General features: G+C 46.8%; 9 protein-coding genes across 11 annotated transcripts; 5 read left to right on the top strand and 4 right to left on the bottom strand.

Moving 5' to 3' along the window:
• Positions 1 to 21,690: 21,690 nt before the first annotated feature.
• LOC144174813 (uncharacterized) lies at positions 21,691 to 28,366 on the top strand. The gene has a single exon (XM_077703708.1). The coding sequence runs from the start codon at positions 21,925 to 21,927 to the stop codon at positions 22,543 to 22,545; it is 621 nt and encodes a 206-aa protein (XP_077559834.1). The 5' UTR covers positions 21,691 to 21,924; the 3' UTR covers positions 22,546 to 28,366.
• A 3,194-nt stretch (positions 28,367 to 31,560) lies between these two features.
• LOC144174812 (uncharacterized) lies at positions 31,561 to 38,912 on the bottom strand. The gene is made up of 5 exons (XM_077703707.1): positions 38,525 to 38,912; positions 37,768 to 37,930; positions 34,722 to 34,903; positions 34,085 to 34,108; positions 31,561 to 31,882 (listed from the first exon to the last, which is right to left on the bottom strand). Exons 1-5 carry the CDS (start codon positions 38,631 to 38,633, stop codon positions 31,719 to 31,721), a joined length of 642 nt encoding a protein of 213 aa, XP_077559833.1. The 5' UTR covers positions 38,634 to 38,912; the 3' UTR covers positions 31,561 to 31,718.
• A 221-nt stretch (positions 38,913 to 39,133) lies between these two features.
• LOC144175320 (uncharacterized) lies at positions 39,134 to 51,414 on the bottom strand. Its single transcript, XM_077704402.1, has 6 exons — positions 51,270 to 51,414; positions 48,293 to 48,425; positions 46,529 to 46,758; positions 44,876 to 44,908; positions 39,706 to 39,756; positions 39,134 to 39,336 (listed from the first exon to the last, which is right to left on the bottom strand). The coding sequence occupies exons 1-6, from the start codon at positions 51,412 to 51,414 to the stop codon at positions 39,134 to 39,136; spliced, it is 795 nt and encodes a 264-aa protein (XP_077560528.1).
• LOC144174811 (coiled-coil domain-containing protein 43) lies at positions 51,000 to 58,724 on the top strand. Its single transcript, XM_077703706.1, has 5 exons — positions 51,000 to 51,197; positions 51,292 to 51,388; positions 51,486 to 51,630; positions 52,138 to 52,229; positions 53,098 to 58,724. The coding sequence occupies exons 1-5, from the start codon at positions 51,033 to 51,035 to the stop codon at positions 53,283 to 53,285; spliced, it is 687 nt and encodes a 228-aa protein (XP_077559832.1). The 5' UTR covers positions 51,000 to 51,032; the 3' UTR covers positions 53,286 to 58,724.
• LOC144174810 (tubulin epsilon chain-like) lies at positions 58,713 to 68,977 on the bottom strand. Its single transcript, XM_077703705.1, has 12 exons — positions 68,355 to 68,977; positions 68,195 to 68,274; positions 68,027 to 68,095; positions 66,924 to 67,039; positions 66,736 to 66,857; positions 65,490 to 65,556; positions 65,066 to 65,186; positions 64,831 to 64,982; positions 62,951 to 63,091; positions 61,954 to 62,094; positions 60,794 to 60,968; positions 58,713 to 59,693 (listed from the first exon to the last, which is right to left on the bottom strand). The coding sequence occupies exons 1-12, from the start codon at positions 68,377 to 68,379 to the stop codon at positions 59,538 to 59,540; spliced, it is 1,365 nt and encodes a 454-aa protein (XP_077559831.1). The 5' UTR covers positions 68,380 to 68,977; the 3' UTR covers positions 58,713 to 59,537.
• A 301-nt stretch (positions 68,978 to 69,278) lies between these two features.
• On the top strand, positions 69,279 to 85,920 carry LOC144174809 (uncharacterized). The gene is made up of 6 exons (XM_077703704.1): positions 69,279 to 69,596; positions 70,039 to 70,285; positions 72,108 to 72,299; positions 74,752 to 75,238; positions 75,683 to 75,995; positions 83,074 to 85,920. The coding sequence occupies exons 1-6, from the start codon at positions 69,572 to 69,574 to the stop codon at positions 83,499 to 83,501; spliced, it is 1,692 nt and encodes a 563-aa protein (XP_077559830.1). The 5' UTR covers positions 69,279 to 69,571; the 3' UTR covers positions 83,502 to 85,920.
• Positions 85,921 to 91,480: 5,560 nt separating this feature from the next.
• Positions 91,481 to 99,019, top strand: LOC144174805 (uncharacterized). Its single transcript, XM_077703698.1, has 3 exons — positions 91,481 to 91,753; positions 91,977 to 92,087; positions 96,214 to 99,019. Exons 2-3 carry the CDS (start codon positions 91,977 to 91,979, stop codon positions 98,890 to 98,892), a joined length of 2,790 nt encoding a protein of 929 aa, XP_077559824.1. The 5' UTR covers positions 91,481 to 91,753; the 3' UTR covers positions 98,893 to 99,019.
• LOC144174808 (dolichol kinase-like) lies at positions 98,961 to 100,818 on the bottom strand. Its single transcript, XM_077703703.1, has one exon. It carries the CDS (start codon positions 100,633 to 100,635, stop codon positions 99,100 to 99,102), a length of 1,536 nt encoding a protein of 511 aa, XP_077559829.1. The 5' UTR covers positions 100,636 to 100,818; the 3' UTR covers positions 98,961 to 99,099.
• A 205-nt stretch (positions 100,819 to 101,023) lies between these two features.
• LOC144174806 (sialin-like) lies at positions 101,024 to 123,750 on the top strand. 3 transcript variants are annotated; one of them, XR_013323521.1, is made up of 12 exons: positions 101,024 to 101,334; positions 101,622 to 101,696; positions 107,357 to 107,557; positions 108,988 to 109,235; positions 109,646 to 109,829; positions 114,147 to 114,277; positions 115,433 to 115,582; positions 116,612 to 116,744; positions 117,902 to 118,057; positions 118,846 to 119,028; positions 120,804 to 120,889; positions 121,473 to 121,542. XR_013323521.1 is itself a non-coding variant. In XM_077703700.1 (11 exons), exons 2-11 carry the CDS (start codon positions 101,633 to 101,635, stop codon positions 121,698 to 121,700), a joined length of 1,581 nt encoding a protein of 526 aa, XP_077559826.1. In that variant the 5' UTR covers positions 101,026 to 101,242; positions 101,622 to 101,632; the 3' UTR covers positions 121,701 to 123,750. The 3 variants fall into 3 exon arrangements, 2 of the variants coding, with proteins under 2 accessions (XP_077559826.1, XP_077559825.1); XM_077703700.1 differs by lacking the exon at positions 118,846 to 119,028 and having other exon boundaries at positions 101,026 to 101,242; positions 121,473 to 123,750; XM_077703699.1 differs by lacking the exon at positions 118,846 to 119,028 and having other exon boundaries at positions 101,026 to 101,334; positions 121,473 to 123,750.
• Positions 123,751 to 124,061: the final 311 nt, after the last annotated feature.

The following is a 124,061-nucleotide window of genomic DNA, read 5'->3' as shown; positions in this document are numbered from 1 at the left end:
TGCCCAGGCATAGCTTCGGGGTCTGCTTAGAACATAGACAGGGGGTGGCGAAGCCCTGCGTGGCCTGACCCTCCTCCCCGCCGGAAATTTTCAATAAATGTCATTTTCTCTCTCTCTTGATTGCGTCAGTTAGTTATCTAGGATGTCCGGTGAGTCTCCGGGCATTCCCATCCCCTTGGGTTGCCCACGTCCTCGCGGTGACGGCTCGCGTCATCTGTCAGCGGACGAGCGCCGATGCCGCCCGGTCGAGCCCAGAGGCTTGAAATGTATTGCGGCCACCGTGGAGCCATCCCCCTCCCCTCCTCTTACCTGAGAGAGAGAGAGAGTCGCGTCCGCGCATACGCAGGCGGATGCTAACTGCCTCCCGATGCCGGGCTGGGCAGACGGTGACAAGTGTATGCCCCAGGGGCTAGGTGCGCAGTTGAGTGTATACTGTTTTGTATCGCGGTAATCCGCGCAATAAACCCCCGTACTATAAAAGTCATCGCTTTCCTCTGGAGTGACAGACGTAAACGCGCGGTGAGAGCCGTGGTTCGCTCGAACCCGTCGTGGGCAATGTCTCTCAGCAGTTCGGTGCTGTGCGAGAGCAACGAGAACAACGACGGCGCATTATTCTATTCCTAATGCTGGGTCAAGTTGCAGTTAGCGCCCTCCTTGAGCACTACCTCACAACGAGTGACTTCACAAGTCGCCTCTATCTCTGACAGACCGCTGCTTTCTACAGGTAGTGACGCTCCGGAAGCTCCTAAAAATGTCCCGCTTGCTTTCGCTACTGCAATGAATGGCCCTGATCCTCTCCCTTGCAATGAGGCCGCATCCTTGTCAGCTTCTTGCTCGAAGAATGACTCGCAGACTTTGGCTTCGTACTCTCACTCTTCAGACTCGCTCATGGACATATAATTCTGGCCTGTACCTCAGTGTGGTAAACGTTCGGGATCTCCTGATACTGGAGGCTTGGACTCCCAGCCGAAAGAAAAAACTAAGAAAAATAAACCTCGCCTAAGGGGCAGTGATCGGATATTGGAGGCAGCAGTTGCTGCAGCGGGTCTCTCTGAATCATAGGGTCACTTAAAATCCTCCAGTGGAATCGGCGGTCTGTTAAAGCCGAATTTGCGGACCTCTGTTCTCAATTTCCTCCGGATGCTATCTTGCTTCAGGAAACTTTTTAACATTCCTGCCTTTCCTTTACTTATTCTCTCTCTCTCTCTCTTGGCTTAACAGCAACCAATCTTTTCCTCTTAGTAATTTCCGTACTTTTAAACCGGATCGACCGTCTCGGAATGGTGGGTTGTTGATTCTGGTTTCTACGAAATTTGCTCATCTGGCTGAAGTGTCCCTAGAACTTCGGCGCTCAAACTGCGAAATTTTAGTGTTGGAGATAAGGCTTCCAGGTGTTCTACCGTTCTCCTTGGCAAATGTTTACTTTCCGAGGGGTGTTACAAATACCGATTCACTCGACTTCACTCTCGCTTCGGCAGTCCCTCCCGCGATTTTCGCGGGTGACTTCAATTTCCACTATGTTAGCTGGGGCTTCAGAACGGACTACTCTGGAATTCGCTTGTTCGATTGGATGAGAGACAATAATTTAGCATGTATGAATTCGGATTCTCCAACATATATCCAGGGAGTAACGCGATCTTTGCTGGACTTAACTATTTCTTCACGTGGGGCTTCAGTATCTTCCTGGTCGACGGTTGACGGGAGTTCTAGCAGTGACCATGGTCCAATAGTTTTTGAGATATTGTGCCCTACTCGGTCACTTGATCGGCAGAGCCGCACATTTGTAAACTGCAGTAAGTTTCAAATCTCTCCTAAAGACGCCATTGCAGCTCTGGCCACAGAAAATCCACCTGAAAAGGCTACAGCCCTCCCTTACTACTTCAGCGCAATCCTCACAATTTCAGGTTACGCCGAAGAAGTGTGTGTCTCCGAGCCCATGGTGGAACGAAGAATGTGCACGTAGCTACAGACGCAGAAAGGCGGCTTGAAAAAAGCTTTGCCGCAACCTATGCCCACTTAACTGGTGCAATTACAAATATTCCCCCACAATATTCAAAAGAGCTGTTTCCAATGCCAAAGAAGTTTATGACTCGCAGCATTGTTTGATTCTCTCCAAGTCTAATATAAGCGTGCCCTTTTTCGCTTCCTTCTATCTAGGAAAGCAGTTCCCTCTTTAGATAATTCCAACTGATTCGTATTATCGACTAGTGAACTCTCTGAGTCACTCGAATTGATTTCCGATGTTCTGCAGAATCGTTTCTCATCTGCTTATGCGATCTCCTTTTCTACGCCGGATGCGGTAGGTGACTTTGTAGAGGTAACAGTCTCTGAACTGTTTGATTCCATGGCAACATTGACTGCTGCTGCCCCTGGTTTGGATGGCATTACCACCGAAATGCTAAATGTGTTATTCCAATTGGCGCCGCAAGAATTGCTCAATATAGTAAATCATTCTCTAAAAAATGCATGGGTCCCTGATGCGTGGCTCATCTCTAAAATAATTTCAATTCTTAAGAATGTTAGTCAAGGCTTTGGGATTGACAACATCAGAACTATAGCTTTAACATTCAGTGTGGTCAGATTAATTGAGAGGATTTTGCATCACCGTATTATTCAGTTTGTATCCGCAACTAATATCCTCAGCCCATGCCAAACTGGCTTTCGCCCTGGCTGTTCCATTTGGAGTGCGCACGTCGACATTGAAAGCCGTATAAAATTTGTCCGTCGCAATAGCACGGTTGCTGCTTTGGTGACTCTAGATACTGTAAAGTCTACGACAGTGTCGAATATCACTCCTTGCTGTCTTGATTAGTCATCCTCAACTTTCCGAGATCCATAATAGCGTGGCTTTGTGTATTTCTAAAAGATAGGCGATTCTGTTGTGCAAAGGGTAGTACTTGTTCTTCTAGGCGGCCGCAAACAAGAGGAGTGCCGCAAGGGGCAGTTTTGTCGCCTGTGATTTTTAACGTACTATTAGGTGCGGTCCCTGTGGTTTCGGGAGCACATACATGTGTATGCTGACGATATTGCATTTTTCACTGCAGAGTCTGATATTCAATCCCTTTACTCCTTACTGCAATCACATTTAAATACTATTGATCTCTCTATTAACGCAAGTAAATTCTCATTACTTGTCTTTCCAGTCTGTACGCCAGTAAATATCACTCTGTTATCGCCAATACATCATCCCGCAGGTCGATTCATTAAAGTATCTCGGGATCATATATACCAGCGGGCTTCAATTTAGCCTACATATAGCTATTATATACAGCTGTTAAAGGTGCTCGTGCAGTAGGAATGTTGCAGCGCCTCAGCCACAGAAGGAAAGGTATGCGCAGGAACGCACTTCTTATGATATACCGGATGTATGTTCGCCCTATTTTAGAGTTTGGATGCGTGTTATTCTCTGGGTCTGCAACATACAAGCTTCATCGACTTGTCCTCCTGGAACGGCAGGCGCTACGCTGCTGTTTAGGATAGCCTAAATGTGCGTCTAATGCGGTACTTTATGGAATCCCGCATCCCTCCACTGTTAACCAGATATCGTATATTCACTGTGACTACCTTCCTACGAGCCTATGAATGTGAGGTTTACAGGTCGACGTTCATCTTTATTCCGGAACCGGATCCATTTTATGTGCTTCAGTGGCCTCGATCGTATCGTCCGCAGTGTACCTTAGTACAGAGCTTCATTACGCCATTACGGGTACTGATCAATAGGATCACTCCGCTTATCGTTAGAAATACTTCCCTCGAGATGAACTTCCGCAACATCTTCCCCAAAAATTCCAAATCATTGCCTTCTCGTCTACTCAATAGGCTCCTCGAAGATCATTTGGCCTCCATTCAGCCTGATGCGATTATTGCCACTGATGCCTCGTAGTGGGAACGAAAGTCAGGTATAGGTATATATTCTCCCTCCCTTAACTGGCCCTTTTCGCTTCGTGTAGAAAAATACATCGCATTATTTTATGCTGAATTTTTGGCGATCGTATTGGCACTACAGAAGTTAGGTGCACCGATTGTTTCTCCGGTTGTTATCACAGATTCTCTTTCAGTCTGCTCTGCCCTAACTGCTCCTAAAGATTACTCTCTCCAACGGGCATTTATATCTCTTGTACCACCTCATCTGACTGAGGTTAATATTCTTTGGGTTCCTGGGCATGCGGGGATTTCTTTAAACGAAGCTGCAGATTCGCTGGAACAGATAGCGCTCTCTTGGCCAGTCGTTACATTAATTACGGCGGCAAGGTACCGTAGAATGCTAGCTAAAAGTTCAAGGCCAGCATGAATCCGTTTTACTATCATTGGTAGACTTAATGCACACGCACACACACACGCGCGGCCACACACACATGCACACGCACACACACACGCACACACACACGCAAACACACACGCACACACGCACACAAATTATACGAATAAGATGAACAGTGCAGTCGGGAACATTAGCATCCACGAAGGCAGTGTTCATGAGAAAGTACGGGCATCTGTAAGCACTCGTGTTCTAAACATTCCAATAGCTGTATCTGGCAATAGTTTTCCTGATAGCTCATGGTTCAATGCGAAGGCAGAATAATATAAACCACCTGCCGCTAATTATTCTTTTTCAATCTCACGGGAAATTTTTTGGACGGGTTGGTGGACAGAGACTTAAGGCCTGCGACAACTCCACCGCGTTCGTGTGCAGCCACTGGAAGTCTTCCCAGCAGTGCGCGTGAAGTTCCGGCTTGGTGCTGTCGGACATGGTAGCCACGCAGCAGTACGAACTTCCGAACGCGATCGGCAAAGACGTCAAGCAGCTGGCCAAAATGGCACGCGAAGTGGTCGCCATGTACAATAGTTCCATGAAGCGGTCAGTTTCAAAAATACACGTCTTCAAGGAATTCATGCGTGGTCTCGAGCTCTCGTGGCCTGAGCCACCAAGCTGGCGTTCTTCAATGAAGGTGCTGTTCAATCTCGCATTCAACTGGAACATGGAGCTTTTGTTCGGGGTCAGGTTGCTTCCTGATACCACAAACCGCCCGCAACGCAGCATCTACGACTCTCCCAGCTACGAGTTCAAGCAGTGGTGTCTCCTGGTAAACAAGATATCCAACTTCGACCTGTACCACAGATACTGGTCCAGTCTGTACTTGTGCTTCACGGACCACCCGAACGTCAAAATGGCAGACGGTGTTGTCGAAGAATGCTTCAACACTCGGAACAGGTTTGTTCGGCGGCTTCTTCATGCCAGCACTAGATACTACGCTTCCAGAGATATACGCTTGGGGGACGTCAAGGGCGGGACGCGTAATGTTTCCGGCGAAGAACTGCGTGACGTCATCAACACGTACCTGCGTCCTGTGCCGAGCGCCACCTTGGATGACCTGCTGCTGTTGGCGGAGGAAGCACTGATGAACAGTGTCTTCAGCCTGTACGACGAGTTGGGTGACGAGGCCATGCAGCGGTATCTATAGTGGCTGTTTCTGCAGGCATACGCAGCTGTGGCCGATCCAGCGCGCATTCTGAACGACGTGTACGGCACATCCAGAGTGAAACAGGAAAGGCTTCGCTTCTGTGTCACGGAAGTAGAGAGGACTTACGACCTTCTGGTGGCCGCCATGGCCACCCTGACGCATTTCAGCGCCAGGAAACTGACAACCATCTCGCTACCATACGACAGGTGAGGGCGCTTCTCGCATTCCATGGTAGTTGAGGATCCAAGTTAACGCGATACCCCTTTCCCCCTCCTGGCCTTGCTAAAGGTATCCCACACTCCTAAAATGTCACTATCTGAGCATGCTACGCAGTGGTCTGTTTCCGAAAGGAAGTTAGGCTTCACTTTTTTTAGCCAGAAATGCGATTTCGTGGTTGTCAATTGCAACGTACCAAAACGATCATCTAACAAAAAAAAGCTCTCGCCTCTTCACTCTCTTCGGTGTGCAAAGATGTGACAGCCACATCCGCACCTTGTTTGCTCAACGGTGGTGACATTTTAGTGCGAAGCACTACTTGACTCATTGCGCGAAAAACCCGTCATCATCAGAAACCCGCCGCAGGAAAGCCGTAGCAGAAAAATGGCACACCGAATTAGCGCCGCCGTGTGCGTCTCCTCTTCTGTCCTGCCTCAACCGCTACTTAACGATGCGCCAAATTCCCATTGCCGGCGACGTGTTCCATAGCGCGGGCTTCAGGCATAAGAGGAAAAGAAAAAGAGCGTGCCGCGTACCTCCCATTGCGTAGCGTATTGGTTGTATTCACTGGCGAGGCACGCATGCAGGCAACCATGTGAGTGCGCCGTCACTGGTTACGTCGGGCTCCGCGGGGTGGCGGTACTTGTCCGTTCTAAGCACATAATGTGCGTTGGACGTTCCAAGCTTCACCCAACCAAATGCAAAGTAATACCTCGACTCCAATGTGAGTGCCATTAATGACATCTCTGTTGACACCACTCTTGAGAATCGGGTTAAAACGGGGCAGACTACGCACGCCGGTGTTTTTTTTTTTTTTTCTGCGGCGTGCGGGCGCAGTGGCACAAGCCGCGCCTGTCCGTGGCTCTTCGGCCATGCCCGTGGCCGTTTACAGTGTTGCCAAGCGAAGAAATTGACAGCTAAATTTTTCAGTGAATACCATCTATAGTGGTTCTCAAATAAAAGTCCGCGGACCCCAGGGGGTCCGCTATGGCATTTCAGGGGTCTCCGAAGCCCTTCTCCAATCTTTTACATTTCCATTATTTTCTTATTTTTCTCTAACCTTGATGGCAATGCAAATATGTGGCTTTGCGGCGTGACTTGCAGTTTAATTTCTCCTCGAAGCAAAAGTTTTAACGTTGGCTTTTTGCACAACACGCCAGCTCTGCGAAAACAAAAACCAGACACACAAAATGCAATGTCAGTGTGACGCTTAGCTTCAAGAGCAAATTGTTTGACAATATGACACGCATCAGCATAAATGTCCGATACGAAAGGCGGGTATTGAAAAAAGTATGTGGGGGACTTCAGCTGTTAGTGCAATTAAATTGCTTGACATTAGAACACGGATCGATACAAATCATTCCTGGGTCGCTCTTTGGGGCCCCCGCCACAATCAGGGTTGAGAAACGCTGGGGTAGAGTTCTGAATCTTACCTAGGGCGTAATCTGCCGCTGCTTCTTGAGTCTGCGAAAGAACCCTCAGACTGTGAGGGAATCGTGGGCGGACTCACGCTCGCAGGAATTCTGCAATGACGTAACCAGGAACAGATTCGTCCCACGATTTTTCTTTCGCTAGCTAAACTGAACGGCGCTTTAGCAAACCGCATTTAAATTGGCGTTGTGATAATACTGGGCCAATGTGTTTTTTAGAATGATTATATAGGTTCGGTCTCGAGTAATAACGCCAAAACTTCTTAGCCTGTTCAGCTCATTTTCGCAATGGAAGGTGTGACGTGCACGCGCAGTGGATTAATAACGCACCGGGAGCTCTTCCGGCATTGCCGCTCAGATGTCCGCAACCAAGACTGCGCATGCGCCCTGGCTGGTCAACGGAAGCAAGCTTGTGGCGACGCAGAAGCTCGAGAGGGTTGGCACCGCGCTGTGGCCGGGGGACAGGTATATGTCGCGTAACGGCCTCCGCCGCGCCTACGAGGGCTTCCCCGACAGCGACTCCTCGTACACCGAGCTCTGGTTCAAGACCCAATGCAGCGTGCGCAGCGTCGCAGGCTCGGCCGCCTTGTACGAGATGCAGCGCCTGGCCAGCTGCTCCGTGGAGCATTACATCCAGTACGTACACCTCCTCAACGACGTGTCGCTGTCTCTGGGGGCCCTGGCACCCCCCATCTACTACCAGCGAGACACTAAGGCTATGCTGTACGGTGACCTGGACTACTTCTACTCGAAGAAGGTGGTGCAGGCGCTCGACAGTCGTCAAGATTTGCGAGATTCCTGCTATTCTAACTGAGCCTGCGATGCCGATCCTGAGATACGTTCTTGTCTGAAGACACATGCTTTGCAAAGGTGTTAACCTCTAGGCCCCTTCGGGGGGGAAGGGGGGGGGTAGCTACCAAGCCAGGAAAGTGCCGGGAAATGTCTGTGAGTGCAGCGCGAGTGCTCGCAGAAGGGTGAGCTCTATAGGGACCGGGCGGCCGTTGTATGGCACTACCGTCGTTTCAGCGAACAGCGCCGCCCGTGGCGAACCGCTCGTCAGTGGAATGCCGGTGGCGGTCAGCGCAGCGTAGCTGTGCATGGCTTTCTGTCGCTGTTCTGCGGTGCGGCTTGCAAAGCGAACGTAACCCCATGTGCATTTTTCAGATCGGTAAATCTTGAGTGTGGATGTGATGTTTACGAGACATGCCATGTGTGTTATTTACGCCCGTACTCAGTATTTACAAATAGCAGACGACGCTCAATGCGCCAAGCTGGAAGTCAAGCTAGAAGTGAAAGTTCGTTGCTTCATGTAATTTTTTTCATGCCAGCATGCAGTTTCGCGAATCGAGGAGTATATATTGCCGCTAAATGCTCCCACAAAGCCGGTGTGCGCAACCGATCTAGGAATGCTGCGGCGCTGGCCTTGGGCAGTTGATGACGAAACGGCGCCGACGTCGTGCACAAGCGAAAGACAAAGTTGGAGGGTGTCTTCGAAGATTTACCTCAAAACAGAAATTGTGACGGACTACGCTTCCGTATCTTCTTTACCTACGGCTGAAACGTGTTTAATTTCTCAGAAATGCTCTTACTGCAGTCATCGGGAATCATTGATAGAATGATACCGCATGGTAGAATGTTATTGCTTGTCGTGGAGAAGCGTTGCTTTACAAGGATTGCAATGGTCGCTGGCTAGTTGGTAAATGGTTTTTCAAAAACCAATTCCTGCGTGGCTGAAGGACGCAAGACAGGAGGGTGCCCGAAACCTGTACTCAGCTTCACAACTGAATGCTGCGGTCGGTTTACAAGCTGCTACCTACGCTTGAAAAATCATGCACACCTTTGTCTAACGACGATGATTGTTTATCGCAAAGCTCTATCGTATGGGTTTTTTGGTTGCCTTCTGGATTTAAACTTTGACTAGTTAAGCGTCGAATTTGACCAGCACGCAGTTTGGTCTTTTGATCGCAGCGTCTTTGACTTTGACCATTTCCCATTCGATTTCGCACGAAGAAAGCTTTGTGTTCAACCACCATAATCATTATACCGAGGGCTAGATGAGTTTGCTGTTTAATTTTGAACTTCCATGCCCCCTCTCCAAACATAAACTTTTTCCAGCGTGTCGGAAATGTGTCTGTGGTGGAGGACTCGGGCTCATGCACCTATATTTGAGGCAACTAATCGCGCGTTTTTGGTGTCTTCACCAGGCATTACACGATTTTTATAGGTACTATTTAAAGAATACTTATGAATTAAAAAACACCGACTGACGTTAACACTGCCGCATTTTTTTAACTATCGGTGCCAGCCTTTATTCTACGCAGGGGGTAAAACGGGAAGGGGAGGAGGGATATGGTTTGTAGCTTGGGCTGTTGAGTTGGTGAATAACTTTGGCTCTTGATAAAATGACCACCACAAACGTAGGATTTACACTTCGGCTTTCAGGCTCCCATGCTGTCACAGTGACACCCACCAAAACCGAAGGTACAAAGATCGCGGTTACAGAAAGTGTAAACTACCGCAACATTTCTACGGCTACACGGAAATCCATCTCGTATGTAGGTGCCTTTCTATTTAAAGCACACGTATCGAGGTATCCCAGCGCTGAGGCTGGCGTGGAAACCGTAGTCATTGAAACCAGTGAAGATAATTTAAAGTGGTAGAAAAGAATTCTAATATTGCTAATAGTTTTATTCCTACTCAGATCGCGCGCAGCCAGGCGCAGAGCGCTCGTGTCAATGTAGCCCTTCCCCAACCTTACAAGCATCCAATAAGTTTGCGTAGCCGTGAGTGCATTTAAGAAGAAAATAGTACTAATAGTAGTAGTTTTATTCATACTCAGAACGGGTGGAGCCAAGCGCAGATCGCTGCAAAAAGCGCTCATGCCATTGCAGCCGATATCCAACTTTAGACGCGTCCGTCAAGTTTACGTAGTCATTACTGCATCTAAGAACCCAACACATCTGTTTAGACTTCGTTTCATCTCACACGTCTGCTCACAACGCCACCAAAACATACAAAGGACCGAAGCAAACACGGCAAAAACAACGGGAGGCTGTGTAGTCCAATGCACCGGCTCATTCCACTGACGAGGGGAGAGCCAAGTGGTGGCGCCACCCGTCCAGCTGCCCGGTCCCTATAGTGCACGAGGCGCGGGAAAGGGAGGGGGGGTGTCGGCGCTCGCGCTGCATCCCAGGTGGTCAACATGCTGGGCCAGTAGTTTCGGCCGAATAAACGTCTTCTCTACTCTACTGATAAATAGTGCAGTAGGTTGTGGACACCTTATTCGTTCGGTAATAGACTCGGGGAATGGAGTCCGGCCCATTCAGCCAACATGGCGCGTTCTTTCCCATCCCCTTCAGGTGAATGCGGAAGTATTGTTAACATTACCGTTTCGTGGCTGACCGAGCCTGCGCAATCCTAGTTTTCTAGCTGCGTTCATGGCTGCCTTGGTGGCAGCGACATTGCCAGCATCTTTACCCAGGTGCCCGCGCTCGAGGTGGCGTACGCCGCATTTGATCGGCAGTTCAACGACAACGACACACAGTTGTGTCAGGTGAGGCTGATTGCCGCCGGTGACGTTATCGATTACCCTAAATAATTGTTTGGCTGAAACATGAGTGGGCTAAAAAGAGGCCCACGAATAAAGTTCACACACACACGCGCGCGCAGGCACGCACAGACTCACGCACGCGCACACGTCGATGAAGGCTGTAAGCGTCTGAAAAGTAGCACAGTAACGTTGACAATATTAAAAATACGAACCTACGCTGCCCAAGCGGTATAGTACAAAAAATAGCTTGAAAGGGAGGCAGAAATTTTTAACAATCCTTTAAACAGTCTACTGTAAAAACTATTTATTCAAGATCGATACATGAAAGGGTTTATCCAGAATTTAGATCTTGGGGAGGTGTTAAAATCCTCCTGGGGGGTATTGGGGGCTGTTGGGGTGTGTGTATAAATTCCTGGGCAGGGTGCTCATGGTTGTGAAGTCTTTGTGGGGGCAGGGGGGGGTGTCGAAACCCTCCTAATGGGGGGGGGGGTGCTGCGGGGTGTTGGCAAGGTGTGTATAAATCCGTGGATAAATGTAGAATAACCGTGGGCTTCGGGGCAACTATACGCCCACAGCCTCAGAATTTTAAGGTAGCATTTCTTTAATGCTATGCTTTCAATGGAATTACGTACGATACCTTAATGCTATCGTGCTCCGAATTTACGAGCACAATGCTCGGATGCATAATTTTGCACGTTGAATCCCTTAGCAACAATAGCTCAGAACGTTTCCCGCCAAAATTCGAAACGCCTATTATCCGACATAAACGTGCGCAGCTGTGTTTTTTTACGTTAGGCATATTTCTAGATGCGATTGCTTAATTCAGTAACTCTCAACCGTGGGTACGGCGGAGAACCCTTTCGGGTTGGTAAGAGTGACGGCGGAACCATGATAAACCACGTTGATTAGTTATAAAATGTCAAATAAATTACACTCTCAGGTTAAGTCGCCTATATACTTATTCAATGCCCGCCTTTTGTGTCTGAATTTAATGCTGATGCGTGTGATACCGCCAAAAAATTCACTCTTGAAGCTAAAAGTGCAGCACCTATATGCAGCCTTTGGTGTGTCTGGCTTTTCTGTATAGCTGACGTGTTGTGCAAAAAGCTAACCGTAAAAGTTGTGCTGCCATGCAAAAATCCACTTTTTTGCATACCAAGCAAGGTTTGGCAAAATGGCGAAAAGATAGGACGGAGAGTTTTGGGAAGGGCTTCGTGGACCGATGCAGTTTATGGACTGCAGTGGTCCGCGAATTTTATGGACTGCAGCAACACTGAGACTTGCAAGAAATGTAAGATAAACGTGACTGATAATGGTTAATAGGTTATTTCTTACTCTTGAAACAATCAGCTGCATCTTATAAAAACGCATTAAAAAGGCACAGGCTAATTAAGGGGTGCGCTACACAGCTCCGCATTTCCATTTCAGTTGTCCCAGAAGGAATTTTTGTTCGCAATGTTTGTCATCCGCTTGGAGTACAAGTATGGGTTAGAGTGACAGTTCGCGGAAACAACAGAACAGCTTGTGGCGTATAACTTTTAATTAATATTAATATACAGAATTTGGTGTATACCTCTTTTAATTACCAGTATTTGTAAATGTGGGGAAAAAAACGAACAACGCAGCAATCCCGTCCAGAACACAAGTCACAATGACAAGACGGACCAGAGCTACTACAGCCAGGTAAATCGCGAGAAACTATTTTTTTTTTTCACCCATGGAAAATGTCAACCTATTGTGTTATATATGGACGATATCGAAAGGCAGCAGCTCAACAACTCCGAAGTTCATTTATTATAGCGGAAAACAATCATTGGCATCATGCATTAAAAAAAGTGTACAGGGGAGGACTCGTTAGAACCCTAGTTCGCATTTTCAAAGCCGGGTAATGTAAACTGAAAGCACACAGATACAAACAAAAATGTGCCAACTTATTTCACCTTTCGAACCGCAGTGATCCATGTTTACCGTCTATCCTTTTGGTGCGCTTTTGCGGGGAATATGCAGAATTTAACGAATGGATCCTCTTCTTTCGCCTTGTTACTGTCGTGGCAGCTGACCATGCAACAATATGGGGGGTTTGCTTCACTTTCAGTTTCACCTTTTCGTTTCGGGGGAGTGAGGAGTGTTCCCGCCGCTCTTCGTACGTGCTGGCTTAAGTGGCTCGTGCAGCCGGCGGTCGCTTTGTTCGCATTCGTGAGTAGGGGGCTGGATGTCTCAGGCGGTGCGGGAGACAACGTCCACCCCGAGCTGCACGTGCACTTGCCAGATGCGGAGAAGTGGGCCGGGGGGCGTCTGCTTAGGGCGCTGAAAAGCCGTTCACCAGACGCAGTCGTTTCGCGATGACTGAGGTGGTTAGACCAGCCAAGGGTCGCCCACAAGAGTACTCTTTATCCCGTGAAACCGACGGGGCGCTCGTCCGTTCGACTGGCGCGTAGCAGACGACGCGTCTCTAGCAGACGACAAGACAAGCACCGGCAAAAATGAACCCAGTAGCTACTCTACGTGTAAACCGAACTTTCTGGACACGTGCTAATGTGTATGCTTTCATAAGTCGAAAGAAAATTTTACTCGGACCTCACCGTAGCGCGATAAATGCAGCACGCGCGCAGCGAAAAAAGCACGTGCCGAAGCGGCGGCAGCCACCGCGTACTCCCGCGGAGGGGAGAGTGCAGCGCCTCCCGGCGATCGTTCCGGAGCCTATAGGCATTAGATAGCAGATTCACCGTACGGACTAAACGAAAAATTTAAATTCATCACGAGTAATACCTAACATTAAAAACTAAAAACCAGAGTCAGCAAATGCATAAAATCGCCTAACTTAAAAGGATAGTTGAATGGGTACGTGCCTCACACTTCAACGGTATCAGTATGGTGTATCAGCGTCGTCGTCGTCGTAAATAAATTAAGTGGATAAAGTGCTCTGCCGCAAGGCGTTTCGGCGTGCGCAACTACCGACAGAGCAAGTCAGCCAATACAAGCTTAGTTATGCCCACGACGCCCAGCGTATTAAATTTGATAGGTGGTGTTTGGGAAGCCAGCGAGGGACGATAAACATAAAGCTGAGACCAAAGCACAGAGTATGGTTTTTGACACTGACGGAGTTTTCTCATGGGAGTAGTTCAGACAGGCGCCACCAGAGGTCTGCTGGCAGAATGTAACCGCGTTAGCCACCCTAACCGCGTATAACTACAAGTTAATTATTCTGCAAAAGAAAGTTCTGCGAGTGTACGAAAATTTCAAGAGGGATAGGCGCGATCAAAAAACACGACCACTCTTCATAAAATACAACATGCTGAAAGCCGACCACGTTTATTAAGCTTCTTCAGTGGATATACAGGAGCAGGATATATAAATTGCCGTATGAAAGTGTAGGCGAATATATTATCCGGAATCCAAAACGAAGGGCATTACCTGTAAAGGACAAATTACGGCCAGCAAACCATTCATTTCCAGTCAACAAAAATGCCAAACATGCAACAACTAAGTAAGAATTTTCATGGCGTCCCATTCACTTTTAAAAAGAAGTGCAGGACGCTTTTAGTGAACACAAATATTTCTCTGACAACTCTGTAACCTGTGTACATACAACGTACTTGGGGTGTTTTATACAAGGGGATCAAAACAACTTTGAAATACTTTGATACCTACCGAATGCATCGGCTAGAATGAACCTCAGCACAAATTATATCTTTGGGGTTGTGCCAGGTTTCATTTGTTTTACGCTTTTGTATTTGCTTTTGTGTTTGTTACTGGTAAGCTATAGACAATCACTGAAAGAGGGCAAGGCTCGTAATAGGTAAACTGATGTAAGCTCATATGTTCGTGTTTTTATCTCAGTTCCAGAAATGTTCTGTGTTACTTTGCTAAAACTGATAAGAGTACTCCTTCATTTATTTCATTTCTGTAATGTGCTGCGAGTTACTATGATCGAACTGTTGAATGTATTAACTGAATTGATGTATTAACGTGGGAAGGGGGCCGGGACCCCGTCAGGCGGTTTTTCGCCTTTAAGGACTAACGGTCTCCTTTTAGCCATGTACATTGTTGAAGAATAAATAAATACTGAAATTCATTGTCCTGGAAAAAAAAACGGTTGCACGCGGGAGCTCGCGTGGTGGCATCCAACCGGCGTCATTTTAGTCGACAAACAGTTAGTATTTCCTTTTTTCGTCCTACATTTGGCCATTTTATTCCTTAGAAAATGTTGCAGGAGCGAAATGGTATATTTGCTGTCGTTTTTGAAGCCCGCCCACTCTTTTAAGGTGCTTCAAATTTCCGTGTATCATATTTGATACAGTGAGTGTTCATTGATGGCACAATTTTCGAATCGCTTTTGATAGGCTTTCTAACACAGCCCTCAACTGCTCCAGGTGCTCCAGGCGCTGGCACTTGTATCTCATAAACCATGCTATGTTCATCTGCATCATGAATGCGTGGAGTGTCCACAGGCTCCACAGCCATCAGTTGAAGGAGCGGCCACTCAATCTGATGACATTGCCAACCTATCAGAAAGCCTGATCTCCACAGTAAAAGCGCCATGAAGATTGCCGACCAGTTTCCCTTCGCCTTCCGCAAAGGAGACGAAGGTCACGCCGAATCAGCCTCAAGAATCAAGATGACGTTCGGAGAGACAAGGCTCGGCATCTTCCCCTTGTGATGAGCAAGCGACTTCCGATGCAGGAGCTGCGTACCAAGCGCTAGCAAGTTTAGCGCAGTTGTGTTCGCGAAATGCAGTGTACCTCTCTCCCTGAAAAAGCAACGCAGCTGCTGCTTCGAATACCACAAGGCATGACACTATATAGCTAGCAAGGAAAATAACAGAAAAGCACACTGTATAATGTATACTATTCATTAAATGCTTGCTGACTTGAAATTTCATTTTTCTTTTTGTATGAATGAAGTCATAGTAGCCCTAAATAAAGGTACACACATGTCTGGAATTTCTATTTGCCTGGAAATATGTTTGGGCTTTGTGGGGTTATACAGGAAAGCCCAAAAAGCAACATTAAATGCGTAAATTCAGCGTTAAAAACGTGCAGTAACCATTATTTTAAGAAAAAAAATCGTTCAAATTCCTAATAAGAGGTGAGGAAGGTGCACGCACAATTTCTTCTGGCAAGCTCTTCCACTCGTGTGTGGTCCTGGGGAAAATGGCTTGTTTGAGCATACGTTGATCTTGGAAGCGTATATATTCACAAGATTAAAAAAAAAGATTGTCGGTACGGGATGACACATAGGTTGACAGTTAACTTGACTACGATTACTACGTAGATTGACACACTACCGCAAAACCATTGGTAGTTTCGTTTTGTGAACCTATCGACATATATAGTAATTGAAAACCGACTTTCGCATAACTATAACTATAGTACACAGGTATACGGACTTTACGGCTGCGGTTCGGTGGTGGGAGTGACAAGCGTGCAGTGAACACCAGCATGCCCGCCTCCGGTACGTAGCTCATCCACAGATCAATAAATTATACACTCGTTTTCGAGGCGAGCTAGGTCGCCACAGTGGACTCTTGTAGCTCCTGGAAACTCCTTTCGCGGTGGTTTTACGATAGTGGCAGTAGCGCATACACCCCAGGGGGGTAAAGCGAGCTCCGAGACCGTACGAATCGTGGGCGCTGACATGATACAATTTTCATGGTTGCCAGATCAATTGTATTCAGTCTTCTAAAAAGTTGTTCCGTAATTATTTGACTAAAACAAAAAACTGAAGCAAAATAGTTACAAATAATCGCTTCAGTAATTAAAACTAGCTTTATAAAAAACTTCTAGTGTAACTAATCTCTTATTAGCGGAGAAAGAGTAAGTGTGTAGTTCAGTTTTGGTTTCGATTTTCTTTAAGTGTGCTAGGAAGTGGCGAGGCCCTTGCGCCTGACTGCGTAGTGTGTGTGCAGTCTTCAGCTCAGATCTGCATGCGTGCAAAACGTGTACAACTGGTACAACTTGGATGCACGCGCTGAGCAAGTGCCTCCCCGGGCGCTTGCGAGGCTGTCATTCTTTCTTCACGTTAAGCACCCTATCTATCGACGCCGGAACAGCGATTCTGATCTGACCTTGACTACCGCAAGTTCACTACAGGCTACGGAGTGGCAGCCGGCGATCGTTCCCGTTGGAAGAGAAATAAAAGGAGCTTTTATAATCGTTCAGTTCCAGTTGTTTTATTCATGGAACTTCTTACAGCTCTTCGTGCTTCGAACTTTCGCGCAAACGTTCGTGAAGGTAGAACGAAAAAATAGGTAACGAAATGCGGTTTCTTTTTTAATCAGTCAATGTTCTCTCCTCACGCGCTCTGTGCGGTAAATTAATGCCCATTCAAGACTGTGCATTCAGCCCCGCAAACTTTCCCTTTGAAGTGGTGGAAAGCAGCTAGAACTTGAGGAATACAGACAGAAAAGAAAACGGGACACGCCGCGGACTGTATTTCGCATACTCCCTTGGCATGCAGTCTTCCACTCCATTGGCCTGCGATCGACCGCGCTCTTTCGTTCCTGTGCTTCAAAGCGCCGCGACTCACCGGCAATATCAGCGTTGGCCCATGCGATGTCTTTTTCGTGTGTCCATAAAGGTTTTACATTGAGCTAAAGCCACAGTCAGTTCACTACACTTCGTTTGAAAAGCATTGAGCGACTCGCAAAAGTCACAGAATGGCAGATAAAGCGGCACAGCGCAAAATGCACGGAGATCATACGGAGATTCATTTCTGTGCACCCAGTACGGATCAGCTGACCCCTTGGCGTCCTCGCGCATGCGATCAGTCGCATTCGAGCTTGCGCGCAAGTGTTGCGTGAGCGTTGCCACATCTTGCTCAAATAGTATCAGTACATACAAGTCGCACGTACGCTAAACCAAAAACACGTCGGTTACCTACCCACAGGAGATAAACTACGCAATGCTGTTGACGCCGCCTACACAAAATCCGCCTGGCCGGCCTGGCCAGCGGTCCGCCATGTTACAATTTCTCCCGGCATGCTTCGCTAGCCGGACGCGGAAACGCCACAGTAGCACGTTGCCAGATTACAACCCATCGCTTTCGTCGTTTTTAGTAAGCAAAAGCTCAGCTGGCAACCTTCAAATCGTTGTATCATGTCTGCCACCATGTGTCGTACGGTTCCAATGCATTGGCTCAGCGGCGCGCTTTCCCTCTAGAGTATATTATCTCTATGACACAGGGGGATAGCCCCCCCCCTCCCCCCCACCCCCCAGATGTCCGTCGACACAACCCTCCCCCCTCCTCGTCTTCCACCGAGCCGACAACCGAAGTTGACAGAGCGAAGTTTGTAGTCGCGGAAGCTTCTATTGTTGGACATTTTTCGTTAAATCTCAAAAAAGAATATTGTTTTACTGGTATTAAAAATAAAACAAGTAGCAAACAGGAGCACGAGCTTCTAAGACTATGTGCTTTTAAGACTGTGCGGACCAACTTGTGTGTAACCTGAAGTAGTTTAAGAGAGAGAACTAGAAAATTTCTTAGTGACAGAAAAAGTGTCCGTGGGTAGGAAATTCCCGGCTGCTTAAGAATCCCTGGGGGTTTAAATTAATCCACAATTCCCCTCCCTTACGGCACGCCTCATAGTCCACGTTAAACCGCAATTACAATTTTTGTAAGGCCACATTATACCACTTTCTGAACTTTTGTGCGCAACTGCAGTCATGAAATTTGAATAAGGTACGCTGAAATTTCGCAGAGGTTAGGACCAAGGAGGTTGGGACCGAGGAGGTTGGTTGGAACTCAGTATTGTCGAGCTTGCCTTCTAACCTCAATTCCAATCTAATAAGATCAGATCTAATTTATTTTATTTTACTTAAAAGCTAGAACAGGTTTTCTTTTCCAATACTAAGCACTAGCTCTCCCATTAAATAAAAAAAATCAGGGAAGCTTGAATTTTCACTCAAGACTTGAATGGCGAAGCTGTTGTCGGTGAGAATTGCCCGGCACATAGTTGTGTCACTACCATTGTCTATTTGCATAGTTGTGGTGCTAGTAATCGGCGTCATATGCATCGAAGAGGTCGTCGTCTTCCTCGCGGCGAGTAGTGGATGCAAAGTCATCCTCAGCCTTGTAGACTTCCACCAGCTCTAGCTTTAGCATTAGCGCCGGAGTTTTTATTTTCTATATGCGCGATAGCGCTTGACGCCAGCGCTGTTTTCTTTCTTTTTTTTTTTTTGCTAAAGTTACTTTGCGAGCCGGGGACTCGGCGGTCGCCGCGAGGCACGCGTTCACGAGGGCTGGGCATTGCTCCTTGGGGTTTTGTCCAGCTTCTTCGTTTTTTTTTTTATTTTTTTTATTATTTATTTATTAAAGCCACTGCCCGGGCTGAGGACGCTGGGCAGTCATCACGGGGCACGCGCTCGCTAGCGCTGGGCACTTTCCTGGCATGATTTCCTGCAACGGCAAACTAACGGCTTGTACACGTTCGATTTTCCTTTATGTGCATCGCCTGAGTTTATAACCACCTAGAGAGGAAAGCAGCAATGTTTAGTGCGCAGTTGGGAAAACCAGTGAACACGGATAGCAATGATATCGTGCTTGAATATACTTCTAGAAATATGGGTTAATTTGACTGCTCAGCGCAAATTGTGCCAACGTATACTAACAGATTTCATTCGCTTGCAGGTAGATCGAATTTGAATAAACTTTCGTATTCAGACGTATGTCAAGTTTCGGCTATATCTTTGTTCCTCGAAACTGGCTTTGCCGTACAAACCATATTTTACAGTTAATAGGCATAAACAGCCTTCGTTGAAAAATTTAGCGGTCAATTTCTTCGCTTGGCAACACTGGAAACGGCCACAGACATGGCCGATGCGCCACGGACACGGCGCAGCCTGGGCCACTGCGGCCGCACGCCGAAGAAGAAAAAAAAGACACCGGCGTGCGTCATCTGCTCCGTTCCAATCCGATTCTAAACTGTGGCGCCCACAGAGATGTTATTAATCGTACTCACAGTGAACTCGACGCAATACTTTGCGTTCGGCGAAGAGTTCGTAACGTGAAACACAGTCACGTGTTTCACAGTCGTGGTTAGCACGGACAAGTGCCGCCATCCCGCGGAGCCCGACGTAACGAGCGCGCCGCCGGACGCCGATCGCGGAGGCCGTCGGCGCCATGGAGGAAAGAAAAGTTTTTTAAGTGCGAATGCACTTTATAAGCGACCCTGAATTCCGTTGACCGCAGTCCGTCCACATAGCAACAGCTGCGGGTGCGCGCGTTCCTCGTCTTCCTTGGCAACGGGGGGAGATGGGCGCGCGCTGCCTGGCCGCTGACATGGCACATACTCACATGGGGGATTGGCCAGGAATCTCCTCGTCTTCCTTGGCAACGGGGGGAGATGGGCGCGCGCTGCCTGGCCGCTGACATGGCACATACCCACGTGGGGGATTGGCCAGGAATCGGGCGTGAGAAGGGCTAATGCACCCGCTTAAAGGAGTACTCACACGAAATTTCAAAGCTGAGATCCGCTCTAGCAATCAAGTACAACGACAACACAAATAGGTATCTGTGGATGGCACATACCCACGTGGGGGATTGGCCAGGAATCGGGCGTGAGAAGGGCTAATGCACCCGCTTCAAGGAGTACTGACACATTACCGAACCGCGCAAATTCAACTCCGGCATCCGCACTTTCTCATTCTTCCCCTCGGGGAAATGCGGGGAAATTTTTTTCTTCCTTCATGGCTTCCTCCATGCTCCCTCCTAACATTTTTCTTCCTCCATGGTCGGCGCACTCACACGGTTGCATGGAGGCATGGAGGAAAGAAGGGTGCCTGATCTTCGGGCCGTGCGCACAACGTCGCCTAGCAACAGACGCTTGGCCACAGATATGGCGGCGCACACTTGGTTGCCTGCATGCATTCCATGCCATTGAATACCGAGGATAGCAGCCTAAGCATTTTTGCAAAAATAAGGGTCACGAGGAGATTGAACGTACTGAAGCTTTATTTGACTTCGTCTGAAAAGAAGGCATTCAGGAATGCTTTAGTTATATTCCAACCCTGATCTCCCATCATCCCTTCTTTCCCATTCTACTTCCAAACTCGGGTCCGAGGCTTCGGGCAGTGGCAGAAACGTACCCCGTGTCATCATTTTTTTAAATGTAAAGTTGTGTTCATTATTATATTCCTCCTGCAAGCGAATTTTATATGTTATGGCGGCGGCTTTGGCGCTTATTTTTTCGTTTGAAACATAAGAAAAACGCGACAACTACTCATATAAATATATATATATATATATATATATATATATATATATATATATATATATATATATATATATCTTTGTATGTTTTTTTTAAAGAAAACTGTAGTTGCGAGAGTTAGCACCGTGCCGATTTTTTTTCGTCGTATTTGTCGTTTGAGCGCTTTTTCCACCAAGATGACCATGCACATGCCAACTATCCCAACTTTACATTATGCTCCAAAAGAGAGGACTCAAGGACGTTTCCTGCCTGGCATTTATAGCGATGATTAGCTTCAGGGCAAGCCAGGACCGAAATCGTGGTGTTGACGGCTGGGCTAGCTACTTCAGCCAAACTCTAGTCCAGCGTGTTCTTACAGATTGTTGCGTGAAAACGCTTTGCGAAGGCCCTCCGCAGCTAGATCCCGCTAGCCTTGATCAGATCGCCACCTTCATCTTATTCATGGCCGTAAGTCGTGCATGATATTGGCCTTAGCTACGTATGCTGCCAGTGAGCCTGCAAGTGGCCTGTGACAATATTTAGCGTGAAGTAGTTGTTCGTCATGCCGCACAGTCGGTGACAGGTCCTGTGAGACGAAAACCGCGAAAACACCCTATTGACTGTTTGTCTCCCAAACGCCGTGAACGTTCACGGCAACCTTTATTTGTACTTTAAAGATCTGCTTCACGCGAAATACATAGGCGCAGTAAAGACACCCACAAAGGCACGAACAAACCGCTTTGGGCGACAAAGCAAGCATAGTATATCCATGTTTGGCGCTTTGCAAGAAAGCAGTCTGGCAACAAGAGCGTCAAGACGAAGCCGTCGGTCAAGTCGCGAGTCAAACCAAAGTCGCACTGCTCGCTTTCTTTTTAGCTTACGCGGAGTTCCTTCGCCTCGTCGTCTGTTTGCCTGTATTATCGTTTCTCGGCGGGCGAAGGAATGTCCCAAATAAGGGGACGATGCTTGCAATGAACAGAGTCAGCCGAGGCCGAGTTAAGCGCCTTTATCGCGTTCCTTGTTGGAAAGTTTCGTGACAGCAGCGGGCTAAATGTGGCTAGGAGGTCTCAGTCAACGATGAGTAAGCGATCGGAACCCGTCGACCGACCGACGACCGAGGGCTCGGACAGGCCCAGCCGATCCCCGGCCGATGGCGACTTGGACCCGGACGCGGACGAGCTGTCGCGGCTGCGCTGTTCGAGCGTGCAGACGGAACAGGTGATCGCCGAACGAAACCGGCGCAACGCTCGTCAGCCGAGCGCTGGATACCCGGGCCTGGCTTTCGGCGGTTCCATCTTCTCGTCTGGTACGCTGATGCGGTTCAGGGTGATCGCCAACGAACTGCACAACATCACCAACGTGCAGCTGAAGCGCGCCGAGGGCGAGGTTTCGGCGCTGCGCAACCGCATCAACACGCTCGAAGAGAACTTGGGCCGCGAGGAGACCGAGCTGCGCCAGGCAAGCCACGAGGTGTCACAGGCGAGGATGGAGACGCAGCAAGAGTGCGGCGGCGACGGCGGAGATGACGGCGAGATGTCCTTGCTCGACACGCAGCTCATCGAGTCCAAGCTCAGGTACGAGGCCGTGTCGCGGCAGATCGCGCTTCTCGACGCCGAGTTCGAGCCGACCAAAGCAGCCTCTCAGTGCGCCGACGACGCTGTTAACGCGACGGCTGCGCCGAGCACCGAGCCCGTTTGAATCGGGGCTGTCACATTTGCGTCAGTCAAACAGGTGAAATTGCGGGCAGGGTTTTGTTTGTACTATGTTGCAGCAGTGCGAACTCGAAATATCTCCTACATCGCTAGAAAAGCGCTGCTTTTAGTGTGTGTGCTGTCAGGAGGCACGGATTTCGCAAAACTTAATGTGATCTGTACCGAAACCTGTGCTGTGTGGTTGTTTGTAGCTTTTTAAAAAAAGGTTATCTTTCACCAACTGACAAGGTGATTGCAACAAGGTGATTGCACCGTTCCATGACTGGCTGCCTGACTTTGACTGCTTTTTGGAGCGGAGCCAACTGTTTATGTGGGCTTAAAGTTCAAGTTGCGCATGTACTGTTATACAGGGCTGTTGATGTTGAGCTGGTATATAATGCAACGGGTGCATATTAGTGCAGGCAGTGTTGTGTACTGGCTGACTGCCGATAAGCAGAGAGTAATGTTTTCGAATTGTGAAAGCGTTTACATTTACAAGTGCCTTGCAAAACGTTGCTGAGAAAGCTGCTGACAGGCATTCAAATTTCCTGCAGCATAGTTAAGACCAAGCTTTCGGTCATCGTGCTTAGCTTATCGGATTGGCGCAACCTGAAACAGATCTTGTTATAGCTAGCAATGCTATTGCTTAAATGTGCAACTCCTTAATTGCCAACTCCTTACCTGTGACCAATCCACACTACTTTGATTTTACCTTGCACAAGTATTGCATGTGATGAAACAAGCCAAGGTGGTGGCGCAAAAGTGCTGACCAAATGTCTTGCTGGTAGGCGTAAGAAAGATCACCACAGTACTCTATATACTGGTAACTGCTGCATTTCAAAGGCCATGAAGGCTGTATACAACTTTTCACCATTTCAAAGCTTGCTAATAATAATATTGTGAGCATGAAAAGCAATTCATTAACTTAAATACCCGTAAAAGAAAAAAAGAAAGAAGGTGTGGCTCACCAGCTAGTTTTGCACTGTTCTACCATGCTGTCTCAAAGCTAAATTTGTGTGATTAGACAAGGCCGACAAAAATATCCGCAATTTAAAATAGCACGTTGAGCACACAGTCCCAGCTAATTGTTCGAATAATAGCACAGCAATGTACACACTATAGCACCTGAAATATGTACAAGAATACCGTAAGTGAATGACGAAGTTTGATTTTCAAGCCAAAATTAAGAAAAGCAAGCAATTAAATCCAGGCAGAGGTGACGTTACGTGAGCTGGCCACTTCATTGGCAGTCTCCCACAGAATCTAAGCATGCATGAACCTGCACTGTTTGACGTTAGCACCCGAAAAGTGAAATGCGTAGTAGGGAGGTACTTCAGCTGGTCAGCCGGGACAGCTGATATGTCATTTACAATACATCGCTCCGCTTTCACGAGATACCATTTGGTGCTTTATTGTCTGCTGTGAAGCTGTTTAAATGCTTATAATGAGCATCAAAAGGCTACAGGTTACTTCGCAGTGGTACATGCTTTTTTGTTGAAAATAAATTTGGCCGACTTGAAATTTTGCTGCAGTTGGCCTTTGAAGAGGGGTCATGTGAGCTCTAGTTGAAATTCTAGCCAACTCCATCTTAAATAGTAGAATAAAAGTGGTGGTAGTCCTATTGCGGAGTGAAAAGCCTAGGGTTGCCACCTGCCCGCTTTTTGACCGACCCAACCAGTTTTTAGACATTGGGCCGGTTGCCGGTCTGTACATAAAACCGACTGTCATTGGCTGGTTTTTTTGCCCATCATGCCACGATTATTTTTTTGTGTGCATATTATGAGCGTTAATTCAGTAACTGCGATGATAAATATGTGTCGACAAGTTGTGCAAAGACATGCGAGCAGAGAAAATACGGGGGCAAGCGCGCTCCCCGAGATGGTGGGTGACCAAGGGGAGGAACAAACCAACGAAATGCCGCCGCCGCAGCTCAGATCCAAAGAAGAGCTTTTAATGGACGAACTATGTGGAGTAAGGTGGCAAGTTGGGCTAGTTCATTCAGATTCAGATTCATGCTGAAAAACATTGCAAGAAACACAGGGACAAAAGGAGAAGGTGCACATATGTGCATAGTCCCCTTTTCTTTTATCCCTGTGTTTCTTGCGCTGTTTTTCATCATGAATCTGAACTATGTGCGGCTACTTTTCAGTGCAGCTCGGTCACTTTCAGTCCAAACATTGTTGATTTCTCTCTAATAAAACTCTACAATAAATGGCATTGCATGTCAGAAAGACATGGCATTTTTTTTTCAATGCAAATTCAACATTATATTTCCCATTTCAAATTTCCCATGGCACTGTGTGCTGTACAAGTTATTTAGAGTTATGTCTATTGAGATCTACAATGGTGCCTACCCCTTTCATACAACAGAGTTATGTTTTGTTGTGGCAAGCAAGAGGCTGTGGTTGCAGCACTTTAAGCATTGTAGCCTGGAAACATGTAGAGTCAAGCATCATTATGACCGATTCGGACAAAATGGACACCTGGGTATAACAGGACGCGTCAGCAGTTCTTCTTCTTGTTGTTTTTTTAATCCGCATGCATTTGTAAGGACCACAAGATTCAGTTTTCACGTACACAGACTTTTGGTTGCTACAAGCTAAATTTCAGCAAAAATTTGGTGCAGAGCGAGGTTTGCACTAGTTCGGCAGTGCCAGCTTCTGATGGTTGAATCGTAGTTCATTTATACACAAAAATAACTTGACGGACAAAACTGCCAACATTGAGGTCCACAACCATGGTAAATCCTACTGAAGTTCTGAAGCCTGTAGAGATGCAGAAGAGAGGTTCTGTAGCATTACTGCCAAAATACAGTCAAACCCATTTGTATCAAACTCAGAGATAAATAATTATTGCTTATATCAAACAGCCTGAACAGCCCTTCAAAATATTTTTTGATATCGTGCATTTGATTAGTTAAAGACAGGTCATGTGGAACTAATTTTCACCCATTTGATACATTCAAATACCAGCTGTTTAGCAACCTATTTTGTCCCAGGGTAAAAGCATGTGAAGCTTTATGGCAATATGGTTTTCGTTCAGTATGTCCCTTCCTATATCCAAAACACTGGAGGGAATAAACATTTTATAAAACCAAGCAAGTTAGGTGCCAGATGGTAGGGATACGGATACTGCAGATAGGGAGGGCGCTTTGTGTTAGGCTGTGAGAGTAAGCAGTGACGAGCTTTGGCTGTATGCTATTTTGTATGCACATCAAATTACGATGCATCAGTCATGGCTAGTACCAAATGCTGCAGCTTCATTGCTTGGTGCCCAAATTTATCAGCACCACATGTGCAGCTACCTAACATGTGTAGGCTATAATAAACACAGCTGTTATTGCCATTTTTTGACTTCTTGTTAATGCAAATCTCATCAGTGGTATTGTGCTTGTGTTGTGTTGCATTATTGTACTTCTCTGAGCAATGTCAGCTAGTGTGCCTGTTAACTACCTTGTGACATGCTTGTTGCTAGATTCAGGGAGTCAGTTTTACGTGTATGGTAAAAAATTTGGCACTGGTCTTTTTCTGACTTTTTACGCTTGCATAGCTCTGGCAAAAACAGTGTGCCTGTTTTAGATTCATTGGACATCAAAGGAAACTTTGAGTGAAAGAGTGGTGTCTCATTTTAAACAATGTGCCCATTTTAGATTGCTTGGACGTCAAAGGCAGCTTTGAGTGAAATATTTGTCTCTCTCTTTAAAAAAAAAAAAATTTGCATGCGTTTTTATCGTTTTAGTTGTGCATCTCATGCCAAACACAACTAGAGAGCATGTGGCATACTCACGGGTACTCTCACACCACCAACAAATGCAGCTAATGCAAAGGATTTATGACATCTTTATGAGCATAGCTCCTTTTTGAGTAACAACAATGTGTAGGGTGTCAAGGGCTTCTTCATCACGTATATGATTCGTTTTCAGTAGACTGCAGCAGACATAACGACATTTTTCTTTTAATCATCATACAAAAAGATTGCTTTTTATATGAATATTGTTGCCTCGAGGCTGTGGTTATTGGTTCTGTGCTAAAAGCCAGATGTGTGTAGTTCCTTGCATAAGTATTGTCTGCCTATATGCTGAAGTGACGTGAAAAAATAGAACTGATTCTAGTTTAAAGGAGGCCCTAATTGTTTAGGCAGCTTATCATTGCTTGAATCTGTCTCAACACGTGGTGGCTTCTTTGTTTCTGCACACACTACAATGTGCCTTCCCGCCTATTGTGCCTTTGTGTAAAGGCAGATGGAACGTTTTTGTTCCTTATACAATGTCGATCTGGTTGCTCAAAACTTGCTATGATTGACGAAGTTCCTACGTGTATCAAGCCAAAAGGGGGCAGTTGAAGTGGGTGAAGCGTTGGTATTGTGACGTGTGCAGCCGTGCGCTCCTTTAGTTCATTGCAACTTTGTAGGTTTCTAAACGAACACAAGTTTTTCCGGTGCCTTTCCTCTGACTTGCGCCATTTTGAAGCCACCCTGTTTCTGTGGCCTTAATTGAATTCATTTGCTGACTGGTTCTGGTATTGTGTCCTGCATGGCTTCCATGCCAAAGACAGAATTTTGTACTAGCGCTATGAGGAGCAGCATTAATGCAGTGTCCCCTGCATAAGCTGTAAGGCAAAAAAAAAAGAATTTGGAGCACGCTGTCAGGAGCTATTGTTGGGCCTTACATCAAAACGAATTTAAGGACTTGACGCTATAGTCGTACGCTTTTTGGATCTCTGCCACCGTTACCCTGCAGTGGCAGCTTTCATTTGAAATTGCAGATCAGTTTTGTTCATTTTTTGTGCGGCTGTGTACATGTACCTTGATCGTCTGCCATCGGATGTTGTAAATGACCTTGGAGTTATAATTATTTATCGGGTCATTGCATGCTTGTGCCGCCTGTGTTATCAATGTGTTGTGGAATATGTGTAATACTGCTCCATCAGTATTCCACAACACGTTCCTGATCTGCAACCTGTCGTGATCACAGCCGTGGCATTGTGTGTCAAACTATAAGTGAAAACTGCGACGGTTAGGTTGTCCGGTTTCGATGAGTTCAACCAGGATATCAAGTTGGGCTAAATGCAATGTCGTAATGCAAGCAAACAGTGCTAAAACGGGTCTGCGGAGTTGAGGCGAACAGGGTTCACCCCCTGTTTTCATATCCTCTGACGGGTGTCAACAGGGGCTGATTTTTCTGGCTGTGCTGGCAGCTCCGGTAGGCCTGTTTCAGCACTGTTCGTTTGTTCGGGGTCGCGCGATTCTGAGAATGGACCTATAAGCCCGGTCAAGAATGAGCTGTTGCGTACCTCCAGCGCTCATCCTTTTCGGTAGCCTGGTGATGACTCCACTCAGTCGTTGCTTCGCAATCTCAAGAAAACTTGGAAGCTGATGTTTTGTGCGTTTATTTTGAAATGACTGAGAAATTACTCGTTTTATGTGCTTTCTGACGTTTGAATGCCCGGAAGGTCGGCGCTCATACCGACTACTGCCCTGCGGGCCCGCTGCGAGCAAAGCGTGCCGCACAAAATACGCGCCGTGGAACTTGTGTGTTACACTTCCTCGTGCCTTTCGTTGTCCGTGCCGTCGAGGCATAAAGCGTTTGGATTATACTCCGACTGGATGAATAAAACAAAACGGAATATTCTATTGTCGCGTTTTCGGTCAAGAAATGTTGCGTAAATGTTTGGCGTTGGAACGTGCAATGGCTATACAGTTGTGTGCCAAGCACGCCTGTTGTTTTTCGCTGGTAAGGTATTGTGCGCCTAAAATGATTGTTACAATGTTTTAGACTGTTGCTGATATTTTGTATATAAACTTTTTTGAATAAATTTGTGAAAAATGTGCGAGCATTTTCGGTTTGTCTTGTACGTGCGCGAATTGCTGCGAATGCACTTTGATGTATGACCGTTGGAGCAGTTACCATCAGGCTTCTTGTAGACTCGAGCCGTGGCCCATGTGCACGTCATAATTAAGTGTCCAATGCAGGACAATGGTCTCTCCAGTGTTCTCCTGCCATTCCCGTCTTGCAACGCCCCAGTGTGTTTTCTTTGCCTTCAAATTCTCTGATTTCATCCCCCCATCAAGTTGGCGTTTTTTACTACTTGTAGTCCCGTTTTTTGGTACCGTATGCTACGTTATTTGCTATACCCCGTGGCTCGAAACGCACAAATCAGCAGGAACCGCGTCGTATATTCGCCCAATGCACTCCCGACGACGCTTTCAGGATTGGTGTAACGATCAATCGTATTAAATACTAATGACGTAATGTTTTGCAGTGCAATCACAAGTGGTATTTCTCCAATAAAACCCTCCATATTGAGCCACAGTTTAGACTGGCGCGTTTCACATCCAACCCTTATGACGTCCGCAGGCACATTGGTAAACTATTCACGGGGCGGAGGGTAACGCTAAGTAGCCAGTCAGAATCGGGCAAAAGACGGGAAGCTTTGATAGGCTTCCCCGTGTTGAGCATTAGTTTACCCTGATAAATAGCACGTTTGTATTTGAATTCAAATCAGAAATATACACTTGTTTATAATGTAGCAGCGCACATGTAATGCAAAAGAACCGACAATTCGGCGAGTTGGTACTTATTCATCTTCCCTAACAGCGCGCACACACGAAGACTAAGGCCAAGTCGTGTGTCCGCGCTGTTAGGGAAGATGTACGTACATATAATGAAGCATTAACGTACTTCACAGCGACATCTGTCAAAAGTTTATTATTTAAGGCATTTAGCGTGTCTGCCATGTGTACATTACCATTATTGTGGCGCATGCGCAGCCTTGTCTGAAAAAAAAAATCCAGTTCGGGATTTCTAGGAACTGGATGGACCCTGACGTATTTGCTTTTGAAGTGGAAAGCGCAACAACGAGTCGCCGCTAAGAGTTGTACATAACTGCGACATCATCGTGGCTCGTACATTTCTCCGAAACTTGAAACAGCACCATCCAAAATGCAAACCGTTACTGCTACAAACCAGTGCCCACGTAGCTCGCGGCACTTGATTTCGCACTGTGACGGGATTGACGAAAATTGCAAAGCCAGCATGCTATTCATTTAGCTAGTATATCTGGAAGGGCATCTGCCCACTATGCCAATACTCGCATATGCACTCATGACGCATATGCACTCGCATATGCACTCATACGCACTCGCATACGCACTCACGCTCCGGCCTTCGACAACCTGCCACGCGAGGCCATCTTTCAAGGCTTCGCATCTACAAACTGTGGCGAGCGCACAACTACTTCACATCATTTCTCATCCACCGCACGGCAACAGCAGTCATCGGATATTGCCTGGTCGGAAACGTTCGCAGCCATACCAAAAAACACACCATAGCGGTCGTAGTATCCCCATGCTCTTCAACATCACCATGAAGGACTTACCACCCCTGGTACAAGCTGTCCCGAACCTGTCCACGCCTTGTACGCAGGCTGTTATTTAACGGTTCAGGTCTCCACCGGATCCCAGGGGGACCAGCGACGCACTTCAAATAGCCATCCAGGTAACCCAACCGGGACTCTAATGCTCCCCGAAATTTCTGAACTTTTAACATTTGTTCAAAAGAACATACACAAAAATGCCCAAACACCATACCAGATCCAAAGGTCTCCATTAACAACCGACCCTCCCTCAACGTCCCATACACTCGCATCCTGGGCCTCAACATACCAAAAGATGGCTCAGCCGCCCAGACCATGCTCCCCTTGCAACGCACTCTCACCGAACTTGTGCACCTCATATGATAAGCCTCCCATCAACGATTAGGCCTACAAGATAACGACAGTGTACGCATCAGCCGCGTACGGGACACCGCACTTGGCACTGAAAGCAGCGGAGGAGCCATCGCCATGCCTGCAAGGGCGTCCGTGTACTACCCTCAGTGACATCAGCACGAAAATTCCTACAGCTCGGCGTACATAATACATGGGAGGAGCTATAAGTCTGCCGGGTCTCACAATTCATACTCCTCAAGCTCATGCCAGCAGGCAGAAGGAACTACGCCAGACGGCTCGGCTTCACACCTCCACCAAGATTCGAACAGAATAAAGGCACCCACCCCTCTTACAGTCCAACACTCCGTCAAAGTCCAAGAAGCATGCACACCATCTACAACCGGGCACGCCGAGAAGCTCGGATGCGAGCCGTCTAAAAACTTTTTCTTTATTGGTTACGCGGACGCTTCTCGGCACCCCACCGACCAGCCCATGTCGTAAGCGTCACCGACACCGATGGCGAAGGGTAGACGGCCGCTACTGCATCCGATGACGTCTTTCGAGTTAAACTCGGCGTCGCTCTGGCCGCCACCACTGGCGACGAGTACCTCCCGGTACCGAAATATTCTCCACCCGCCTACAGCTACTTCCTGGCAGCGCCTACATGACCGTTGGCGCTCAACGTCCTACAGAACGCTCGCCAGCTCCTGGAACTGCACACTGTCTGCACACCCAGACACTAGTCCTTCGAGGGAAACGAGACGGCACACTCCTCTGGCCACATTCAACTCACGGCTGTTTCTCAAGAGGGCGAATACACGGAGACCCCAATCACCCCCAAGCCCACTTATCTTCAAAGATGCACGGCGGCCATTTCCGCCACCACATCCCCATCTATCCAGAGTCGAGATGGCCGTCTTTCGCTCCGGCTACAAACCAACCCCTACCCCGCTACTGCTCTACCTGTAATTTCTGACCCATCTTGGCACCCAGTACCACACGGTATGGCACGTCAACAACATAAAAGCAAAACAAGCAATGGCGGGCCAGCCACTTCTCAGTACAGCGTAGCCTGCAGGTGGAGAGGACCCGGGCAGCCATAGCAGAATGGAGCTTCCCGGACTTGGAGCCTAGTGCCCAACGGCAAGGGAGGGGTGTACCTGATTTGAAAAGCTACTCAACTGTTAAATCAAATGGTTTTATGGTCCCTCCTTGCTCGTGGCCAATCATATGGCGCAAGGTTCAAGTTCAGAATACAAGTATGAGGTAAACTTTGTTTCCAATTTTATTAACTTCTTAAGTTTCGCTTTGGGTGTTATATACTTGGCTGCAGCGCAGTTCAGCTGTATTTGTTAGCGTGCACGGGACAATAGCTTATTAGTAGAGACCGTTCACTACCGTGTGTATGTATACACGAAAACCATTGTCGGTCTCCCAGTGGAGTCGGAGAGGTGTGGGCGCCTGCGGGGTCGTCTCACGAGGCCTGCCTTTCGGCCCTCTTCGCTGCCAAGTACTCCTGGATCTCGAGTCTCTTGTAGTGCTGCTGCCAGTTGACGTACACGACGGCCAGGTACGCGGAGAAGTTCACCAAGATGGTGACCAGCGTCACCCATGTGGTGTCGGACATGCCGAGCGCCTCTGGAAGCCGCCGCCGCAAGGAAGAGAGACTGTGATGCTTGTTCTCTGCTTCCTCGCCAAGCTGAATGACAACCGCGCTCTGGCTTCCGCAGAAGTTAACTCAACGTTCGTGTAGTTATTAAGTGAACTGTTGTTCATTCTTGATTGATGTAATTTTCGATAGACAGTAGTTTGGTGTCCCCGTGGCTTCCTCGGTACCCCACGTGAAGTGCGAACCCACACTCCTTCCCCTACCACCCCCTTTGCGAAAATTTCAGCTGGACGTCCATGCATCCATGTCTGTGTTCTAATCTGGAGAAGCAGAATCGGCGGCTTTGCAGACAAGCTTTGCCGTAATACTTGCACAACTCCTATTAGCGGCAAAGCCCCTCAGGGGCTGGGGTTGTCGGCGTTTACTGTCGGCGTCGTCGTTCGTCGCCGCCGTAGTCACGGTACTAAAACACCCAGGACACTCGTTTTTCAACTCCTCGCGCTAGAACTCTTCGTGCTTCAAGCAAAGCTGTATCTTCTACCCCCCCCCCCCCCTTCCACCGCGGTTTCATCTCTGTGGGCAAAAATGATAAGGCGCCGAGAAATGCACTTATGCAATGCATGCTTCGCCCCTCCTTAGGTTTCGCGTTAGTGGAGATGGCCCGGGATGTTGCTCTCTAAAAAAGTGAAGGACGCACTCTCAGCGAAGGTTGATCGCACTTTTAGCGAATTTTTTGACGCACTTCTGACGAGGTTTTCATGTGAAAAAGCGTTCGCCGTTCTCTCACCTTTCTTTGGGAAGGGACGGTAAAATTTTTTCCAAGATGGAAAGAATTGGTTCTAATCAAGTTGAACAAATCTGTATATACCCATAAGCAAGGTTTGGGGCAATGCAAGAGTGTTGCCAAGTCCGCTAGCTTACTTTGCGCGGCAGAACTCTGTGCGTTGTCCACTTGTGACATGCAACAAAGTTACGCATCGTTTCTGATGTATAAAAAAAGTGCACTCGGTGTACGAGTACAAGCAATTGTGAGAGCGCCTTAACGCTGGAGAAAATAACCGCTTCCGCCTTCCCCTTCAGTACACGCATAAACAGCACGCGGGAGGCATGGCGGCGACGAGCTTCCTCTTCTGTGCGGCCTTTGTGTCTCAGCGATTCGCAGTGAAATCTGCAGGGGTAATGACGCGACAACGTCACGCACGCCAGCTTACTAATGCGCGGAAGGAAAAGCGGCCGAGGCGCGCCGCCGTGCCGGCTCCATCACGTCCAACTGGGCGGCAGAAGATGATCGGGGGGGGGGGGGGGGGGGGGGGGCAGGCTTGGGAAAGTCTCAAACGATGCGGAATCGTTTTTCTTGTTTTTTGTTTTTTGCAGTCTGTACTGTTTTTGGGAATTTTGTTTAATAAGGTATCGAGGTGGGGCGGGGTTACAGTGTTCGTCGCTGCTCTGCGATTGGTGACTGGCCTGGGATCCAAGCTATTGCGTTCGTCAATGTTCACCTACATGAACGCGGACGGGAGAGAAAAAAACAGTTATTTCTAGCGAGGCGCAGTCTTAGCGAGTGTTCCTTAGGTGGGGAAGGCGCACCAGGTAATCTTGAGCCCCAGTGGTAGACGCATGCCAAGAATAGGCAAAGTGACACTACGCCTAAAGCAAGCTCACCTATAGAAGACATTGTCGCCCCTCAGCGGAACGATTGCGCGGGCATGGCGAAGGCCGGCGCTTGGAACTAATCCACCCTGCCAGAAAGAATCCGCATGTGCCCCGTAGAGTCCCGGTACCCGCCGCCGTAGCGTTAGCGGAAGCTACCGGTTATCGTAAAACTCCTTTTGTGTGGAGTTTCCCTCATTATCAATAGTACTATAATGGTGTAATCGCGACGTGCGAATGCGTGGACAGAATTTTGCTGGAACCAGTTCGATTTACAGCGCATTTCGGCTTATTGGAAGTCGACATGCTGAATTACACCGCCAATTTTCGAAGTCTATCCTTGAGTTGCGGTACAAGGCAAAAAAAACGGTGGTGAGGACAGATATCCCGAGCTATTAACAATCATAAACATTTCAAACGAAAGTTCCGCGGCCCTCACACTCTACTTTTACCTCCGCACCAGTGTGCAGCGTTTCACTACGACAGCTGCGGGTAGATAATTTCGCTTCGACAAATCTAAGAGCATGCGCTGAATTTGTATTTAATTTTTAAGCTTAAAAAATAATGAATTGAGAACCAACCTTTTCGATGTCTTGCCTTCCTTACTGCAAAAGACAAGATAAAAAAAATCAGCGCAGGGTTAAGTCGTACGCCCGCTCAACGAAACAAGAATGTGAGAAGTTCTAAGAGATATTATGAGCAAGGAAGAATCGTTGACATGTGAAGCAGTGCAGCTTCTTGTGTCGAATGTATGCGATTAGAGCCGTTTCCGCATGATGTTATTCTTACCTTTTATATCCTGACATCAGACACGCGATACGTGTCTAACGACGCATAGTAAAGAGCACAAAATCCACCATCTTCAATGATCCTATGTGTTGACAACATTTTTCACAGGCAGACGCTAAGCCTGTAATAACAATTCCTCCACCCAGTGCGGGGCCGCGTCAGCTATTGCTAACGATTCTACGTCCTAGACTTCATATAATTCGAAAATACGTATAGGAGAACACAACTGATATGTCGATTAAAGCGAACTATAAAGTAAATGTTCGTGCGAGTAGTGAATAGCCCGCACCGCCATCTATCGGTGCAATTATTTACGCTTCTTACATTTTCGCCACCCATAAAGAACACAGCCTGTAGTCTGGCATGAACAAGACGCAGCCGCTCTAGCGTGAAGCGGTGGGTGCGCGCTTGGTGCGTGCGTGTGCATACCGTGCAGTTCGAGGTGCCCGACTTTGACGCCGAGCAGGGTGCACTCGTAGAGGCCCGCGTCGCGCTCCTTGAGCGGCCTGAACAGCACCTCCTGGCTGGCGCCCAGCGACACCCGGCTCCAGGTGGGACGCAGCTTCGAGCCGTTGTAGAACCACGTCACCGACGACCCGGGGCCCGTCACCCTGTCGCGTATACGTGCATACGTTATTGGGGAACCACGGGTGAAAGTATCATTCTCTTCGCGCGCGGTCATGTCGGAAGAACAGAGGCGCCAATGATGGAACTCACAGGCCGCTGCTGATCCCTCACTCGGTCTGTAACTGCATGCCTTCGTTTGAGACGCTCAAGTATCGGCATTCGATGCTCCTTCGAATCACTGCGAGCAACTTGTCTGTGTCACGATGTAAAACAGATAAATTTAGGGAAAACTAGAGTTCTTGGAGAAATGGCAAGACATTTCTTACTACAGCGTTTGGAGCACTGCCTGGCCAGGTGGTCCAAAATAAAAGAAGGGATATCTGCACACTTGCGCTCTTGCGATTTCTATGTGTACAGCTTCTCAAGTTAACGTGCAGTGAGAAGGAAAGGCATGGTCACAAGGGAAAGAATCACAAGGCGGAGAAAGATGGGTGCGAGGAAATTTTATTGGATTTCATGCCGATCCAAAAATGAGACGAAAAATCGGTGTATACCATCCAAATATTGCTTTGAGCGGAAATTTCAAACATGTAGTGCATACCCTTGAGGTGATAGTGATATAGGAACGTGCTATAAACTTACTGCCAGTTATTTTCTTCTGTAGGCGCAATCATGCACTGCAATTGCAGCAGCGCACTCGATTGAATGCGCTCTCCATGGCATCTAGATGAAACTCTGGCCGGTTTAGCCCGAAGTGTAGGCGTACAGTTGAGCCGACATGAAATTGAGAACGTGTTGTCGCCTATTTGAAGCCGACATGAAATTGAGAACGTGTAATTCCACCCAACGAAAGCTGATACGGTGCACGTGCACTGTATCAGCTTCCGTAGCGTCGAAGGCTCCGATAGGTTAGCCCCAGTCATGACTGGGGCTAACGTATCGGAGCCTTCGACGCTACGGTCGATGTTATCTCCATTACCGGACGGAAATGATAGAAATTCGTCCTCATGAGGACGAATTATTTCTATCACCATCTCCATTAACCTTCATATTCATTAAGAATGCATTATTAATGGATCTTCCACCCACTGCATTCCTCAGTTTCAGGCCCCTCCCCATACGCCCGTCGTACACCCGTGGCTCGTAGATGGCAACAGCACAGAATGTTCCCCAGTAACGAAAATACAAGTGTAAAAAAACATAAAGCATGTCGACATCACTGTGGGACTATCACGAGGCTATTGTGGTATCGAGAAATCTTTAGAAATTGAGCTTGGCACGTGATGAACATCCGTTTCACGAGGAGTGCCCGGAGGCTGCCTTCTCTACCATGCCTTCTTGATGGTTCATAAGCAAATGGGCTAATGTTTGTGTTGTTCTTTACCACAAGTTAAAAGCAACACTTTGTCCACTTGTTTTTGCATCCGTCCGGGCATCCGTCATGGTGCCCATATCGTCGCCGTTAACACCATCATAGTGAAGAGCCCGGTAAATTAATTCACCTCCTCAAAATTTAGGTTGTCGAGGTAAAGGATTCTCCTAGACACTCCATCGCACCTCAATTCCGTTGTTTGGAGCTCGAAAGCTCGAAAGCAGCTGCAAGGTCAGGTGGACCCGCCTGATGAACACTTTCTTTTCTTTAATCTCTACCGAACAAAAACGCAAGTTGCACCGACCGTAATTATTCTGAAGCATTTTTCTAGGAGGTATTAGGCTGGGCACTTAATGCATGTGCTACTACACTCCTCCTGGGAATGAGAGTGTGTGCAGTGCAGCAGGTAGGAACGGCAGTGCAGCTGTGCATGGTGCAGTTGCGTTTCCGCTCAGCCGAGGCGCGCGAGCCGTGCAAGAAGCCAAGCTGTGGTGATGTGCTTTTTAAAAACCCTTTCGCCTGCAGTGTTCCGCAAAATAGAACGAAGGAAGCTTGGAACAGCGTTAAAATCTGCATTCTCCTTTTCCACCTGTGCAAACCTGCCCGTGCAATTTTACTGCCTGCATGCGCCCCCCGCTTCCAGTATTGCGAAATTTCGACGTCGCAATAGCTTTATAGCCGGGGCCTACAGTTGATTGCGAATGCGAACCCTTGTCACGGTGAGCCGTGAGCGAGAGAGCGACGTTGGCGCGCTTGTATACCCTGCACGCGTGCCTTTTCGCGTCGTCTTTGTCTCGTAACAAAAGCTGCAATCCGGTGCTGCATTTCGCGCTCACGTAACGGCAGAAAGCAGAAGGCCTACCGTTGCCTCGGAGCTGCGTTTCGGAAGATTTGCTCACTTCAACGTTGGCTCACCCTGCTCTCTCAGATGTAGTAAAAAAGCAGATACAGTCGTCTTGAAAGAAGTAGGAAAACCATGTATATAAATGACATGGCTACATAATGCTTTATTATAGGTAGTCTTCAGAAAAATACAGGTTCATAGACAGATTTCCCGGACGTTGAACATAAATTTGGCAATGGGTAAAAGGGAGAGGGGGATGAGTTGTACACTTCGCACTCAGAATATGTCCCACGCCTGCGAGTATATATGAATGCGAGTTTGCCGTCAAAAATTTAACGCATTAATCGCTAAAAATGTATCCAACAGACTGTATAATATTAAACCGAAGTGTTCAAAAAATTTCTCCCGCAGTACAATTCTCATTACGCCAGCGTAAATGCGCGACGCGAGTACGCGAGTACGCGGAGAATACGCGACGGCTGCCTCAGGAAGAATGTTGTCACAACACTTACAGAAGCCTCCCCTCAGCTGGAATGACTGCGCATGCGTAGTTTCATGGCCATGTTTAAAGGCTGTTGGCAGCGCTGACACTGCTGTTTCGACAACAAAAGTATTAAAGCGCGAAATGTTGGTTCTGTGTGCGATGCTCGCGCCTCTCTATATATATCGAAACTGTGTGCGTGCGAACTTACCCAGGACAAAGGAGCTTGATATTGGTTCCCGGATGTTCCGTCCTCCGGAAGTCCGTATCTTCCAGCTCTACGGTCTCGTCATCTTCGGCCTTCTGGACGTTCATTCCGCCGAAGAAGGACTTATTTGTCGGCGACATCGTGTGCTTCACTTGAAATGCTTCGTCTGTGCACCCATTTCGCAAAAAAAAAAAAAAAAAAAAAAACATTTTCTTCACTATGATACCTTTTCGTTTAACGCTTCATGCATACTGTACAACCTACAGTATCAGAATCTCGGCTATTCGTCCTGAAAGTACGTCCACCACAGCGAGTTCAGCTCAGACATCTCATGCCAGATTGGACCATGGCTGCTGTCATGCGTTTGATGTGCTTACTCTGGAGAATTTTAGCGCAGCCGTATACTTTTAACGGAGGCCTCGCCTTACGTCTCATAGCTTTGGGATCTCCTTCTCTACGCCAAGGGTATACGCTCTGCCGTAAACATTTTCAAGGAAACTTAAAGACCTGGGTTTTATCCTAACTGATTCCCGCGGTGCATTTTTTAAGCCGAACATATTGCGTAATTCAAGATTTACCAAGCTTGAATTCGGTTTTTTAAGAAACTCGGCTCGAAATAGGTTTCAGAAAATTAAAAATCCCCGTCGTTCAACGCGCCGAACCGTCGGCTTCGATGCAGCGCCACGCACAACGTGAGCACAATTAAACGTGATTCCCGCGCAGTCGCTCAGATGGTCACAATTGGGGCACGTGTGCATACCGCAGGGCTCGTGGCAGTATTCCGTCTGAACGAAGTCTGGAAGCTTGTACAGCTCTCGAGACGCCCCGTATCGGCTGAGAAGCGCGGACCGACAGCTTGGGCCAAGCATCGGAACGGTAATGTTCAAGGCCGTCTGAAAGAGGTCGGGACAAGTGGGAGCTCAAGGTGAGCAACCTAATGGGCTCCTTTAAGCATTTCCGGTGAGTCATATTTGTTTGACGCTGTCCACGGACGATCTATGTACTCTACGAATTTCAAGTTTAGTGCAAGACGTCGCAACGTTCTAAAAAAAGAAAAAGAAACAGTCCCACCCTGTGTGAAGTCGGCTGAAACAGCGCAGATGTGGTTCTCTTGTGTCCTCTCAAACGTCAACGGGCACTCGTTCAAGAATGGCAGCCCCGTTGCCGAGAAAATTCGACGGTTCGCGCAAAGAAATCGGCAGCAAAACGTAAGTGGCGCGTTGCTTTTTTCGGGACTGAGATGAACCCGCCCCTTCCCCTGTAAGACCACTGCGCCCTCTATCGTGGGTCTGGAAACAGGTTTCAGCGAGGGTGCGTGCGACAGCTCCACTGTTAAAAGAGTGGTACACACTTTGCTCTGCTTAATTGTTCAGACGAGACGACGGGAGTGAAATGGCGGCCATCTTGCCTGAGTTCCGGGAGCCGTAAAGAGGGCGTCGACGGTCGTCCGCAGCTGGCACCTGCCGTAGCGCTTGCGCAGGCCCACTTCGCCACAGCGGTCGCAGAGCCCCCAGTCATCCCAGTTCGTTGCCACGGTGTACCGTTGCAGTGGACCTTCGAGGTCCAACTTCTCTGGTGCGGACACGGCCAGTCGAGGGTGGAAGGCATGCAAACGTGTCAATTAAATTCCGCATGCACATGGTACCGGCGGATACGATGATGTCGACGCCGTAAACGGGCTGCATCCAGCTAAATGGAATTTAGAAGACATAGGCGTTCTTCGAATGCGGATTAGTGAAAACATTATCTTGCATTGGACTGCCTCTTGGACATCTATCATTGATTCCACTGCCTACAGTTTCACCATTTCGTTTTGTCGTTAAATTCTGGAGAGCTCACTTAAAAATAGGCATAGCGCATGCATTGGATGGAGTATGCGAGCTGTAAGTATGCCGTCACGCAAAGCGTGGCGACGACATCCTTAGTTTCCCGACTGCGTACCGTATGCGGCCTGCAGCTCCTCCAGGTACTTCTGGTACTGCTCTTCGTTGCCTGGAAATGAAAAGGTAAGAGATACAATAAGCTATAAGGACGGCACCCTGTAGATTTACTGGGATACCCTGCATGTCCCTGACTCGCCATTTTCTGGACCAGTCGTCGTAAATACCGATGCCGCCTGCTGGAGTACGTTAACTTTATAACCGCAAGCTGACTTCTTTGCATAACAGAAATGGTTTGCAGAGAAGCAAATGGTTTCGACATAGGGAGAATGTTTTACAGCGAAGCTTTCAATACCTCACAGATGGCGACGTTGCGCCGAAACGCACTGCAGGAAAGCCAACTTTACATGATGGGATGGTACATGATCATGTTGATGATGATGATGAAACGCGAAAATTTTTACGATACAAATGCAAAATCCACAATAAAATCAGCCAAAGTCCAAATCAACAACAACGCTGAGCTAACCCAATCAGCGTGTTCAGCACAGTCACAAATTAATTGATAGAAAATCATAACATCACAATCATAACATCACATAGCTCAACGCTGTCGTAGATTTGGACTTTGGCTGATTCTTTGTGCAGTTCGCATCTGTATCGGAGAAAGCTTCGCGTTGTCTACTTGAACGTTTGTTGTGTCAAGTATCGTTAAGGTGGCAGGCGTTTGCGTACCCGCCGGAACGTCCTTCACTTCGGAATGATTGCTAGCGCGTAATACAGGACAGGGACAAGAGAGGTCAAACGGCACAAGCGTCACACTTGAGCTATATTTCCTCGCCGGAACAGATACACCCACCACAAAACATGCGGCACCGCCATCGCTTAGGCAACTTCCGGTTTAGCCGATGTACAATCTTCCGCCCTACAAAGGTATCTCGCCAACGGCAGTGCTCGAACAATAGACAGAACAAGTTGTGTGCTTTTTATCACAGGCCGGGTTGGTGTTCTTTTTCGCGCTGTTGACAAAGTTGCACATTCTTTCCTGTGGCAAAAAAGGGGCCAAGGGCGGTACACTTGGATGACCACCATTGCAGGCGGTGCATGGGCTCCCCAGCTTTCCAGAGGTGCCTTTCGCTGTTCTCCCGCTCAGTTCGAACTAGAAATTTACGAAGCCTTCTTTCTGCCTTTTTCTCAGCAGCAATAAGTGCGTATAATGCTACCCCTCTACAGCCTTCTGGATTAATAAATGCGCGTTTATTTGTGAGCTGCACGAGATATTTTTTTATTTTACTAAGGAACTCACTGAGCATGCTTTATGATCAGTGGGCCTTCCCCAGTAAAAAAAGTAGTTGACACTTAGCGTGCCGTCCAGTCTTTCCCCTTCGTTGTACTCATTTTGCGCTGGAAATCATGTCGAAGTACGCACAAGCTATAGCCGTGAATCGGGAATTAGCCGGGTGCACTGATCACGCTTAAGCGCTGTCTGCGGGGTTGAACGTTTCCGGGGCTTGAAGCGCAATGAAAAACGCGGACGGCGAGCACAGAGTGCACAGGACACCAAGTATCCCAGCAGGAAGTTCTACCAGGGTGAATGTTTCAACCTCTTTCTTTCACCCTTGTGCGCTGCAACGTCGTTTTGGTGCGCGTCTCGTACAGAGTTCATGCTTGCCTTGAGCTCCTCGCCGCCCGTTAGTGTTCGCCGCCGAGGACGGAAACCCCTTCGTGAGAGGGATGTGTACGTGTGTGTACGTGTGTGTGTGTACGTAGATGTGTGTGTGTACGTGTGGAAGTACAAGGAGTAAGGAAGTGTCATAGGTAAGGTTGCAAAATATCGACGCTCTGTTCTTATATTGTTCCGTGCCTTCACCACGATAATCGGTCAGTTCGCATCACGTGACATTTGTTTACAGTGCGACGGTTTATGGGCGCCGCCATTTTGTTGTTTATGCGTTTAATGCCTGTGCTACACGGCACCTTTCAATTGGCAATTGGACCCTCCCCACAACTGCTACCTATGTATTTACAATGGCGCACTGGATAGACAATCAGTTCAACGGCCTTCCGAAGGCCTTTGAAACGACCGTGTAGCACAGGTATTAGTCGGTCACCTCTGGTAGGCCTAGCTTGTACTCACTGCTCTGCGGCTGCGCGCGACTGACGTAGTTCCAAACACGAATCGATAACGCGTGTAACAGCACTTCAGCAGCAGAAGTGTGCCCAAAGATGCCACTTTGCTGCGTCATCAGCATTGTTGTTAACAAACGACCTGTTTGAAGTTAACGGCGAGGCCGTAGATGCGGCAATATCTAACAATGATAAACGCCAAAATAGCCACCTGGAATAGCCATGCCTGGAATAGCCATGAAATAGCCATGCGCGGAAAGTTTTCATTTTCCAGGGGCGGGGGGAGGGGGGCTGGTCCCCCTGGCCGCCCCCCCCCCTCTCTCTCTCTCTCTCTCTCTCTCTCTCTCTCTCTCTATATATATATATATATATATATATATATATATATATATATATATATATATATATATAGTTTGCCTGTTTGTTTTGTAGGGTTGGCGTCACTGAGATATGTGTGCGGCTGCGACCGCTTCCTGTAAACTCTTCCCGTAAGGTCAGTGACCATTAGAATTCTGTGCCTCCCAGTGATGGTGTGAGAGCGTCCCTGTTACTGCTTTGCGCTTTCGTTTCTTAAGCAGAGCGGCCCCCCTCTGAAGCGGGCGCTACCTGTCACTCGTTCTACAAGCTGACGAACGATGGAGGACATGTTTTTTGAAAGAGTTGTGTACTCCTCTCTCTTTTCTGCATGTTTAGGTTTGTTTGTGTTTTGCGTTTTCTTTCTTGTCTTTTTTTTTCTCTCTCTCTTTTGCAAACCTTCACCTCACCTCGCCGAGAGCGTGTTTGTTGCTACCTCTCTCCCCAAATCCCCCCTCTCTCTTTTTCGGCGTCGTTGGACGACGAGCTTATAAATACGTGCACAGAAATACGAAATGTTGTCTTGAGAAAGATCGGCATCCGATCGAAACGTCGACCAATAAACAGTTTTGTTAGAAGCTATACCCATTTTTTACTATATATATATATATATATATATATAGAAAATAAGGGTTGGCTGTCAAGAAAACCTCGGAAAGCAAAGGGGAGGCTGTGGTGGGTCATAGAAACAGATGAAGAATTTTTTTAGTCAGAAAGAAAGTGGTGAAAATATTCCCGCCGGGTGGGATCCGAACCCACAACCTCCAGAATACCGGTGTGGTGCGATAACCACTACGCTACCAGCGGGGCTGTTCCCCCACCACCTTCTTGGGTATTTATGTTAGGTATTTTTTGTTTCCTGTACCTGGGGGTTGTGGCCAGCGCCACTCGGACTACTCGGGGTGAAGGGGACCTTCTTTTTAACCTCCGGGCCGTGACTCGAGTGTCTACGGCATGTCGAGAGTGGTCGACCAGCGTTGAATTCTCTTCAGCTACGTTTGGCACCAAGACTGCCAGAACAGAGGCCCTCGCTATGCATGTAGCGAATCAGAAAATGGGAAATGAGGGGCTCAGTGAATTAAGACAGAAAATAAAGGTTGGCAGTCAAGAAAACCTCGGAAAGCAAGGGGGGGGGGGGGGGGGGGGGCTGTGGTGGGTCATAGAAACATATGAATAATTTTTTGAGTCAGAAAGAAAGTGGTGAAAAAATGCCCGCCGGGTGGAATCCGAACCCACGACCTTCTGAATACCGGTCTGGTGCGATAACCACTACGCTACCGGCGGGGCTGTTCCCCCACCACCTTCTTGGGTATTTATGTTAGGTATTTTTTGTTTCCTGTAAAAGAAGGTCCCCTTCACCCCGAGTAGTCCGAGTGGCGCTGGCTACCACCCCCAAGTACAGGAGGTGAAGATACAGCAACATATTCATTCCCTGAGCATAGGCTATCCCTAACATTAGACAATGATGGTTAATAATCCCCGTTTTTATCTCAATAAACTAATTTGTTCCTGTGTGTATATTTAAATTCATTTTGTGCGTACATGGCGTTCACAGTCAAATACGGATGACGCAACCACCACCGGTGCTTCTAGGGCGCTTGCCCTCCTATGGTAAGGATTTGAAGGAATAAATGGAAAGTATGAAAGTAAGCCGTGCACGTCAGCGCCAACCATGATGCAGAAACCTTTTAGCCACAAGAGTATTTTAAGTGGAAATGTAGAGTTAACCAAAGTAAACCTAAACTGGTTACGGCACCGGTAATGTAACTTTGGGCAGCAGGAGGGGGGATTTCTCGTAGGGGGGAGGGGGGGGGGGTGGGGGGCAGAGCCCTTGCCGGGAAGTCTCGGAGAGAGGCTCGGATTCCCGAACCTTCCCGTAGTCGGCACCTATGTGCGGGCCTCAATGGCGGTACTGACACGTAGTATCCTAGCTGTGATATCTATACGCGCCGGTTATTCTGGCAACTTCAAACAACTTAAAAAAAAAAAAAAAACTTTACCGACATGTTTGGCGTCCGTGTGTTTTATACGCGCCCACGTGTTAATCCGCAATCACGTAGCTCTGTCCGCGCGTACATATTCCTGTTCGCGCGGCCATGACCTGCACATGCCCCTTCCCGAGTTATATGGCCCCGACCGGGCGGCCAACCGTAACCGAAGTTGCTCTGCATAAGCAGACAATGGCACTTGCACCTGAATATGCGTTATCATTAGTTGTGTGGTCGGTCAGCGTCACAACGGTCAGCTGACATGGCGTTCCGCGGCGCATTTGCTGTGCAGATGTTTGTTCAAAAATATCGTTCCGTCACGAAACCTTCCACGGAGCTCGTAGGGCCGGCTGTGCTTGGAAACACAGGTGGGATCCGCTTGGGTAGATGCGGTAGCTCTATTGGAATGATACTGCATAAGGAAGTGTATACGCGGTGATCAAAAACAGGTAAAACTGTGTGTGTGTGTGAGGAGAGAGAGAGAGAGAGAGAGAGAGAGAGAGAGAGAGAGAGAGAGAGAGAGAGAGAGAGAGAGAGAGAGAGAGAGAGAGAGAGAGAGAGAGAGAGAGAGAGAGAGAGAGAGAGAGAGAGAGAGAGAGAGAGAGAGAGAGAGAGAGATGGCTGGATGAATGGATGGATGGAGGGAGCGAGGGAGGGAGGGAGGGAGGGAAGGTGATTGGCAAGATGTTAGGATACATGCTGGCGTTATGTACACATTCATCGTCACGAAAGAAGCAGTGTGAGGAAGGTATGACCCCTTACCGGTCTTGGGATCCGTCTTTCTTGGAATGGCCACTGCATTAAAATAAATGCCATGATTAATGAATAATGAAACATGAATAAATGAAATATCAACGACTGACGGCAGCAAAACAATTAGTCTGACAACGGACATCCTATATATGTGAGTATATTTAATTTATTACACCCAAGAGTCATTTTCATTAGCACAGGAAGACGCAAATGCGCCAGACGGCGCGAGAATTAAACTTGGTGGCGGCTCCTCGCGCCTCGTGAGCTTTTGTACAGTTGATATGCCCAGAGAGTGGACGTGTATAGTTTTAACGACGACGCGGGCCGTGAAAGAACTAAACAACACCTGCCCACTGCAGCGACATCTCACATTTTTGCCGACGTGCATGCTAAATCTCGTCAGTCGCTAAATTCACCCTTTTGGTGACCAAGAACTGGTAAGTGAAGTTGGGCGAACCCCCCTCAGCAAAAAAGAAAAAAAGAACCCTCTCAAGAATGAGTACTATTCTTCCTTATTTCAAGTTTCTTATTATTTGGCATAAAGCAGGGACCAACTTTTGGTGGTGCAGCACGCAGAAGCAACCTTATACAGGAATCGAAAATTGGGCTAGTTGGTAGTACTACTTGAACATCCTGAAACAGCGCGTGCGTCCCATTCACTCACGTGATAGCAAGTTCTATTTTCAGACCGTTCTCGATCACTGAAGAAGTCTTTTCTTCAGCCATACACGTGGTTATGTTATCGACACGTTCCTTTTATGAAACGGCGAATGTGTTTAGACGTCTTTGTGATGTGTGGTCGCATGGGTGAGGTTGCCATAAATTAACCACCTCTTCCTGAACAAAGTTGAGAGAACGGCAAAAGCTTTTTCTCACCAAAACTGCGTCAAAAGTGCGCCAAAACCTTCGCTAAAAGTGCGTCCAACCTTCGCTGAAAGTGCGTCCAATCGATCGTCAAAGCTTCAAAGACTCAAATCTCAAACGAAGAACGAACCCATATGCGACGATTTCTCGCGCACTAAGTGAACGAATATGCGAGCGATCTAAATTTATACCCATACGTGGTTCATGCGATAAAAGTATACTATTGTGTCCCTGCTTCATGATCGATGCTCCAATTGCCTTATTTAGAAGCGTTCCTTTTTCGCGATTTTCCAGTAACCACTTTAACACAAACGGATGCCCGGTTTCACGCCCGTGCCGCGTACGTCCAGAGACCTTATCAGGGCTTTTCGGTCGACCAACCGGTCTCTGAGGAAATGTATTAGTTCTTGACGGGACGTTATCGGTCCAAATAAGAAAGCTCTCGATCGCTTTAATAAAATTCTGTAGCAAGTCAGCGGTGCGGTGTGCCTTTCTTCCCCTCACGGTGTGTGTCGGTTTCGCGCTGTTTCAAGATGTTCAAGAGCGCAACTTTGCGCTTCTCGCTCGCAGGGGTTCATCCAGAATTTCGATTTTGAGGGGTGTCGGGGGCGGTTGGGGGAGGGTATAAATCCCTGGGCAGCGTGCTCGTGGTTGCGGCAGCTTTTTTTTTTTTTTTTTTTTTGGGGGGGGGGGAGTCTAAATCCTTCTAGGGGGTTGTTAGGGGGTGTTGGGGGTGTGTTTATAAATCTCTGCTCGCTCGCAGCGCCTCTCCGATCACGCGTGGAGGAAAAAGCGCACCGTCCAGCAGGTACTCCATTCTGTACTGGGCGGGCGGCTCCTCGTTGTCGTGGCAGACGTAGAAACCGACGTCGGCCTCGGTGACGTTCGCCAGCGTCAGCGTGTGGTCCGCAGCCATGGTGCGCCTGTTCAACACCGGGTCATCGTGCGCGTCCGGCGTGAGCCGTGTGAAGGTGCCCTCCAGCGTCCTCCGGAACCACTGGCGGCCGGACCGAGAGGCCCCTTCGTCGCTGCAAGAACCCATGAAACGGGAATACTTTTTTAACACGAAAGTGTTTTATTCCGGGACACACGAAGGCTTCACTGACGTCAATTCCGTCACGGAAATGACGCCAGTACAACGAAGCAAGCAGCCTGTAAAGGGTGCACCCCTGCACACAGGGTCTTCTAGCGGGGAAGCAACCTTTAGTACAAAGAGTACGTTATACTTAGGGTTGTTCGTTTTTGGGTTTCATAATTTAAGACGAAAGTGTTTTATGCCGAGATACACCTAAATTTCACTGACGTCATATCCGTCACGTAAATGACGCCAGTATACACCGTTGCCGAAGCGAACCGCCAGCAGGACTTCGCTCGCCAAGCACACCCACAAGACAGCCACCAATCCGCAAATCATTCTCAGCTGCAGATTTCGCTGCACATTTTATGTTTTACCGATTCCTGTGACAGAGGAATCAACCACAGTTTCTTTTAACGAGTAATTGAAGGACCCGCGGTTCTCACTTCGCGCATTATTTACATAGAGGGGTTTGTTTCAGCAAAACTGCGACGCTTCCCAGCACTGCATCACAAACTAGCACTAAACCCCGCCCCCACCCCCTTCCCCTTCTCCGCTCTTTCTCGGCGCTGATGTTTCACTTGTGCTTGCTTGTGCTTGACATTGGTGACCAGATGTTTATCGCGACCATAACGTCAAAAAAAGGGGGAGGGGGGACGTTTCTGTTGTTCTTCAGCGAGAACGCAAGTGGACACGCCCAACAAATGTGAGAGCCACCCTTGGCCGCCTTTGCCGTGCAAATTCTGCCTTGGAATTTTTCCCGAGAAACCCAAGTTTTTACTTTGGACAAGGACAACTTCAAGACCTACCTTATCCTTCTCCGGATTAGCAATGCCTGGGTTTTTTAACGACCCCATCCGTGTGACGACCGGTGCTGAGCCATGTATTATGCGCTCGAAAGGCTCACTTCCGCGCGCTTTCCGCCTGCAAAACATTCTGGGTAAAAGATGCTGTCCAGAGACGGAACGTGCTGCGTGCGTTTACTTCTTCCGCGCAGCCTTGCTACATGTGCGATGCGATGACTAGAGTCACTAAATAATCCTCTAATTAGTGATGCATACTTATTAGGAACGAAGTTTAGGTGAATACGACAACCCGTTCCGACCCCACTGTTCCCCAAAAGGCCCGAGGGAGCAAAATAATCAACAGAATAAATGAATCGGTCAATGGCAGGGTGCTCGGATTCACGCCCTCCCCATTGCAACTCGGGAGAGGGTGCGTGCTCGAAAGCACTTGCTGGCTGTCACTTTTGAAAGTCTTTTGGCCCCACTTGCCGCCTCTCGCTTTCCCTCCGTGGACTGGCGAATGCCTCAACTGAAGCCGTACTCGCAGCTTTCACACTCTGACCCAGGGCTGCACATAATGGAGGTGCCTACGAGCCATATACTTCATTCAGGCCACCTTATGGCAGCACGTTGCAAAGACACTCAGATGGTTAGTTATGCCACCGTGCGCTATCCGTGCACCGTGCCACGGCGCGTACTGACCAGAAGCGGCACGCCATCTGAACCTTCCCGTTCTTCTCGACGCTCTTGACGTGCACCTCGGGCTCCAGGAGCACGGTGGACGGAGGAACCAGGCGGCGTTCGCAGCTGCCTTCGGCCAGCCTGGTATGCACACCTGCGCGCACAGGACGTAGATGACTTTGTTTGCTGCAAAGTCACCTCGATACCTGGTTTGCTGCGCTCTCACCGTCTTGGCAATGTAGACAACACTACCGAAGACTTGCTAAGAGAATGGCCATTGACGCCTCCGAGCTGTCGTTTCTGCCATCGCAAGGTATCTTTGTATATATACGGCTCCTTCATGTAGACCGTCGTGCAGGTTTCGGTAATCATGATAGGCCTTGCATATTTTCTACTACAGTGGAATCGGTTAAGTCGAACACTATGGCAGAGTCCTTCAATGGACTGGGACTATGGTTAAGACGAACAACATTTTTGCCCTCTTGTAGCGTCCACAATGCAAAAGACCTTCGATTAAGACGAATTTCTGATAATACGAACAAATTTTACGGTCCTTCTACGGTAGTCAACTGTATTTTTTTAGCCAGGATAGTGTAGCTAGTTCTTGTCGTTTAAGCTCGGTGCTCTGACTCATTCTTTTCGTTTGTGCTATTGTAAGCTATAGGCACTGGGATCCGAAGCTATAGCTTTTGCAGCTTGAGCCTGGAGACTTTCAGAAGTGGTCTCGCTTCGCAGCTCTGTAATGTCATGTTGCCGGTAAAACTTCAATTGAGGACGACTCAGCGAGCAATTGAACGGAAGATGATAGGTGTAACATCGAGGGACATGAAGAGAGCGGAGTGGGTCAGGGAACAAACGCGTGTTAAGGACATATTAGTGGAAATTAAGAAGAAGAAATGGCACGGGCAGGGCATGTAATGCGAAGGCAAAATAACCGTTGGTCATTAAGGGTAACAGAGTGGATCTCTGGAGAAGGCAGGCGTGGCAGGGGGCGGCAGAAAGTTAAATGGGCAGATGAGATCAAGAAGTTTGCGGGGATACATTGGTCGCAGTTAGCACAGGACCGGGATAATTGGAGATCCATGGGAGAGGCCTTTGCCCTGCAGGGGGCGTAGATAGGCTGCTGGTGATGATGATGATCTCATGACTTATCAGGGATGATTTGGGCAGTGGAAAGACAATGAAAGGTGGGAAGGCGTAAAGGCCGGAAAGTAAGACTTATGAACGTGGCGAACATGAAAAAAAAAAAAAAACAACGGCAACAAAAAACAAGATGACCGACGAGCAGCCAGTCAGTGAGCGGAACGCGCGTTTCCAACGGTCCTACCCCAGCAGGTTGAACAACCACCGCTCTTATAACGATATATTGGCGCTGTGCAGAGTAACAGCAAACCCTAGGTCGACGCCAGGCCCGCGTCGCGGCGAGTACAAACCGTCGTTTTGCAGGCAACAATAAAGTTATACCTAACCTAACCTTAGATCACTAGCTGTTTTCGGCTGTCTTCAGTCCTGATGCATCCCCGAGTCAACGAACCTGCCCGAAAACCTTGAACGTCTTGTAATATGACATGTAATTGCATGTAAGAAATCTCGTACTCTCTCCCTCCCTCTCTCATCTACTTTTTCCTAATTCTGTCTAATTGTCGTCTGATCTTCCCCCACGCATCGGCACGGACCAAGGGCTTCCGGATAAGTAACCCTCCCCACCATTACTTGACCGATGTTTTCGTGTAACGCAATTGGCAGCTTTCAGCAATCAGTGGTAGAGGAGAACGATGATGATGATGATGATGCTGGTGACAGTCGCATTCTTTGGAGTACAATGACGCAGTGCGCATAATGTTAAGCTGGTTGATTTCCCTGCTTTTTCTTCCGCTTTCTCCATCCTCCTCCTCCTGCAGTGAGAGTAAAACCATATGTCTGCGCTCACACTCACCGAAAAGCGTCAGCAACACCGAAAACGGAATCCAGGTCGCCATACTGATAGCACAGCACGAACACGAAGTAAATTTTGCTGCCTGAAGTCGCGTGCGCGAAACGTTCGAAAATGTCGCGGACTGCAATTGGCAAACTGATGTTTTTTAGCGGTACACGTGTCAGCATACTGCGCTGTTGCTGCTGTCGTTTTCCCTACCTCGTGGCACATACCCACGTGGGGGATTGGCTAAAAGGTGGCGCGCAACCACCCGCAACGAGTTTCCTCAACCACATATGCACGTTATCTAATTTGGGTGATTAATTAAATATTAATTTGTTAGCCTGCGTGTCATTGCTGTCAGATTTTGCGGCTCTGTTTTCATCTGGCGCTCTTGAAGTTGGCGCCTCAAATTAAAATTTCATCGAAATTTTACTGCGGTTCAGTTCTCACTTACGGCTCGATTAAAAAAAGATTCCAGACTGGTCGCTGGTCATTACGCGTCAAGTAATTAGTGTAGAAATTACATAACCGGCCTCGGGAAACCGTGCAACAGTAACCGAACCAATCGAAACTGCGCCGAACTACTGTACCGTAACCGAAACTCATTTCTTCCATTTGTGCCGAAACCACTGCCGAAACCACTGCCGAAACCGCAAATCGTGTCCCTAGCGGCGAGTGAATAACAACCACATTTTTCCTGCGGCACTTCAATCTAACATAAAATATATTAATAAAACCTACACAATTTTTCTTACAAAAAATAGGGCAAGAAAATTTCAAGGATTGTGTACGATCGACGTAGATGCGTAGCAGACGGCAGGCGGAGTAGTGCCCGCAGCCAGCATGGCGGCTCTCCACGGAGATTTCGAACTCTGGCTCTCCGACAAGCTTCGAGTCTTAAACATCGATCCCGATGTTTTCGGGAGCTACATTACAGGCATACTCGAAGGAACCGAGACAGAAGATGAGAAGGCCGAGGCCCTCCAAGGCATCCTCACGGAAGTTTGCGTACGGATAACACGTTCTGCGCGAGATTGAATTATTGAGAGAATCTGCTCTTGGGCTCGCCAGACGTCTTACCTGCTCGTTTCTCTGTCGACAGGAGGACGCTATATCCGACGTGAAGGACGAAATATTCAGCAAGTGGTCGGAATACAACAACAAACCCGCCGAAGGGGACGTGCGGGTGAACGAACAAGGTAGCATGTGCGACCGACGGCGGCATGGTGTTGGTCTGATCTCTGCATGTGTCTGGCTGCGGTGTGCTGACGTGCGTTGCTGTTTCGTTCTACCCAGGCCAGTACAACGTCGAAGCGAAGCTAGTGAGTCTCATGGAGGAGCAAGCCAAGTCGGTTGTGGCGGAGAAGAACCTGTCTGTCGAGGAGCAAAAGCTTCGGCAGGCCATTCTCGCCCAGTACGGCGAAGTCTCCGATGGGGAAGAGTGAGTTCGTACAGTGCGTGCCGGTCTAGGGTTGCATGGGCTCGCATTTTAAAAATGTAAAAAAACTTTTGTTTTAGTAATGGGTCCTATGAGAACTTGAGCGAGAAGACGGAGAAGGAATTCAAGGCTTTAGAGCAGTTTTTAGTATATGAATAAATAACTTTCTCGTCACAATATTCGTTGGCTGTACGCATGTTACGTGAAACTCCGGCGCAGCAAAACCTCCTAGGAGGTCATGATGTATTGAATTTGTGCTGATTTCTATTTGTATCTTGGCGGTAATTGCTTGCGTATTATGACAAAGTTTAATTACAAGAACTATTTTTCTCAACAATTTTTTAGACAATTTTTCCCGCTGAATTATGTACATTTAGTAGTGAAGCTCTAGAAAAACGTTACAATTTATTTTTGTCTGTTGTAAAATGGTAGCAGACATTAGCCTAGTTCATAAAAATGTCAGAAAGTGTTTGGTCAGTAGTGTTGAACTTGAAGCATATGGTCCTTCAGGGAAGTGGTTGTCAAGCCATCAACAGAATCTGTGGCTCCCGTGGCATCTGCATCTGCTGGAGCTACCCCGAAGGAGCACTACGTGCCAAAATGTATCCTTCTGTACTTGTGCTAGCTAAGAGTTAAAAAGTATTTCCTCACTTTGTGAGTTATCTGCACGCTTGATAGTTTGCTCAATATGTTGCTATAGCTCGCATGACCTGTCATACATTCAACGTCTTCTCAAAGGCAAACTGGAGAATTATGTTTTCTCTCGTTCACAGCAAAGCCCAGTCGGCAGAAAGTGCATGCACACAGTCATTAGCAGCACTCGCATCTGACTATTAACCATGCATAGTTAATTATCAGGCCGCTATTCTGGCCATTCCTTACACAAAAGCACCAATTTTACACAGGCATCAAGAAGACATCTCCACTGTCGACTATTTCGCCAGGTTGCTCCAGTTATTCCGAAACTGCTGTAGGAATCATTGCCTAAGCATCAAAAACATTACTGAGGATGTGGTCATCATGCCACCACTAATAATTCTGTCCAATCTTCTTGCTCCGCTGATGCGTGTTTTTTGCAGATGTGAATTTTTATACCTCAGAAAAAGTCTGTATCACAGTTAGAACAGGGCACATCTAGAAACTCTCACACGTCTTTGTGATATTTAAATTATTGCCACATGACAGCGAAAGCAAAGGCAATGCCGCTTACCAAAACATGTAGAGGGGTATCTTGGTAAAACTGGCTTCGCTGCAAACCACACTGTGTCTTGCATCCTCAATCGTAAAGGGTGCTACTAACAGGCTTCACTGCAGAGGTTTGTCTGTGGCAAAGTGTCGGTGACCTGCTCCTGTCATTGCATGCGTTTATGGTGGAGTTAGGAGTAGGATTTTTAAACCTCACTGAGCTTTCAGGCCACCCGCCCGTTGCGAAAAGCCCGTTCATTTTGCCTTGACCCGGAGACGCGACAGTGCTTGCGAGGAACACCAACGCCGAGACGGTGGCGCAAGCCGAGAAGGAGAAGCGGGAGCACAGCAAGCAGGAGCACGAGCGCAAGAAGGCCCAGGACAAGCTGAACCGCGAGAAGCAGAAGCAGCAGGCACAGGAGCGCAAGGATAAAGAGCGCAAACGCACCCAGAAGGGCGAACGGCGCCGGTAGCACCCCCCGTGCATCCCCCCTACACCATCACCCTTCCCCTTGTGACCCCCCCCAACCTGCGCCCTTCTCGTAAAAGCCACGTTGTGAGGAACAGAACAGGTGCTAGGTATGCGCTTTCGGCACTCGGAGGATTGTTAAGGCCCACAGTGAACATGCACTGGGTGTACTGTGAGTGCAGTGTGTAGTGCTTCGCATCCAATGCGAGTGCAGTCCCAGAACTAGTGATTGCAGCTACCTTTGTGTTTCGTCGTCCCAACCATAAGCTGTTGAGCATCGCAACCGGGCAGATTAAAGGTAGCACTGTGGCAAACTGCATTGAAGTGTAGTTGCCAGAAAAAAGGAAGCTTCGGTGAATACCAGAGAAAAATAGAGCTTCGGAGAATGCGTACAGCTGGTCAGTGGAGATGAGGTTGCACACTTGCATGGCCCCAAACAAGCTATACTGCGCCTCTAGGCTTCATTGGATCAACTGAGTGGATGCTTCACTTGGTGATGCCACCTTCTTTCTCTTTCTTCTTCTTTTTTTTTTTTTTTTCCAACACTTTTCTTCAAGTATAGCTGTACTTGAGGAACCAGGATAACATTTGTGGTATAGCCTGTGTCCTCAAAAGGCTGGATTAAAAAATGTCGCAATAACTGGTGGCAGACTAAAATGCTCCAAAAACAAACGAGGCTCTATGATTCTTGTCTTTCCAAATTTAATAAGCCATTTAATGCCGACTCTGCTTGACGCACATGGATGGATCTGGCCGAAGTACTCTTCTGCAACACTGGGGCTCCCTTCCTTTCTCCGTCCTAAGTGGCAGAACTGCCAGGAAGGTTTCGCTTCACAACAGCATAGTCTTTTCGTGGCAGCTGCACAGGGGCTGCCTCCAAGACAGTGAATGGTTGTTTGCTGCAGTGCAAATTGCCCACCGAACCCCTGCGCATTTAATCTCGCAAATTGTGCAGCGTTGCGTGGATGAATGCACCTTTTCTGCATGCGCGCCACCATTCCCCATCTTGTAAAGGCCATGTTGTGCATCCACACCAACATAACTTTGGTTTTGACAATGTGTTTAATGTACAGACTTCCTGCGAAAACTTCACATTAATGTAGTTTTCGTGAACATGAAAATTAAAAACTGGTGCTCCTTCGTGTTTACGTGTCAGGCACAAGGTTGAATACATGCGCAACACTTGGTGTCTAGCCACAAGGCTGGCATGTCATCCTAATGTCCTGTCTCATTGCTGTAGAGAAATCCGAGTCATTGTGATCGTTGCAGCGTGGCACAGGCGTTTTTGTGTGTGTGTGTGTCATACTGTTTGCTTAGTTATTTCTTATCAATGCACTGTGGTGTAGTTCACATTTACGTCTAGGTCTGTGATGCAAAACGCTTGCTTAGTGGGTTTGAGTAATAGGCATAAGCTTTTTTGTTTTTCAGGTGAAAAATGTGCATGAGCTTCAGGCTTTTTTTTTTTTCGTTTTCACGTTTTTCTGTTTTTGGCCATGACTGAACATATTCTGGAAGAAAATTTCTACTGGGTGGCAGTGCATTGAAGGTTCCTAGAAAATATTCCAAGGCAGTATTTTCGTTGTGCAAAGTATTGATGATGAAATGGTCCTCACGTAAATCAGTGATTTCTTTGTGTCCACAGATGAACTCCTCTATGCTTGTTGAATTGTGCTTGTTCTAGATAAGAAATGCTATCAGTGTTATTGATGATGGTGTAATGATGTCACACTAGTGATTATACTTTTTGCTTCTTAGGTAACTTGCCTTTTTGCGCGTTGAGGAGCGTGCGGTATTAAAGCAAAACCAAAGGAAGCAGCTTCAGGGGAAAAAATAAGAAAAAAGAAAATCAAGGAATGGATGCAGCTGTGAAAGAAATTTCGTGATTACAAAAAAATTGCAAAAAGTGCTGAATTTCAGAACTAGTTATAGCTGGCCAGGGCGCTGCCCACAGCAGGCGGGCAATATGCTCATAATGTGCTGGCAGAACACTGGAGTGAATTTTTCTGACAGTTAGTTCATCCGGAATTTCTGAAGAAAACACCACATGCCCTTAGTGGCCACCTCAAAAACTACTGCATTAAAGTCAATGCCTGTTGACTCTATCTCATTCTTCAGAATTTTTATTTTCTCATTTTTCGTGATAAATATAAACATTTTCATCTGTTCAAATGCAAGCTATACGCTAAAGAAATATGTTTAATATGTTTGCTCACAATCAGTTAAATACCGAAATGCTGAATTCGAAGTGTGTTATCAAAGCTGGTATCAACGAATCAGGAAGCTAGATGGCACTGGAAAAGCGACAGTGTTGAACACTTTGGGAGAAAATGCATTGATCGGGCAGAAACTCGTGTCCTACACATTCTAGGTTTTAATACAGTAAAGTATTTAGACAATGTTTGTAGGTTATTTCAGTTTCCCGTTAGCATACTCTGTTAGCATTGTGTTCATGTGGCGATGAATGACATTTGTGTAGAACGCTAAAAAAAAAGCAAAGCTATCCACAGAACGTTTTCTACATACAGTGCTAAGCAAAGTTTGGTCTGCTTCTTTTTGGAAAACATGCTGTTTTCAATGGCCGTGTCTATGCAGCACTGGAGTTGTTTTTTGTTTTCTGTGTCCAGAGTTGATGTAAAACATTGCTTCTCTCATGTGTGAATGACAAATATAAGAGACGGCTGAGAACGTGTATGCACGTATTGCAACAACTTTAAGCTGTAAGTAAATTCCCCGGCTACTTTCGTGACAAGAGTTTTGTTAATGCAGGCTTTTTGCTGCCTAATGGAGATATGTGTGGGCAATTTAAGGGCTGAAATTGCCTCAAAAGGGGTTCTATACAAATAAGGTGCCCAGAAATGCCAGATCTGTTGAGAAAAAACGAAAAATAGCGAGTGCCATCTGAAACCTTCAAAAAATGCAGTTATCAGATCACTAGCTGTAAGCCTGGTTATGGTTACCATCCTGTCATCATCCTTTAGAGAAATGGGTGCAGACTGGTTAGCCTGCCTGTTCTAGCCAAGTTTCTTCTCATGACACACTTGCATGTGTGGCCAACAGATGTTTGTGGGATAATGGGACATTGTTGTAAATGAACCTCATCACCCTGCCATTGGCACTTGCCTTATGGATAACTAGATTGTTGTTTGGCAATGTTGCACCCTAACAATGCTATGCAGGATCAGTTTACCAATTGAACATACTCAACTATGCTACTAAAAATAACAAAACTGGAGAAAAGCTATCACAAGCACAAGTTGAGTACATGCCAAATGCCTCATTCACTTTGCAATGCTGTAAGGTACTTAGTTTTGACATCTTTCACTTCAGTGTTATAAGTTGCTGGGCTTCTTTGAACCTCCTGAACTGAATAGGTGTTCAGATAAATTGTTAAATAGGCCGGGACAGTGCTTCGGCCCATTTCAAACGAGTGTTTCTCTCTCCTGTCGAGTGAGGTTTCACCACCCACTGATTGTCTGATGGCCAGTCTGTCTGTCTAATCGATTAATTTACAGGTCTGTTGAACCGCTAGTCACTGATAGGTTTCCTTCCATTCTGCCTGTGCTGTCTTCTGCATGATGACTTGGAGAACTTGGTGTGGGCTTTGCATTTTGCCTACACCACAAAATCTTCAAATGATACTACTGGTTAGTCTGTTCTGTCTCATTCCTGGCAACCGTACAAAAGGAAGTTGTGTCTGTGCTCATGTAGGTTCTTCCGTTTGTTTTGTATGCCTCAGTTAATGCTGATAACTTATCCAACCCCCCCCTTCTCTGTTTCCTCCATTTTTGTGATCTCGTTGACCTCTGTTGTTTGTCTGCCGCTGTGCTTAAAAATTTTTGCCATGTTTTCCTTGTGTCTTTGGTAAAAGGAGACCTAGACACCGAAAGAGAATTGTCAGGCACCAGTGGCCATTATGTGGTCACTTTTAACTCCCAGAGTACTTGTTCAGCCGCCGTCCGTTGCTGAGAAGTGAAAGTATCTTGCAGTGTTGTAATGGCAGTGAAATCGGCTTTGCAAGTTCATGTGCGGTGACAAACTAAGTCATAGGTTACTGTGTGGCTGGGACTTCGGGGTGGCTTTATTTATGCTCACTGGCCTTAGTAACTTTGCCATACTGTTTCTCTGTTCTGGGGTGGAACGGGTGTTTTTGAGGTCACCATAGAAGAGTATTGGTTGGCTAACATGGGAGTGTAGCTACCGAAGCATTAAAATACTCTTGCGATTAATTGGCAAAGGTGTGTTCGGTGAATGTTATACTGAGTAATATGCAAGTTCAATGTAGATTCTGCAACTAACTGGGCAAACCTGTGGACGTGTGCTGGTTGCAGCTAATAGAGGAAGAAACTGTATGCTTATTAGTTGCAAGGAAGTTGGAAGGATTACAGTCTGGCTGGAAGGGCGTAGGAGTCAAGTGCCCTCTGTAGTCTAGCACTAACACTCAGTGTACAAGGTCACTTCCAGTGTTGTGGCAACGAGCGTTTTTCATGTCTAGAGAGGTGTAGTTGTATTTATCTACGTACGCGATACAGCGCCCAGTGTGCCACTGTGCAGTTCCAGTGTGTCATCGATAAAGGATGAACGTAGTGGTGCTCTTGTGAAATGGAAATGAATCCCAAGACCTTGTTAAACTGTGCCTGGCAGGGGCATTGGGGGGGAACAGTAAACCATGTTGAGACTGCCAACTCAGGGAGATATCACATCAGTATTTTGTAAGGGAAACTTAGTTTGTAACGAGTTTTTTTTAATACCCGAACGGCGCATGCCTCCCTTTTTTATTAAAAAATTCTCCCTCTCTCTAACTCTTTATTGTGTACATGGTGTTCACCAGCCATTAATGAACAAATCGATAAACTGTCTACTCTGCTCGCTGTTTTTCTTGTTCCCATTAGCCAACATATAGAATCTCCCTTTAGATGTGCAATGCACTACGATAGTACCGCATTTAAGATGACCTTTTGTTCACTACATTTACATGATATGGCTGGCTGAATTTCCTAGCAAGGAAAATTTTGAGTCCTGATAATTGCTGCAAGATGGGAGAAATTCACAGCCAATTCACTGACTAGCGCTACCACTTAGCATTTAAAAACAGATGCAGAGAGTTTCTTTTGCTAAAAAAAAATGCAAACAGTGTCGCTTAGCCTAGTAACCAGATGTGGTCATTCACGTTGAGCTCCTGCGTGGCAAAGCCTGCGTGCCGGATTTGTGGGACAAGTGCGAAACGCTTGCACCGGGACGTGTGACATTGCTTTGCCATTGATTTTGTGATATTCTCTTTGAGAGGCATTTCTGTACTATAAACTGAAGTTGCGCACTGCTGCTACCCGTTGTACTGCATGCCACCTGCCCTTACTCAATAAATGTTGCTTCAAGTTGTGCATATTTATTAAGAGACTGTGGAAAAAAGTTGCAAGTAATAAAGAGTCCCTACTGGTTGTGACAATGGCACACGTTTTTATTCCCACTTGCGCAGGGACGTTCACACAGACACGCAACAGGACTGCGTAACCTACAGAGGTTAAAATAAATAGAATACTGCTGGCACTTCAGACTTTACAAGTAAAATGCGCACAAGTAAATGCATGCATCGAAAGTGTACATAGTCGAATATATAAGGTATACGTAGAAATTATTCAGGTTGTAAAAATGAGAATATGGCAGTCTTGAGGAGTATCACAACTGAGCCGCTTGAGTGCGTAAAATAGTTTACACACCCTGTGAGCCAGCGGTTGGCAGCACTGCATCTATCTAAATATATCCGCGCAGTATAAAAATGATTGCAGTAAATGTGCCTAGACCAGCAACTATTTCACGGTTTGGTTCTTGTAGTAATACCACTGCTGCGAACTCTCTCTCGGCAGTCTAGTACTGTAGTCCAAGTATAAAGGAACAGGAAATACTATTCGGTAAATGCAGCTGGTATAAAGTGCAATTACGTCAAAAAAGTTTGATGAATACCCTGGATATACCTCGTTTAAAAAAAGGCTATTCACTAACCTAATTCATAAAAAAGACGCTTCATAGTTTGTTGTTGGCACTGGCATTTTGCAAGCCGGCTAAAAACGGCCGTCCTCCTGCAGCTGGTCCAAGCCACGTTTTTGTTCAGATGGAGACTCGTGCTGGCTGCAGTTCCAATTCCACTGTGCATTCAAACGACACCACTTGAGGCAAGCATCTCGGGAGGCCCAGTCTGGGCTCAAACGTCGTGTAGTGGGTCGTATACTGGCCCCAAGGAACACTAATGGCAGTGTGGCGCTCAGAGCAGGACCTTGAGCCTGGGCAGGGTGAGCTTGCTGAAGTCGGTGACCTCCATGGACCGGTACTCGGCACATAGGTCGGCCAAGCTGGCCAGTGCTCCCTGGAAGTGCGACTCCTCCACGGGGGCCACTTGGAGGAAATGGTGCACGTGGGCCTGCACCCAAGGTGTTTCAGAAACAAGCCGGTGAGCAGGAGTGGTGACTGACTGCACCAAACAGGTCACATCACCAGCACATACTGATGCCGGTACTTCTGAAACTTCACCTTTCAACAGCGAAGCTGTTTGGCAATTCGTTGATTTCGGCATTTCACAAAAATCAGTATAACAGTGGAAAGAAAAGAAATCACCGGCACCAACAGTATTCGAGCCTGCGTCTGGTAGATCAACGAAGCTAGTCGGCAGTCTTACTACCTCGGCTACGACCACGAGTTAGCACCCGAGAGTCAGGCGGCGACCTCGCTACACTGCGACTCTGGGGAGAGGAATCGCACCACCTGCTCGACACAAAACACGCGATAGGGTACACGTTGCGTCTGCGGGCGACTAGTTTAAGTGTGCGCGTTCCATTAGTTCGTTCTGCTTCTTCACCATTATAGCAACGAAGCTAGAGTAAAGGTGGTTACGGCAGCGAAGAAGAAGCGAATCGGTTGCAATCATGGACTTAAACCGTCGTCATGGTCGTGAAAGTTGCGTACAGCTTCGCTACCTTCAAGTCTTGCACGTTAAGTGTGAGCTTCCTTCATTTTTTTGCTCCTTCCACAGGCAACAAACAGCGCGATGGCAATTTTTGTTTGGGCTTTGTTGCCATCACTGTAGAACCTGCCTACAAACTCTTCAGGAATGTCAAATTGATTCTGATTTGCAATTACAAGCACAGCGCACAGAAGTGGAGAGGTTTTTAATGCATTGTTTCTATGGGGACTTCGCCGGGACTTGACTAGTCTGTCGTAAAACCCAGGCTGTTGTAAAGCCTAGGCCATCGTAAAATCCAGGGACATATAACCACAGTTCCACTATGTTCTTAAAAACACAACTCGGTATGACCAGTACATGCCAATCTTATATTTTGTTCATTTCACTTTAGATTGGTAGTGCCGGACATACGAAATTGTTGCTGAAGCTTCACGTTGCTTGCACCAGTTGTGATAACGACTTTTTGCATCTAAACAAAACTGCAACTGCTAACAATTTCGTACAAGAGAGGCTGCGGCGCAGTGTAGAGATTAGCTGCTTTCAAAACCCTGTAAGCATACCTTGCGGTTGTACAGTTTGAGGAAGTCCGCACGGAGCCGGCCCAAGACACGATGGAAGGAGCTGGTGTTGGAGAGCGTCAGCAAGGAGTACGGATGCTGCACGGGTGCCACAGAGCACAGGCCTGTCTTCCAGCCATCTTGGTTCCAATGCACAAACTTGAGGACTCCTCGGATCCTGAACGAGCAGAAGATGCAAGCTGCGTTTAGTCAGGAGACAATGCTGATCACAAACATCAAAAGGAGGAGCCAATCCAACTTTAGAGAGTGTGCTCGTAGCAGCACCCTGCCCTACTTGAAGGCGCAAACGTGAACAGGAGTGGTCTTTCATACTTCAAGTTGGCTTCAAGTGCTGAGAGATGTATCAGATTCACCACCTGCACACTGCTGCGGCTCCTGCCTCTGTCCAAACAATCTTGCAGATACGAGACACACAAAAACGAGTAAAGATATGTTTGAGGCAAAGTCACGATAAAGAAGAAGGAGCACTCAATTTAAAATGCTGATTTCATTTTTTTCAATATCTATGCAACACCATGGTTATAAAGAAATGGTAGGGAAGTGCTACAGATCAATTTACACCATTTGGGCTGCTAAAATAATGTACACGTGAGTATTGTTGCATTTCTACCACTTCAAAAATACAGCCCCTGTGTCCTGGCATTGAACGCGCAACAATTAGTGCAAGGAGACGAGACTTGGGCCATTTTGCCACTCCTTTGTGCATGCAATCTTTCTGAACTTAACCTCCACAACTAATATCGCTGCAACAACCTCACTCCAAACTGGTCCCCCAAGCAACAGCGCAGCACATGTGCTCACACACTTCCGGCATGAACAGGTAAGTTAGATTGAACTGAGTACGCAGCACCACTAGCATACACAAAACTTCCAGCTAGAGCAGGTTTAGCAGAGTTTTACACTGGGTACCCAAACTTGCTGAAATTGCCACCTGAGCTTTGTGTCATCTGATCCCGAAGGGACCACAATGCCCATCCTTCCCACGGTGCATTACAAGCTAGCACAGACACCATTCACTTCCCAAAGAAACTCCGACAATCTCAGTTTGGCTTGGAGTGTGCCGCAAAGGACTGCAAAGGTTGTCTGACCAATGCTCGGTCAACATCTTGGGAGCCACGCAATGATGGAGGAGATCACCCTGCCTGTCAAGATTCCGGCGGAGGTCCGTCATGGTGACCTTCCCCCTGGCCAGCAGGCCACAGGCCAGCATGGTCCCTCCTCTGACGTCACACTCTACCAGCTGGTGGTGCGGACTGAAGGCATCCGTGAACATCTGGTCCAGTCTGGCCGGTGGGGAGGGGGGTGGGGGGTGGGGGGGCAGATCGCAAGCGACCATTTTAACCACAGTTAGCGAGCTCGTGTGGTGTGAACACCACTTAGAAATCTAAATAAAAACAATATTTTACACTTTTGTGCTTCATTTCAAACAAAATTCGGCATGAGCGTAATGAGCTAGAAAGTAAAAAACACAATGCTAGCTACGGTAAAAAAAGTAACAGGTCGCCACATCTGCACAAAGTAAAGCACAACAAAAATCGGTTGCTTATCATCCCACAATTTGTGTTTTGCAAACAAGTCATGTTTTGTAAACCATTCTGAACAGGTAATAAGCATTCAGAAATTATAATGATAATTTTTGACCTGAGGCTTGAATGTTGCTTCAGTTACGCTGTTTTATAAAGTTGAACATCTATTTAATGGGCTGACCAAGATTTCCAAATTATTTTGTTAAATCGAGAACTTCATAAAAACAAGAAAGCATTAAGCCTACGTGCAAATATGCGGGTAATCTGCATTTGTTAATTCAGGAAATTCTTAAAATCCAGTCTCGTAAAATCTGGGTACCCCTGTACTGTATGTCACTACACCTGCTTTCACCACCCCTTGTGCTGGGTTAGTAACGATAAATAATTGAATCATTATATACACAAAATAATATAAATGAATAACTGTAAATGATAAACAATATGTAAATAAATAAATGTTAACGTAAATTAAGTGTTCTAATTATATAGTAAATAAATAATTAAATAACTAGATAATAAATTATTTACTAAATAAATTATTAAACATGCAAATGTAAATAAATGAAATAAATAAGCTAATAAGTAAACCAATAAGGAGCAATGTGAGACTAACTTTCGGGGTGGCAGGTTGACGTCGAGAAGCGAGTAGAGCGGTGTGATGCTGGACACCAGAAAGTGCAGCTTGGGGTGCGGAACCAGGTTGGTGCAGATGTCGTTGAGGTCCACGTTGAGCTCGCCCGAAAAGCGCACCGAACTGCAAGAACACATGCGCCCCCCCGCCCATTGAGCCTCCCCCAAGTTGCACATAAAGCCCCGCTGATCAATCTCCATATGAAGGTGCTTCATCACAGAATATTGGGCTTGTCACAGGCAGCTTGGTGCCTCACATCATATAGCACTTGCTGTCATCACACTCGCAGATGACTCACATCAAACTGTTCTCGCTGAGGCAAAATAAAGTTTATGTTCATGGCACTCGAAACCTTGCAGAGCTTAAAAACAACACTGGGAAGACAGGTTTTTTTCACCTTGATACCTTCAAATTGTTTGGAGTTACACTGTACTTTGTGATCACCTACTTCTCAGTTCGTGTGTCACTGAGGCTGCAGATCATTTAAATCTATGAAGATATTAAACAAAAATCGAGATACCAGGAAAGTTAAAGCCTTGGGCTCGTGAGAATTGAACACACTTATTCTTTACAAGCAACAAGTACTGGGCCAGCCAGCACTATCGGCCACAAACAAAGCAAACATTTAGGCCGTGTCTTTTGGGGTGTTGATCAAAGCATGACTAATGTCAGTCCCAGCACTTGGTAACCCCAGTATGCTATTAAAATTTTCAAATGTGCATTGAACCATCTGTTGACCTCGCATGGTTAGCTGCACAAGCAACAATTAAAATAACTCAGTGTCCAGAGTGCCGTCCAATGTCATTCGAACCTTTGGGACTAGGCTAGCACCGTGCTAAGCGTCTGCCATTTTGGTGTAGAAGTTTCGTCTTGGCTTGCTGATACCAAGGGCAGTGGTTTGAGCCCGGCTCTTGTCTTCTTTGTTTCTTTCGACATCTTTAGTAGTTTAAATTACAATAGTCATGGCTTATGTTAGTTTTGGGGGCTTTAAGTGGGGACACTGCTCTTATAACAACTTTGTGAAACTTCCCAGTCATGCTGCGTTTTTTATCAGTGATTTCAAATGTGCCTTTATTTTTTGAGTCAGTCAATTAGTTCCCAAGATAATTGGAGATAATTAGTCACTTTTGGAGGAACAATAGACAAAAAAGTGCTAGTCATACAAGTGAAATCTTTTTTTTGTTTTACAACACTAAGAACTCTGGTGAATGCAATAAGGGAAGCGGTTTTTTGATGCACCGCTTGGAACTCATTTTACAGCTCATTGAACTTTGGTGAAACCAGTGGCAAGGAACCATTTTGAATGCCAATTTCAAACAGGAAAGTTGAACGAGCTGTAAAATTAGTACCAAGCGGTATCTCAAAAAACCAATTCTCTTATTGCATTCACCAAGGTTCATAGTAATTGGAAATATAAAGATTACAGTTTTATGACTAACACTTTTTTGTCTATTGTTCTGCAAAAAATGACTATCCCTAATTATCTTGGGAAATAATTTACTGACTCAAAAAATAATGCCATATTTGAAATCAGTGGTAAAAAAGCAGCAAAAAAAGCAAGACTGGCAAGTTTCCCAGAGTTTACTTAAAAATTAAAAGAAATTGTTTTAAGAGCCATGTCCTCCCTTATCTGATTGCTTTCTGGTGAGGCAAGGTGAGGATAGGTTAGTTTAGGTTAGGTTAGGCTAGAGTGAGCAAAGTAGGGCCAAATGCAAAGTTATGTTTATCATTTTTTTTTTTTTCCGGAGCTCCGGTGGACATCGCTGAGTGAGGGGCTTATGGTGCCGTCGGACAGCCTTAAAATCAAATCTGCTCCATGAAAGTAGCGCTTTGTCAAGGAAAGTGTGTGAACAGTGGCCCACCTTGTGAGGTTGAGCAAAAGGTTGGCCACGATGTTGTTCATCTGGTCGAAAGGCCTGGCCTTCTGTCCCAGCACACAGCCCTTGCTGCTGGCGATGGACTGCTTTGTGTTGGCTTCCGCCCTGATGATGCGATCGCAGATGCTGATCAGGGCCTGAAACACGGAGGGACCCCAACACTTCCTCGTGTAGGCATAGGCACGACCAACTTCGGCAAACCATCCTTGCAGACGCTCACCTCGTTTTCTATGGGACAGGAGAAATCGGCAAACTCCGTAATCTTCGACAGCGCAAACACGGTGTTGTACGGTGACGTCACAACATCGTCCATCGAAGAGGGGAACACTGGCACCGAAAATCTGCAACCAACAAAAATGCACAAATAAGCTTATGCTAGAATAAAATCAAACATGCTACAGCAAACGTCTGTCTCCTTTATGCTCCCCCCAGAAGAGCTAAAGCATGTTTAATACCCACCGATGCATTTTTTTTTGGTGTTTCCAAAATTTGTGGCCAGAACATTACCGAAGAAGACTACTCTTTAAAAATATGCTGCAAGGAAGGACCTACAATTTATAGCTTAAAATAAAAGTTCTGGCAATCATGCACGTACATATCTCTTGCAAAGAGAAAACCACCCGCAATTATCCAAAAACCAGCACCTGAAGACCTTTGGAAATTCTTCGCTCAGCATTTCAAGAACAGCCGTTCCCAGTCCGGAGCCAGTTCCTGAAAGAGTGATTAGATGACTTCAGGGGACTGGAGTTTAGGGGATGAACAGGAAAGTGCAGGCGTGATAGCCCTAAGAAAATATGTGCAGAGACAAGAAACAAATGCAGCACAACACCAACATATGAACTGAAATCCAAAACAGCACAAAAAGACGGGACAAGAAACAATGGCACACAGCGCTGGTTTGTTGTTTCTTGTCCCTTTCTTTGCGCTGTTTTAAATTTCACTTAGTATGCACCAACTAGCCCAAACCCCCGTTCCAACCCAACATATGAAGCAAGACACGAACTACGATATTATGCTTCATGTAGGTTAATAATGTATGGCATGGTTCAGTCCTCCTTAGAAGTTATTTTTTAATTACTCTTCCTGCATGGAGCAGTGGGTGGAGCTGCTGACCAGCTCCGACCTTCCACGCCAGCAACGATTGGTGGAGAGGGCACGGATGGCCAGCATAGCCCAAGGCATCCCAGACTAAGGAAGCCTCCCACAGGGCGGGTGCCCTAACATCACCACCTGCTCTCCAATAAAGTTTATTCATCATCATCATCTTCTTCTTCCTGCACCTCATTATTTCGGTTACAAAATGTGATGATTTCATTTGCATGTAAGAAAAACCTTGCAATTTGTGTGCTCAAATTGAAATTACAAACTGCACCACATAATTATGGATACATCGGTGCGAGCTGGTTTTGTAGATTGTTGATGAAATCAGGCAGTCTATGTAAGTCACTGGGAGCAGCTGATACTCAAACTAAAGCACTAACAGACTGCTGTGCTACTACATGGTGTAGTAATAGCCTGTTGGTACTAGATTTTTTTAGCATTAACACCATCACCTGGACAATTTTCTGAACACCACCAGATGGTCAGCGAAATGCCACATAAGTGCCACTTTGAAACAGAACACAGTCTTGTTGTATACTGTTGGCATTAAAAGTCAGTTTCACTGGTGTCGTCACCAGTGCTATTAGACAACCAGACATCAGTAGCATGTCTTCAGGCAAGTGCCTTGAAAGCAACATAACATGTATCAACAAATATGGGATGCTAGGTCACAAGATGACAGCAGAAATAATTTTGGGTTTAGCAGCCGTAGAGTAATTAATTACACACTGCTTGAACAAAGTGATCAATTAGATTAGGTTGAACAGATAACACAGATAGGGCCCTCACCGCCGCCCAGCGAGTGAAGGAGGAAAAAATTCTGCAGGCAGTCGCAGAGCTCGGCCTCCATGCGGACGCGTTCGGCAATCTTGTCCCGGTACTTTGTGCCGTACTCGTGGAAGCCGACAGCCCTGCAACCAGAGGCGTCAAGCAGTCGGTAAACTGGCACGCCGACGAGGGGTAACAATGCCTCTTACCAATTGTTCCCAGAGCCCGAAACGTCGGTTATGAACTGGTGGTTGCTAAGCATGTTTCCGAAGGGCGTACGCCGGATGGAATTGATGACCCCTTCCTCCATGTCAACCATGACTGCCTTGAAAGTTGGCAAGAAAAGGGAAAACAATTTGGCTTGTCGAGCAAGGTTTGTGCATCCCAAACCCTCTTAATGGCCACTTGCTTAAGTTGTAGTTCTTCTAATTTGACTTTTCGTTCAAACTCGGCTGCACTGAAAGGTCCCAGGCGGCCTCTCCCTATTGCTGTGTAAGAGAAAGTGTGCTAGTTCAAACATGGAAGCAATCGTGTCGGAAATTAGACCTCCACTGTCGCGGTTAAGTCTGGTCTGTTATGTCCACCTAACCACTCAGATTATTCACCACGAACTCGAGGAGTAATCAGATGGCACGACCGCCTTTCTTAAAACAAGACATTAAGTTGTTACACTTCGACTTTTCCTGCCCAATGGAACTTCTGCAGAATAGTGCTTTTTCGTTTCAGTGAGAAGCTGAAGCCCCGTCAATGCCTTCATTGGCGCTGACATTGTAAGCGCATCAGTTCCCACCCATTGCCTGATGCCGAGGCAGTGACGATTTAAGAGTGAGGGACCAAAAAATGCTGCACATCATTTCTGGCAATAAAAAGGGCTTGAATTCGTTTGTTCTGCCATCATTAGACTATTTGATCAAATGTGACGGCTGTGGACGGGTAGAATTCGTGGGCATTGACTACATCAAACTGCCAAGACAGCAGCATTTCAGTGGTGCTGTGATCAACCATGCTACGTGCTACACTTCTGCTAATCGAAGTAGAGTGCGTTTTAATGGGGTTCTACAGAAATGGAGTAGGGATTCACTGAAGAACACCTGTTCCTCCTTTTGACATATTTTGCTTTTTTTCCTCCTCTCTCTAGATCTCTTTCCCAGTTCCCCAATTGAAAAGAGTGGGTTAAGTGTCTCTCGATCTTTACTCATGTGTTTCCTCAACATAACGAGCAAGCACAGCGGTATCTTATGAGGAATAAGGGAGCAATTAGGTCTCTACATGCACATCAATTATATGTCAGGTCAATATTACTGCCACTTACCCTGGCTCTGAGCTCCTCCTTGGAATTTTGGGCCATGCGGAAGAAGTTCCACACGGCGGTGTCGCTCGTCTGGAAAAAAAGACAACAATAAAGAGAAGTTACAAGAACGTGTCACAGCATCGAGCAACGCAAAGTCAAATGTAGGGTTCACAACAAACATCTCCTCACAGTTCCATCACCAAGCTGTGTATGCTCGCGGAGAGCCAAGTCCCAGAAGCGACAGCCAATTTGGTTTCCACACTGGCCAACTGCAAAACACGGGTCAGGTTGTACAGCCGAGAAATCACAAAAACAAAGCACCGATATCATTCGGTGGTGAATGGCTCACCTTGCACGACTATGGACTGTGTCATATTATCGCGGCACCGCTCACGGCAGTGCTCAAACGCGCGAGTCTTTTGGGCGAAGCGGACATCAGGCAGGAGGATGCACAAGCTAAAGCTGTAGCCGTTATTTCAGCCTGTCTGTGAACGTGTTTTAAAACTCCGCACGCGACCGATTCCGTGCGTTCACGATCAAAAAGGGGTAACAAAACATAAACAATTAAAACCAGCGCGCTTGGACATCAGTATAGAAAGCGAACGCACAGATTGCGGAAAACCACTCTTTCACGACGAAGAAGAGCCGAAAGTAAACGCTGCTGTCATCATTTTCAGCTGTAGTCAGCAAATTATTTGACATAGTGACGATAAAAAAGCATTCCTAATGGCAAGTGTTACGTGCACCGTGGTTACGAAGCCGAATTTCTTCCCAGTGAAAGTCCGCGCAAAGCAAGCAGCTACGTCATCGAATAGATACCAGCAAAAAAATCTAACGATAGTGATTGGTAATGATGGTAATTTATGTGCGGCGCAGAAGCGCCTGATATAACAGAAAGAGACAACATAAACTCATAAATCCGCCATAGGCCATATCGGCTTCGCCGGCGTGCCCTGTTGCTATGGTAACTTAGTAGCCGTTCGTCTTGAGCTTTAGTTGACGCACTTGCAATCGTCAAAACGAAAGCAATTCAAACAGTGTAAACCAAATTAAAAAATAATTCACTTTTATACATTCATACGGTAATGTTTTTATAGAGCAATTATAACAAATAGAAATGTTGGCCTCATTCAGAAGACTCATCGCAGTTGACTGACAAATTAAGCTCATTTGCGCCGATTCTCGCGGTCTTTATTAAATTAATCTGCGCTGTTTGACGCAGTCCTCATAAAATGAATAATGCGTACACTGCACCTGTGTGTTCCTCAAGACCACGACCGGCTATATTTTGTGCCAGCGTAGCCTTCGCAAGAAATCCGCCAGACGCCACTGCTCGCTTCGCACGCAACGCACGCACGCACACTGGCTGCTCAAGTACACACACGCAAAAAATCAACAAGTCGGCTCCATGGAGGGTGTTCGTGATTGTTGCTGTCTGCATTGTTATTTGCGGGTTTAAGCACGTCGCGTCCGTCTTATCCACCGAACTTGTTCCTCCGAGACGCCGGCGACATCTTCTAGCAAGCCAGAACCAATTTATGTGCTTATGTGATTGTGTACGCCAGTATGGAAGGCGACAGGCCCCTGAATGGTAAGAAGCGTCCTTCCATTCGACCAGAGACGTTCGCGTGACTGCTTACACTATCCTTGCTATTGCCGCCTGCAGTCGTGATTCCCACTTCTTCCGCGACCGCCTTTGCTGCGTGGGACCTCAGCTTTTAGCGAATACTTAGAACCAGCACTTTCGACACTCGTCTAGCGGCTAAAAACGGGAATGAAAGCGCACGATTCGAACCCTCGGCACATTCGCTAGAGCGCGAAAAGCCTTCACCTGTAGAAAGCGCCCGCTACAGCAGTCTTGACGGCGCGCGAGAACCATTCGCTCAGCTTCGTCATTCTGGCCTGCTTCAAACGTTGCGAACTGTTTCACGCGTCTGAGGACTCGCGGTGCGCGGGTACTCCAACCGCGGCTCACTTAATTAACCGCGCGCGTTGTTGTTTTGGATTCTAGCATCTTTCTGCGTGGCTTCCAGGTGATCTGCCGCCCTTCGTGCCTGTGGAGACGATTCTCAAGGAGGATGGCTCCCCGATCTCGGTGGAAGGCGACAAGTCCGGCTCGCTCATGATGAACATGGAAACGCGCGAGCTTTTCCTCAGCAACGATGCTGCGTCGCCACAGCAGCAGCAGAACCCGTTCGCGCTTGCCGGGTCCGAGAAGCCCTCGATCATGCCCAAGGAGATGGACGAAGGAGCCAAGCAGTGGGACTGCAACCTGTGCAGGTGAGCGCCCCTCGTGTGGCTGCTGTGAACCAGTTTTTTGTGCCAATAGACTGCTGGGGCAAAACTCAGCTGTTGCTACCAGTAGCCCAATCTATAACTTGTTATGCTGGCGGGTAACAGCGTAGCAGCCTTCTGCAATGCCAGATGCACTGGTTCCGCCGTGTCACACCACCTGAGTAGTTTGTTGAAGGCCCCTGGTCATCCTACGCTTTGAAAAAAGCAGAAAAGTTATGAAGAGAGCCTGAATATATTTTGAACGGATTACTTTGAACTGTCAAATTGCTTTCCTGCATACAGGCTGAATGGACCTTCTATCTGAAAGCCACTAATAAATACGAGCAGTCACGAAATATGAAACTGGCTAATAGCGATAAGTGTCTTGTTATTCTTGTCCTTCTTAGGATGTTTGGGACTTCGCTGCAAGTAATTCTATTGAAGGATAATCCTTTCTCTCAATAGTCTCTTTACAAGGGAAAGTGACGAAGCTTCGCTGATGGTTAAAAGAAGATTTGGGTTGGGATTTCTAAGAGGTGCTAATGTGTCATTCCAGCCTTATTCTACGTCTGTGCATTTTCTTACTCTTTTCGTATTATGACTGCTTAGAACATTCCATCAGTTGTTTCATTCTCACTGTATGCTATAACTGATAGACCGTAAAAATTCTGAACCAGTACTGCCTACGAGACAGCTAGCTATCCTTTTTGAAGCATTAGTCTTTAAAGCTCCAAACAAGGATGCCATGCAAGGAGCCACTAGAAGCTAGCTGTAATCCAGAAGTACCCATCATGATAACATAGTGAACATTGCACATTTAAAACCTGGACGGTAGTGTTGTTATTTAAAATGCCCAGCCTTGTTCTGTTTATACGGAATTCTGTTTTCTCTGCAGGAGCACTTGTGTATGATTTTGCATAGAGGGCACCTTTCAGTTTCGGTTTCCTCGCATTAAAGCTCATTACTCAAAATTGTTTTTAGTTTCACTTCCGAAACCGAAAGCAGCTGGTTCTTGTGCCTAACACGTTGTTTTCTAGAGATCAGCATCGACTAGCCCATCAGCAGGAGTGGTTGCATCAAAACTTGGCCACTACACCGTTCTATCAAGCTATTCAAGAGTTGTGAGCTCGCACAGGGAGAAGGTCGTCCTCTTGCAGCTGTCTCCATCAAGAGTTTGTGCTTTCAGTTAGGACACATGGTGGGCTTGCAAACCTCCTCTCACCAGTACCACTCAGAGTGCCTTGTGTCGTCCTCCTCTTGCTGTTGTCTCTGTTGTGCTTCCGAGTAGACCCATGTTGTACCCCTGTCACACGGACACTTCTTATCCGAATTGAAGCGAAGCGCGATTGACTTTTTGAGAGCGCTTGACGCACCGCCGCTGCTACATGGCACGTTTCAATCCCGATTGAGAAGTTGCACCAGTTGCACTCACGTACTCCAGATGGCGCTAAAGATGTACTTTGCAGCCGGTGTCTGGTAACTTTACGCAGCCGTAGTTATACAAAATGTTTCCGCACTCCTATTTGGGTAAGTTACTTGATACAATTTCTGGTATTAGTTGAAGTTGAAGCTGTGCAGTTAGTCAGCGGGGACGAGAGTATCACCGCCTTTGTCCGATCGCACTTGGGAAACCAGGATTGAGTTCGAGCAGGATCGGGCTCGATTGCAATTGAAACTGGCGTGTAGCAGCGTCCGATCCAAAGTGAGCTCGATGTGGATGGACTCAGCCGCGATTGAAAGTGCCCGTGTGACAGGAGTATCATACCAACTTGCCCAAGCAGGTGGTCGGGTACCAACCAGCCAGCGACCGCGTCCTTTTCCGCTGCAGCCCTCTGCTGAAGAAGGCGCTGCAGCGGGAACGGCTACAGGTGCTGCGTCAGAACCCGTCGTACCGGGAGATGGAGCGGCTGCGGCAGCGCAGCATGATGCAGCTCAAGCGGCAGGACCCCAGCTTCCGTGCCCTCGAGCGCGAGCGCCAGCGGGCGCGCATGCAGCTGCGGCGACAGGACCCCAGCTTCAAGTGAGAGCTCCCCCCACTGTCTCCGGGCTCCCATCGGTGGGAGCCTGCACTCTTTCCCTGGTCGTCTCTTCTCCCCCTTCCCCATCATTGTTGTTCGAAAGTGCGTGCCACTCGTGTGCTGCTGAAAAACACCAATTTGTCTACCTTACGAGTCTGAAGCACTGAAAATTCCAGCTGAGTGAAGAATTTACACAAAAATAAACTATGGTTGATTCCTGATTCATAGGAATCAGAAAAGCACGAAAGTGAAATGTGGGTCGAAATCTTAAGCTGACCATGATTTGCGGGTCGGCGGCTGTTTTGTGGGTGTGCTTGGTGAGCAACGTCCTGCTGGCGGGTTGCTTCGGCAAAGGTGTACTGGCGTCATTTCTGTGACGGATATGACGTCAGTGAAATCTTGGTGTATCCCGGCATAAAACACTTTCGTGTTAAAATATAAAATCCGAAAACGAACAATTCGAAGTAAAACGTACTCTTTAGTACTAATGGTTGCTTCCCCACAAGAAGACCCTGCGTGCAGGGGTGCACCCTTTACAGGCCGCTTGCTTCGTTGTACTGCCGTCACTTCCATCACGGATGTGACATCTTTAAAAATAGGCTAGTGAGGGCAGCGACGATTTGTTTTATGGGTATATTGTTTAACATGAGTTAACTCTTTTTATACCACGGGAAAAATGTCTTTTTTTATGGTTCTAGTAAACCTTTTTTACGCAAAAGCTGTCTTACCCAAAAATATGCAAGGAATGTAAAAATGAAGCTAAGAATGTGCTTTTCAATTATACAGTTTTGGAGGCCAAGTAAGGGGGCAGAATGAAATATTAGATTGGTAAAGGAGAAATTTTGGCAAAGTTTAGAAAATGTCTGCAAAAATATGCTAGCATCTCAAAAGAGATCTAAAAACATTTTGAATGTACAAGGTCTTCTTACGTGCATTAGCAATATCCTTAGCAAAAATAGTTTTCGATGGAGTGGTTTACCAGCTATGAAAAAATTACATTCCTTCCAAACACTGAAAAATTTTCTGTGCAAATTCTTGTAAAAATTTTGTATGCAAGAACTGTTGGGCGGGAAACTATACAAGTCACATAATAGAGCTATATAGATCAATTTTCAACAATGTAAATTTTTATACAACTTCAGGGGCATAAATGTAAAATTTAATTAGTCGAAAACAAATTTTAGCGAGCTTTAGAAAAATGTCAAAAGTAAGCAAGAGCAGAAAAGAACATTTTGAAATATGTATACAAAATCTCTTTATAAGTGTTAGCAAAATCCTGTGTAAAATTTAAAGTCTTGATTTAGGCAGTTTTTTAACTGTAAAAAAATGATGTCCAGCCTTTCAATTGCTGATGCTATTGGGCAGAGCAGTCTACACTTGGGTCCCTCATGGGGCAAAACACCAATATTCACAGATGAGGATGCAACAAGTCCTTTGCAGATGACGTTTACACCCATTAGATAAGATAAATAACATTGTGACATCCGTAAGCACCAAAACTGGCTGCAGAGAATGTCAGACAAACTGAAAAAAGGAACCGAAACCTCCTGATACGCATATGTGCAAGGCCAGTTCCTTGGATTATCTCTCTCAGAACTAAATTCTAATAATGCCACGTGGGCCAGGCACTGTTACTAATAACACACAACTTAATAGATTCCCGGCCGCGGCGGCCGCTTTTCTGATGGAGGCGAAAAGCAAAAACTCCCGTGTGCACGAGATTTCGGCGCACGTTAAAGATCCCCAGGTGGTCAAAATTAATCTGGAACCCTCCACTACGGTGTGCCTCATCGCCTGCGTTGCGTCGGCGCGTTAAACCTACAATCAATCAATCAACACAACTTAATAACACACACACAGGCAGCAGAATCACACAACTTACGGTGTTAGTAGCGTGCATCAATCTTGCCGATGTGGCCATCTTGATCTGCAACTACAGTGCACTTTTGCATTTCATGGCGGGCTTTAAAAGTCGCTGCCTAACTGCGAAGTATGAGCTATACAAAATATGAACCTGCACATTTCCCCTTGCACAGCAGGTGGCCCCAGGGTTTTTAAAATGTGCAGTATGGCTTCGAACTCTGCATTGAAATGTAAGAATAGCTGCATGGTACAGATAGAGTTAGCTAACCCCTTTGCTCCACCGCGACAGTCGCTGCTGAAGTCGGCAGCACTGGTGGATGGCGTTGCCCTCGAATTCCATGTGGTGGGAAAGTCAAAGCCATTAGGATCAAACTTTGATGTGCACATGCAGTTCTCTTTATTTTTTAGCGTTGGTAGCTTCTCCAATACATGGTGGCCCCATTGGATGTCTATTGCTGTGGCAGACATTTTTGCATCAGTAGATCAAACGGGCCCAAAGTGCTGCTCAAAGAACAGGGGGAGGAAAATGGGTACCCGTTTGTGAGTGTTACTGAGGCGAGGCCGACCGCTTCCTGCTTCCTCCCGTGGCAGGGCCATGGAGCGCGAGCGGCAGCGGAGGCGAATGCGCCTCAAGCGGCGGGACCCGGCCTTCCGAGAGCGCGAGCGGGAGCAGCAGAAGACACGTCTCATGGCGAAGCGCACGGACAGGCTGCCGCTCACCGCTGGCCCTTCGTCGGGTGCCTCCCCGCTGGCACTGCCCAGCCCCTCCTCCTCCTCCCCCCAGCAGGGCTCCTCCCCACAGCAGCAGCAGCTGGCACTGCCTCCTCCGCCCTCCTCCTCCTCCCACCACCAGCCGCTGCCCTCCCCCTCCTCCTCGCCGCACATGGCCCTCTCGTCGTCGTCGGCATCCTCCACGCCCCAGTCATCCCAGCAGCCGCCGCCCTCGCAGCAGCAGCAGCAGCAGCACACCAAGGGCCCCCTGGGCAACTGCCTCGTGCCCCAAGACATGCAGAAGCGGGACGCCACGGCGCTGTACGGCCACCTGCAGCGCATTGTCGGGTACCACAACTTGCTGCAGGTGGGTGCGCCAGTCACCGTGCCTCTTCTTTGCACTGCTTTTGGGTCATGTCAGTGTGGTCTGCATTAATCTTTATCCCTCCTTGACAAAGGGATGTCTCTCAACTGGGTCCCTCAGCTTATCTGAGCGCAGTTCTCATCACATCAGGCGAATGGCGAAGCTTGCGCGACGTGCTTCTAGGTGGAGTGTTGTGTTCTACCAGTCCGTTAACTGTGTCCCTCGAAAAACTCTCAGCCATCTCACACTTGGTTTCATAGCCTGTACTGCTTTTCAACATGATATCAGATTGGAGGGAAATTATGGTGCAGCCAATATTGGGCAAACAACGTAACCATTGCACCTTAAATGCTCTGCCTAACGACCGGCTGCTGGTCTTCTGTCATACCCGTCGCTGCTTCGCAAAGATGCACTGCCCGTTGTGACAGCGCTGTGGCTGGTGTGCAGGGGCGGCCCCCGCACCCCGAGGAGCCCGGTCCGTCCTTCAAGAGCCCCTACTTTGGCGGAGGGGAGCCTGGCGGGGGAGCCCTGATGGCCCGCCGCATGGGCACTCCCCAGGGCCACCCCGGCGGGGGCAGCAGCGGGATCAAGGGGGGGCCCCTGGGGGGCCGCCCCAAGAGCTTTCTGGACGGGGGCCCCTGCCACCCCATGGGGGACATGTTTGCTGCCTCGTACCCCACCATGCGGGACCAGGGCCTCTCGGCCATGGGGGCGCAGTCCTGCGGCTCTCTGGACGGACCTCCGCTGCTGCACACAGCCAGTGAGTGGCCCCTGGGGCTCCAATCGTCCCATGCAACAACATTTTGTGTTTGAGCAAAGAAGGTTTTTGCTTCTCACCTTTTCGTGGCGAAAAGGCAGACGCAAGAGAGTACCCACAAATTGCTTTTCCACGTGCGAAACATGAAGTGCATTTAAGACCCACTTGGGACTTTCTGACGTACAGTTTCTGTGCCTCGTTTTTCTGTTTTGAGGATATGTGATATCAATTCACCAGTACATGAACATGATGGAAGTGGTAGCTTTGCGACTGAGTTGGAAGCCAGGTTTGCATCACTGCATTGAGTAATGTGTGCGGAGTCCGCACATCTGGGGTAGCAGTGACTTCTGTTGTGCGCGCCATGAAGTTCTATAACTACAGTAGAATCTTGATGATACGAATCTCGCGGGACCGCAAAAAATATTCGTATCATCCGAAATTCGTACGAACCAACACAGACCAAAAAATTGAGCACTAAAAAAAGTTTTCGTTTATATCTTTTCTTACTTTCGCATGAAAAAATCGGTGATGTCTTTCTGCATTTTTTAAGCTCCATGTCGCCAAACAGTCCTTTCTGGAGCACGTAAAACATCGCACTCGTCTCTTCACTCGCGGAGCCCAAGCTCACTACACGCCGCAACAGTCAAGGCATGAACCGCATGACGCATTTTTGCACGCGATTCGCGCGTGTCGGCATTGCATGTGCGATTTTTTTACGCCGCATCGACGATTCCGCGCCTGAGGCAGCTTCTTTAGCCCGACGACTTGGGCCAATGGGGAGGCGCTCGCCTCATGGCGGCAGTTTCAAAGCGCTTGAAACAGCCGGCTGGCTCCGCCGGAGATGTTTAGGTTTACCACCCCAGCAGGTATTTCATGGGCGCTTTCAGTAGCGGCGTGGATGATGTTTTATAGTGCCAGTTTCGCCCCCATTGTAAGCTCCTTTACCGTGCAAGCAACTTTGTGTGTGCCTTGGGCAGCATTTTGAAGAGCAGTTAGAAGCGGTCGCTCAAGCGCCCCGCACCACTTCGCTGCCAAAGCCGTCGCCATGTTGCTGCCTTCACTGGCCGCGCAGCGTGCGGGTGGTTCCGCAGTGGAGTCAGCGCGCTTGTGGCGTGTATGGCGCGTTTTCACGAGCAGAAAATAACATCCCGGCCGTTCCCGGAGAAAGAGTGACCAAGAGGGGAGAGAGAGCGCGCACGTTGCCTTTGCTTGCTCCCTCAGCAATCTGGAGCCGCACCGGCACGTTTGAATCATCCGCCAAGCCACGCAGGTCCATTTGTAACAGCCGAAATTTCGCCCATTGCAAACAATACTATTTTGCAAGGACTTCTCAGAACTTCATATCGCCCCGAAATTCGTATCGCCCAGAATCATATTATCGGGATTCCACTGTGTTCTGGCCGGGTGCGCTCAGGTGAAGGGCTTAAAGGAGCCATGAAGAGAAAATGCAAGTTGGTTTTATTCAAAAGATTTCGTGTTTTATAGTGCCCCCAGCGCTTGTCCGGATACAAACGATGCTTTATTCACTGAAAAATTAAACAATTTAGGTTAAAATTTTGATTTTCCCGCTAAATCGTTTGTCTTCGGGGTCTGCAATGACATCACAGGAACCGACCGCTCTGCCGCTTAGAGTCCCTTCATTCACGCATCCGCCGTACAGGGTAGAGACACGTATACGCTGGCGCCGCCATTTTGGGTTGCTCGCTCGCCGCCAAAGCAAGTCATTGTGTCAAAAACGCGCTAAAATTATCGCCGCAACGCGGTTTACTGAAGACGTTTGAATCATATTGTCTGTTTCGCGTTGCTGGGTCTCGTGGGAAACGAAAAGAATAACGCGTTGAGCCCGTTGGCCCAATTCCGGCGGCACGGGACCGTTCAAAGGTTGTCTCCACCCTGTACAGCGGTGTTGGTTTCTTCCCGTGTTTCTTTACGTTACCCGAACCTAGATGGTGCCACCATACCGTGGCAAGCGTTTGGTTTGTTTTTGCCTGCATTTAAACTTGGCTTGTTTTTGTTCTGGGAGAAAATATTCGTTCCCTGAAACAGTGCTCGCTCGACAAATGGGGTCACGTAAGACACTGTTGCTTGCGTCAATCGGCCAGTGTCGTCTGAGACAACCCCAAGCCCCGTAGTGCTGTGCAGCTAAACCAAGCATGCTGTGCGCAGTACGAACAGCAGAACGCATCAGTACTTCTATGTTTACATGTGCTTTCGTAACTTCCACTGTTTGTCCCATCATTCTTATTGCTTTGTAAAGAATGTGCCCTAAATTTAAGCGCAAATCGCTCGTTCGTCTAGTTTGTAAGCTCTACCTAATTTTCGTCTGCTTCTGCCAGCCTCCGCCAATCGCAGAGCTTAGCTCATGTGACATCATAGGTTCTGTTGCGGGAAATGAGCTGGTGGGTCGCATGACCATTCCCGTTTTTCCTAATTATGTAGCTTATTTGAGCGAAGTTTACGTTAAAAGTGGTGTCAGTATGATTCTAACGAGACAATCTTTTGAATGAACCAAACTTGTGTTTTCTCTTCATGGCTCCTTTAAGCTCACCTGTCACTGGAGAAACTGTGTGCAGTGATGGTTCAGTATCAGCATTGCATTTTGCTTCAAAAACACTTTTGTGCAAGTTGGATAGATTGCATCACCTGAAGATTTCTTCTTTAGGCGTCGGTAGCAAAGTTCCATCCACAAACTTGCACATTTTCACTTGCCCAGCACTCCGAATACTGTGCACTGTAGTGACACTTTCCACAGCTTGCTGTGTGATGGCGTGCAAATTTAAATGTCAGTATTCTCATCGCCGGCTTTTCAAGCTGGTAGTGTTTCTATGTGACAATAAAGAGACAACACGAGGGTAACACCTTTTCTCACTTAAAATACATGAAGAAAGTATCCAATGTGGCATCTCTGCTCTATGATGCTTAAATGCAGCTATGATGTGTAAATGCACAAAATAAGTGCAGGAATCCAGAATAGGAGGGAAGGGAATCACAGACATTCCCGCGAAAATGTGAGCTTTTTGCTGTACGTGAGAAAGTTACACTCGGCACAGCTGCCATTGACCACATGTACAGTATTCCCTGCACCAGTCGTTGACCATTTTTTCAGGTCTGATGACAGGGACGGTAAAAATGTCCAGCTAACCAAGCAGTCTGCGAAAGTTTGGGCCAAACAAGCCCCAATATTTTTCTAGTCAATTTTGTTGAAAACATCAGACAGTCCAACAAATCGTTTGACAACTGTATTTTACGGACGTTATGCTAAGGGATAGGAAGTGATCATTACAGAAAAAAAAATCTTGAGTAAGACAGCAAAAGTGGCGTAGTGCAGAACAGGAGATGCGTGGCATAGATAATGGATGAATAAGCAGTGCTGACGAGGTGAGCAGCCAAAGGGAAGCAAGAAATAGGTGGTGGGAGGTGAGCTAAGTATAGTTTAGGGGAAATGAGGGGATTGGGCGGATGGTGGAGGTGTTAGAAAAGGCCCTCATTCCACATTTATGTGTTACGCGTGACATTTCCGAACTTGGTAATACAGTCTCTAGTCCACTTATAACGGAATCCAAGTGCCAAGGAAATTTCATCGTAATAACTTCGAATTGTTATAATTGTAAGCAGTTGGAGAAAAAAAAAACACGAAACAGAGCTTAAACCATTTTATTCACATGCAAGCAAAGTCTGACTACAGTCTACGCCCATTACAATGGACCCTCTTAATCCGGAAAAAATTGTCCGCTGTATCCGAAGTATGCAGGTCTGAATCAGCATAAGTGGGAACTTTGGCCCATATTGCGTATACATGCTGCAGACAATTTGTTCTTTCTACACGCCTGCAGCATTTCTGCACAGTGTTCACATGCGGGACATGAATCGCCTAACGCTGTTTTTAAAGCTTAGCACCGGCACTTGGAAAAGGCCTAGCACATGTGGTCGAGTGCATGGAGACGCAAGCTAAGGTGAGCAAATGAAGCAACATTGTAATTAGGCGCAATTACTAACCAGCTGTAAAAATCAGTCATGGCCAACAATAGGTGACCGGTAAAAAGCGCAAAGGCTCATGGGTGCATTGTCTGCTCCCGCGGAGTTCCGCCACTTCCGGTTCGGGAGCTCTCCTGGCCTCCCGTACGCCGACAGCTTTAACCCGCACGTGTGCTTGTTGTTTATCTATTTCCACCGAGAAAAGAAACGCTCATGCATCGCACATTCAATGTATAACAACGATGAATCCTACTAGGGGCTTCTCGGAAAGGTAAACACTCTGTGACAAATAAACAACATGCACACACGCGCGTCAAAGCCGCCGGCGTGCGGGAAGCCAGGCGTGATCTCGAACTGGAAGTGGCTGGAGCAGACGACGTACCCATGAGCCTTTGCGCGTTTTACCGGTCACCTATTTGGATCTATGCCTGATGTTTTTCCAAGGCAGCTTCCATATTTTAATTATCTTAGTCTGCTCAGTAAAACAGCTGATATGAAATAATCTGATGAAGTACAGCTGTAAAATCGGAATTTAGACCAGTTGTAGATTGCACACAATAGATGGGAACCATCCTCCTGCTTGACGTTTTTACCTTTTTCATCGAATGGAACAGGAACGATGCATGTGTGGGAATAATAAATGCCGAACTTCATTGAACCCAAGTTGTTTATTACATAAAAAACTGTGGCGAGGGCAGACTTGACCTCCGGGTGTGCCACTTAGTTCATGGCTGCGGAAACAGGCCTATGGCTGCACAAATTGTGTTTTTTGTCAAAGAATCTCCTATTGTCCGGTTTGCCGTTTACAAATTGCATGGCAAACAAGAAAGTTATTGACCAAAAACTGGTTTTGTACGAAATAAAACGCCGCATTTAAATAAAAAGCAGATGCGGAGTCTAGGAGGTCTGCGGAGTACATTTGCTATTTTCGCCAACTACAGCGGGACGCAGTGGGAACAAACGTGGCACGTGGCCCCACAGGGTTCTTTTTGAATGTGATTTCACTCTCTCAACTTTGCGTCAAGTAATGGTTCCAGCGGCAGTGGCAAAACGGCTATGCTCGTTGCTGCGGTTTCACCCTATGGTCTCACTCACAAAATTCACTGGCCACAAATACCCTCTGTAGCCCGATTCACGAAAAATCCGGGCTGCGAAATTAAATCGTCTTATAAGTAGTTATATCATACCTTCAGTTGTGAGCTTATGTACCTCGAGCCATTCTATTTCACTGCTCTAACTGCCCAGGGGTGAGACAGCTGCGCAAATTGCGCAGATTTGATACAAATCTGCTTTCCTGCACCAGGCTGCTCCAAAAGCTTGAAAATTGCAAAATTTGCGCCAAACTGCTCCAAAACAGTCTGAGAGCCAAGGATTTTAATGCTCCCGTCAGTTTCAGTGGCAAAAAATGTGTAGTGACAGCATAATTTTCCTGCACCCCAATGTGATGCTCTTGTTTGTAATGGTTTAATTGATTGATCATTGAATAAAAAACCCGCATAAAATTGACCCCGAGATAGTTTTTTCGAAAGTCACAATGTTGGGTTGCACGTGTTATATTCTGTGCATTTTTAAAGTTTTCTCATCGAAAATCATTGCAAAGTCCAGCAGAAAAAATACTGATGTGTACTGAGGTGACAAACTACTTGTGGAAGTTGATGAAAAAACGGCAATTTTTGGAGCACCGTATTTCCGGAACAACATTACTGGGCGCCGCCATCTTAGTTTGGTGAAGATTGGGAAACATGGCCGTCGGGCGAAGCAGTTGCTCGTGGTTCAGGCAGAGAGCTCTTCGCCGAGTTCTACCGTGTTTTTTGGTTATGGGGGTGGCTGGGTTTACATTTAGCCATTTGATCTAGGAAGTTGCGCGACTCGAAAGACGGGAGTTCATTAAAAACAACGTGGTGCCCGCGAATTCGCCGTGTTTCGGCCTTGAGTGTGAGGCGCGGTGCGAGCTTGAAGTGAAATTTCAGTCTCATTGCGGTGTTAGCAAATCTTTCTAGGGACCATACTGCCTGTGGTCGCACAAAAAAAAAATAATAATAATAAGAAGAAGGCCGCCGGCACTGGGTTGTCTAGGGTGCGACAGCGACTCTTTCTACGCTGGAAATGTTTCCAGACACAATAGTTTCCTATGCAAAATCAACAAAGAAAAAGAATATTGGGTGCCGGGACCGCGAAAGTCTGCTATTAACAATGATTCAATACAATTTTTGCCCAATATTTAGTCTGTTGTAGCCGATGGTCTGCTATAGCCTGGTCTGTTATGAGTGGAGTGGATTCCGCTTAAAATGCATGGGGACCAAACAAACCAACAGAAATGGTCTATCGTAACCGGAAGTCTATTGTTGCCAGATCCGCTGTAACGAAGCCATAGTCAGTCAGTTTTGTTTTCTGCACGCGAAGCTGGCGCACATCATTTTGAGCGAAAGGTCTTTGGTGGAAGCGAAGTCCCTGAGGTACTGCGACTTGCGTTGGACCTCCTGCGACGTTATTTGAGTAGGCTGCACTATCGCATCCTAAGAGTCGTTACAGTCACCGCTGTTTGCAGCATGTATCTGGGCAGCGATCGCCTTTTCAGTGAGGCGCTCGGATATTTCCAAAACATCACCCCTGGTGTTCCTTCCACGGAAAAACAGAGCCAGCTGAAGTGGTGCGCACGTGACACGAAAAGCGAACGCACGAGCAGTGAGGGAACCTCTAGAACACACTAGCGCGGGCTTGTGAGCGGGCGCGGGGATGATCAAAGTGGCGGCACCGGGAGGGAGATTCACGAGGAAAACTGCTCTCCTCCTCCCCTCACTTCTTTGTAAGTGGCGCAGTCGACTTGTTTTCTGAGGGCTGGAAGGGAAGCGAGGTGCATCATGGCTCACGGTGCATGCCATCGGCCGCGGAGAGCCGGAGAGCTCGAATTTTCAGTGCACGCTATACTGGATTCAATCGTTATATCTGATGTCACAACACTGTAGCATTGTAACAAGCATTTTATTTGACCATAGAAAGCACACAAATGTGGAAGGTGCCATTATATCTGATATATTGTAATAAACAGTATCGTTATAAAGGGCTTGACTGTAGTGACGACCGTACCTCTTGTGCCCGATTACAGCCGGTGCTGAAGCCAGCCGAGGAAACCACTCAATGGCGCTGCTGGGCGGCGTGAGCGACATGCTGCCCTCGGTTCCGGACTGCCCCGAGTGCCTCGAGGTGCAGCGCCAGCGGCTGCAGTGCGACCTGTGCCAGGGAGAAGAGCAGGCGGCGGCGGCGGGGTGCATGCTGCCGCGCCCTTCGGGCCGGCGCCGCTCGTCGCGCCAGTCCACTGAGCGCTTCCGCTGCTCCGTCTGCGGCAAGGAGTTTGGCATGAAGCACCACCTCAAGGAGCACTACAAGTCGCACGGGGACCGGAATCTCTGCTGCCCGCACTGCGACTACCGCACCTGCTACGGCTACGCCCTACGCCGGCACGTCATCATCCGCCACGACCGGCCCGCAGCGCGGCAAGCTCAGGTCATCCAGCAGCTGGCAGTCGCGCAGTGACCCCCCCACAACTGTGTGTGACTCCGGTGCGTGGAGAAACCTTTGTGTCACGCGGGCAGGCTGGCGGTTGAGAGCCGCCGCCTCGCGCCGTCGAAACTTCACTAGGGAGAGTGGCGCTGTGTCTCCGAGAGTTCAGCTCCCTGGCTGCTGCAGCAAGGCTACTCATCATCTCAAGCCACAAACCTTCTCGGGGAGACTGGGAAGAGGCTGCGTGTGTGCTGCCCTCCCATTTAGTTCGTGGGATGCAGCTCATCTCGGTCACATCAGCTGCAGGACGACGACTGCAGCGACGTCGTAGAGAATGTTCGGTGAAGCCGACTGACTGAAGCCTGGTTTCACTCAATGACTGCGCTAAGCACCACTGGCTTCCTTACTCCGATCTGGCGTGCGTCCCTTGCCAACCTTCCATTCCATCGTGTACTGGTGCAGTAGGGAAGCGGTGTAGCTGTAAGCTGTTGCAGTGGCTGCCCTGAAATTCGGACAAGCCTCCACCATTGCCCTTGGCCATGGGCATCTAGTCAAGCTTGGTGCAATGCAGGCAGGCCTCTTAAGGCCCTTCTCTCGCTCACTACTAACAAGTGGTGTCCAAGACTGTTCAAGAGCTCGGGGAGTGTGTGTTTACTTTAAACACTGCCTTCGGGCTATGCAACTACATATGCCACTTGCAGACATAAGGAAACGTCACCGCTAACCATCAGTGCTGCAGGCACAAAGTAATGTAGCAAAAAAATTTAATCGTACGATAAAAGCTTGCAACAAGGAACAGCTGAAAACTGGATTGTGTGGTATGTTGGTTATTGACAGCGCTCCTTCTCGCACTATTGTGTGGTATGTTGGTTATTGACAGCGCTCCTTCTCGCACTATTGGGAAGGCGAGTTGTGCATGTTGACTGGTATGTGTGGTGGTGAAATGTAGAACTGGTTGCTATGTGCAGTTCAATTTTGACTGAATTTTATGTTGACAAAAACTGTGTTGGCTTTAACACATTTTATAAAAATAAGTAAGCTTTTTTTTTTTTTTTTTTTTTTGGATTGCATTGTATAGCCCCGTCCTAATTATTAGCATCAAAAGTGGCGTTCTGTTCTGGATAAACATACTTGTAGGCAAGCTGTCAAGTGTCGAAGTAGAAGAACTGCGAAGCAAGAACATGCACATTCAGGGAAAAGTTCTGAAACAGCATTTGAGGGGTTCGAAACACTTGGTCTCTTGTTGCTTACAGAGTGCCAGCAGCTCAGACTGTTCTCAGAATGAGTCAGCATTCTGATGTTTTTTGCTTTTTTTTTATTCCTAAAAAAGGGTACTCATTCTGTTAACATAAGAAAATCAGCATTCTGATGTTTTTGCTTTTTTTTTTATTCCTAAAAAAGGGTACTCATTCTGTTAACAGAAGAAAAAGTTATATAAATTGGTACTACCTTGAATCTGTAATAAGCAGAAATCGTTGAATGATGCTGGCTTGTTGATGATGTTGGCAGATTTTGTACATAGGACTACAATGTTCTAGAGCCCAGGTACGTGCCCACACGGCTTTCAGAGAAATTATGGCCAGTTTATTTGAAGAAACTTCTAAGGATGCTCGCTAATTCATCATAAATTTCTTGTTCGCAATATCTCAAGCCAGCATTGCAGTATTAACAGATTGGCCTGGTGGGTGCTGTTACGGGCGCATTTAGTTTACCGAGTTTAGAAATGTGTGATTGAAAAATCTTCCCTTTTGTGCCCTCGTTAGGGAGCCAGGGCATTTGTGCGAGAGAACAAAACACTCAGGGCAACAGCTTGTGCATTTGTACTGTCCACTGAAATGTGGCGTTCACAGTTTAATTGCTGCAGGTCTGACGAATGTGTGAGTGGCGGCCCTTCCTTGCAGACTAACGGCGTGTTGTAAATGTTGAGTACACTGTCTGCCGGTAGTGCCTCTCCTGTCGTAATACAATTACCCACGTCACCGTCATCCGTCGAGCTCACTTTCCCGCAAACGCTACACAGTGCGTGTTCGTGTTTTCCTTGACCGAAGTTGTGTATATAAGAACTACCGCAATACAGTTCCCCGGCGCGAACATTGTCAACGATCACCGGCGAATAACTTTCACAAAGCTGACCTGGTGTTGAAAGCGTGCTTCATCACAGATATCTATCCTGAGGTTTGATTTACAGTGTACAGTTCGCATTGCTTTGTCGATCAAACTTGCTTGCCGAAGAGGCCGTCTTCTGTGTCATTCTGAACCTAATGGAGTTGCAGCGCTTGCTTATTGTGCTGCTGTGGCTGCCCTTTCCATTTCGGTTGCAGTAGAATGTAGTAACTAAGCTCGTCTGCTGAAGGGCCCTTCCTAGGACTGGCAGCGCACGCAGACTTGATGTCAGCCTCTCCCGAGTAACCATTGAGTGTATATGTGTAAATAAACATATTTGTAGTTTGGAGCATGTGCAGCCTGTGCAACCCTCCACTGTGACCACACCACAAGTGTGCTACTACAGTAGAATCTCGATAAACTGAAATCGCTTAAATGGAATTGTCGCTTAATTGGAACTGTAGCCTGTAAGTTGGTTGGTTTTGTATTCAGATAAAGTAAAAAGCTTTCGGTAATCAGGACTGAAATTTCCGCCTCACCGTGTAAACGGAACCGGAAATGGAAATTCTTGTCAAACCCATGGCGCATAGCATGAGCTTTTTCCGGTTTCGGCTGTTTAGTTTTTGTTTTCTTTTTTTAGTCTCGTTGGCCTCATGAGCCACGTCTCGTTAGTAGTTAGCTGTGTTAACGCAACGAATGCAACATCACAGTTCTTTTTCTAGTCGTTCGGTCTCAATTCAAGTCGCCGAGGTTACAGGCTTCTGCTGCCTCATTCGTGCTATCGTGGTGATAATCGTGCTTCATTACCGCGTCTTCTAAATTCGGTGGCTCATAAGTACTCGCGAAGTCGAGGCCTGGGGTGTTTTGCACCATGCGCTTACGTTAGAAAAGAAAGGACATTATTCTTGACTTCGAAAGCGGCTCTTTGATGCATTTTTATGCATTTTTTAGGGCACAGTGACTAATTGTTGCCAAATAAACTTTGTGAATGTTATGCCTAAACCTCTTGTAGTTTTCTTACTTTCTGAAAAAACTATCAGCTACCTTCACCTTCCGGTGCCTACAGTTCCACGAGTTTGTACGCACATAAATTTGCACTTTTGCACAGCTCTCTCAGTAAACGGAACTACTGAATGCAACTAATTTTTTCGGTCCCACGAAGTTTCGTTTATCGAGAGTCTACTGTATTTAGAAGGCCTCCACGCCAGCTTATATAAAGTAATTCTGGCACAGCATCAGCTGTTGTGCTCCCATACCAGCAACAGGGGCCAACTCTGTTTAGGCATGCTGTTAGGCCGGCATGTCAAGGCGGACAGCACCACAAAACAGTAACCCCTCGTTAAAAACAATAACCACCTCCTCACAGTCTCTGTGGTGCTGTATATGCTTCTAAAGCTTCCTTAAAAGCCAGAGGAGAGTATGAAAGACTGTAAAACCAGTCAGTATGCTCAGTTTGTACAAGAAGCAGTGAGCTATTATCAATGCAGGCGTGTGAGCTACTGTGTGGTGTGATCTCGCATGCTCTTTTCCTCGCCAGCTCACGTGCATTGACGCCTGAAGTGGGGAGCGCGTGCTGCATATGCTGATCTACAGGTTTCGTGCCCTCACTGATGTCATGTCCGTTCTGTTGGCGTGAGGTTTAAACGTGGCTGTCAAACAGCCCAATGCGACCGGTCCGGTGTCCTAGTGGTAGAGTGGATTGGGTTGCCGCGTTACTCAAGCAGTAAGATGCCGACGACGCAGGAGGGAAAGAGACAGCTCTATGTTTGCCCTCTAGGATGAAGCTCAGTTCTTATCTCAGTTCTTCCAAAATTTTATGCAGGCATATCTAATTTGACAGGAAGTTGCTTAGTCATAAGTTAGAAACAAATGTGTTTTGTTTTGTGCCCTCCGTGGAGGGCATGCAGCTTCACAGGTCATCCTTCTTCACAGAGTGGAAGGGCACTAAATTTTTTTCTCTGAAGTTTTCATTTGCGGAAGTAAGTCATCTTCAAGGAAATTCGTGGTTTTTGTCTCCCAGGTACATGCCATGTAACTACTAGGTCATTGACAGTTGGCTCAACTGTGCCGTGAACACGATACCACTTGTAGTAGCAGCGGTTATTTCATAAAGCAAAGATTTTTCATAAACGTGAAAACGGATATCATCTCCATATCCTTTCCTCTCCTGCTCTATCGATCTGTGGTGAAACGGGACTGGCAGTACTTGTTTGAGCATTTTTATGAAGGTAACAGTGAGGTAATAGCACCGTGCAAGTAGTTCAAGTTTAAGATCTGGCGACTTTTGCTGAACACTTAAAGGACATAAGGCTGACCCACTACAGGCAGAAAGCCGTGATGGGTAGTAGCAGTAAGCGGATAACGGTGCCACAGGCCGTTATGGCGAATCACTGCTCTGCATTTACGACAGCTTTCACGTTGAGTGGAACGGCTTTAATTTTTGTTACTATTGTTTTCCCACTCTTCTCTCTGTTGTTTTTTTCGTGTTTTCGCTCTCTCTCATTACCCTAGGCCAAATTCTTTTTTCTGCTCCAATATTTTGCCTCGCATGATTGATTGTAATGAAAACATAACTCTTCTTGGCCAATCCCCCACCAGAAAGAACGTGGGTCCCCCCCGTCCAGGACTGGTTCTTGAAGGTGAGCTGCGCTTGTTATAACAGACGGACACGGGAAAAATAAAAATATACTTTCACACTTTCACAACTTACTTTCAAGAGCATGCCGCACCAACCAGCCCGGCATCAAGCTGAACTCCAGGACTGGGTTAGGACAACTCCAGGACGGGTTAGTTAGGGCAATTTCTGCATTTTTCCACGAGTCACTTGGAGCACGAGTTGGCAGCTCTAGGAGAAGAATCTTTCCTTTTGCACTGGTCTACGCGCTTTATAGTGGTCAGGAGCAACATCCTGAGCGTTTCACTTGTGCCGTATTGAGGTCAGTATAGTTTATGAACTCTCTCTGTTACGCAGTATAGGTGAACTCTCGGTGAACTGATTTTCTAGTAGCTTGTTGCCCATACCATACAATTGTTGTGCAGTGTGTAGTATGACTATGTTGCATGAAAACTTACTGAATAATTCTGTTTGTAGGGCCGCGCTGTTACCACTAGCTCTTCCGCTCGATTGCGCGCACGAGGTCGAGCGGCCGCGCTCTGATATGTGGGTTATAATGAATTCTCTTTTTTCTCTCTGGGTGGTTGGACCGCAGAGGCCCTGTTACCTCTTTCGGGGCTGAGTTCATTCGCTCTGAAAACTTGGTCATAGCCTCTTGCATTTTTCAAGAGGCTATTATTATTCGCCCCGAGCGCGAACAGAGTCGGCCCCTGGCGGCGGCGGGACGAACTGCTCCTAGTGTGGATGGCGCTCTCGCGTCGTCTGCTTTTTCACGTTGCGTGCGGCGCAAGACGCGTGCTGCACACGACAAAACTACCAATATGTGTGCTCGTTTGGCAGTAAACAATGACATAGTTCCCTCGCTTGCGCATTTTCTCTAGAAACGCAATAATCAGCGGCCGTTGAGGGTTAATGCGCTGGTTTAATTCCACGAAACATCTTCGCCGTGACCGCTTGAGTGTGAACAGTTCTTCCACACATTGCACTTTTCCTATTGTTGAGTGCAGTCGTCTGCCGTTTCGGGAATGTCGAATGGTGCTTTTTGAAGGTGGCGTGGTGATTATTTAAAGGATAAAAGTTTAGTACGCGAAACAGGTAAGAAGCGACAAGACCTGTGCATACGCGTGCAAATTCCACACCCTTGTAAAACTGCGCTGTGTCCTTATAGAAAGAAGAAACAAACAAAAACATTTACACTGCACACGACCCGTGCGCTATCGCCCATACATTACCGGACACGTATTTTACACCCGCAAGCGCCTGTGTGATCATGTCCTCCCCGTACCTTTTCTAAAATAACTACCATTTTTGGGCTGTCGTTGTTTAACTGAAGAGGAGGAATAAACATTTATTCAACTGTATCGAGTTGCTAATTTTACGCATTATTTAAAATACGTTTCTACGGATGCGCAAGAGTATTTAGGGGGAATTTTTCGGTAAAAATTAAGCAGTTGTGAGTTTGCGTCTGTCATGTGGCATTTCGTGTGTCATTTTCATATATATCATTTTCAAATCCGACATGAATCACCTTGTCCAGAAAGGTGTCTCACTCAGCATAACCAAATGCCTATGGTCACGTCTTAACCTCTTAAGGTGCACCTAAGTTTAAAGAAAAAGGAGAAAACGCGTAATATATTAGTGCACGTTGTTGCCCACATGTGTGAGGGGTGTGTGCCATGACTCGCTGTTTTTTATTTTTATTTTTTCCCACAATGCTTGCTTTCAATACAATTTTGAAAAAGGCGAGCCACAATTCCTGGACAATCCCGGACCAAAGGGGGGTTAATCAGTTTTTAAAATACGTACTGCTTTTTCACCGCTACAGAACACGACACCTAGTGTAGTTTCGATTGTAAGTGATACTGATAACCATAGTTTGGCTTTTCGCGTTACATGCGTTCTCTTCTCGCAGCCCTTGCAACGTTGGCGGGAACCCCCCCCCCCCCCCCCCCACACACACACACACACTTTCCGAAAAAAAAAAAAAACTAAATGCACAGAATTTCATTTTTTAACCAATCCTCAAGAATTAAATGCCAAGACAAAGGCGATACTCAGTTTACAAAGCAAATCCGGGAACCCGTTGCGCTGATTCGCAACGAGAAATAAAAAGGAAATGTTTTACTACATCTGCAACAGCGCAACTTCATTTATTGCCATTTTTAAGGACCTTATATGCAAACACATCTCGCTGTTGCAGGCACCTGTTAGATTTTAAAAGGAACGCAAATGGTCAAGAGAGCAGCCGTAACAGAAAATTTGTGCTCACTGTGAGGTCCCAGAAGCTTGGTTTGCACACTGTAAACCTGCTTGTCACTTTTCGAAAACCTAGCTAAACATGAGATGTTGATTGTACTGCGTGCGTTGACAATTCAATTCGCAAGTTCACTTGTGACGAAAGCCGTAAATAAGTGATCTGAAACCGTTATTCATCAAACCTTCCTTCAGAGTCGCTAAAATTTCATTTAAAAGACCCGTTAGAGCGGTTACATTTATATCTCTGCGCTGATCAAAATTCAGTAATTTTATGTTGCCTTTGAACACACAAAAAATATCGTAAGCCCTTAGAAAGAATTTCGGGGCAGTTAAGTAGTGTTACCATTTCAGGGCATCCCACAAATGCAAGAATATATGCTACCAGTGAAAACGATTGAGATTGCCGTTGTAAACTGAATTTCAGAGATCGCGGCTTCCTGATTTGTTTCTATTTATGCTTTTATTGAAGGCTCAAAGCCATAGTCTGGAAAGATCGAGCTTGCTACGAGCCACAGCGTGCAAGTTCATTGTCACATTTACGGCCATTCTGAGATGCCCGATGAGCCGCTTTTTTTGGCGTAGTAATGAAAACTGACTGCCGCTTACATGCTATACATTGAACGTTGAGGAACCGAACTACAGCATACCACTCTTGTTTGCAGCTTTCGTGCGCACATACGGCCAGAAAAAAAAGGCACGAAGCGCGCCCACAGTGTGCATTCTTACGGGCCGCTCAGCGGAGCATCCACACTAGCAGCGCGACGCTGTCGCCACCTACATGTCGAGCTCGCGGCGAATAGCCCTCCCGGCTTCAGGTACTGTTAACCATGTGAACTCTGCATCGTGGCATTTACATCATTTACAAAATTTGACGGAAAGAGGAGAGGAAAAAGTCAGCTTGAATTTTATATTTCTGAACAAACAAAGGTGAAAAAGCTACGAAAGGTGTGATGTTTCAATTGAAATAAAAGCTACCCAGACGACCGAATCGACCGAACCAACCGAACCGCCGACGAGGAAGCGATGCTAGCGCCACCAGGCGCACATGTTAGAAGTGTTCTAGCGGCATGATCGACGCACGCCGCGACGTTGAGTTTACGAATTTGTTCGCCGGCGTTTTGGTGAACATTCGCGCAGATATTTATGTGAACGTTTGCACGAGTAAGGCAGGCAATGGTGCTGACCCGTGGAGCGCGCACGTCAACGACATCTGAACCTCTAGTCGCTGCAGGAAAACCAATTCTATTCAAGACACGTGCCTAAAGTTTGCTCTGGATGGACGCTGACAGCCGCGCGCGGAGTATCTGATCTGGTTTGTGCTGTTCGTACTCTTCCGCGAAAGTGCCTCTTCTGAGCAGCTTCTAATCGTTCAATTGGTACTTCATCACTGCTAAGTGCCAGCATGCTTGATTGGCTGCTGGCACGATCAGAATTGCCGCCTTTGACGGTCGATCGTGCTCGTGCTCCAACAACATCGTGCTAATTGTTGGTCGATCGTGCTCGTGCTCCAACTACGCTGTGCTAATTGTTTGCAGATGTCGTTCGTGGGCTGGTGTGAGCGGTGCGAGGCCGAAGGTATACGGAGCCCAGTCGAGCTGTTCCAGATCAGCTTCTCCGAGGCTGTCCAAATGTGCACGAGGCCTCAGGTAAGATGCAATGCAAACTGCTCAGCGATCCGCTTACGTATCGTTACATTTAATTATTGTGAATAATAGATAAGCAAAACTGTCTGCGAAGTAGAGAGTTTACGGACATGAAAACAGGAACCACTGCCGTCTAGTTTTTAAAGCCGAAAAATATTTCCAAGCCGCCGGGTTAACCCAAACAAAAAGGTGTGGTCTGCCCGCGTTCCTTTCGTGGAGCTGCCCGCGTCTCGGCAAAGAGATAGCGATCAACTTGATGAGGAAAAGTAATGTCTCCCGAATATCACCCAGAGTCACAAATACCTAGTAATGTCATCCTTTGCTTTACGAAACATCGCCAGTGGGCTGGAAGAGGTGGGGTGAGTATTACATACAAAACTGACCGAACCAGCGTTTGTCTAAGTTCTTTTTTTTTTTTTGTCGTCTCAAAGGGGTTACAATCAACTAACTTCCGAGCTGCGGCCACTGGTTGTGGTGTGACGTTATACCCGGCAAAGTATCAAAAGAAATAACTCGTGGCTGCAAAAAATTACAGGAATGCACAGCGCAGTCACTGACGGGTTTTTCACACTACTCATCATTTTGAAATGTTTTTGCTGGAGCTGTTTATTAGAAGGGTCAGGAAGTACTTTTGCCAACACCATCCGACACTTAATGCTCCACGCTCCCCATCGCTTGGTTGACTGAAGCCCCTAAAACATGATCATGGTGTGGCCAAGACTTATTGTGTGCACAAAGAAGTTCAAAGCATTTTCGCTTGTCCAGTGTGGTGTAGCTGCTTGCCTCAGTTCAACGTGTGGCAGTATGCGATGGTAGACTTTTGTTTCCTTTTTACTGTTATGCGGCCAATGACTGCTTTCTGAATAGTTATTAAAAAAAAAAACAGCTGGAAAGCAGTATAAAAAAACCTGCAGTCACGAAATGCATTGGTTTGCATTGTTCAGTAGATGTTTTCATGCTTCTATCTTATACCACTGACGGTAGGCCTCCACAGGACATTCAGGTTAATTTAGCACCGCACTCAAGCAGGATACACAATTTCACTAGCTGCACGGATTTCTTGTGACAGTCAGTGTGACAAGGCAGTTAAAAAAAGAATAAAGTTTAATGAATACGGCGGTGTGCAATTGTGCTGCGTGCAATGCAATTACCTGAAAGTGCTGGCATAGATGGAGCCAGCTAACAGCAAGCCGGCCGTGCTTTCCCTCATCGGAAGTGCGGGGAAAGAGGCTCCAATAATAGGAATCTGCTGTATTTGACCATGTAGTATAACAACTCCGCTAGTTTGGTTCATTCAAAAGATTGCCTTATTAGACTCATACTGACACCAGTTTTAACGTAAACTTTGCCCAAATAAGCTATGTAATTAGGAAAAAAAAAGGGAATGGCCGTGCAACCCACTAGCTCAATACCCACAACAGAACCTATGATGTCATATGCAAAGCTGTGCAATTGGCTGGGGCCGGAAAAAGCAAACACGAATTAGGAGGGGCTTGCCAAATGAGCTGTTTGCGCTTAAATTTAGGGCACATTCTTTTTATAGCAGCAAGAATGGCGGGGTGAACAGTGGAAGTTACGAAAGTACACGTAAGCTTAGAAGTACCAATGCATACTGCTCTTGGTACTGTGTGCACCGTGCTTGTTCTAGCTGCACAGCACTGCGGCGCTTTGGGGTTGTCTCAGACGACACTGGCCGATTGGTGTAAGCGAAGGTGTCTTACGTGAGCATATTTGTTGAGCGAACACCATGTTTTACGAAACGATTATTTTCTACCTTAACAAAAACAAGCCAGGTGCAAATACTGTCACAAACAAAGCAAAAGCAGAAAACGGCCCGACCCAGTATGGTAGCGCAATCTAGGAGGACTGATGGTAAACAAGGCTCTGCAGTCGGCTGCCGAGCCTAATGGTGCACTAGGTTTTGCTTGAAGGCCTGTTCTTGTGACGTCATTGCAGACGTAACTAAAACATGCGTTTTGGCAGGAGAATCGACATTCTAACTTAAATCGATTAATTTCTCATGAGTAAAGCATCGTCTGCTTCCGGACAAGCGCTGGGGGCACTATAAAACATGAAATCTTTTGAATAAAACAAACTTCTATTTTGTCTGCGTAGCCTCTTTAAAATGGATGGTTTGCTTTGCCTGCCGTGCAGTGGAAAAAATATATTTATTTAAATATTGAACATACAATTCTCCCCCTGCCCCAGAAGACACATACTTGGGACTGAGTACAAGGTAGTGTGGGGAAATCTATGGTTCATACTGGCTTCATGATTTCATCTTTGATAGGAGCAGGAGGCAAAAGCAGTGGTGTAGGGAGAAATACGATGTAGACGTCTTAAATAGTCGAAAGCACTTTGCCTGGGAACTTCATTCTGAGCAAAGATGGGGGGGGGGGGGGGGTCTGTCAGGCTAGTTCTCGCTATGGAGGAATGTCTTTTAATAGTGTGGCATTAGCTAATCGAGCCCTGAACCCAGATGCCACAAATTTGCTTCAGCTTCAAAGGTGGTACAAAATTTTAATTTTCCTGCTGCATAACTAAAACTGTTTGGCATGCACCACAATTGCTTTTTTTCGTGCTCCGAAAATTGCTCCAAATCCTGAACTGACTGTACCACGACTGGCGTTTACACCCAACCTGCATGCATGCTGCAGCCGCAGCGCATAGATGCACAACTCACCCGACTTGATTAAACATGCTAGAAAGGGTAATCACTGGGAGTCCTTCCGTGCTTTAAGAACTTGCGCAGAACTATAGTTCATCTCACAAGCTACCTGCAGCACTGTGGAGGCTATATTGTTATCAATAGTGCGCCCGCTGAGGGCGCCTAATCCGCCGTGAAGGGGGTCCTGAAAGGACACTCCCTTCTCCCCTCTCGGCAAGTGGCACCGCACGGCCCTGGCGCCTTTTGTCGCTTCCTTCGTGGTGAGTTAGGCGCCCTGAGGGGGACAACAATGTAGCCTCCACAGTGCTGCAGGTAGCTTGTGAGATGAACTATAGGAACAGGGGTATTCGTACCAAGTATCAGTTTTTTCGTGTGCACCTACCATCCCTGCGGTGAACTTTGCACACGCAGGCTATCGGCGCTCTGAGGTCGAACACAAGCACATTCATTCATTCATTCATTCAGCACATGAAAGGGGTTCATAGAATTTTGTGCTAAAATACCTTGGCATGAACTTGTAACGGGTGTCCTAAAAGCAGAAACTGTCAGGGGGGTGTTTTAGCAAGAGGTTTAGCTGCATTCATTTTTATTTTTCTGGTTAGCACAATAATTGTGAAGAGAATGTACCCTTTTTCTGGTCTGTTCGTTGCGCCAGCTGCTTGAACATTGTTTTTTGTGTGTGTGTGCATGTGCACATAGAAAAAGCGCCATGCATGATGGATGATATCATCCATCTATGAGTTTAGGCAGTCAGTTTCATTTTACAAATCTTGAAGAAGCAAGGTTTGGCATTGATTCCTTGAAATGTAGCTGGGCGTAGTAAGGGTGCATCTGCACTTTGCACCCACTTCAAAAAACCATGCACTGCTGTAACATTGTTGCTAAGAAGTATGCAGTGGCTGGTAAGTTTATTCAGGTTAATATTGAAACTTAAACTATGGCTGTATATCTGAAATCAAATCCCGGGGATTTTTTTTTTTCTTTTCACTTGAATAATGAAAACGGATGGGGTTCCAGAAATTTATAACACCATCTTATGTATGCTGTCCAAACTAGATGCGCTTCGAGGTTTTTAAGTGGTTGTTCCAGTTCTTTTATGCAAACAAACCTTGTTATACGGGGCTTGCGCTATAAGTGTTTGTTGCAATCAAATCTATTTGTTGCTAATATCGTCTCGTAAAATTTTATTCGTGCTCCCAACCTAACTCGTATTTGTTTAAATCTATGCAAATTGTGATGCAGCACTGCTGATAGCAAATTTTTTCTCTGCCCCGAAAAAGGTATAACAATGTGTCACTGTATATTCGCATGAAAACCGCCTTATTATTTTTTTTTTAATTTTTATTTTCAGTGTGTCCAACCTCTATAATGTCGTAGGATGAAAGAGTTATGCATCGTTCCTTTCCTCACTTCAGTATTTGTGTGAACGCTCATTTGTTTTGTCTTTCCTGTCCTTTGCAGTGCCTGGACTTCCTGAAGTACTCAGACAACCTGAGTGCACTCTTCGTTAAGCGAGACCACCGTCGGTGTGTGACTAAGGCCCCAGTGTCGGAGCCGGCCAAGGCCACGCAGCCATCGTCCCCCTCTCGTCCAGCTCCTCTCCCAACTGAAAGATGCCCGCTGTTGCAAACAGTGGGTGGCCAGGACGCAGCCTCCCACGAGCCTGCTGCTCATCTGTCCAGCAAAGCAGACGCTCTACGCAGCAGCAGCGAAGCCAAAGCAAGCAACGCCTCTGAGGTGTGCTGTGGAGGCAAGATGCTGTCGGCGGAAGCGGTCACTCTGCCCGCTCCAACCACTGCCGAGCCTTTTTCCTCCAACAGTGTTGCCCCTGCTATGCCAGTTCCATCTGTGACAGGTACAGACGCTTGTGAAGTGAGCTTGCTGCGTGTGGGCTCCGTCAACATTGCTGCATACCATCCTGAACAAAGTGAACCTTGCAGGCAGGATGCCCCGCCACCCTCTGCCAGGAGCCACGAAAGTGGTGAAGAGTCTTCACTGCCAGTGGCCACGTGCGGGGGAAACGAAGAGGAGGGGTCGGAAAAACTAGAGGATGACGCCGGAGCAGGGATTGCCGCAAGTAGCACTCAGGCTGGTTCTTCGGCGCAAGTTACTGGTAATGGGGAAGAAAGAAGGTACGGGCAATGCTGTGAGTGGTCTTGGACAATGCAAGGTGCTGAAAAGGGGAGCAGCCAAGTTGCTGCTTTGGTGAGTGGTGACAACTCGGTTCCTAGCATGGTGCACACTGCTCCCAGCGAGGCATGCGAGGAACTTGTGGCTGCAGCCGTTCACAGTGACAGCGCCGCCGCCGCCGCCACGTGCTTGTCAGGGGGGCCTCCCGTCATTACGGGAGATTATTCTTCGGCGCAAGGTACCAGTAATGGGGAAGAAAGAAGATCTGGGGAATGCTGTGCAGCATCTTGGACAATGCAAGGTGAAAAGGGGAGCAGCCAAGTTGCTGCTTTGGTGAGTGGTGACAACTCGGTTCCTAGCATAGTGCACACTGCTCTCAACGAGGCAAGCGAGCAACTTGTGGCTGCAGCCGTTCACAGTGACAGTGCCGCCGCCGCCACGAGCTTGTCAGGGGTGCCTCCCCTCATTACGCGAGAATTGCAGACGGCCGGTGCAAAGGGGACTGGCCACCGTGACATTCCTGCCATGCGCGAGGCAAACAGTGATGTGTCTGTGTCTGGTTGTGTTGACGCGGGTGAACTGAATCCCGAAGTGTCCACTCAGGATCCCATCGCGTCGTCATTGTGGATTGCAGAGACAATGTTTAGCTTGCAATGTGGTCTCACAGAAGTTGCCAAGGGCTCTGTTGAAGGCGAGGGTAGTGCTGCGGTGTCACTGGAGACGCTCCGAGCTTCCGGGGTGCAGTTTTACAGTGATGAAGATGCCTTCAGGGATAGCCAGGCCGACTGCGTGGAGATTGAAGGAGGTGCTCATCAGTTTCAATCTGAGGGCACGGAGTATGTCAATCTCAAGCCACTCTCACCATGTCTTCCGGCACTTTCTCAGGGACCTCCTTCAAATGAACAGAAAGGCGGCACCACCGTACAGGAAGGGGTGGTCTGTACAAATGGAGGTGGTGAAAGTCATGCGAGGGCAGTTCCAGCTGCAGTGGCTTCTGTACAGCCAACCTCCAGCAGTGCTGGGAGGGGCCCTGTGGGGAGTCCTTCATGTACCGTACCAGCCGAGCGGACCCCAACTGCAGTGTCTAGCACGCCAGGCAATGTTTCGACTCGTGCAGTTCAAAAGAACGCCTCGGCTGGCAGAGCTGTGCCACGTCCAGCTGCCAACGCAGCCATGGCCGGCACCTCAAGTGTTAGTGGGAGGCCAGCCCGGAAACCAGATACCAGGGCACCCAACAGGTGGGCCAACACGGTACGTGGAGCGACTGCTTCCAGTCCGGCAAGGACGAACAAGGCGCGACAAAAGCAAGAGGTCACCCCCTCTCGACCTGAGCCAGCAACCAGTGCGCCTGAAATCGACGTCTCCTATGTTCATAACAAGTTTGCCAAAATCACAGAAGCTCTCACGAAGGTGGAGAAGGCGCCCAAGTGCGCTGTGCCCGGTCCGAACAAGCCGGAAAATAAACGAATGCCTGGCCAGAAGCGGCGGAAAGATGCCTGGACGAAGAGGCAGGCCGGACCGCAGAGCCAGCGACCGCCGTCTCCGAAGAAAGTCCTGAGGCTGGCCTTTGGCCGGCCGCCCAAACTCCGGCGCAAGCCTCAGCAAGAGCAGGTTGTTCCAGATGTTCTCCACCCAGCACTGAGCCCCACCCACAGCGATTACAGCTCGCAGAGCTCCAAGCCAGGCAGTAACTGCCCTTCAAGCCCAGCTAGCTGCGTGAGCAGCGGCTCCGACTTCTCCACAACAAACTCGGGAAGCTCCAGTGTGTCGGGCAGCAGTTCACTCCAGCTGGACTTCTTCCAACGTCAGAGCACTGCCAAGGAAACCTCGTTTCCCCCATACCAAATTAAGGAACGCGTCAAAGCACCTGTGAAGGTAGCCAAGCGGGGCCGTCCACCCAGAAAAGGAGGCCCCACTGACGTTGGTGCTGAAGTTGACCGTTACATCAGCGAACTGTCACACTGCGAAGACTCCAGCCAGTTTGACAGTGTTTTATCAGACCTGTTCTGAAAGCTTGTACCTGAGTGTGGTGCACTGTGATAAAGGGGACTTTTGTACCCCGTTCATTTAAACCGAGTGTTTTGTAGTGAGCCGCAGGCCAGTCGGCGGTGCAAATAAAAACTTTGAAAAGTTAAAACTGAAGTCAGTCAAGTTTATTTTGATGCTAAGTGCAGTGCGGAGTGGTGACAACCTTTCAGTGTTGTAACAAGCTGGGTGTCACAAAGCATACAGTGCTGCCATCATAGGGTACATGTAAACTGGAAGTGCTATATTGTCCACTTGAGTCGTGAATGCTTCGAGGCACGAGGCTAAGCAAAGTATTACAGCTAACAATGCCGTGCTGATGTGCCACACAGATTGCACAGCAGTGAGCAGCAGCAATGGTAGGTAGAAGCTGAACTGGGCAATAATGGCAGCTAGCGTCCCTTCCACAGTCTTTGACGTGCCAGGCCAGTGGTGCTTTCCGAGCCTGGACCCAACCACTGATGCTGCGGTGTCTCCCACGCCAAGCACCACCGTTCCACTGAGCAGAACCAGTGTCTTCTCGCGTGCCTCGAACTGTCCCGGGAAAAGCAGTAGGGGGGTAGCACATCCGACGAACAGATAGATCGGCGTAAGGATGAGCTTCCCAGCATCCTTTTCGTCTAAGAACATGGCAAAGGCAGTGTGGATACAAGGTCCCACTGGCGGTATGGACAGTATCCTGGTCATCTCCAGGAGAATGAATACTCCAATGATGGCACCGCAAGCAAGGTACGCGAGATCTGGCTCCAAAATTATTCCAGGCAAAAGTGCTGCTATTGTTGCTATGTGAAATACTTTACGCACCACAGTGGAGCTGTCGCTATACTTAGTTGAATACCAATAGGCAAACGATGCAGCTGTTATTGATAAAGCCGTCCAGGAAACCATAAGGTACGTCCTGGTGTAGTTCCTGAAGCACTGATATAACAGCCAGGTGACAGGTTCCGTTTCGACCATGAGCCAGCACAGAGGGTAGACTAAAGTGAACGCCGAAAAAAACAGCCCAAAATAAAACCCGCGGGGTGTTTGCAACGCCGCTGTTTTCGACACGGCTGCTGCAAACACAATGAGGACGAAAAGGCCAGCTTGAAGGAAGCCAACAGACGCAGAACTCTCGAAGATGCAATGGTCACCGTACGTCATTTTGCACGTTATGCTGCACGCGGATATAACGACAAATGTTGCCACGCCCTGGCAAACTATAAGTAGTTCTCCGATGGTGAAGGATTTCGGCGAATACGACGACAACGACCTCACGAGGTAATTGAAAGTACCGGCCGTTGCCAGTGAGGCTGCGGCGCTCCAGAGCAGAGAGATGCCCGTTGACGTGACCAGTAGAGTGACCGTCCACGCAGCCGACAGTAAGCTGATGAAAACGTTCGTGACGCGGAAAATCGCTGCTAGAGACAGCAGAAGCGCCTGAGTGCACACTACACGGGCAAGAGCGTAGGTTTCCCCGTGATCGTAGCCGTTGCCACCGGTGAGCAAAGAGAAAGGCAGGAGCAGGGTCAACCACAGTCCGCTGTCGGCGTGAGGCCTCAGGTCGAAACTGGGCTGTTCGTGCTGCTGCCAGCGAAGCAGAAACGCCAGCAACACCAGCGACACCAGCATGGCTAGCACCGTGATTGACTGCGCGAGCACGCCGAGGCTCACAACAGTCATCAACATACCGGCAGCTACTACGGCGTACTCGAGGCGTATTCGTAATACTTGACTTTTGCCGGTCATGTCCGGTGATTATTACCGGGAGATCTCAGCAGAACCCCTGACGCCACGCTTCAGAGCGTCTCCGAACTACGATGATTGGAATCGACGCTTGGTAAACGTAGTGCTTGCGCTTGTGCATGGAGGTGAAAGAGGCGGGGAAGGCACTCACGTTCACGTTGTTCACGTGTTTACGCCACGACCCATTTAATTACGGCGCCCGAAGCCGGTGAAGCTGGTGAAGCGGTGAAGCCGGGTCGGAGCGAACTCAGCTGACGCCCAAACGCGTCACAGTGTATGTGACAAAAACATTAATAAATTTTATAAACAAATGATGATGATGGTGCTTTTAGTAACACTAAGCATCTTTTTTTTTTTTTTTTACATGCTGCAGGGACATCTGTTGAAGGGTAAAGAAAACTGCGGCTCAAAGTTGACCACGTGACGGCGACAGCACGTGCATTCGTTGTGTTGTTGTTTCGTGCCACTTACCCCCTTGCCAGCCTGCCTCGCTTGGTTCCCAGCGGGGCAAGTTTTCTTTTTTCTTGTCGGCACTTTCAACCGGCGGTTGTCGGTTGCCCTGTCGTTTAGCTTCGATGGAGTCAGCAGACCGACTGCTAGTTCAGGCAAGGTGAGCCTATCACTGCGGACTTCACCTGACAAAAAGCTGGAATTTCACTCTTGCTCAAGGACAGCTCGACAGCACTATGGATCACCCGCAAGGCGAGTAGTCACACGTGCGCAGCGCTGTCGCCCGCTCACCTATTTTATTCCTTTTATTTTTATTTTTTCGAATACAGTTGCTCTTCGCAAGGGGCAGCTGTCCCGTCCTGTTCGACAGGAACTGCGAACGTTGGCTGAAGTTGTTGTTTATTTTAAAAACTTGCTCACAGCTGGCTGCTGCTTTTTCTGTAGTAAACACCAAACGCTATCGCACCGCCGCTGTCGACAATGCTTGCGCGCGTTCCTTTGCTGATTTTTGATTATCTCCTTTGACGACCACTTCGCAGTGCTCGTGAAGATGGCTAGCGGTGGACAGGCAGGACAAGCTCGTGGAGAGACGCAAAGCGGGTCAACAGTAAGAAGTAAGTGCAAGTAATGCGTGTGATTATCCGTCAGTAGTTGGATTCCAACTTGGTTTCCGTACACGCCCAGGCACAGCCGATATGATGCGTTTGTAAAAGGGTAGTAGTTCATGAATGGGACCAATTTAAACTCGTTCATGTGTTGATCACTTCCCCCATTCGGTCGGTTACCGCTTGTTAAATGATAAATATAAAATAACGGTAATGACTACAGACCGAACTCTGGGCACAAAATATCCAGGTTTTAGGCGCCTATAATAGGCTTTAAAAAGTGTCATTTATGCATGCATATATGTGTCAAAAGCTCCAGTTTTAATAATAATTTACTTCAGCCGCATATTTTAGTACGAATCCTTTTCTGGCAATAGAAACAGCGTACAAATCTTGTGCTATGAGAAAGTAATTTTATTTTCTTCGTAAGAAATCGCCATACAAGGCTCGCCATGTTGAAATACAGTTGGACATGGATATATCGAACACGGATATATCGAATTATTGTCTATATCGAACTGTCTGAACATCCCCTTGGAAACCCCTTGCCAAAGTATAGCGCTGTTGTACGCGTATATCGAACTCTCGATCACGGACACATTTGATATATCGAACGCTGCGCCCCAATTGCCCCTGCAAGTGCGCTTCTCCTGATGCGATGGATGTGATGATGATGGCGACTTCTCCTGCCGCGTTCGGTTTCTGGCATGTTTTCTGCATGCTCTAGCGGTTTTCAGTGGTTGATCGCGCAGGGCGACCCATGTGGCATGTTACGTGTTTTTGTCCACGGCCCACGTTTCGGAGCCATGGTCACAGAAAAGCAGAAGACTGGATTTGTTAACTTATGATGCAAAAAAGAAGCAACCGAAGCTTACAGATTTTGTTGTTTGTGTTAAATTGTCGTTATCGTAGCGGTGTGGCTTTGAATTTACTGGGCTGTGAGGAACAAATCGGTAAGGTACCGCTTGTAGTGACTTTGAAAAGCTCTCAGTGATGTGCGGAGTTTTCAGATAGGCATATTTCATATTTCAAATCATCGATATATCGAACTATTTTATGATCCCGTTGGAGTTCGGTATATCCGTGTTCGACTGTATACGTGAAATTTGGGTGATTCGGCACTAAAAGAGTGCCTTAAATGCCATGCAAAACCAGCCGTGACAATGTTTTATGCTGTATTTGTGTGCAAAAAAGGAACAGTCAACGTCCACTGAACACCGAACATACTTGTTCTTTGGAACACTGATAATTATCTTATTCCATCTGGAATATCAATGCCACTCGGAGCCTTTGGAAGCTCCTTTAGCAAAGAGTATCCAGGAACTTTATGTGATATGCCTCAGACAGATTGAGCATTCGAAATGGCTCTGTCAGCAACCGGTACTTTGCGGATAGCGGCAGACTGGTCCCGTGCCTTCGAAATGAGCTCAGCATTCTGATGTAGAGTGCTGCCCAAGTTTTTCACTGCTCAATGCTTTCTGCTCAGAATGTGAAATAGCACACGAATGTGCCAAGTTACACTTAAATGTAGCGTGGTATAAAATGTCGACGCTCTCGTCTGCTACAAAACTGTGGAGAACCGAGAATTTGTTGTGAAAGTCTCGAAACCTTAACCGTGTTCCGAGGTTGCAACAACAGGCTCTGGTGGAAAAGGCACAGTCGGTAACTGCTCCTTGATGACAACACCAATGAATTCCAAGGATAGTGCTGTAAAGTGGAATAACTCCGGATAAGAAACTTACTCATCCTGTACTCCAGAATTGGAGAAAGCTGCTGGGAATACATAATGCCACTCAGTAGCTGTGCATTTTATACCGGTTAACGACATCAGACAGCACGCAAGATTTTTTTCAACTAACCCTTAGAGTGACGGTTGTTGCAGCCATATTAAGGAAGGGTCGGGATCCTCGTTCTCTAACCTCTTTCTCCAGTTCCTCCTTCGTGCTATACGTGCTGCGTCTTGACGGCTGGTGATGTCCCTGTATTTTGCTCCTGGTTGTGCACGAGTTTGTGGCGTCACCTTGAAGCTTTCGTGTGACAAATGTTCACATGGTTTTTCGTCGTTGGCATCTTTGACATTGAGCGGTACATGCACGGTTTTGTGACGTTCATTCCCTCTGTTGCATGTTTTTCATTGCGCTATCAGTAGAGAGTGCATACTGGCATAAGTTTTCGCCATTGATACCTAGACACAGCGCTGCGGAATGACATAGAACAAAAAGCCCCTGCTGACACCCGGCAGTGACGTTGGATGCGGTATCACTGCGTTTGGACCTCTAGCAGCCCAGTTTAGTTGCTCGGGATGACCTCAAGATGACGGGGTGTCCTCGCGGTCACGGGTTCCACGTCTCGCCGTGTTTGCCACAGCGCGTTGATTCTCCTTTCAAATGGGACGAAACAAACGCACAGTTGCGGGCTCCCAAAGTGAGAACAGTTTTAGCAGAATATGAGTGGGAAAAACTCCAAAAAGGAGTATGTAACCCAAAAAGGGCATTTTTAAGCGCTACCTCGAAACAGGCTCTTATAGGCACAATAAAGGAAAGTGTTCTATTTTCCTTAGGACATGCTTGATATGAACTCAAGGAAAAAAAATGGGAATTTCGCCTAAATTTCTGGTCTCGAGTAACGACTGTATGACGGTAACGTAATGATATTGCTTGCAGCCTAATGAGCTGTGGGGACGTATCTCCTGGACTATACATCACAGTTTGGTTGACATGTTTTAGAGCATATGTATCCACTTTAAAACATGTAAACCAAATCATGATCAAGTCCAGGAGATATGTCCCCCTCTAAAATTTGTCAACCAAGCCATGACGTATAGCCGAGGACAGATGTATAGCCTCATGATGTGTAGTACCCACAGCTCATTAGGCTGCAAACTTTTATGACCAATGCAGTGTCTATAAAATTTGAAGGAAGAACTTAATTCAAGGACACATTTATAAATAACCGGCACAAAAGAAAAAAGCGTATTTGTATAAGGCCATCCACATGTACATCTAAAACTGGTTGGATAAGTTACTGTGTATCAGTCAGTGAGTGCAAACGACAACAAAATGCAAAAAAACAGTATAACGAAACAGGATGCCGACTACCAGCTGAATTGGCATACAAGCAGTGTGCGTTGTTTTTGTGATAAGTGACTCAGCTGTAGCTCTCACTGCAGGAAGGGCTTGTTTGTCATGGCTGCGGTTGTGGAGGAAGGGTTTCGGAAGCTGGGACTTCGTCACATTTGTATGTGCCAGTAAAGTGCAGTTGTTGTCCTATAAGCTGACACCATGGTCATGTACTGACACAGTGAAGAAATACTTCACAGCGTTGCCATATAAATTGACAGTTTTATGGGACTTGTACGACCTGTTGGCTGAGCTGACCAGGATCCGTTTCATCATTTCACCGAGCAGAGATTTTGCAACTCGTTAAACTTTGGTGGCGCCAGTGGCAAGTAACCATTTTGAGTGCCCGTTTCAAACACCGAAGTTTAATGAGCTGTAGAATTAGTTCCAAGCGATGCATCAGAAAACTGCTTCGATTATTGCATTCACCAGTGTTCAGAGTATTGGAAAATATAAAGATTACACTTTCATGACCAACACTGTTCTGTCTATTTTTCCTCCAAAAATTACTAATTATCTTGGGCACTAATTGACCAACTGAAACAATAATGGCATATTCAAAATCAGTTGGAAAGAAGCAGCAAGGCTGACAAGTTTCACAAAGTTTACTTGAAAATTAAAAGAAGTTGTTTTAAGACCAGTGTCCCCCCTTAATGACATTCGGTTTGGCCGTGCGGGTCTACACGACGAAAGAAATGTTATTTGATAGTGAAAGTGATGACGACTAGTAAGCTTGCAAAATTATAGTTAAAGTGCGTCTAGAACATTTTCATACGGAACAGTTTTCTTAAAGCAAAACAAATAATTCTTTTTTTTAATTAAAAAAAAGAAAAGAAAAGTTTTAGGGAGCATAAGTAGACATCACAGGCTGTCACAAGTCCACAAAAGATCCATATTAGGGTTGGGGCCCATATTTTTTTTTGTAAGCACTTGTTTGTCTCTCTTTACTTGAAAAACAGTATGAAAGGGAAAATATAAGGTTCCTGACAGCTTTTAGAAACAGTAATCTTTAATTTATCACTGAACTTTCTTCTCTAGTGACGCACCACTGCCGTCGAGGCTACTCATTTGCCTGCTGAATGAGCTCCCGAACCTCATTTAACTGCTAAAATGCCATTTGCCTCAAATGTCATTAGGTATTCTTGTGTAGCGCCGAACTAATGACAAAACGTCATTAGCTCTGATGTGCGACAGGGGTGTTACTTTTGAAGGACCCTTGTGGGATGTGCACTTAGTTAGTCTGCCAAAGTTTGGGCAACCACAATTAATATTTTAGTTGTGTCCTCTCGGAACACTTGACTAAAGCAAAATGCTGTACTCTGTTGCACAAACTCTGCACAATGCTTTGGGAGGTGCGAGGCATAAAGCTGCAAGCCAGTGATGTGACAGGGGAAATATCCTTGTGGCACATTGTGTGCTTCCAGAAGCCATAGATGTGGGTGTCGCCTACAAACACTGTTGCTGTCGCATATGTGGTCATTTTCTGGTTCCACCTTCCCAAATTCCTACACTGCACTGCATTTGTGGTATGGGGTATGTAATAACCGTTATTGTAAGTTGGTTTGTTCAATCATCCCTTGATCATGTTTGTGAGAAGGAAGACAAAACAGAGTTTACTGGCTGCTGTACTCCCTAATACCTCGACCACACAGAAAATTTGATGTCATTCCAACCGAATGTCATTCGCTCAACTTAATGCCATTTTCTTGACGTGCAGCTACACCGCCAAAATTAATGTAATTTGGAAATGATGGCAGTTGCGATGGGTAAAAACTTGCTTAGAGAAAATATTTTACTAAGCGCCTTAATATTTCCGAAAACTGAGCCAGTAGAGCTTAAACATCTTTACTGCACTTTTGAATGCACATAAGCACTGTTACAGCAACTTATTGAACACAATTAAACATCTTATAAACAAACATGGCCGCTGGCGCCCACCACACCGGCTGAGGCTGGCCTCGTAGCAAAGCTAGCAGTTTTCTTTTTTACAAATCTATTCGGCTTGCTTCATATGAATAGATAAATGACTAAAAATTGTACGCATGTAAAAATATTATAACGATACTGACGCCTTAGTAATCAGTTTTGGGTGGGCATTTCCTACCGATTCTCTGGTGTAGAGGTAATACATTTGCTGGTAGAACGCAGTCGAATGGGTTCCGCAAACTCATTCGTTCCCTGATGTCATTTTGATTGACTGCCATTACATTTTCTTTTGTTGTGTGGCAGCAAACAAATGTCATTTTGAACGAATGACACTCGATGGGAATGACATTAAATTCACCATGTGGCAGGGGTATAACTTTGTACTTCACATGGTGGAGGAAAGAATACTCAGGAGAGGCGCTAACTTGGATCTTCGATGCATTGCATTAAAGTGTGGAGGAAGTTGCGTCCTTTTACGGAGGTAACTCCACCCCACCTCACTTCGGTTGAAGTGAGGTCGGGTGAACAAGCGATGCTACACTGTGGGGACTCCCAGTTGCGGGACGCTAATTCTACAAGCTTCACACGAAAGTCCATGCCACCAGTGTCCACCACCCTGTGCAGGCTGGCTGTCCATACCAGCGAGGCACGTCTTTGTGGCCGTGAGCTTCATCGGCCTGGTCAATGTGTACACGCTGAGAGTGAGCCTGAGCGTTGCCATCGTGGCGATGGTCAAGCACCCCACCGACGACACGGTCAATTACACCCAGTGCCTTCCGCAGGACAACGCGTGGCTGATTGATGGAGCCGCCGATCCATTTGCAGGTACTGTGCGCAGCACCTTTCTCTTTCCCCTCCCTGATCTGTTCACGCGTGTTGGTTTATTTTCTGGACAAGAGCTGCTGGTGTTGCACCCTCCCTGACAAAGGCCAGCCTGTTAAGTTGGAAATCGTGCTTAGGGTACAGGCACTCGGTGGATTCTCCTTAGAGATAAGAGTATGTGCTATAAGTGAACACCAGTCTGAAATGCGGGCAAGTTGTGGTGAATTCGGGGCAATTAATCAAAGAGGCGGTGTGTGTGTGCATTTTTACACATGTGGTTACCACGTGTGTGTAAAAACAAACAAATAGACTGGTCATGGAGGACAAACGAAAACTTTGTGAACAGAGACAAAGCCCCAGACATGTGACAGTGCAGTCAGTGTGTCCCGCTGATGTCACACTAACATTTAAAGGCAGAATATTTTAACTGGCTGTAATTGCTGATGACGACGTGGAGTTTGTTGGGTCTCTTCTGTGAATACACATATGACCAGACGCATAGTGTGAAACAAGCAACTGCTTCCATAGCATCTTTTGCAAATCTTCTTCAAAGGGCCCAAAAAAGTGTCAGATGTTGAAGTTTTTGTGAGAATGATTTAATTGAAGAGATTCTAAGGCGCTGAATAGGGTTGTGCAAATTGTTGGGAGCATGAAATTGCAACTAACGACGACGACTGGCTGCATGTGTGATGTCTGAGCACACTTGCAGGCATGGTTCTTGAATGCAGAGCCAGTTCTTTCAAGTTGGTGTTTTTTTTTTTAATATAAGGAAAAAAAGCATTTGCATAAGTGGAGTTTCTGCAGAGGCTTTGGCATTTCAGTTTTTTGGACACTATAAAAGTTTGTTTTGAGAAAAACAGTACACACAAAATGCTTTCAGTCATGATGGAGAAACTATCAGCAAACCTTGTTAAAAGAGGATTCAAATTTTGTATCTTTAAATTTTAATTCTACTCGAACGGTACAGGTGAACGTTGCGCAGTGAGGGTTAAAATTCAAGCTGCTCTAAGATGCACACCGATGTAAAATCCTGGGGTTGTAGCAACATAATCTGCTCGCACTAAGAGCTGTCTGCATGTAGCCAAAAGTTGCATTTTACCTTGTTGTGGAAAGTCGGCACACAATGTGAAGCCTGCACCCAGTACGAGGAAGGCTCATGGCACGCAAAGTTTTCAAGTAGCAAGCGTGGTGAGGGTATTCTTATTCCGTGCTCCCCCTCTGCCCTTGCAGTCAGGTTGGGGGAAGGGAAGTAGTGTTGCAGAGGGTGCACTTCCGTCTCATCTACTCTTCATCAGTCAGGGACTTTCATAGAGAGGGAAGCCATGCTTGAATGTCAATTACATGCTTGCGGGGCTTGTGTTGGTTGGCCCCCTGGAAGCTGCCCGTCACCTCACTGACAAACCGTGTGCTGTGGTGTGTGTGTGGCGGCACAGAGCGAAGTGGGCAGGCTCCCCGCTACGACTGGGACGCCAAGGTGCAGGGCCTGGTGCTGGGCTCCTTCTTCTACGGCTACATTGTGACCGTGTTGCCCGGTGGGGTGCTGGCTGAGCAGCTGGGGCCCAAGTGGCTCATCGGCGTGGGTGTGCTCGTCACCAGCCTGCTCTCCCTCGTGCTGCCCGTCGCGGCCGGCGCTCACCACATCATCGTCGTCGGCATCCGAGTCCTGCAGGGGTTGGCTGAGGTGCTCGCTCTTTTTCTTGCTAGCCGCTTTCTTGCCCGCTGTCGTGGCTGCCAACGTGTCGGGACCATTTCTTGCAACAGCTACTGTGTGTGGGAAATGATAACAATTTTAATGCCATCCGCTGTCCGATATGAAAACTCCCTGTAAAGGGGGCTTCACTTGAAGCACATGCGTAATAATAAAAGCCAACTTTATGGGGGAGGATTGACGTATGCAAATTTAGGGGTAGTTAAATTTTTGGTTTGGTTCAATTTTTGGCTCATTAGGCTTCATTTTCTGGAAAAATTTTGATATGCATTATTTTAGAGCTACACTCTATCCTTGTTGTTGAATTACAATTACTAGTTTTCAGGGCAGTCCTGCACTGACCAATCTGTGAATACAAAAAGAAATCATGGTGATCTCTGCAGGGAGTGGTATTTCCTGCGATGCACTGCATGATTGCCCTGTGGACGCCCATCACTTCACGGAGCCGCGTCATCTCCATTGTCCAGTCGGGATCTGATGTGGGTGCTGTGGTTGCCATGATGGCATCGGGCGTCCTGGCTGACTCAACATTTCTCGGCGGTTGGCCTTCGATCTTCTACGTCTTCGGTGAGTGCTGGCGTGTTACGGGGGATGGTACCTTTGCTTCTGCAGTTTTCAGATGCTTTCTTTCTTTTTTTTCTGCAATTTTCATATACTTTTTCTCGGTGGGTTTATTTGCAGTTTGGTCGTTATGGGAAGGGCAGGAAAGAAAAAAATCAGGCTGGGTGCCTACTTTCTCAAGGCATAAAGTCATACTGGCTTGCTGTTGCTGACCTGCAGCAACATAATGCTTAGCAGAATAGCATCAACGTTATAATGAAGAAAATAACTATGTTTAGCTCTTTCGTTACCGCGAGAAATTGACTGATTTTTATGGGTCTAAGAAAACTTCTTTTTTCCTGCTAAACATATTGGTTAGGCACTATTTGCAGCAACATAAAATTAAGATGATTTAATGCCCTTTCCAACAACACCAGTTGTTAAAAAGTTTTCATACATCATAGTTGCGAAAAAAATATCAAAATCAAAATTTTTGTCAAGTTGTCGAAAAGAATTGCAAAAAAGGAGTTGTGTATAACAAACCACTGATAGCAGAAAAAATTCCGAATATACATTTTGTAGGGAAACATTTCAAAAACACGTCCTAGAAAATATGTTCACTTGCCCGGAACACTTTGTCATATATAAAAAAAATGTTAGCTGGCGTGGGGCCCGTGCCATGCAGCGAAGCCAACCTCCATTTCAAAATGTGCAATTTTGGGTGGTTCCATGGAAGAAATCTGGCTGTTTGACATTATCGGAGGCACCAATTTTTCCCCACATGACACCTTGTCAATGACTGACTTAGCATTTATGGCCAGCACAGTATTCGGGACAAGCATGCGATGCGGAAAAATCTGCATGGAGTTGAAAACAAAACTCGGTGGTTGATGCTTTTTGACATTCACTGCCAGTTGTCTCTCAAAACATAAACTTGCGGTTTATTATCATCTTCTGACTCGCTATTGTAGCCCTGCTTGAAGGAATGAGGTTCGATAACCTTACATGGAAACGAAACAGGCAGCCAACATCTGGCGGTGTGTAAGGCTGGGCTGAAGCGCTCTCCTCGTCAGAACTGATATTTGGCGACTGGGTGTTATCTTTTGACTTGTATCAAAAGCCCTTATCACAGAAATTGGGTTAGGGTGGTATGAAATCACGAGCGGCGTGCTTTTTTTGAGGATCAGTAGCGGACGCTGAAGGCACCATGGCAGATAGGCTTGAAGTTGGGTAACTGGGTAGTAGCACCAAATATGAATTTTGCAATGCAGAAACGAAACTGAAACTGTTGTAAACTGTTTGCGAATGGTCCTGTGGTAAGTAGAACTACAGCACAACTTTGAACAGCGTGCACAAAAGTGATCAAACTACCTAAAATCATAAAATAAATTTGCAAACAGGCACTGCTTGATATTTTCAGCCAGTTTCAGGGATTATTACTGTCACAGTGCAAACCTGATGATTGAAAATCATCTTCTGGTTCACCATTCGTGCCCTGACAACAAAAACCAAACGCTGATGCAGAGTAATTAGAGGGGCACACCTTCTTCTTTGGTAGCAGTGACGCGTGATGAACACGCCTCTTTTCCACACCCAGGTGAGGTGATGCAAACGCGTGTCAAAAATCCCATTTTTGTTGCAAAAATGAAAACAAAACTGATTTTGAAAGGCCATTTTTCGAGCTAACCCCAAATAGCTTTTCTTGTTCCAGAAATGCCTGGAACGCTATGAAAAAAGGCTCCCAAGGTATTGTTCAAATTGAATGGTTTTGATTAAGCAGGGTAACGAAAAAGTTAATGACCCCTTGTATATTCGTAATCTGAGTAAATGCGACATAATTGAGCAGTATTTCTTTTTCACAAAAACTGAAAGTTTCTATATTATGTTTTCAATAATGCCGGAAATGTGTGGGAATACCTTTTTTCGCTGTGGATGCAACATGGATTTCCTATGCAGGGCACGGTTATAGGTGTAAAAGACAGTACTTTGTTTTGGTTATGTGTGCCCACAGCGTAAGATAAGAACACTTCTTAATATCAGCTGAAGGAACCTTCATGGTTCCTTTGGAAGATTACAACGTCTCAATAGCTGTCGCACCAATTTTTACTCAATTTCAAACAGTTAAGCGAGATGATGAAGAAAACAGGTGAAGGGATGGTTACTCGCTGGCCACTTTCTCGCCCTTCCCCCGTGTTGTCAGAGCAACTACTTTGTGCAACTGGGAGCCACCGAGGAAGGTTACCACCGGTAAACACAATTGTGCGATTGCTGTGGTGTTGGTACCTCTGCTTCCGTTTGACTGCACCACCGCTTGACTGCAAGCCCAGGGTGATGACCCTGGTTTTTGATACCTGGTGAATGTAGTGTGTATGTTCACTGCTCCGGTTGTAGTGCAGAAAATTGGGAAGTTTATTTGTGGTAGCATATCTTTTGTGCGTGACAACAGCATCTTTCAGGGCAGGAATCGGGTTAGGGGAGCTAGCAAAGGCTGGTTTTTTTTTTAAAGTCAGACAAGGTGCTTGATGTCTTTGCGGCCACCATTTAAAGGGGCCATGCAGACAAAAGGCAACTTTGTTTTAAGTTAGAAAGAACTCACCTTTGGGAACTCACTCAGCTCCATTACAGACGGCAAATACATTCCTTTAATAAAAAAAAAATGCAGAAACAATTGAAAAGCTTGCAAATTTCATGCTACAGTGATGCAGTGTGGGCATATGAGCAGGGGTGACGTACCATATTTGCATGGTTCTAACGCGCTCCGCATTGTAACACGCAGGTAATTTTAGTGATGAAAATTCGAAGATTTAATTTGATGCCGATTCTACCGCACAGATGTAAGAGTCATGGACACCACGTACCTGCCAGAAGACATTTTATTTGACGCACGCAACTGTGACAGCGAAAACTCCTTGTGTGCCATAAACTTGTCAATCCAGCTCCCGCTGGCATTGAAACTAAAGCAGGAGACCTTGATTGATTGATTATGAATTTTGACCAACCATGGGGATCTTTAACGTGCACCGAAATCTCGAATATACGGGCGTTTTCGCTTTTCGCCTCCATCAGAAAGCACCGAAAGCGAGGGACATTGGTAGCCGATTTCGGTTTTGTGCCCAATTGTAATGTGCAGGCAAATTTCAAGGCTACCTTTAGCGAAAAAAGGTGTGCGTTAGAATCGTGCAAATATGGTAATATGGGCCAGCACTTAAAACATTGTTATCAGTATGTTGACTAAAAGTTAGCATTTAAGTGATATGATGATATGATCAAACAGGACTAGAAACCGCACTACAATCGTGCAGTCATGTTTCTCGGTGGGGGCCTATGTCGGTGGCTGCCAATGGCACAGGCAAGGTTCTGTGATGTCAGAGAGCAATTGCTGGAAAGTGCCTGGAGAGTCGACGCTGCTTCATATGTTTTCTTTGATGTCTCGGTTATTTGTTTGAAGTTTGTAACAAAATTGGTATCATAGTTATCGGCACGAAGCCAAATTTGTCTCTTGTCTTTATAGCCCCTTAAGGGGGTACACTGGCCTTAAAACAGCTTCTTTTAATTTTCAAGTAAACTTTCGGAACTTGTCAGTCTTGCTGCTTTTTCCACACTGATTTCGAATATGCCACTATTTTTTCACTTGGTAAATTAGTTCTTGAGATAATTAGTGGTAATTAGCCACTTTTGGTCAAACAATAGACAAAACAGTGTTGGTCACAAAACTATAATCCTTATATTTCCAACTCTATTAACCCTAGTGAATGCAATAATCGAAGCAGTTTTTTGATGCATTGCTTGAAACTAATTTTACAGCTCATTAAACTTCGGTGTTCGAAATGGGCACTCTAAGTGGTTCCTTGCCACTGGTACCACCAAAGTTTAGTGAGCTGTAAAATTAGTTGTAAAATAAAAAAACTGCTTCGATTATTGCATTCACTAGAGTTCATAGAGTTGGAAAATATAACGATTACCCAGTCATCGCAACTTGGATGAAACCGGAGTCACTGCTGGACGCCATTGGGTACAGTTTTATGACCAACACTGTTCTGTCTATTGTTTGACGAAAAGCGGCTAATTATCTCTAATTATCTCGGGAAATAATTGACCAAGTGAAAAAATAGTGGCATATTCGAAATCAGTGGGAAAAAAGCAGCAAGACTGGCAAGTTTCACAAAGTTCTCTTGAAAATTAAAAGTTGTTTTAAGACAAGTGTCCCCACTTAAAGATGGCCAGGTAACATGTCACATGTATGATGTATGCCAGGTAACCTGTATGAGGAGTTGTTATTCAATCCATTACGTATCGAATATTCTGGCTGCAAAGATTGTTGTGGCCTGTGCCTTGTTCTTCCAGGTCTGGCAGGCATAATCTGGTTCGTGTTCTGGTGTTTTCTCGCCTACGACACACCCAGCCAGCACCCCAGGATATCGCCCGAAGAGCTGGACTTCATCATTTCTAATCAGGGCGACGAACAGGCTCAACTGGTTTGTGGCTTTCTGGACTTACCTCTTCGGTTGCTTCCGTAGGGATGCTCAGCCACTCAATAGACTGGAAAAATGGCAGTGTTGGTACGTGATACGAAAAATACAATCTGCAGAAATTCAGAGAATCGTCTACTAATACGTGATACGAAAAATAATCTGCAGAAATTCAGAGAATCGTCTACTAATGCGTAGCATTCTTATGCCGCTTGTCTAGAGTGGGAGTTCTTTGGGGCCAATTTTTTCATTTTTTCTAAATTCTGCACGACCAATTATCGCTATTTACGCTATTATGACGACTGCAGGTGTCACTTACGCCAAATCTGCATTTTTGTGGAAATGCAGAGCATTTCCCAGTTTGTAATTTTCCATAATTATTTTATATTTTCGTATTTTTTGGTTTTTCAAAATTTTGTTCGACCCTGATTATATCCATTTACGCTGTTATAGTGAATAAGGTAGAACTTTCGCGAAATCTGCATTATTGTGGAAATGCAGGGAATTACACAGTCCTGGCTGTGGGGGTGCTCGACAAAGAATGCTGCGCATTAAAACAGCACACAAAAAAAGACAGAGACGGGACGATGAGGACCGAGCTGAACTTCCGACCGGTTTTATTGCAAATGAAGCACAATCCAGAAAAAGTGGCCCAGAGGCATGGTGTGAACCAGTTGAAAGGTCAGCGCAGCCCTCGTCGTCCCGTCTCCGTCTTTGTTTTTTTGCGCTGACCTTAAATAGCCATTGTTCTCTGCAGTACTTCTTCCTCGAGGCAATGCAGCTTTTATCTGTGCACAAAAAAAGGGCAGCAAATTGAGGAACAAAAGGTGTAGTCTCTGTAATGCCACGGCAGGGAATAGTTACTGGCTGATTATTATAGCTAGTGTTTAGTTGGTGTGGTTTGTTCTCACACCTTTGTGCTTTGTGTCACTTTAAGCAGCACACATCTTTGATGGGCGAGCTCCCCCAATTTTTCCGGTGTTTTCTGTTCTCTTCCAATGTTATTCTGAAATCAATGAGTGCATGTTGTGCCAATGAAACCTGGATCTCTATGTGTATGTCCAGCACTGTAGCTTCTCTTGACAAGCACTGACAGCGTACCCAGCCTCGGCCTGATGCCTCGGGGAGAAGCTGAGGAGGTGTGTCCCCTCCTCCTTGCAGAAGCGCAAGGTGCCGTGGGCCAAGGTGCTGCTGTCCATGGGCGTGTGGTCGAGCGTGCTGTCCCACTTTGGCTTCAACTGGATCCACTACATCTTCCTCACCGAGATGCCCACCTACCTGACCTCGGTGCTGCGCTACAGCCTCGGCGCAGTGAGTGCGACACAGTGGGAGGGGCAGTAGCGATGTTTGCGTGCTTGGGCAGGCACTTTGAGATCAGACGGCACGAACAGACGAGGGCTGATCAAGGAATTGCACAGGACACAGCTGGTGCCTGTTAGAGCCACTAGATCAGGTTTCGGAGTATCGGCACTCTTTTCTGTCATTGTTGTATGCCGCCGACAGCGTCGAACCATGTCACGTGACATTTGTTTAACCCGGAGGGCACATGGGCGCGGACATTTTTGTGCCCCTGTGTTGCCGCGGGCGTGCGTTCTTTGATAAATTGTGATTTTCGGAGCGCGGTGCAGCTGTATAACACATTGATAGTGGGTTTTTAAGTCCCAGACAAGTTAGCGATGTCGTGCTGCTCTGTACTGGGCTGTCTCAATCAGCCGGACGGTGGAGAACACCTGCTTCGCTTGCCACTGGGAAAGAATGACAGTGGCCTAGCGTAGCCTACAGCCACTAGAAAAGCATAGCTTATTTAGTGGCTCTAGATTATTTAGTGGCTGTAGCATAACCTAGAGCCACTAAATAAGCTGCGCTAGCATAACCGAGCCTGACCCTGTCACACCGGCACGCTGTCTCAAAATCCTCGAAAAGTAAACACAGCTGTCATGGTTGCCAGGCGGAACCCGGACCAATTCCGCCCACCAAGGTCGGCCACAATTGGGTGCATAAAGCTGGCCACTCTAGCGGTAAGCACAAAATGGCTGCTGGCGTGCATCAGTCGTAGCTTATTTAGTGGCTCTAGTGCCAGTTTGCCAGGGGGCAGCAGGAGACTCGGTAGGGAGATTAAAAAAAGAAAAAGAATACTATGAATGAATTTGGTGGCTAACAAATATATCGTGCAATTGTTTAATCCAACCAGTTGCTTCAGGTTTTTTTTTCCCAACAACCATCGAATGCGAGATTTTACATAGAAACTGGAGTGTCTTCATGTAGGTGTTCAGTGTGGTTTTAGTGAAGAGGCAAAATTGGAAATAAGCAGTGGGTGGTGTTACTGTGTGTGATTCGCAGAATGGGTTGCTCTCTGCGGTGCCCTACATCCTGGGCGCTGTCCTCTGCTGCGTCGCTAGCCTGGTGTCGGATGTGTTCCGGAAACGGGGCACCATGACCATCACAAACAACCGAAAGCTGTTCAACAGCTTGGGTACGTCCACCTTGCCAGGGGAGAGGGATGGACTTGTTCTAGCAAGGTGGACCTTATGTGGCCTCTAAATAATGTGGTAGCGTTTCTTCAGGTGGCGGTAACAAATGTACTACTCATCTGTTTATTTGGCGCGTTTTAAGGGAGGACGCTGCTCTTAAAACAGCTTCCTTTAATGATTAAGTAAACTCTATGAAACTTGTTTCTTGCTGTGTTTTTTACCACTGATTTCAAATGTACCATTATTTTCTGAGAATTAGTTACCAAGATAATTAGTCATTTTTGGAGGAACAATAGACAAAACAGTGTTGGTCATAAAACTGTAATCTTTATATTTTTCAGTGCTATGAACCCTGGTGAGTGAAATAAAAGAATCGTTTTTTTTTATGCACCGCATGGAACTAATTTTACAGCTCATTAAACCTTGGTGGCATCAGTGGCAAGGAACCATTTCGAATGCTCATTTCAAACATCAAACTTTAATGAGGTGTAAAATTAGTTCCAAGCGGTGCATCAAAAAAACGATTCTTTTATTCCACTCACCAGGGTTCATAGCACTGAAAAATATAAAGATTACAGTTTTATGACCAACACTGTTTTGTCTATTGTTCCTCCAAAAATGACTAATTATCTCTAATTATCTTGGTAACTAATTGACTTACTAAAAAATAATGGCTTATTAAAATCAGCGGAAAAAAGCAGCAAGACTGACAAGTTTCACAGAGTTTACTTAACAATTAAAAGAAATTGTTTTAAGAGCCATGTCCTTAAACGAGGTAGAATGGCGTGAAGGAGTGGTGGTGCACACGGATGCCTGCATTGCATGAATTTCATTATGGCCAGCGCTCACATGTCCTGTTTACTTACTGTCGTTAAAACAGGTTGGCTGTAGACGCGGATGCTGCATTGCATGAATTTCATTATGGCCAGCGCTCACATGCCCTGTTTACTTACTGTCGTTAAAACAGGTTGGCTGTAGACGCGGATGCTGCATTGCATGAATTTCATTATGGCCAGCGCTCACATGCCCTGTTTACTTACTGTCGTTAAAACAGGTTGGCTGTAGACGCCTGACCTTGTTACGACCGATCTTTAGTAGGAATCATCTGCTTATCTCCCACGTCTGCGTCCAGTCACCTTGCTTCATCTGCCGTTTCCAGGTGTGATGGTTCCGGGCCTGTTCTTGCTGCTGGTGCCGCTGGCGGGTTGCAACGGCTTCTGGAACATGGTCGTGCTGGCCGTGGCAGGTGGCTTCCACGGGATGGGCCACAGCGGCTTCATGGCTGCCTTTGTCGACCTAGCGCCGGACTTTGCTGGTGAGCCCCAGATTGGTGCGCACTTCGCTTAGGAGCCTCCCTAAGGAAATGCCACCACCCTGCCTCCCTGCCCACTTTTGAAATTTGCTGACTGTCTTCTTTTAGCATCTGAATCTGTGTGCTTGGCTTGGCTTTGTTTCTGTCTATGGTCCGTTGCTTGTGCATGTGTTGCTTTTGTATTATGGGCATGGGAGGTGCTTGTGACCCCCCCCCCCTCCTGCCCATTTTTTCTTCCTAACGCTGCCAGTCTTGTTTCTTCCCACTTACATTGGTAACAGAAATCAAGGCCCTAGCATTAGTGCTCTCTCCCTTCCTTAGACGATACATTTGGTATCGCACTAACTGGTATGTGTTGGCATTGTGGCCTTGAACAGTAGAAGTTGTTCAGAGTCATAGTGCAGCAATTAGTCCTAATTGTGGGCTTCTGCTTTTTTTTTTTTTGTGCCCGTGTAACAACTTCGCAGTTTTGTGCTGGCCTTACTCAAACCCAATGTTATAGTCTCAGACGGGCACGTACGAGTCGTAGGAGAGGGGCTCGCTGCACCTCATTCAGCATCATAGAATGAGCAGCCTCCAAGTCTTGTAGAAAAAGGTGCAAGACTGCCTGTGCCATGACTGTACCCTGGACGTTGGACGACAACCTTGTCAGAGCTTAGCCTGCTTAATTAAGCAGACAAGTGAGCTTAAACCCCTGGCGGTCCCACTCGAGAGTCACAAGTTTAATTTGCTAAAGCATGATCAATGGCAAACCATCTTTGCATTCATCATAGCTTCTGGTTTTGTTTCAGAGTGTGCGTTCATGCACGTCTCGAAGGAAACGGGAAGGGTGAAGCAAAGAGCTAAGCCTTTTTCCAACCGCTACCCAAGGTAGAAGACGCAGGCTCGTGAGACAGGCGCTTCTTTGATAAGAGGCCAGGCCTGCAAAAGAAATATTCCACCTATCCGCCGTGTAACTGGATGAACCAGAAAAGGTACACACGGGCCACTGGCTGCAGTTGCTTTTCGTTGCTTTGCTTTGCGCATGTCTCCCTTTTCCTCACCTTTGCTGCTTTTGTCTCTGTGCTGGTTCACTTTTGAGGCAACACCTGGTGTAAAGAGGCCATGCAGACAAAACAAAAGTTTATTTTATTCGAAAGATTTGGTGTGCTATAATGCCCTCACACTTGTTCGGCACCAAACAATGCTTTATTCACTGAGAAATTAAACAATTTAAGCCATGGTGATGATCCTCCCGCTGAATTGAGTATTTCGTGATGATATGTCCAGGGAAAGTACTTGAGCGAACATAAGTAGGCAGACTAGGGCTGCAGCGAATGGCGGAACATCTTGTTTGCTGTCAGTCCTCCTAGATGGCGCCACCATACTACTCAGGAGCACTGTCCGCCCTTGCTTTGCTTTTTACCGGGTTTGTGCCTGGATAATGTTTGTTACAGTTGATGGGTACTCGTTTCGTGAAACATTGGGTATGCTCTACAAACAGTCACAGCAGACAATTTCACTTATGCCAGTTGACCAGTGTGAGCTAAATGCTCCTGGGCAGCTGTGCGGCTATAACCAGCATAGTGCACGCAGTTTGTACTGGTACTTCTATGTTTACGTGTGCATTCCCTACTTCCATTGTTTACCCCAGCATTCTTACTGCTATAAACAGAATATGCATTATATTTAGGCGCAAATAGCTCATTCTGCAAGCTTACAAGCCCTGCTTGTAACTTGTGTTTCCTTTTGCAAACTTGCATTGCAAAAACATTGCATGGGCAGCAAAAGTGTTGCTGCCCATGACATACTATGTGCAGCGCAGCTGCCGATAATACGTTATAGGTTCTAGTGCAGGCAATGAGCTAGTGGGCCGCATGGCCATTCTCGTTTTTCTTAATTATATAGCTTATTTGAGTGAAGATTACGTTAAAAGTGGTGTCGCTATTATTGTAACGAGGCAATATTTGGAACAAACCAATCCGGCATTTTGTCTGCATGGCCCCTTTACTACACACGTGCTAACTACATGGTGTTACTAACACAAATGAATTATGTTTATTTTTATATGATTGCACAGTTAAAAAGACCAAGATGAAAAGAACGGAAGACCCCTTGTTTTTTGGTCTTTTGCAGTGTGCGATCATACCAACGATGAATCACCAACCCTACCCTGTGCTGAATTCTGTTTATCAGCTTCAAAATTTTTGTGCATGTGTGTGTGCGCGCACATATGCATGAACAGTTTTAGCTTGGACAGTAATTAAGATAAGTCTAACAAGTTGTCAGTGGTGCGCATGAAGCCCTGGCCCCATGTTTCCGAAATTGGAAACCTGAAACCACTGTGTTATGATTCCTTTTGTTTTGGAGGTACCAGTGCAGTCTTATGTGTCAGCTTTTTAAACTGTTAACAAGGTTGACGGGGGTGGCATGTTTATGTATCCTGGTTTGTAGAGTTTCCTTCGGCCGAAAATAGTGCTTTTCTATTGATCACAAAGGCAAAAATGGGTGATTGCCACATAAATCCAGAGGGTCGTTTGTTGTGAAGGGAAGAAAATTTTCCCTAGACACGGTGCATAGGCCTGGCTACTGCAAAACAATGCTGCGCTCGCACATGGGTGCACACGAAGGGGGGGAATGGGGGGGGGGGGGGGGGGGGGGGCAAGGAATTGAATTTATGAAGTGTGGACGGGGAAGCTGTGTGCCAAGTGCCAAGAGTGTCTGTTTCAGAGAGACCTTAATTAATCAAACATATGTGGATTTCTGCCAGGCACCCTCCTAGGGATTTCCAATGTTGCTGCCAGCATTCCAGGGCTTGCCATACCATCTCTGCTTGGTGGACTACTAGAAGGACAGGTAAGGCAGTCCCAGTGCATCACACCGAAAATTCTTCACCTTGGGTTGTGCACAAATGTGGATTTGGGAGCGGAGTGATGGGTACTCAAAGTCTCGTGGAGCGTAGTGATGGGTACTGAGCTTGAAACAGAACTTTGAAGACTTAGATGTGGCTGGTGTGCACAGGCAGATACATCAGGAGGGGAGAAGTGGAAGGCATTATTCATTAATAGCGTTTCAGATTAGTTTAACGGATAAGACAGCAGGGATTTTGCATTCATTGAGAAGTAATTTTTCCGAGGCTTCCACCACACATTTTATTGTCCAATTCAACTTCTTCACCTCTTGTTACATAATTTGTGCCTGTGGTTATACATGAGCAAGAATCTTAGCTGCTGCTACGGTTCTGTACAGATAAAATCTGCATGTAGCAAACAAAAATGCTACCTGTAAGCTGTACACTTTGCTCAAGCTCTGTGCATCTTTGCCAAACATCCTCTACCTAATCCTTAGTTGACTGGAAGCGCTGTGCTGTGAAATTCCTGCCCATCACATTTAGCCATTCTAGCCTGGTTTCAATTTCTCATTGCTTTTTCTTTTCCAGAGTCCCTTGGAGGCATGGGCGCTGTTCTTTTACATAGGAAGCGCCGTGGGAATCATAACGGGCTTAGAGTTCATTCTGCTCGGCTCTGCGGAAATCCAGAGCTGGGGTGTGGGCAACCGGTTCCAAGTCGTGCCCAAGTACGGATCGGCCCAAACCTTCGAGCGAGTAGCTGAGCAGAGGGAAGCGCTACAGGACGCCGATCAGCCACCCGTTACCAACCACTTATAGCAGTTTGTGCAATGAGGTGCCGTGCAATGTTTGTTATTGCGTGGTTGCCCGTGACCGGGTGGAGTGCTGTGCAGGTTCGTTTCGTTCATTTTTACCAGGAGTTGATGATGGTCTTGTTAGCGCGTAGAGCTAGACAAAGTGCGAAGCATCTTGTTTAGCTCAGTGCTGTACTCACGACGTCTGTTCTGTATTATTGAGTCTGTATGAGCAGCTACATCAAGGACGTGCGCTGTTAGGTAAATGCTTAACGCTAACTTATGTTAGGAAAGATGTTTTGTGCATCCGTGATGGTCAGGGGCTGGGAAATGCGTGAGAGGTGTTTAAACTGAGGCAGTTTGAAAGAGTTTATTTTTATAACCTGTTTACCCAAACATACGCCTTCATGTTACTTGCATCCAAACCTGTCTGTTTTTTTTTTTTGTTTGTTTTCTTTTTTCTCGTGTGTCCAAAACGTTACTCGTCAGCCATTAGCAGTTTGTGGCAATAGCTGGCCTTTTATAAGGATTCATTCAGTTCTGTGTGACTTCTCAGAGTGCTGGATGGTTTAGGTGTTATCTTTATTTATGCGTAATAGACTTGCTAACGCTAGGAGTATGTATATGTATGATAGAAGAGGAGTGATTTTCGTGGCTTTTTAGACATTTAAGGCCGTTGAACAAGCAAGGCTGCATTTCTTCAAGAGGTGATGTGCATTGCTTATAAAAAGATGGCTGTGTTGTACATGTGTTGACTGCCATATCAAAGTTAAATTAAGGCAAGTTGAGAGGGTTGAATTTTGTGGTTTCTTACTAGCCTAGTCATACTACTTCATGTTATTTTTGCTCACTGCTTTTCTACGTGGCCATAATGTAATTGTTCTTCAGCCACTAATGTTTTTTCATTGATGGCAGTTTTTTGCGGTTGAGCTTAGTTGCTGTGGCTCATTAAGTTAGCATGCATCACAATAACCGTTCTTAGGGCTTTCTTACTGGTCCATCCTTGTGTGAGCACTTTTTAGATTTGTTGTGCAAAAATTTAATTCGTGAAATTTCTTCATGCGTCAGCATGGACTACTGCCAATTGAGCTGGTTCAATCCCATCACCATTGTGCCTTGAAGTCTGCATTGTCTTTTTCTGCTAAGAGTTAATTGTAATAGCTGCTGCGTCATTCTATAATGCTCGACAGTCGTTGTTTGGACTTGTGGTAGCATTTTGCTAATGGCTGTAAATTTCCGTGGCTGGGATTTGAAAGCTGCTTTTGCTGAGTGTTCTGCTTATGCTCTGAAAAAACTGTTCTTTTTTGCATTACTTTTCAGCCATATTTTTAAACAAGTTACTTATTGTATCTTTTTGCAATACTTACTGAATTACGTTACTTTTGAATAGCTTGTATCAATCTATCTACTATATATTTTTATTTAAAATAATAAACAAACACAGGTGAAAATGCTAGTCAGTTACTTTAACAGGCTACTACTAGTGCTCTGGTGATTATTTTTACTTATTAGCAGTTTTAATGGTTTGCCTGAGAAACTGATCGGAAAATTAAGGAACTAAATTTTATGTGCTTCCAATGGATTGGGGTCATGTTCAATATACTGCTCAACTTTTTTTTTTTTTTTTTTTTTTTGCTGCTTTCAGTGTGCATGTGAAGTAGATATTGTGCCATGTGCAAGCACTTGTTGTAATGTATCTAATCTAGAAAAATGTGTCAAGTATTTTCCTTACTTCATTTTCGTCTCTGAACTGTGAATTTTGGAGGAGTTGAAACTTTTTTACAAGGGACATACGTATAAATTTGCTTCTTTTTATATGAGCTGCTGTGAACAACTAGATAGCTTCAAGCAACATTCATAGTATGTGGTATCAAAGTATGAAGTCTGCAAACACATCTTTAAATATATTTTTGAAAATGTTTTGCAGCAAAGTCTTGTTGTCACATGCAGTCTGCTGTACATTTAAATTTTTTTGCTCAACTGTAATTTGTCTCGGTGACTTGCATTGCTGCAGCTTTTTGTAATTTATAAAATTTTACCTCTGAAATATGCAATAAATGTTCGTGTTATAGCTGTTTGCACGAGTGTGATTCTTAAATGAATTTCGCGTGTACAATTTTTAGCAAAACAGCATTTTGTGTCTTTAGCTTGTACAAGTTATAAATACGTGTGAAGTTATGGTGAAGTGGTAAATTGATCTGTTTTTTATTGCAAGTAGCTCGCCATACAAACATGTGGCTGGAGAAAGCCAATTTTTTTGTAAAAACTGGAATGCGTTGGCATTTGCTTGGCATGTACGAATGCGCTAGAGGACCATATGAGGGGACTTGTTGGTGACAAAAGCTGCCTACTGCAGTAAAAGCTGAGTGGCCAAGGCATTGCTCTT

The sequence above is a fragment of the Haemaphysalis longicornis genome, unplaced genomic scaffold (assembly GCF_048455015.1).
Source record: "Haemaphysalis longicornis isolate Haplotype H1 unplaced genomic scaffold, Haemaphysalis longicornis Haplotype H1 scaffold_3, whole genome shotgun sequence".
Lineage (NCBI taxonomy): Eukaryota > Metazoa > Arthropoda > Arachnida > Ixodida > Ixodidae > Haemaphysalis > Haemaphysalis longicornis.
Note: the sequence above shows the minus strand (reverse complement) of the source record. Positions and strands in the feature narration are given on the sequence as shown.

Bases quoted from the DNA above. Each gene is read 5' to 3' on its own strand.
- LOC144174811 (XM_077703706.1), top strand. From the start codon at position 51,033: ATGGCGGCTCTCCACGGAGATTTCGAACTCTGGCTCTCCGACAAGCTT. The intron at 51,389-51,485 runs GTAGCATGTGCG...CGTTCTACCCAG, and splicing joins CGTGCGGGTGAACGAACAAG to GCCAGTACAACGTCGAAGCG. The intron at 52,230-53,097 runs GTATCCTTCTGT...GAGACGCGACAG, and splicing joins GGAGCACTACGTGCCAAAAT to TGCTTGCGAGGAACACCAAC.
- LOC144175320 (XM_077704402.1), bottom strand. From the start codon at position 51,414: ATGCCGCCGTCGGTCGCACATGCTACCTTGTTCGTTCACCCGCACGTC. The intron at 44,909-46,528 runs GTGCGCTTTTTC...ATTTTAATGCAG, and splicing joins AATGGAGTACCTGCTGGACG to TGGCCATTCCAAGAAAGACG. The intron at 39,757-44,875 runs GTAAGGGGTCAT...TTTCATTTCCAG, and splicing joins AAAGACGGATCCCAAGACCG to GCAACGAAGAGCAGTACCAG.
- LOC144174806 (XM_077703699.1), top strand. The intron at 115,583-116,611 runs GTGAGTGCGACA...TGTGATTCGCAG, and splicing joins TGCGCTACAGCCTCGGCGCA to AATGGGTTGCTCTCTGCGGT. The intron at 116,745-117,901 runs GTACGTCCACCT...TGCCGTTTCCAG, and splicing joins AAAGCTGTTCAACAGCTTGG to GTGTGATGGTTCCGGGCCTG.
- LOC144174808 (XM_077703703.1), bottom strand. From the start codon at position 100,635: ATGACCGGCAAAAGTCAAGTATTACGAATACGCCTCGAGTACGCCGTA.
- LOC144174813 (XM_077703708.1), top strand. From the start codon at position 21,925: ATGAGTAAGCGATCGGAACCCGTCGACCGACCGACGACCGAGGGCTCG.
- LOC144174810 (XM_077703705.1), bottom strand. From the start codon at position 68,379: ATGACACAGTCCATAGTCGTGCAAG. The intron at 68,275-68,354 runs GTGAGCCATTCA...CGTGTTTTGCAG, and splicing joins ACAGTCCATAGTCGTGCAAG to TTGGCCAGTGTGGAAACCAA. The intron at 60,969-61,953 runs GCAGGGTGATCT...CTGCTCGTTCAG, and splicing joins CTCCGCCGGAATCTTGACAG to GATCCGAGGAGTCCTCAAGT.
- LOC144174805 (XM_077703698.1), top strand. From the start codon at position 91,977: ATGTCGTTCGTGGGCTGGTGTGAGCGGTGCGAGGCCGAAGGTATACGG. The intron at 92,088-96,213 runs GTAAGATGCAAT...TGTCCTTTGCAG, and splicing joins AAATGTGCACGAGGCCTCAG to TGCCTGGACTTCCTGAAGTA.
- LOC144174809 (XM_077703704.1), top strand. From the start codon at position 69,572: ATGGAAGGCGACAGGCCCCTGAATG. The intron at 72,300-74,751 runs GTGAGAGCTCCC...CTCCCGTGGCAG, and splicing joins CGACAGGACCCCAGCTTCAA to GGCCATGGAGCGCGAGCGGC. The intron at 75,996-83,073 runs GTGAGTGGCCCC...GCCCGATTACAG, and splicing joins TCCGCTGCTGCACACAGCCA to CCGGTGCTGAAGCCAGCCGA.
- LOC144174812 (XM_077703707.1), bottom strand. From the start codon at position 38,633: ATGCTTGGCCCAAGCTGTCGGTCCGCGCTTCTCAGCCGATACGGGGCG. The intron at 37,931-38,524 runs GTATGCACACGT...ATGGGTGCACAG, and splicing joins ATACTGCCACGAGCCCTGCG to ACGAAGCATTTCAAGTGAAG. The intron at 34,109-34,721 runs GTATGCACACGC...TGTCTTTTGCAG, and splicing joins CGGGCACCTCGAACTGCACG to TAAGGAAGGCAAGACATCGA.